Consider the following 136,203-nt stretch of genomic DNA (forward strand, 5'->3'; position numbering starts at 1 on the left):
CAGGAGCCAGGTCTGTCTGATTCATCCCTGCCATGCCTGTTTCCCTCCCTAAACTCTGGTGGCTGTTTCTGTGGTGTCTGGGGATCTGGAGAAGCACCCAGGGCCTGGGGCAGGAGCATGCACCCCCGGAGCAGGTTCCGGCCCCCGTGTGTGTGGGGAGCAGGTGACTGGCTAAGATGCAAACTCCAGGGCTAAGCCACAAGGAACCTGACTCTGGCACACAGACCTGCCCTGGGGAGGCCGGGCACCAGGCCCAGCGTTAGATGCTGGCAGGCGGGCCTGTGCACAGAGGCCAGGGTTGGGTGTTAGCCCTGTACCCGGTAGGTGTGTGACACCTCGGTCACCGCCGTGGCTGGGAGGGGATGGCATCTGGCAGACACTCTGGAGTCTCTGGTTTGCAGAAATGGGGACAGCTGTGGTTCCGCCGGGAGGAGAGCAGCCTGCGTACCACTGACTTAGGTTCGTGATTTGTGGCCCCTGTGAGAGGTGCTGGGTCCCCAGAGAGCAAAGTCCGGGCCAAGGGAAACCAGGGGGTCCCTGAAGAGCCTGGGCTGGGACCACACCTCGGGGGCAGTCAGCAGCCAGTTCAGCATGTACCTGCCCTCCATTTTGTCCCTGACTTCACCAGGGCTGGAAGCTTCGATGGAAGGAGGGGCTTCAGGACAGGCAGCGCACAGGGGACATACCCCCTGCCTTGTTACCCCTGCAGCCAGGAGAGAGTCGGGATCTTACCCATTTAGACACAAGAAGCAAAACCACCCTGCTTACTTTCCTGTAAGCTCATGCGTTGTGGGAACTTGCTCTCTGAAACAGTGCTCCCTCGCAGGCCTTTAGGAGCACGGCCCTTCTTCCTCATTCTGTCCTGTGCTCACAGGCGGCCAGCATAGCACAAAGAAATGTACAGACAGCTAGGCTGCGATGCCTTCCAGCCCTGCCTCCACAGGCCCAGGACAGCCACTCAGCATCAGAGGGACGCCAGCCTGGCCCCCTCACCAGCCTGCGCTTGTCCTTTCTGCCTTAGCCGAGTTCCCTCAGCTCCAGCAGGAGGAGAGGCAGCAATGTGATGTCCACAGGCCCTGGTCCAGAGGCACAGCCACAGGGTGACGGTGCCTGTGGCAGACACAGAAGCCCCAGGGACCCAACTGCATCAGGGTAGAGCCCAGAGGCAACAGGAAGACAGAGACGCTCAGAGCCTTAGGGTCAGCTTGGCGGGTGCCTAGGGCAGACAAAAGGCAGCAACTCCCTCTTCCCAAGGCTGAGTAGATGGTGTTTAGCCTCAGTCCCTCAGGGCTGGGAAGGAGACCAGGGACTGCTCTCATCTCCCAGAGCAAGAGTGACTTCTGGTCTCGTAGGGTAGGCACTGAATATCCAGTGTGAACTACAGTCTAGTTCAGAGGGAAAATGATGTTGCATTGGTTTCCTGTGGTTAACCCAAGGGCCAACCACAAAGGAAAAGGGGCTCAACATTGTAAACTTGTCCCTTGTAGGCCGGGAGTTTGGCCTAGTGGTAGAGTGCTTGCCTAGCATGCATGAAGACCCGGGTTCAATTCCTTGGTACCACATACATAGGAAAAAGCCAGAAGTGGTGCTGAGCTCAAAAAAAAAAAAAAATGTCCCCTGTAGAGGTTTCAAGTGCTGTGATGCCTCTGCAGGCGCTGAGGACAATTCTGCTGCTTCCTCAAGCTGCCACCGCTGCCACCACAGCCACCAGTGTTCCTCAGCTTTGCTCTGGGTTTAAATGGCTTTTCATTTTTTTTTTTTTTTTTTTTTGCCAGTCCTGGGCTTGAGCTCAGGGCCTGAGCACTGTCCTTGGACTTTCTCAAGGCTAGAGCTCTACCACTTGAGCCTCAGCACTACTTTGGGCTTTTTTCTATGTATGTGGTACCGAGGAATTGAACCCGGGTCTTCATGCATGCTAGGCAAGCACTTTAACCACTAGACCAAACTCCTGGCCCCAGACTGTGGCTTTTTCTTCCTTATCCACTCTCCTCTTCCTCCTCCTCCTCCCTTCTCTTCCTCCTCCTTCTTTCTTCTTCCTTGTCATCCTGTGGTTAACGTTATTTATCATCTTCATCTTCTTTGTGGTACTGGGAGTTGCAGCCAGGACCTCACTCACACAGGCATGTGTTTTCTACTTGAGCGGCATCCCCTAGCCTTTAAATTTTTATTTTGGCAGTCTTGGGTTTGGACTTGGAATTTTAAGCCACATCCTCAATCACTGGTGCTTCTGTTGTCTTTTTGAACAGGGCCACGTCCCACGTGGCTGGCACACAGTGACCAGCTCCTGGTAGAGATGGGAGGGCTTTTGACCTGGTGGGCCTCAAGCAACCATCTTTTCCAATCCTCCCTTCCCAAGCTGCTGGAATCCCAGATGTGAGCCATCGCACTGGACATGCTTCATGTTTGAGCTAGGATCTCATTGACTTTGCTCAAGCCACCTTACCCCTCTTGACTCTGCCTCTCAACCCAGCTGAGTGCCCGGGACACCCGAGTGCCCACAACTTCAGCTGGAGGATGGGCAGAGATTACAGGTGTGGCCAACAAGCCTGGTTTCGGTGGGTCCTTTCCTAAGGGCAGCCTTGTTGAATGTGGGGGGGCTGTCCTAAAACACTGCCTATTTTGGTTCCTACTGATTTCCAAATAAGGCCACCTTTGGAGGCTCTAGTGGGCACGAGCTTTTAGAGGCCACAATCCTATCTAGCCCCGCATTAAATACCAGAGTGCACGGCGGCAAGGAGCCTCAGGTAGCCAGGAGCTGGGGGGACACTGGGCCAATGGATAGTGTAGTTTTGGCCTCTGCTGCTCAGAGGCCGCCAAACCACCGGGTTCCCTGGCGGGCCAGCTGAGTTCCTTAGCAGATGAGGAAGCAGGATTGAAGGGCTGCAGGGCTGGCCAGAGGTGGGACCAGAACCCAGGCGTGCAGAGATGCTAATCAGGACCTGCTGCGGACCGCGGGAGGCTTCGCTTCCCGAAGCCTAGACTCTGGAGGGCGGCCTCCTCTTTGGAGTGACCCCAGTGCCCATGGATCACTGAAGGGAAACCCTGACCGTCGCGGGCACTCGGGCTTCTCCAGCAGCACTGGGCCGCCGCGGGGCAGCGTCCGCGGGGCAGCGTCCGCGGGGCAGCGTCCGCGGGGCGGCGTGAGGCGTTTTCAGCACCTTGGACCGCGTCTGGAGCCACCCCCACCTGGATGCCCCGCGGGCGGAGGCCCGGCCCAGGCAGGCAGGACGGGCGCTCGCCTTCCCGGGCACCGGAGGGCTTTCGTGCCTGCGTCTGAGCTGCTGCGAGCAGCGGTAGCGGAGAAGGGCCGGCGCCCCAGCTCCCCCGCGCCGGCGCCGGGCCTCCTGCCCGCCCCGCTGCCCGCTGCCCCCTGGTCCACGCGGGAGGGAGGCGGGTGCGGGGGGAGGGCGGCTCCTCCCGAGCGGCCCCCGCGCCGGGGCGGCCGCCGCCACCCTGCAGGTCTCGGCCTCTGTGAGCTCACCGTCCTCTCACAAGCCCCCGAGGGAGCCTTCCACGGGCGTCCCGGGCTCCCAGGGCGCGGGGACTCGCCCAAGGTCACACGGCTCGGCAGGGACGCGTCCGGGTGGAGCCCGTGCCCCGGAGCCCGGCTCGGCGGCTCCTCCGCGAGAAGGCCCAGCGCCCGGCCCGTCTCCCCGAACGAGGCTCGGCTCAAGCCTGCCGGAACAAAAGCGCCCAGAAATCCGCCCCGGGTTTTCCGGCCCGCCGGGCGCCTCCGACCAATCAGGAGGCGCCGGCCGCCGGGGGAGGGCGGGGCGCCGGCCGGGGGCGGTGCCGGCGTGATCGACAGCGCCCGCGGAGGCGGGACGGAGACGCGGGCGAATCCCGGGGCGGGGCCCGGGCCAATGCCGGGATGGAGACGGGAAGCCGGGCCAATCAGCGCCCGGGGGCGGGCCCGGCCGGCCCGGGCTGTCGCGAGAGGCAGCCACCCCGCCCACTGGTGCTGGCCGCGGCCGCTCGTGCTCGCGGGCGCTTCCCCTCTGCTCTCCCGCGGCCGCTCCTGGCCCGGCCCGGCCCGGCCTGCCCGTCAGCCCGCGCGGGCAGCTCCGGCGGCGGCCCCGTCCGCGGATCGCTCCGCCGCGCCCGCGAGGCCCAGCGCTCCGAGGCGCCGCCGCCGCCGCCGCCGCGCGGCCCGCGGTAACGGCCGGCCTGGGCGCAGGCGCAGGCGGCGGCATGGCCGGGGCGGCTCCGTCGGGGGGCGGCCCGCAGTGACAGACCCTGCGGCGCGGGGGGAGATGGGGGCGGCCGCCTCCCGGGCGACGACGACGACGACGAGGAGCAGCCGCCGCCGCCGCCGCCGCCGCGCACCGGCCGCCGCCGGGGACGGGCGCGGGCAGGGAGCCTCCCCGTGAGCGGGGGGCCCGAGGCCGCTCGCCGCCCCCGGCCGCCCCGGCCGCCCCGGCGCCCCCCGGCCCGCGCGCGCCCGCCCGCCGGCCCCCCGCGGGGGGCTCTCCCGGCCCGCGCGCGCCCGGCCCGCGCCCGCGCCCGCGCCCGGCCTCGCCCGGCGCCCGCCCCGGCCCGCGCGTCCCCGGCGCGGCCCCCGGCCGCCCCCGCGCGGCCCCCGGGCCCGGGGCGGGGCGCGGCGCGGGCGGCAGCATGGTGGAGAAGCGCGGCCCGCTGCAGAGGGACGGCGTGTACCGCTGGTTCTCGGAGCTGCCGTCGCCGCAGCGCGTGGAGTTCCTGTGCGGCCTGCTGGACCTGTGCATCCCGCTGGAGCTGCGCTTCCTCGGCTCCTGCCTGGAGGACCTGGCGCGCAAGGACTACCACTCGCTGCGCGACTCGGAGATCAAGGCCAACAACCCGGCCGACCTGGGCAGCCTCACCAACCTCACCGACGAGGTGGTGCGCAGCAAGCTGCTGGTGTCGCTGGCGCTGCTGGGCTCGGAGCAGCGCGAGGCGGCGGGCGTGCTCTACCGCACGCTCACGCACATAGACTCCATCATCCACAACTACGGGCTGCAGCTCAACGAGGGCCGCACGGGCGATGAGTTCCTGCTGCTCTTCACCATGGCCTCCAACCACCCGGCCTTCAGCTTCCACCAGAAGCAGGTGCTGCGCCAGGAGCTCACGCAGATCCAGAGCAGCCTGAGCGGCGGCAGCGGAGGAGGAGGGGGTCCAGGGGGCCCCGGGGGCAAGAGCGCGCCCGCCTGCCCGGCCTGCCACAAGGTGGGTGAGAGTCCTGCTCGCGCGGTGCGGTGGGGAAGAGAGGAGGGGAGGGGAAGGGAGCGCAGAGGGCGTCCTCTGCCTGCTCCAAGCCCCCCACCAGCACACCCCAAGCCCCAGGTCTCTGCTCTTATTTCCTAAACCCGTCTAGACCCACACTCATCACCCCTAGCTCCTGCAGCCGGCCCTGACCCCTAGCCCTCAGTCTAGACCCACACCCACCACCCCAAGTCTACAGCTGAAGCAGTCCCCCCACTAACTCACAGCTCACATCCAGTCTCCCTCCCATCCCCCAGCTAGCCTACCCTGTGTACCCACCCCATCCTGATCCCAAGCTTCCATGCTCAAGTCTGTGGTTTAGTCCTCTGTCACCTTCCTGCAGGCTCCTGGGGTGGGTTGGAGGGAGAGGATGCCTGGGTGCGAGTTAGCAGCTCCTTTGTATGTCCTGTTTCCTATCCTGGGCAGAGAACACAAAAAGGCCTTTGTTCTCTCAGCCGGGCTCTTGGGTGACAGGTAACAGTTAAACCTGGGTTTTGTCAGATCTTGTGTTTTCTAGGAAAGGAAGGGGTCTGTTCCAGGCAGCCGTGCCAAGTGCATCGGAGAGGGCATTAGAACTGGGCATAGGAGGCTGGCCAGTCCCTGCCTCTGGCGGGCCCCACATGTGTGTCTGCAGGCCTGAGGGTGGAGTACACTGATGTGCAAGCTAGGACAGGTGTGCACATATGTGTATATACACGTGTACTGTCAGGGAGCTCGTTAAGAGCTTAGCTACTGTACCAGCAAAGGCTAGAGCCTCATCGCTGCCTGCACCTTAGTTACCATTACTGTGGTGACTGGCCTTTCCTGACACAACCCAGCCTGCCCCTCACCTGTCCCTGCACAGGGTTAGGGAGCGAGTGTCTGTCTCTGGGGGTGTCTCTGGGCTTAGGGAACATGCATCTGTCTCTGTGCTGAGCAGGAAGGATGTGTGGTCATTCACTCAGAAATGACAACTTTTTCCAAGTGTTTCAGAACTGCACACACAAAGATTTGGGACTTAACACTTCTTTCTTTCAAAAAATTTTTTTGTGGGGGGTTGATTGTGGAGCTTGAACTCAGGGCCTGGGCTGTGTCTCCAAGCTCCTTTCCTCAAGGCTAACACTACCATTTTGAACCACAGCTCCACTTCTGGTTTTTGAGTAGTTAACTGTAGCTAAAAGTATCACAGGCATTTTACTGCCTGGGCTGGCTTCAAACTATGATCCTCGTATCTCCCCATCCTGAGTAGCTAGGATTACAGGCGTGAAACCATCGGCACCTGACTCCCTCACAATTTTTAACAGCCTTCTGGAGCCCAGCCCCAAAGTTTTGTTGCGAGAGAAAAGTCCTTCTCTTTCCAAGTGTGATTTCTTTGAAAAGTAGAGAGTACAGGGGCTGGGAGTTTGGTCTAGTGGTAGAGTGTTTGCCTAGCATGCATGAAGACTCAGGTTTGATTCCTCAGTATTGCATGTATAGAAAAAGCTGGAAGTGGTGCTGTTGCTCAAACGGTAGAGCACTAGGACTAGAAAAAAAAAAAGTCCAGTCAGGACCTTGAACTTTAAACTTTGCCTTTATGGGATGGCTGAAAAAATTCCATTTAGCTGGTGATGGAGTGTTTTGTTGTTAATCTTTGTGCCCTGGGTTGTGGCCGCTTCTTTGTTGTTGTTGGTTGTTGTTTTGTCAGTTAGGGGGCTTGAACTTGGGGCCTGTGTGCTGTCTGAACCTTTTTGCTCAAGGCTTTAGCTCTGCCACTTTGAGCCACAGCTCCACTTCCATTTTGCTAGTAGTTAGCTGGAGATAAAAGGAGGCTCATGGACTTCCCGGCCTGTGCTGGCTTTGAACTTGGTCCTCAGGTATCTGCCTTCTGAGCAGGTAGGATTATAGATGTGAGCTACTGGTGCCTAGCTGGCTTTTTCTTCTTAATGTCTTCCTCTAAGAAATGGTTGTGGTACCCACATTAGGTGTTACTATCGTTGTTGTTATTAGTTTCTCAATCCTGGGCCTTGATCTCAGGGACTGAACACTGTCCTTGGGCCTTTCCTCAAGGCTAGAGTTCTACCACTTGAGCCACAGCACCGCTTTCAGCTTTTTTCTTTTTCCTTTTTTTTTTTTGCCAGTCCGGGGGCTTGAACTCAGGGCCTGAGCTCTATCCTTGGGCTTTCTCAAGGTTTGAGTTTTCTCAAGGCTTGAGCTACAGCACCACCTCTGGCATTTTTCTATTTATGTATTACGGAGGACTCGAACCCAGGGCTTTGTGTATACTAGACAAGCACTCTACCACTAGGCCAAACTCCTGGCCCCTCTTCCGGCTTTTTCTATGCATGTGGTACTGAGGAATCGAACCCAGGTCCTCGAATGCTAGGCAAGCACTCTACTACTAGGCCAAACTCCCAGCCCGTTATTATTTTTTTTAATGAAGTTAATATCTTTTGGGTGATATTTATCTCTGGTCTTTGTAAACTCATTTCCCTCCTTGAGTCTCTGTCTTGTGCTGGACAAAGAAATCCTGCTCCAGCTGTCAAGTGGACAGGCCAGGCTCCCTGAGAGATAGTTGGTTGTCAGCTATCTCAGCTCTGAGTGGTGGTAGAATCCTCGTCACTGAGGGTCAGCTCATGTGCTGTTGGTAGTGCTCTGGCTTCTTGCGCCTGTGCTCAGTGTCAGGGACATTCAGATGCCTGGTTATGCAGAAGATGGCTGTGATGGCCTCTGAAGGCGGTGAATTCAATCTAGAGTAAAAAGTCCCTGTTTTCAACTCCTGCTAGACCAAGTACTTTACCACTGAGCTACCTTTCCAGCCTCATGGCCTTTGTAAGAGTCTTTCTGTCCAGCGGTACTATGTTTGATGAGATGAAACCCTCTCCTGGCTCTGGTCACTGAATTTACCAGCTGTATGACCTTGGCCAGAGATCACTCCCCCCACCCCCAGTGTCTCCCTGTAAAGGACATCACCCATTCTGTGGCCTGTCACTTGAGTGACAAGCACCAAGCCCAGTAGGGAGCCCTGAAGGCCCTGAGCTCAAGCCCAGTACTGGTGTGTACGGGCAGGTATGTGTGTGGGCACGCACTTGTGTGCTTGCACACATAACCCAGAATTTGATTTCTGCTGAGCTGTGCTTCATGTAGGTTGTGTTTGCATCTTGCTCTCTGTTACCAAGTTTGCTGACTTTTGAGTAACCCCTTGCTCCCAGGAGTGTGCAGTCAGTCTCTCCAGCCTCTGGAGAGCTGGGGATGTAACAGGGCCTTAATATGTGCTCAGACAACTGGATCCTTCTTCATTATTTCAAAACAGCTACTGTTTCTTTTTGCTAGTCCTGGAGCTTGAACTCAGGGCCTGGGCGCTGTCCTTGGGCTTTCTCAAAGCTAGCACTCTACCACTTGAGCTACAGCACCGCTTCTGGCTTTTTCTGTATATGTGTTACTGAGAAATTGAACCGAGGGCTTTGTGCATGCTAGGCAAGCCCTCTACCCCTAGACCACACTCCTGGCTCTACTGTTTCTTTTATGTGTGTATGTGTACATATAGATAGATAGATAGATATAGATATAGGTATATCTATAGATATAGATATCTTTATTGTAAAGGTGATGAATAGGGGGTTACTGTTGCACTGTTTCTTTATCTTTCTTTTGCTACTATTGTGGCTTGAGCTAGTGGCTTCTAACTCTGTCATGGCTGGTATTTTACCATTCCAGCCATGGGTTAAAGTTATATTGTTTCTTTCTCTTTCTTGTGCTGCTATTGTGGCTTGAGCTAATGGCTTCTTAACTCTGTCATGGCTGGCATTTTACCACTCCAGCCACACTTCAAGTCTGGCATTTTGCCAGTTAATTGAAAATGGAGTCCTGCAGAATTTTCTGTTCAGTCCGGCTTCAGACTCTTCTCCAGGTCTCTTCCCATGTAGCTAGCCAGTGGTGCCTGGCTAGAACAATGGTGTGGTTTCTAATTTTCCCTAAATCCTCCGTGTCACTGCGGAGCTGGCTTCAGTTGCTGTTTCTGGACGTGGGTTCCTTGCGGCTGTGAGGAGAAGGCCCAGTGTTGGTAAGCAACTCGTGAACTCTCACTCAGGTCTGAGGTTCTGGTTTTGATAAGACCTTGAGAAAGCAGTGTGTTATAGCTCTGTTTGCATTCTTTCTGGAAGCTGTTGGGTTTTGTCTTGAACTTGTTAAGTTTAGGCAGTTGGTGTATTCCTTTCAAAGAAAGACATGACTTGCTTTAGAAAATCTGTATTTTATTAAACTTGGGGAAGGAAGTTAGCACTCTACCACTTGATCCACAGCCCTACTCCTAGCTTTTGGTGCTTAATTAAAAAGTCTCATGGACTTTTCTGCTTGGAGATGGTTTCAAACCATGGTCCTCAGTTCTCAGCCTCCTGAGTAGCTTAAGATTATAGGTATGAGCCCATAGTGTCTGGCTCTTTATTTCTCCTATGTTTTCTGAAATTTTCATTCTTTGGCTTGGTTCCCCAACCTTTCAGTGTGATATTGTTTTAAAATTGCTGTTCTGAGGAGTCCCTGAAGTTTAAAAGTGTGTAGAGTATTAAGTAGTTTATTTTCAGAAAGGAAAATGCTTTCAATAGCTTACCAACAGGAGACAGGTTTAGCATCTGGTAATTGCTGCCCCACAGCCAACAGGAGCAATCTGTGAACGCACCAAGTCCATAGGTTCGAGCATGTCGCTGTGGGCGACAGTTGAGCTTGGACTTACTAGTTGTCTTCGTGGTTATTTTTTTAGAATTATTTTTCTATATGTATGGTACTAAGGAATTGAACCTGGGTCTTCAGGCATGCTAGGCAAGCACTCTACCACTAGGCCAAACTCTTGGCCTTTTCTAAAAATTATTTTCAGACACAGAAACATATTTGAGCTGGAGTCATTGTGGCTCAGGTTGTGTAGCACATATGAAGACCAGAGTTCAAATCCCATCAACCCATCCACTGAAGAAACCTCATTGTTCTGAAGCAGTTTAAGGAAGGGTTTGGGGGTTGGGAGTGTGGCTCAGCGGTAGAGTGCTTGCCTGGCTAGTACAGGTTCAGTCTGCAGTTCCTCAGAAGACTTGGGCTGGCCAGATGTGGTAGTGCATGGAAGGCACGGGACAGTTGAGGGCCAGCCTGAGTTACGTAGTGAACCCTGAGTTTAAAGCCATTCATGAATAGTGTGTGAGCACGCTGTGGTGTCGTCGGTGACTGTGTGCTGAGGTGTGTGAGGTTGCCTTCCCCAGAGGGCCTTCTAAGCAGGGGCATTGGTACAGTCCCCCTGAGTACCCATTAGTACTGTTTCCATCTCCAGCCAAACCCTTCCCCCCTACCCCCCCCCCCGCCTCCTCTCCACCCTATCTGAACACACACAAGGGTCACCCTTGGTGCCCGGCTTCTTCTTGGTGGCCTTACTTCAGAGGAGCATGCGTCAGCCTTTATGGCTAAATGCTAGTCCATTGCCTGGGTGACTTTGAACTAGTCCCTATGTTCAGTGCTAGGTTTTTCTTCATAGTAAAATCCCTTACACCTGACCCTCAGCAAGTGGACTGGAAACACTGAACATGGCTGTTCTGGGCGAGGGGCTTTGTGCTTGAGATCGACTTCCCCCGCCACTCGAGGCAGTACCGTGTAGCCCCCCCATGTGGTCTGGTGGCCGTGACAGGGGCCAGTGCAGGGGACACAGCCGTGGGGCAGGGCCTGGCACTCATCTGGCAGCCTCCAATGTGATCTTACCAGAACTCCTTCAAGAGCTGTTCTTTTGTAAGGCTGTCATGCCCTGGTGTGTGTCTTGGGGTGTGTTTTGGTACCATGTTTTACACCATATACGCCCAGTGGAGAGCACTATAGAAAATGTGGATTTACACACCTGCATGACAAAATCTGTGAATATAACTTTTGCCAAAGGCAGACAGCAGTTTATATTCTATAAGTAGTTATGAAAATAATTGAAGCGCAAAGGTGAGGGGTTGAGTGGGTGTCCTGCGGTTACCTGGTGAGGTGGAGAAGGCCCTGCTTTTTCACTTTTACCCTAACCCGCCCTGCCCCATGCACAGCTGAAAGCCAGGTAGCAATCTAGAAAGCACAGACTCTGTCTGCAGCAGCTGGGGGCACTGGCAGTGGCTCAGAGGGAGCGAGGACCCCAGGGCCCTGTCTGTCTCTCTCTTGAACATTTGATCCATGCACAACCTGCCATACTCTGTGTGTTGGTATACATTGCTGGAGTGTTACTACACAGCCGGAACACTCCAACTAGAGTGGGCTTTTTTCTTTCTCTGTGTGGGCTGGGGTGGAGGAGGCAGCTTTTAGAGGATTAGTGAGGTTCATGATGTAGGCATTTGAACACACTTCCTTTCCCCCCCTCTTTTGCCAGTCCTGGGGCTTGAACTCAGGGCTTAAGCTTTCTCAAGGTTAGAGGTCTACCACTTGAGCCTCAACACTACTTCAGGCTTTTTTCTGTGTATGTGGTACCGAGGAATTGAACCCGAGTCTTTGTGTATGCTAGGCAAGCATTCAACCACTAGGACAAAGTCCTGGCCCCCAAGAGTCTTACGTTCTTTAGTGCCTGGGCTGGCTTTGAACCAAGATCCTCAGATCTCAGCCTCCTGAGTAGCTAGATTACAGGCCTGAGCCACTGTGCCCGGCCCCCTGGACACTCTTAAAAGTAGTTTTGTGGTGTTCCTGGTGGCATCTCCAATTGATAGCTGAAACCGTCCTATCCTGAAGTGAGAGCAGGCCGCAGGCTGCACATAATGGCATTGACTGGGTTGTTCTTGAGTGGCTGGTCTTTCCCCTCATGTTCAGTCAGCCTGTTCTCCTTAGCCTGGCTCAGCTCAGCGGGTGTTGGAGCCCCACCTCTCCTGGTGTGCCTGCTGTGCTGTGGACAAGTTGTCAGGTGAGGGGAGCCCAGTATGGCTGCAGGAATCAAGGCCACCATTCCTGGCCTTCACTTCCCTGTTTTTGCCCTGTACACTGCATCCTCCTTCCTTTTGAGTTGAAAACATCTTTGGAACATAGAAGGATTTTTGGTTTTTTTCTTCGACAAATCTGAATCTAAGTCTTGCGAGGTCAGGGAAGCGGCTAGGAGGTAGCTGCCCTGGAACGCTGTCTCCGCCACTCCTTCCAGACTGGTTAGAGCACAGTACGCTTTTTGTTATGTCTGCAAGAAACAATTTCTAGTACTTTAGCAGAAATTATCCTCCTTGTGCAAACGTCAGCTGCCCGAGCCTGTGGCTGCTAAAGGCAGGGAGGTGATGCGAGAGCTGCGGTGGACTTGGACTGACGTGACAGCAGGGCCTTTTCACTCCTTTCTCAGTTGTGGTGGAGCCATTGCTTCTGAGAAGTAATGAAGACCAGGAACTGTTGACCAGGTCAGTGGTTAGTATTTCTGCTCTGATCTGGGCTAAAAAAGCTTGATGTTCCAATGACAGGCCAAGTGCCTTACCCAGCGGCCCACTGGACTGGGCGGGGTTTGGAGGCCGTTTGCAGGCTCCTGGAAGCTCTTTGCCTTAGAACTGTCTTCTCTAGACCAATACCCATTGCTCAGTCCTCGCCTGGTTCCTCTGTTTGAGGATAGCTTCTATTGTGCTATCCTCTTGTCCCCAGGGACATTTTAAGAGCAGATGCCCCAACTTAGCCATTAGCTTGCAAACATGTTTGTGTTTCTGTTTTTTGTTGTTGTCGTCGTTGGATGTGGCACTTGAACTCAGGGCCTGGGTACACAGTTCCTCAGCTCTTTTGCCTAAGGCTGGTACCTTATCACTTTGAATCACAGGTCTACTTCTGGTTTTCTGGTGGTTAATTTTAAGGAAATAAGAGTCTCACAGATTTTGTTGCTTGGCCAGCTTTGAATCTTGATTCTCAAATTTCAGCCTTCTGATAGCTAAGGATTCCAGGCTGGAGCTTTAAAAAATTTTTTTTTGGAAAAGCCAATGAATTGGGCCAGGAGTTTGGCCTAGTGGTAGAGTGCTTGCCTAGCATGCGTGAAGACCCGAGTTCAGTTCCGTGGTACCACATACATAGAAAAAGGTGGAAGTGGTGCTGTGGCTCAAGTGGTAGAGCCTTAGCCTTGAGAAAGCCCAAGGACAGTGAGTGCTCAGGCCCTGAGTTCAAGGCCAGGACTGGCAAAAAGAAAAAAAACAAACAAAAACAAAACCAAGCCAATGGGCTTTTTAAACAAAACCTAACCCTTGCCTCAACAGTGTCTACCTCCACTGGCTGCTCTTGTCATGTCCCTTCCTGCCATGTCCTCCCCCCTGCAGGACTTGACACAGGCCGAGGGAGCTTCCTCCAGACACTTTGTGTGTGCAAATACACATTGACCTGTTCCTTGAATTCATACAAACAGATACTTCCCCTTACCTTCCTGGTGCAGTGTCCCTGGTGCAGTTGCTGTCATTGTGCCTGCTTCTCTGGGTTCTGCCTGTTACAGGGCCCAGCTCCTGTTACATCCCTGTAGCCTTTCTGACCTTCCCTAAAACTTTTGTTTTTAAATAGTAGTAAGGTTTAAACTCAGGGCCTCATTAGGTACTCTACCTCTTGAGTCATACCTCCAGTCTTGCCTCGGGTCAGCCTTAGACTGGGATGCTCTGTTCATGTGTTCTGTGTAGCTGGGGTGATAATTGTGTGACACGATATACAGCTTGTTGATTGAGATGAGCTTTTGGTAACTTTTTGCCTAGAGTGGCTGAATTCTTCGACCTCCTATGCTCTGCTTCCTTCTTTCTTTTTTTGGACTTTACCTTTTAATTGAGACTCCTAAAAATTGCTTCATTTTCTAAAAATTGTATTTAATTGTCGGGGCAGTGTATAGAGGGGTTACAGTTACATTCGTCAGGTAGTGGGTACATTATTTCTTGAAAATTGATCCTCCTTCATGTCTTAGTTCCACTTTCCCTTCCCCCATCCCCTTCAGGTAGATTCTTAAATTAAGAAAAATGTGTGTGTGTGTGTGTGTGTGTGTGTGTGTGTGTGTGTGTGTATGTGTATTTTTTTTTTTCCTGCCATTCCTAGGGCATGAACTCAGGGCCTGAGCACTTGGGCTTTCTCAAGGCCAGAGCTCCATCCCTTGAGCCACAGCACCACTTCCAGCTTCTAAATATATATATATATGAGGAATCGAACCCGAGTCTTTGTGCATGCTAGGCAAGCACTCTACCACTATGCTAAACTCCTAGACCCAAGAAAGATTATTTTTTAGCCAGGTACTGGTGGCTCACGCCTGTAATCCTAGCTACTCAGGAAGCAAATTTGAAACCAGACTTAGCAGAAAAGTTCCCTGAGGCTCTTATCTCCAATAAACTATTCAAAAATCAGAAGTGGAGCTGTGGCTGAAAGTGATAGAGCACTAGCCTTGAGCAAAAATGAACTCAGAGACAGTGCCTAAGAGTCAACTCCCTGAGTTCAAGCCCTATGACCAACAACAAAAGAGAAAATAAAAATATTTTTTTTTATTCAGTCGTGGAACTTGAACTCTGAGCCTGGGTGCTGTCCTTGAGTTCTTCAGTTCAAGGCTACTGCCCTACCCCTGGGCCAGGGTGTTGTCCCTGAGCTGTTCAGCTCAAGGCTACCACCCTACCCTTAGAGCCACAGCCCCACTTCCTGTTTTCTAGTGGTTATTTGGAGATAAAAGTCTCACATTCTTCGATGCCCGGGCTGGCTTTGAACCTGGATCCTCAGATCTCAGCCTCCTGAGTAGCTAGGATTACAGGCCTGAGCCACCACACTGAACTACAACAAAAGAGATTTGAATGGATAGTGCAGTCGGATGGAAGCAGTTATAAAAGCACAGAGAGGTGTTGAGTGGTAGGTGCTCCTAACCCAGGGTCTCCTAAGGTTGAGTGTCTTCTGTCCCTTGGCCTGGCTGTGAGCAGTTTTCATTCTTTTCACCTTGAAAGCAGAAGTTCTTCCCCGGATAGAGGTGCACGTCTGTCTGCCATCCAGCATTTGGGAGACTCAGGCAGAGGAGTCTTGAGTCTGAAGGCAGCTTGAGCTGCGAGATGAGTAGACCTTTCTTAAAATGCAACCACAAGGGTCTTGGCCTCTCCCCAGTCCTCCTGCCCCTCTTTGCAGGTAGTGTGGGCGCAGTTCTTTGTAGACCTTTACAGTGGGGACCTGGGTCTTCGTCTGCACGCCTTTCCTCTGGTTTCGGGTCTTGCAGCAGGCGAGGGTCGGTTGGTTAGGAGCGCTCTCTTTTTCACCCAGTCCTGAGGCCTCCCTGTGTGCAGGTGTGCCTGATTGCCCCTGTAGGTGGACCCTTGCCCCCATCTCACTGTGTCAGACAGGATGATGTCACTTATGCTATATGCCACGAGCATATTGCCTGCACACCCCCTCCCCTACAAACACACACTGCAGTCACCCTCCACTTCTGGCACCTGGGATATGTGTAGGTAGAGAGGAAGAAGTGGAGCTGGACAGGAGCTGCCAGCCCCTGCCGTGGGGGCTGCCTGGGGGCTGTGGTGAGGGTCTTTTCGGGTGAATGTTTAAGGGTTGGGGATGCCTCATAGACCCTGCTCTCCCAGTCTGGTTTTTGTCTGGTCTTTGTGATTTTAGAAGCTCCTTATTTTAGCCAAATATGGTGGCTCTTATTTAGTCCTAGTTACTTGGGAGGTGGAGAATGGAAGGATTATGGTTCCAGGAAGGATTTGCCAGCTTGGGCAAAAAGTGAGCCATCCTATTAAAGGTGGTAATGTGTCTGCTACCTCAGAGGCAAGACCGAGGAAGCCTGAGCTCAAGTGATGGAGGGCTCTGGGCTAGGCCCTGTCTGTGGTCCCTAGTGCTGGGTGGGGTGGGGGAGAGAAAAATCAGTGTCCTTAAGTTTCAAAAGAATAGTCTTGAGGGCCCGGGAGTTTGGCCTAGCGGTTAAAGTGCTTGACTAGCATGCACAAAGACCCGGGTTCGATTCCTCGGTATCCCACATACACAACCAAGCCGGAAGTGGCAGAGACGAGACACAACCAAACCGGAAAAGTGGCAGAGACAAGACTGCGACGGCGACAGAGAGCGAAAGAAGCGAGCAGAGCTGAAGTGAACAGAGCCCAACCGAGTTGTGGCCAGGACCGGAGCGTGCGGGAGCGTGCGGGAGCGAGCCGAGCCAGAGCCAGTGAGGCCGGAGCGAGCGGGGCCAGAGCGAGAAGGGGCCGGAGCGAGCAGAGCCAGGAGCAAGCGAGAGCTGGCCGGGGCCAAGAGCAAGCTGGAGCGAGCCGGGCGGAAGCAAGCTGGGCCAGAGCGAGCAGGCCGGAGCAAGCGGGGCCTGAGCTAGAAAGAGGGCCTGGCCGGAGCGAGCGGGGCCTGAGCTAGAAAGGGGGCCTAGCTGGGCCGGAGCGAGCAGGGCCGGAGCGAGCGAGGCCAGAAAGAGAAAGGGGCCAAAAAAAAAAAAAAAAAAAAAGAATAGTCTTGAATAGGAATGAAGTATTTTCTGTTTTTTTAATCTTGTCTTTTGACTTTGCCGCACAGGGTTTTTTTTAATTTAATTTTTTCATTATTATTTTACTTTATTATTGCAAAAGTGATGTAGATGTACAGAGGGATTATAATTTCGTGAGCCTAGGTAAATGCGTACATGTCCTTTTGGGCAGTGTCTTATATTGTCTCTCTCAGACCCTCCCTCTTTTTTTTCCTTTGGTTATGCTTTTGGTGTGGCTATTAATTTTTTTCTTTTCTTTTTGGCATGAGTAGAAGTTTATTATATATTGTGGCTCATACCTGTCATGCCAGCTACTCAGGAGACTGAAATCTGAGGATCATGTTCAAAGACAGCCCCAGGCTGGACAGTCGGTGAGACTCTTGTTGTCACCTAACCCAGAGGCTAGATGTGGAGCTGTGGTTCACTAACCTTGAGCAGAAAAGCTCAGGGAGAGTCCCCATCCCCTGAGTTCAAGTCCCAGGACTGGCACAAAGCAAAGCAAAACAAAACATACACAGTACAGGTATTATACACTGTACTCCTGTCCCCCTGTGTCTTTCACGTAGCCTGGGTTCCACGCAACATAGCCCTGTTGTGCTGCTGTCTCACAGTGCTGTTGGCCCAGCGCTTTTTGGTTTCTGTGTCTTCTGGCCTGCTCTCCTTTCTGTCCAGGGCGGTGCTGGGAAGCGCTCCCAGTCCTCTCATGGTGGCTGCACTGCCCAGTCTCGTGCCAGCTCTGGGCCCCCATCTCAGCTTGCACTTTCTCTGTTGCCTGTTTCATTTTCCCTCATAACCCTCCGCCTTCAGTGGCACACACACTGGAGAGTGCCACCTCTCCCCTGGCGCCCGCTTCTTGGATCTCATGTACTGGTCCTCTGTTGCCTCCTAGACGTGTGTCCTCTCTGATTGTGGAGTTCTTTACTCACTGGACTACAGAGACTGTCTTCCAGCCCAGCTGATGGCAGGTGGGGTTCTTGAAGGCACACAGCCAGTGGCAGATGAGTTTCCATGTTGCCCGTGATAGTGTGGATGCCAATTCTCTCTGTGGCCCGTTATCCAGTTGTGGTGTTGTTTTTCCAGCCATGGGGTTTGAACTCGGATCTGTGCTCTACCATGTGGAGCCATAGCACCACTTCTGGTTTTCTGGTGGTTAATTAGACAGAAAAGTCTCGCAGACTTTTGTGCCCAGGCTGGCTTTGAACTGCCATCCTCAGGTTTCAGCCTCCTGAGTAGCTAGGATTACAGGTGTGAGCCACCATGCTTGGCTCTGCCCACATTTTTACTGGGAAAAAACCTTGGATGCAAATGTGGCTTTGTGTCGTTGTCACCACCAGTGCCCAGGGAGGTGAGCAAACAGTCTGAGCTGATGACAGGCTGCCTGCGAGCAGCCATGTGACCGTGGCACCCTTGGCAGACCTGTCCTCTGTGGTGCTATGGTAGGGATGGGGTCATTTCTGTGGAAAGAAGAGTGTGCTGCGTTCCCTTCATGCTCACACAACTTCTACGTGCAGTGATCTGCACACTGGTTTGCTGGAAAGCGCCACCCCCTCGCAGTCGTCCCCTCAGCGGTGGTCACGATAAAAAGCTTCCCCAGAAGGTGGTGAGAGGGTGCTTTATGACTCTGCATGGCGGTATCAAGATTACTAGAAAGCACCCATTCTATCTCCTGGCTCGTGCTGACTCACAGCAAGCCTAATTAAAATGTGCACGCAGAGCTGCCACCGCTGGAGCCTGGGAGTGTGGCCTTGTGGTAGAGGGCTGGCCTGGCACGCACCAAGCCCTGGGCTTCATTCCTTGGTACCACATACACAGAAATGGCTGGGGGTGCTGGGCTCAAGTGGTAGAGCGCTAGCCTTGAGCAAAAGAAGCTCAGGGACAGTGCCCAGGCCCTGAGCTCAAGCCCCAGGACTGGTCTAAAAAAAAAAAAAAGGTACTGCAGCTGGTTAAAAGAGATGATTTGCAGCCCCACTGCAGTCATTTGGGGCATTTTAATCAGTTTTAAAAGAGCTAGGGAATTGAAATAAAAAGGGGAGCATCCTGGCAACTCATGGAAATAAACTGTGCAAATAAAATTGGTGGGTCACTTGGAGGTGCTGGGCCCAGCGTTGACCTTCAGGGGTCACTGGGGAAGCCCTTCCTCCTGCCTGCCGTGCAGGGCACTGCCTCCTTGGTCCCCCACACCAGTCCCTCAGGTTGGTTGTACTCCAGGAAGAGTCTCACTTTACGACGGGGCCATGTTCTCCTTATCTGGGAGTGCTGGTTCACCACTGTACCGAGCCACTGATTGAGATGGAGTCTCAAAAACTGATGCCTCCTGCGCTGGCCTTAAACTCTGATCCTCCATTTCTGACTTCCAAATAGGATTCGATGCTTGGGCTGTTGTGACGGTGGGGTTTGAGGTCAGGAGTGTGTGCGTGGCTAGCTCCACAGCGTGTGCTGTGCTCACACCCAGCTCAGCTGTGGGCACATAGGGATTCTGTGCCTCCACTGAGGCCGTGGCTCTCGTCGGTGGGGTCATTGTCTGGGCCATCTAAACGGGCCCCGAGTCCACCTGGGGATGTGATCTGCTTCATATGAGTAAAGGTTTTGCCTTTTGTCTTTCCCATTGTCTGGCTCTGGTCCTTGCCGCTTATTTGTTTTGCTTTCTTGGTTCGTGCTCTACCACTTCAGTGGCACCTCCAGCTCTGCTTTTTCCTGATTATTGTGGAGATGGCGTCTTGTTAGACTTTTCTGCCTGGGCTGGCTTTGGACCACAGTCCTCTAGGTCTCCACTACTAGAATCCTGAGAAGATAGGGTTACACCGTTGCCAGCTTGAGTGGATGTTTTTAAGGTATATTTCTCTACATATATGCTGTTATGACACTTCTCATTTCTTACAGGCTCTAGGCTGCTGCTGTGTCTTCTCAGTCTGAAAATTCTTGTGTGCTGAAGAGTGCAGTATATAGGCAAGAATGTTCAGTACTTCATCAAAAGTGCTTTGCTTTTTAAGCCTGTGACTTTGAAGGGCGCTGAGTGCAGGGCTCCTGGTTGGAATTTTGTCCTCATTGACTAGGTTTTACTCTTTCATGGGGCTTGAACTCAGGGCCTGGACACTGTCCTTGAACACTTTTGCTCAAGGCTGGTGCCCTACCACTTGAGCCACAGCACCACTTCCAGCTTTTTCTGTGTAGGCGGTACTGAGGAATTGAACCCAGGGCTTCATGCATGCCAGGCAAGTGCTCTCCCACTAGGCCACCCTTCCGGCCCTACTTTTTTATTTAAACAGGGTCTCACTGTTTTGCGAAGGCTGACCTTGTACTCATGACCCTCCTGCCTTTGCCTTTCTTGAATGTGTACAGGTATATGACATTACACACAGCCGTCTCTCTGGGTGCTTTGTTGAATTAATCTTAATTGATATTCTCTGAATTTTTTGAAGCTGTAAACTATGTCTTATGCCAAACTTGAGGGCTTTTCTAGGCATAACTTTGTCTCAGGGTCTGTTTCTTTGGGAACTGTGGGGATTCCAGTTACAGTCACTTAACATTACCTATCATACTGGTCTGTGAAGTTGTACTCAGTTTTTCCTTTCAAATTTCTTTCTGTGTGTGCGTGTGTGTCTATTTCTCCATCTTGTCTTTGTGTGTGTGTGTGTGTGTGTGTGTGTGTGTGTGTGTGGAGGGGGTGTATGTGTTCTGTTGGGCTCTTTATACAGATACATCTTTAAGTCCATCAAGATGCCAGACGATCTGATAGGGGTTTTAGTTCAAGGAATAGTATTTTGTCTGTCCGTCTGTCTGTCTTTCTTTCTTTCTTTCGTTTCTTTTGTTTCTTGCCAGTCCTGGGGCTTGGACTCAGGGTCTGGACACTGACCTTGGGCATTCTGAAAGCTAGTGCTCTACCACTTGAGCCATAGCACTACTTCTGGCTTTTTCTGTGTATGTGGTACTGAGGCATAGAACCCAGGGCTTCACGTGTGCTAGGCGAGCACTCTACCACTAAACTGCGCTCCAGGCTCTAGTTCCGTGTTTTCCATTTGTAAGCTTTCTGTCTGGGTTCTTTCTGGCTCACATAGCAGGATCTGTTTCCTGTCACACCCTGAGCCCTGCTGTCAATGCTGGGTGGGCCTGCAGGGCTTGTGTTTGTTTGCCTGTGGTTTGCTGTTCATGGCTGCTCTCGGGACCCTGTGCTGGGACTCAGGGCCCTGGCTCTAAGCACCATGACTCTGCAGGCTTCGTGTGCCCGGTCTGCCAGGCACTGAGCACTGCCACTGCCACTGACAGCTCACTCAGTGCTTGTCCTGCCCGACTTGCCCCTGATTTGGGCTTGGGCCTTCAGTCGATGGTAGTTGTAGAAGGTTGCTCCAGCCTCCAGTGCTCTCTGGGTGTAAGTGGTGCAGCTGCTTTTGAAATCTTTGTGCTGTGCTGTGTGCACCCTGCGTTCTAGAAGTGGGGCTGGGAGCCGTGGGGTGGCCCAGGTCCTTGAGATAAGAGAGTCCGCTTGGAGGCTGTTGAAGAGAGGAGAGGTGGGGATGGAGCAGGTATGAGGGATGAGTGTCTGATGGACCCCTCCCTGGTCCATACATGTCTAGAGATGTGGCCTCTGAATCTGAGTGGCTTTGCCAGTGCCCACAAGCTGTCAGTGACGGGTCTCTGTGGGGCTGTGGCTGTGGCTCCTCCTGCTGGCCCCTGTAGCTTCCTTCCTTTCCCACGCTGGGTGCCCAGTATTCTGACCCTGAGGTCAGACCCTGACTCGGGCTGAGGATGCTGTTCTCAGGCCCGTGGGTCTTCATTTTAGTGTGCGGGCTGCCTCCAGTGGCAAGCCAAGTTGTCATGGCAGTTTTGTTCCTGTGATGTTCCCAATTTATCACAGAAAGTCCTGGCATTGTTGAATGATGGGTCTGAGCCAGGTGCAGTGGCCCAGCCATATGCCAGCTGGACACTGCAGCCAGGTGAGAGAGCACAGCACGACTCCTTCTGTAAAAGGGAAGACAGAGTACTACTCTTGGCATAAAACTGTTGACCAAGTCAGTGCCCTGCACCAACACTAATGCCTGCCTGCTGTGGTAAGATACGGCACCAGAGGCTCGCCTTTTACTGCTGGTGCAGCTCCTAGTTCACCGCTAGCCTTTGGCACAGGGGGGCTGGTGAGAGGGGCTGTGATGTGAGTTTCTGCTTTACTTTAGGCCAGGGGCCTTTGGTGCCTGCTAGAACTGGCCTTCATTTCTGTATGGCTCAGCCTTTGAACACTGCCCCTGTGTCCCTTGCTGTCCTGTTATGCCCCACTGCTGACCTGTGCTGCTTCTGAGCCTGCAGGGATGAGTGCTGCCACCTTCTTGGAAGGGCAGCGCCAGGGCTGAAGCCCAGGACAGGCCTGTGAGCCAGGCCTGAGGGTGATAACAGGTGAGATTTGGAGAGGTCAGGTGGCTCCTCTGGTGGCACAGCTGGAATCTCCTAAGTCCAAGGCATGTTGTATCACTGCAATCAGTTTCTCCCAGCTTATTTTAAAAATAACAAAAAACAGCCAGGAGTTTGGCCTAGTGGTTAAAGTGCTTGCCTAGCATGCACGAAGACCCGGGTGCGATTCCTTGGTACCCCATACATAGAAAAAAGCCAGAAGTGGTGCTGAGGCTCAAGTGGTAGAGCTCTAGCCTTGAGAAAGTCCAAGGACAGTGCTCAGGCCCTGAGCTCAAGCCCAGGACTGGCAAAAAAAAAAAAAAAAAAATAAATAAAAATAAAAATAAAAAAACAAAACCAACTCTCCCCAGTTGTATTGCTAGGACTACTTGGAATTGTCTGTGCAAATATTCTATTGTGTGCTATAGAAAGCTTTTCTGGAGGGAAGTGGGGACAAAAACGTGAGACGGGGTATCAATGTGTGAGAAATAGTGCACCTTCTATGTAGCAAATATAGCTGTAACCTCTCTATACATTAAAATAAAATTTAAAAAAAAAAGACAGCTTTTCTTTCCATGGGGAGCCGCCATTGAAGGTGAGCCATGCGACCGTGGTGAGAGGCCCCCGCCACCCTGGCCTCTGCCGAGGGGAGGGCAAGGAGGGGGACAGAGCACGGTGTTTTCTCCCTCCCTCTTTATGCCTGAAGGGTCCAGCCTGGAAAGGGCATTCTGAGTCCAGAGACAGAGGCAGGTGATCAGGAAGGCATCTTGGCTGCTGTGTAGCCACCACCCATGAGCCGGGGCCGTGGTCCACACAGTATCTTGGCACTAAGGTCACAGCCTCAGGGTGGAGTGGCCAGGGGAGAGGCCAGCCCCAGAGAGGCCTCCTGCTGCCCTGATGCTGCCCTGGCTCTTCCTCCCCCCTCTCCCCTCCCCTCCGCCCCTCCTCTCTGGTTTATTTAACAAGAGTAGAGCTTAGGCTAAGAAGTGAAAGGCATGTTTTTATGTGTGTGGGGGGGTTTTTTTGGTTGGTGTTGGCTCATACTTGGCCAAAGTCAGCAAATAGCTCTCACTATGAAGCGCTCTCTTTTCTTGTTCCTAGTTAGGGACATGTAAGGATGATTGGAGTAAAAGGCTTACCCATCCCTTTCTAGCGTTGGGCCTGGGTTGGTTGTGGGTAGGGCTTTTTCTTCCCGCACAGACAGGGCTGCCCGGGGGGGCGGGACGGACATTGCAGTCAGTGATGGTCCGCTGGCCAGACTTGGCTGGGCGGCCAGCAGGCAGAGTCCACGTGTGCCTGAGGGGCGGCTGTCACCTCCTGCCCCGGGGCCACAGCCCCAGGTGGTGTCCAGAGCGCAGGAGACCTGGCGAGATGGTGGATGGTAGAGGCGTAGTGAGGGGAGAGCAGTTACGCCGTACGTTTCTGTTTCATTCAAGTGCTGTCGGGAGGAATGTATGTTTAGACTTCATCTTGAGCTCCTTTCCTAATTCTAAAAGTGGTGACTGTTCTGTCACCTAGAGACGCGCCGCCGCCCATGCTGGGTTTGTCTCCCATTGTCCTTTTCCAGTGCGTGTTTGTCTTGATGCACACTTGCTGCCTCACCCGGGTGTGAGCGTTCTCCGTGCCTCTTGTCTCTGGTTGTGGATGTGACGAGATGCATCGTGCGCTCTGGCCCACGGCGGGAAGCTCAGGTTGTGTCTCCTCCCTGCACCACAGGTCAGCAGTGTCTCCAGAACCCTCCTCTCCGGTGGGCAGCCGGAGTAGAACGCCCCACAGGGCTTGGGCCAGGGCGGCTGAATGCCATGCAGAGCTGAGCTGTCCTCCTCCCCTCCTTCCCTCCCCCCCCCGGGGGTGGTTCTGCCACCTACATTGGTGGCAGGCAGCACAGGGTGGCATCATGCTGGCCCAACCTGGCGCCGGCCTGAAGGAGGACCCATGTGGGACAGGGCTAGCTCACTCCATCCACAGCTCTAGCTGGGAGCCGCTGGGGCCTCTAGGGGACACACTAGCAGGAGGGGCCCTAGTTGTGCATCAGGCAGGGGGACAGAGGGCGAGGCCTTGGACCTTAGGCCTCCTTTCCCACGACTCCATCCATGCACCTGAGCAGAGCTGCGGTGGCAGACGCCAGGTGGGTGTGTCGGGAGTTTACTTACCGGATACGCCACTGGGATTTGGTGATTGCTTTTTATTTTACATATCCCTTCGTGCCAACTTTGTAGCAGGCATTGTTCTAAGAGCAAGAGAGTCTTCTGTGAACAGAAAAGAAAACAAAAAACCCCAAAGCAACATGTTTGGTTGAGCACGGCGACGCCTCACCAAGGTGGTGGCCGCTGTGCAGATGGGTGGCCGTGCCGTGGCAGGGGTGGTCAGCAGGAAGCAGTGGACCTGACGTTGACCTGTGAAGAGAGCAGGGTCTGCGGGGCTAGTGGGCAGTGGACTGGTGGAGACAGTCCAGGAGCACTGGCCCTGCAGAGCTGCCTGCTCTCAGTGCGAGGTGGTAGAAGTGGCATTTGGTGCTGCTCGGCCCTCCTCATGGCCAGCCAGTGTCGGGAGACATGCGGTGAGTGAGTCAGAGAGCATCTGAGTCACGTGGGCCCATTTCCCTGACCAAAAATAACCCAAACAGCGTTTCTGGGAAGCTCCCGGGAGGGAGGCCGCTGTGAATGTAAACAGAGGAGCAGAGGGAGGTGAAGGCTGCTTGGAAAAAGTGAGCATTTGGGAGACAATGCTGAAGACAACAAGTGCTTCATTTCAGCGTTACGACTTTAGAGCCTTTTCTTTCCTGCCTGCGTGTTGGGTGCATTGCACGTCCCCTTCGGCTCAGAGCCGTGGCCTGCAGCCCTTCCTGTCATGTACAGGAAGCTCTTCCTGTCCTCCGTGGAGCCAGGGAGACCGTGCCACCCTGGCCACAAACTAAGTAAGGCCCATGAGTAAAAGGGGGACTGCCAGGCGGGCGCTGGTGGGTCACACCTATGATCTAGCTAGCTACTCAGGGGATCTGAGGATGACCTTTCGAAGCCAGCCTAGGCTGGACAGGCGATGAGGCTCTTACCTCCCATGAAGTACTCAGAAAAAGCCGGAAATGTGAAGTGGTGCAGTGACTCGAGTGGCCGAATGCTAGCCTTGAGCACAAAAAGACTCAGGGACCATGCCCAGGCCTGGCAAAAACAACCCCCCCCCCCCGCCCCGAAAAAAACCCCACAAAGAAAGACTGCCTGCTTGCGGAAGTCGTGACCGACTGGGTATGCAGGACGCCCCCCTGCCTCCTCAGGGCTCCATTGTGGAGAGGGCTCAGGGCTGTGGTCATCAGGCACCCTCCCCTCGTTGCCCTCTAGGCCTGGACTGGGAGCTGGAGGGGGCTGGTATCTAGAGCTTCCCCACTAGCCGTTGTGCTGGACTCTGTTGAGCAGTCGGGCTTGCTGCCTGCCATTTTGAGACTGCGTTGGAGTAGTCAGAGCGTCTGGAAGATTGTGCGCCAGGCAGCCAGGACCCTGTGGTTGGCATCATGTAATTGAAAGGTTTCTACCGGTTTTTTTTTTGTGTTTTTTTTTTGTTTTTTTTTTTTTTGTTTTTGCCAGTCCTGAGCTTGAGCTCAGGGCCTAAGCACTGACCTTGGGTTTTCTCAAGGCTAGAGCTCTACCACTTGAGCCACAGCCCCACTTTGGGCTTTTTCTGTGTCTGTGGTACCAGGAAATTGAACTCAAGTCTTCAGGCATGCTAGGCAAGCACTCTACCACTAGGTCAAACACGCAGCCCTTCTTTTTTATATTTTTTAAAAATGTTATGTGTATTTGGTTATTTGAAGTCGGATAAGGAAGGGAGGAAAACAAGATGAGGGGCGGGGGTCGGGGGGAGGGAAAAGGGGACCAAGACAGGAGAAAGGGGTATCAATGTTTGTGACGTGTAATGCACCTTCTATCTGGTGAATAGAATGTAACCCTTCTATTAATTACAATAAAAATATGTGAAAATTTTTTTAGATCTGCGAGTAGTTGTATAAAGGTTTGACATTCAGTTCATGAGTGAATGTATTTTGGTCATTGTCCATCTCAACCCACTCTCCCCTTATGTCTTCACACGGGCATCCATTGACTGTAAAGACTCTTGACCCACCCTCCTTTCCTTGCTCCCACGCGCTTTACCCTCCTGGTATTTATTTTGTTAAGTGTAAGTTTATAACTTAGAATGGATAAGGGGAAGTTAACCCCCTCCTCACAGGCCATCGTGTAGTTGAATTGTGTGTGTGTATATGCATGCATGCACATGGGTATGCTTTCATGTGTATTTATAATTTAGATGTCGTTTCTGAGAATGAGGGGATGTGTCTTTTGTTGCTGCACCTGACTCATTTCACTTTTACATAATCTTTTTATAGTTATCTATTTCCTTGACATACTATTTCTGATGGATGAGCAAAATCCCATTGCGTGTACATATCATTTTCTTTTCTTTTTCTGTTCTTTTCTTCTTTCTGTTGTTCTGTACTTGAGGCTTGAACTCAGGTCCTGGGCACTATACCAGAGCTTTTTTGCTCAAGGCTAGGGCTCTACCACTCGATCCACCTGTCCATTTCCAGATTTTTGTATTTAGTGGTAGATAAGAGTCTCTCAGACTTCCTGTCCAAGCTTCTTCTTAGATCTCAGCCTCCTGAGTGGCCCCTGGCACGCAGCTTTTATCACATTGTCTCCATTTATCCATTGTAGGGTATCTGGGCTGTTCCCATAATTTGCCTATAGTGAACAGGGCAGAAAGAAAATAATGATCAGAGGGAAAGTGGAACTTCCTGCAACCTTCCCCTACCTGCCTTGGAGAACCTCTCCCTTGCTACAGACCTTAGGAGTGGTTAGGAGCTGGTTAAACGTTGGTCAGGCTTGCGTACTGGGGGTTGAACTTGGGACATTGCACTCCTTTTGCTTTCCCACAGCTGATGCCCTACTACTTGTATCATGCCTCCAGGCTAGTGGAGATAGAACCTTGAGAACTAGCTTGGAGCCTCAGTTCACCTTATCTCAGCCTCCTGAGTGGATTACAGACATGAGATACCAGCACTTGATTTTCACTCACTTTATTCAGATATTTTCCTTAGACCCAAGGGAAGGGAAAGTGGGTACGGTGGTGGGGGAATGGCACCTCTGTCTCATTTTCATATGTGTTCATGCTTAGTGTCTTTACTGGTCAGGGGGGAGCTCAGTTCTCCAGCTACTTTTGTCGTGTGGTGCCTCTCTGTGTGTCTTGTGGTTGACTTTGTTGAGTCTTTGTGGAGAGATTGTCTGTGTTTGAGGTACGTAGTGAATGTTCTGTCGCACTCAGTTTCTTTCTCTGTGTAAGGGCTTGAGATAAGTTCCTGAAAGTGTGTACCAAGGACTTGAACCATGCTGTCCACACCCTCCCAGACCTCTGTGGCTGGGCCTTGCTCTGGGCTACCTCTTTCAGACTGTTCTGCGGAACACGTAGATGCATTGGCATTACATCCTGTGGTGGAATTTGCTTGGTAGGGACTCATTGGTGTGAGTGCCCCTCGTGGAGCACTCTGCAGCCACGTGGGTGCCAGCTCTGCAGATGTCCCGTGGCTACTTGGATTTCCCTGGGCTGTGTGTGGGGTTGGAGGGATCGTAGGAGTCGAGTGGTGACGGAAGAAGTAAGCAGAAGGGAATAAAATGATTGTTTTGTCCCTTCAGATTGCTCCCAGAACTGAGACCCCAGTCCACAGTAACAGTCTGCAGAACGCCTTGCACACATCAGCACACTCCTCGGAGGATCCGCTGCCCAAGAGGCCTCTGGGAAAGCACAGCAAAGGTGGGCCATGCCGGACTTCCAAGGATGTCTGAGGGCGGGGGCGGTGGGGCGCCGCGCCGCGGCCCAGTGGTCTCCTCACACCCGCGCACGGCCAGGGCAGAGCGAGAGCAGGTGTTGCCGCTCCGACCCTGCGAGCTTATCTGGCAGTAGGAAACTCACACACTGGTGTTGGTGACTCTGTTAAGCTGGCAGGACGCCAAGCAGACCCTGCACCTGGAGTAGCCTGGAGTGCCAGTCTGCACCTCCTGGAGTGGCCTGCAGAGCTGAGGAGGTGCTGTCCCCCTAGTCCTAGTGCAGTGGACACAGGGGTCCCCCGTGGGGACCAGTGTCTGGCAGCGCATTGGGCAGCTATGCTGATGGTGGTAGCTGTCCACAGAGTGACCCCTCCTCTTCCTCCCAGCACTAGCGCAGGCACACTGTCCTCTCTTTCCTGTGGACTTCTGTCCCCTCCCACGTTCAGCCTGCCTTCTGCGGTCTGCCAAGGCTTAGGAGCCACTGAGCCCTGTGGGGTCCCGTGGAGACTCCCTCTCAGTGCTTCTCCCCAGCGCTGCCCAGCCAGGCCCCGGCTCACTCCACCCCGGCCTCAGGCCCACACACCTCTGAAGCATTGCCCATGGTTTGCCTGTTTGCAGCCTCTGAAGGTTCAGTGGGGCTGTTTAGTTGGGGGCCTCTGCAGAGTTGGCATACCCACTACTGATGGGCCTGTCCACCTCTCTGGCCAGCATGCCTGGAGGAGGGCATCGCCGGCCGCTGCACCCTGCAGCGTGGCTCCAGAGCCCGTGAGGATGCCGCCACTAGACACCTAGGCGGAACCTGGAAGCTCCATCCGGCTTGGGGCAGGGATGGGGTGGCATGTGGTGGTCCCGGTGCCCCCGCCCCTCCCGCCTGCCTCCAGGGTTCTGGCTGTCTGTCAGTCCTATGAAGTAGGAGCCAGTGTTCCTTTTGTTCAGATGAAAGCGTGAGGCTTGGAGGGCTCCGGCAGCTGTGCCCAGGGTCACGAGAAGACAGCCTCACGTTTTGAACTGAGGTCGTCTGAATGAAGAGCCTGGTGGTGCTGCCTCAGAGCACAGGTGAGCTGTGCACCTGGCCCCACTCCCCCCGTGGGATGTGTCCTCGTATGTTTGCCACATAAGGGGGTCTTTTACCAGCTTTCCTTGTCTCTGTCATGCACTCCTTTTGTTCTACCTTCATTTTTTAAGAAAAATTGATTCAGATTTATTAGAGCTTTTAGAGCTGTTAATATTGTGCGTTGTGTCCTGACAAGACACAAAAAGATAAGCAGAGAAGTGGTGATGTTGCAGTGTTTGACCTGACCTTACCGACAGCCATGGGGCCCCGTATCCAGATTGCTCTGTCCACTGAAACAGCCAGAAAGAAGTGGGAAAGCCAGTTGATAGTTTAAAAATTCTATTATGTAACTGAGACTTTCTAAAACACATTTTTTGTCTGAGTGTGGTGTAGTGTCTATAATTCGAATCTTCTTCTCCCCCACCCCCAGTCTTGGGGCTTGAACTCAGGACCTGGGCACTGCCCTTGAACTTTCTCAAGGCTGGTGTTCCACCACTTGAGCCACAGCACCGTGTATGGCTTTTTCTGTGTATGTAGTACCAAGAAATTGAACCCAGGGTTTCAAAGTGTATGCTAGGTGAGTACTCTACCACAAGGCCACACTCCCAGCCCCGTAATGCCAAGCTTCTTGCAAGGCACAAGCAGGAAGATTTCTCTCTCTCTCTCTCTCTCTCTCTCTCTCTCTCTCTCTCTCTCTCTCTCTCTCTTTTTCTTTCTTTTGTGGGTCATGGGGCTTGAACTCGGCCTGGGCGCTGTCCATGAGCTCTTCAGCTTAAGGCTACCAACCCTACCCAAGCCCCACTTCCTGTTTTCTGGAGGTTAATTAGAGATAAGAGTCTCAGGTCCTTTTGTGCCTGGGCTGGCTTTGAACCTCGATCCACAGATCTCAGCCTCCTGAGTAGCTAGGATGACAGGCGTGAGCCACCAGGCCCAGCAGGCAGGAAGATTTCTGACTGAAGTGCCAGTGAGGCATAAAAGTTAGTGAGACTCTGTCTCAACGAAACAAGCCAGATGTGGCAGTCCATGCTTCAGATTGCAGCTACCAAATCACAGGTAGGAGGATTGTGGTCTGAGTTGGGCCCTGCTGAGCAAAAGGAATGGCTCCATCTGAATAGGAACGGATGCAAAAAAGGCTGGGGAGGTGGCTCAAACTTTAGATCAACTATCAAGCAAAAGAACTCTGAATTAATTCCTTAGGACCCCCCCCTCCAAAAAAAACCCCCCTCCCAAAAAAACAAAACCCGTGAATAAACAGAACAGCAATGAGACGGTTTGTTTGGCTTGTGTGTGCACGCATGCACACGTGGGTACACTGTCTGGAGGGCAGATCTGGAGGCTGCCCCTGGCCCTTTCCTTCAGTGCTAGTGCTTTACCATTGAGCATAGTCCACTGGTGGCTTTCGGGTAGCTAAGTAAGAGTCTTGTAGGATTCCCTGTGCAGGCTGGGTTTGAACCACGATCCTCAAGCCCTAGCCTCCTGAGTGGCAAGCCTGACAAGTGTGAACCACCCATGTCTGGGATTTTTTTTTTTTTTTTTTGGTTTGAAGTAAGAGCTGTATTCAGGATGGTAAGGCAGGCAGCGTCTGCCCTGGTTGCATAGCTTCTCTCTTGGTGTTGTTAGGGAATTGGGCTGGGAGGTGTCCATTCTAGAAAACCATACTGATTCTCTTCCATCTTCCTCCTGTCTTCAACATTACTCATATATCATGATTTCTCTTTGACAAAGTTTTGGCTCTTTATTATTGGGCACATAGAATTCCGCCATTCAACTGGAAGCAATTTGGAGAAGACATTTCTGGAAAGGCCCCACCACTTGGCCTGGAAGGGTCTGGCTTCTGGAGGGACGCTCTGTCTGCAGATGTCTCCTTCTCACAGCACCACGGGATACTGCACTCCTGAAAGCCCAGGACACAGCCCTCGGGTCCAGACTGACCTGGGTGGAAGTGGAATGCCGGCCTGGCTTGCCCTGACCCCGAGTAGTCCTCTCCCTGCTGTGCCTGGCTTGGGCCAGCCAGGGAGCTGAGCTGTCCCTACTCTGGAGCCTGTGTGTGCGTCTTCTCCACACAGTCCTGTCTGCCAGGTGCCAGGGAGGGTCCTAGGTTGGCACTTTTCCTCCTTACGACATATGCATACCTAGCACAGGGGATCTTGACAGGTTGTTTCCGGGTTGTGGTCAGTCCCATCCCCTGTTGCCTGAAGCCCACAACACTGTGTTCTGTTTCTCAAAAGAGCTGGTGGCCCAGTGCTGCTGAGAGCCGTTGGCTCTTGGAAGCCTTGCTGATAGGTGCTACCCTGATGACATGAGTCGTGTGGAAGCTTCTCTGTAGCCTCCTTCCCACCTGGGCATGCTGCTGTTTTGTGTGCCGGTCCTAGGGCCTGAACTCATGGCGTAGGCATTGTGTCTGAGCTTTTTTGCTCAAAGCTAGGATGCGGTTAGTAAGTTCCCTGTATACGGGAGATGGCGCCGCAGTTCCATTTGCTGTTTTGGTGGTTCCTTGAAGATGAGTCTCATGGATCTTCTTATCTAGCCTGGCTTTGAACTGAGACCCTCAGATCTCACTGATAGGTGGGAGCCACCAGCGTCCAGCCAGGGTCTGACTGTTGAACAGCACGGCATGCCCTGGGGCCAGGACAGGCACAGTCTGGCTGCCCTGCTGGAGCCTCTGCATGGAAATGAGTGGATGTTCCTATGGCCGCAAGCTTGAGGAGAGAGGTTTGCTCAGATGCTCTCGACAGAGCTGGGCCGCCAGAACCGTGGCATGCAGGGAACCTTAGTGCACGCTGCTTTGATCCCAGAATTCTGTCTACACAAGTAACCCGTCGCTCTCGTGTGTGCCAAGGGTTGTGGGTGTCGTTCACTCACCCTTTGTGCAAAAGCCACTCAAGGGGGGCGCCAGGGGCGATGCCTGTGGAAGACCCAGGTGACATGCTTTGACGGAGCAAGCAGAAAGGGTGGGAACAAGCCCTGTGGCAGTTCAGAGAAAGCTGTGAATGGAGCAAGAAGAAAAAGACTCAGTGTACCGAGAAGTGCGGCTGACGGGGACACGCTCTGTGTGCATGTGTGTACGGTGCTGAGAAACCCTCTTTGGATAGCTAGTATGTGCAGGAAGTCAGTTGTGAGAGAAGCACTGTGATTGTGCGCTGTGAGGGAAACACAGTGTCTTCCCAGCTGGCTCTGTGGGAGGGGATGGAGGGGCTGAGGCTTGTGAGGAGGGTGGAGCCGCTGTGCCCCCGGACAAGAAGCCTGCCTGGCCTGTGGCGGTGGGGTAGGGACTGCATCCCCAGAGAGTTACTCTTGGGCATAAGCTGCCCATGTTTACACAGTGGGCTGGAACTCAGTCAGTCAAAGACGGGAACCATGAACGAGGACACAAGGGGATCTGACCGGGTGCAGTGGCTCACGCCTGTCATCCTGGCTACTCAGGAGGCTGAGATCTGAGGATCACAGTTCAGAGCCAGCCTGGGCAGGACAGTCTGTGAGACTCTTATCCTCCAGTTGACCACCAGAAAACTGCATGTGGCGCTGTGGCTCAAGTGGTAGAGTACTAACCTTGATCAAAAAATGCTCAGGGGGGCTGGGAGTTTGGCCTAGTGGTTAAAGTGCTTGCCTAGCATGCATGAAGACCCAGGTTCAATTCCTCGGTACCACATATAGAAAAAAGCTGGAAGTGGTGCTGAGGCTCAAGTGGTGGAGCTCTAGCCTTAAGAAAGTCCAAGGACAGTGCTCAGGCCCTGAGCTCAAGCCCAGGACTGGCAAAAAAAAAAAAAAAAATGCTCAGGGACAGCGCCCAGGCCCAGATTTCAAGCCCCACGACCGACAGAAATAAAAAGCTGGGAGCATGGCCTAGTGGTAGAGTGCTCTCCTATCGTGCATGAAGCCCTGGGTTCTATTCTAATATTCATACACAGAAAAAGCCAGAAGTGGTACCGTGGCTCAAGTGGTAGAGTCCTAGCTTTGAGCAAAAAGTGTCCAAGGATTGCTCAGGCTCTGAGCTGAAGCCCCAGGACTGGCAAAAAATAAAACTAAAATAACTCTGGGTGAAAGCGGTAGAGTTAGAGCTGCTTACACGAAGAGAGGGGGGGTGGTAAAGAGAGCCCTGTGCAGTGCCCGGGTGCCGTCTCCACTCAGGAGCACCTGTGCATCTACCCAGGCCCTCACTTGGCTTTTGCTCTATGTAAATTCTCCCCCAATTAATACTTAAACAAACAAGCAAAAACAATACATAGAGAAATTGGCACCTCATGGCCTCACACTAAGCCCTATGCTCTGTGTCGTCTGGGTCCTGCGAGTGTGAGATGGAAGGATGAGCTGCCTCCCTGTTTTGTGCAGATTGTATCTCCTCCTGGAAGGGTTGTTTCTGCACTGGAGTCTTAGCATTTTATGTATTTTATACTCAGTATAGAATGTAATTGTAAAACCTGATGTAAAACAATGCATTTCATGCATTCAGAAGGTAAGGCCCCCAGTGCGTGCTCTTTCTTTCTTTCTTTCTTTCTTTCTTTCCTTCCTTCCTTCCTTCCTTCCTTCCTTCCTTCCTTCCTTCCTTCCTTCCTTCCTTCTTTCCTTCTTTTTTTTTTTTGTTGCCAGTGCTGAGGCTTGAACTCACTGTCCTTGGGTTTTCTCAAGGCCAGAGCTCTACCACTTGAGCCACAGGTACCACTTCTGGCTTTTTCTGTGTATGCAGTACTGAGAATTGAACCCGGGGCTTCATGCATGCTAGGCAAGCACTCTACTGCTAGGCCACGCTCCTGGCCCCTAGTTTTGTTTTGTTTTGTTTTTTAAAGACAGGTGTGTGTATGTGTTTAATATTTACATTGTATATTATTTTAAATATGTTTTGTTATTATAGAGTGGTATGTCTCAAGGGGTTACCATTCCAAATTAGCAAATGATTACTATTCTTTTTGGGCAGAGAGAGAGAGAAAGAGAGAGAGAGACAGTAGACTCCATAAGGCAAAGTTTACTTCCGCAGAAGGAGGCGCCATCAGCCACAACTGTGGCAAATGAGCACACAGAGCAGGCAGGCTGCTTCCTTTTTGTCTCTAACCCAGCAGGCCCTGCCCCCCCCCCCCTCTACTCTTGTGGGCTGAGCTCAGGTCCACAGTCTGTAAAAGGATGCAGCTTTATTAGCATGATGGAGCTAAAATTCAAGGAGCTTCCGAGGCAAGTTGAAGCAAGACACTGTGCCGTAGGAAAGGGTGTGATAAAGTGTAATTATCAAGGGCAAGCCCACCCGGACAAAGCCTGCAGTTCTCTGAAAGAGTTTCCACAAGATGGACTGGAAGCACTCTTCTTGGTAGGAAAGAGCTTTTCTCCCAGGTAACACTGCAAACATCTTCTGGTAGGTAGGTCTGCCTGTGATCTAAGCACTCAAGGCTAAGGCAGGGGGAGTGTGAGTGCCAAGGCATCCCACCTGTGACCCGCACCTGTGACCCTGTCCACCTGGGAGGCTGAAGTCAAGTTTGAGAGATGGTGGAGGGTGCGTCACATTCACTGCCCAGGTGCAGAGTGAGACGCTGCAGGGCTGGAGGCGGGGCTCAGCTGTGGAGCCAGTCAATGAGCAAAGCCCCGAGTGCCGGGTTGATCTGGGAGTCACAGAGCTAAAACCAGGCGGTTGTGAGTAACAGGAAGCCTGGGAGCTTGGAATACTCGGACCGCTGGGCATCTTTAGGATTCAGTGTTCCAAGCAGCACTAGGAGGCAGATAGAGCGCTTGAAAAAATGTTTCGCCATGATTTATGCTGGCCCGTTGAGCAGTGTGGCATTGAAATAGGCTACAGAGGCCACTGTCTTATTCAGTGAGTGGGCTTCCTGCCTCCTCCCCCCAAGTTGGGCCCTCCTGCCCCGGCTTGGTGCCCGCGTGGCTCTCTAGTAGCGTGGGGCTGCAGTGGGCCTGCTCAGGGCTGCTCACACGCCTTGGCATTCGGGCTGAAAAGGCCATGTCCGGTGGTACATCTGGCTCCAGGCCTTCTCCGCAGGGTTCCCTTAGGCTGTTCTGTTCAGCCTGAGCTTTCTTGACTTGATGGGTAGTGTTGCTGCTCTGATCTGCCCCCACTCATCCCAGGGCCATTGTGGCTGGGTCCCTCCTGCTAGGCATAGGGGAGGAGAGGGCTGCTCACCTCCATTTTCTGGAGTCCACCATTATGCTGTGACAAGAACATTCAGCAGCAGCAGGTGGCTCCACCAGTCTCACACTGGCTTTCTGCCTTGTAAAAGAGGGCCATCCGTGATGTCTGCCCCACTCACACATGTGGTACTAAAGCGGGGAACCCAGGCCTTTGTGCATGACAGGCATGGCCTTCGCAGCCCCTACAGTATTGTCTAACACCCCTTCTTACAGTTCCATCATCACTACTGCAGCTCAAGGCTACCACCCTACCCCTTAAGCCATGGCACTACTTCCGGCTTCCGAGTATGTGGTAGGGAAGAATTGAAACAGGGCTTCGTGCCTGCTAGGCCAGCACTCTGCCGCTAGGTCACGCTCCTGGCCCAGGATTTATGTTTTTAAACTCCTTGCTCATCTATGCATACAGAGAAAGGAAAGACCCCAAATGTACTAGGAGTAGAAGCCAGGCTCTTGCAGCTCAAGCCTGAATTCCTAGCTACTCAGAAGGCTGAGATACAAGGATCATGGTTTGAAGCCAGCCTGTGCAGAAAAGTCTATGACTCCATCTTCAATGAATCAGAAAAAAGCCAGGCTGGGGCCGGGAGTGTGGCCTAGTGGTAGAGTGCTTGCCTAGCATGCACGACGACCCGGGTTTGATTCCTTGGTACCACATACATAGAAAAAAGCTGGAAGTGGTGCTGAGGCTCAAGTGGTAGAGTTCTATCCTTGAGAAAGTCCAAGGCCAGTGCTCAGACCCTGAGCTCAAGCCCAGGACTGGCAAAAAAAAAAAAAAAAAAAAGCTGGGCTGGAGGTGTGGCTTAAGAGGCAGAGCACTAGCCATGAGCAAAAGAGCTGAGTAAGAAGGTAAGGCTCGGAGTTCCAGTTCTAGTACTAGCCCACGATGAAATTCATTCAGCTGCATGGAAATGGTGGTTACTCTGAGACGGTCAGTGGTGATGGAGGGGTAAGGAGCGCCGAGGCCCACACCTCTAATCCTAGCTGGTGATGCCCTCACAGCCCTCCTCCTCTTCCAGGGGCCTTCCTAGGCTTCACGTGGCGGGCCATGTGAGCTGGGAATGGGGAGGGTGGGGACACCGGCGCCCAGGCTGCTGTCCTGCTTGGTCCCCAGTACTTGAACTGAGGGAAGGTGGGGACACAGGCGCCCAGGCTGCTGTCCTGCTTGGTCCCGAGTACTTGTACTGAGGGAGGGTGGGGACCCGGGCGCCCAGGCTTTTCACAGGCTCACATTTGGGCTCATTTTGAAGCAGTGCTTGAAGCTTCATGTGTCAGAGTCTGAAGGCTGAGCACGGCGGCTCCGGGGTGAGGAATCCTAGCTCCTCAAGAGCCTGAGATCTGAGGGTCTGGACAGGAAAGTCAGTGAGACTTCTATCACCAAGCAAGCATCCAAAAAAGCCAGATGTGGAGCTGTGGCTCAAGTGACAAAGCTAAGCTAGCACCAAGGCTCTGCGTTCAAGCCCCAGCTCAAGCACCAGAATCCCAACCTAACCACCTGGAGCCCAAATGTCGGAGGCTGCGGTATCTGCCGTGAGCCCCACCCTGGGGCTTGGAGTTGGCACACTGCTTCCTAGGGCAGTTTCAACTTTCACGGGCCCTGGTCAGTGAGCTGCTGCGGCCGTGCTGGGACCAGGGTCATGGCTGCCTCGTGGGGTGCCCAGGGGTCACCCCAGAACAGGTCTAGCAGACCCATCACTTTTGTACCCTCTGCTCTACTTCACTCGCGGAATTTTTTTTTTGGTGGATCCTGGGGCTTGAACTCTGGGCCTGGGTGCTGTCCCTGAGCTCTTCAGAGCTTAAGGCTGCCACCCTACCCTTGAGCCACAGCGCCACTTCCGGTTTTCTGGTGATTGAAATAAGAGTCTTGGGGACTTTAGTGCTGGGCTGGCTTTGAACCTTGATCCTCAGATCTCAGCCTCCTGAGTAGAATTGCAGGCATGAGCCACCGAGCCCAGTTCACCCTCTCATAATTTTGTCTTGATTTTGTTTGTTTGCTTTTGCAGTGAGTGTTGAAAAGATAGACCTGAAGGGATTGTCACACACAAAAAGTGACAGGAGTGTCGAATGCTCCTTTGAGGTAAGATGCTGAACTTTTCTTCCTCCTCTAAGGGACAGGAAGGGGACCTGTCTGCCGACAGATACTTTATCTACCTGAGCAGGCTGTGCCTTTGAGAAGCACAGCTGGTGCTGAGTGCTGCTCTGCTGGGCTGTCCTGCGCAGGTGGTGGGTGGTGAGGGAGGGTGGGCCTCCTTGGGGGGGCAGGCTCTGCCAGCACAGGCCCTGGGGCTCTGCAAAGTGTTCAGGGGAAAGCCATGTGGTGAGCGAGCGTTCTCGGAGCCAGAGCTGGCAGGAGTGGATTGGGTGGATGCAGCCTTTGTCCTGTGTCAGGTGTCTCTTGGGTGCTGGTCACAGATCACCAGACTCAAGGCCGTGAAGAACCAAGGGGAATGAGATGGACTGTGTGGAGGGCTTGGAGACCTCGAGGCAGGGCTCGTTCCTCCCGCATCTGGAGCTCTCAGGGCGGCAGCAGAGGCAGGAATCCCAGCCCTCTAGGATGAGGCCCCTAGCCTCATTGTCTGCAGTCACAGCTGGGCTCTGCTGCCTGGTTCCTGAAGACCAGGAGTGGGGGGAACTCAGAATGCAAATTGGACCCCAAAGGAGCTTGTGCTCACCCCTGGCCCCAGGAGATGTGATGTGACTGTGCTAATACCAGCTAATTGGGAAGCAGAGATGGGAAGATGGAGAGACGACCTTGGGCCAAAAGTTAGCAAGATCACCTCCATGAATAAGCTAAGTAGGTGTGTGTGTGTGTGTGTGTGTGTGTGTGTGTGTGTATGCATGCGTGTGCGTGTGCGTGTGTGTGTAGTGCGTGTGTGTGTATAGTGCGTGTGTGTATGTGTGTGCGCGCGCGCATGCACGCATTGCCACTGGAGCTTGAGCTCAGAACTTCAAGCTCAGGCTTGCTTTTTTGATCACAGCTGGCACTCTGCTACTTGAGGCACAGCTTCAGTTCTGGGTCCCCCTACATCCCCCAGAGTTTAATTAGAGTGGACTTTTCTGTCCAGTCTGGCTGCAATCCTCAGATCTCAGCCTCCTGAGAAGCTAAGTTTACAGGTGTCACTGGTGCCCAGAAAAGTAGGGTGGCTTTGTTTTGTTTTACTAGGATTGGAATTGTTACTAGTCACGGATGGTAACAAGCTGGTGTGCAAGAAATACAGGATAGAACTTATGTATGGTCAGTTGCTGTGACAATACATTATAAATATGAATTGAACTTTAGGCTAAGCATATAATACATACTTATTGTTTTCTTTTTTTTTTTTCCAAACATGATTTAAGTTTGTTACAAAAATGTGTTTTTTTTTTTGCCAGTCCTAAGGCTTGAACTCGGGGCCTGAGCACTGTCCCTGGGCTTTCTAAAGGCTAGAGCTCTGCCACTGAGCCAGCACCGTATGTGGTACCCAGGAACTGGTTCTTTATGAATGCTAGGCAAGCACTCTACCACTACACCAAACTCCCAGCCCAATTCTTTAAATTTTATTTATTTTCTTGAGCTTGGCTTGGCCGCTGTCTCTGAGCTCTTTTGCTCAAGACTGCCACTTCAACCACAGTACCACTTCTGGATTTCTGATCGTTTATTGTCAATTAGAGTCTCATGCAAACTTTTCTGTCCAGGCTAGCTTTGAACTGCGACCCTCAGATCTCAGCCTGCAGAATAGCTAGTACTACAGGTATGAGCCACCACACCTGGCTATAAGTTTTTATTCGAAAACATTATTAATTAGCCAGACATAGTGACGCATGCCTGTAAGCTGAGCATTTGGCACTCGATTTTCCTGGAGCTGCCTTTTTGGTTGGTGATAGGAACCTAGATCCCTGCCCCATTCCTCAGATAGTGCTGTAGACCTCTGGCCCCAGACACCCAAGGCTCCTAACCCCCCACTCAGGCACCTTTTTTTTTTTTTTTTTTTTTTTGGTCGTGGGGCTTGAACTCTGGGCCTAGGAGCTATCCCTGAGCTCTTGAGCTCAAAGCTACCACCCTACCCCTGAGCCACAGCGCCACTTCCCATGTTCTAGAGGTTAATTGGAGATAAGAGTCTCATAGTCTTTTGTGCCCAGGCTGGGTTTGAACCTTGATCCTCAGACTTTAGCCTCCTGAGGAGCTAGGATTACCGGTGTGAGCCCCCATGCCTTGCTTCAGGCACCTTTCTTTCTTGCAGTTTGCCTTAACTGGCACCTTTCTTCTGGGGCTGTTTTGTTGTTACTGTTTTGGGATTAGCTTTTTTGACACAGGCTCCCTGTCAGTCTAGGCTGACACTGAATTTGAAATTTGCCTCCACTTCTTGGTGCTGCAGTCGGTCCTGTGCCACCAGGCCTGGAGGAGCTCGAGTATCTTGGATAGGATTCCTGCTGGGAGAGATGGTGCTGGCGCCCTCCCACTCGAGTCATGGCTCCACCTCCAGCTTCAGGGTCCTTAGATTCAGGCCCAGCTGAGAGCAGTCTCTTGGTTCCTGGTCATGGATTTACCAGCTAGAGGATTTGGAGTTCTCTCCAGGTTTGCTTTCCCTGTCTCGTCAGACTGCACCACCGATCACAAGGCCTCTCCTTTAGCTGTTGCTTCTGTTTGCCCCATTTTTTCCTTCCTTTCTTTTTTGTGCTGTTTGTAACCTGCCATCTGTGGGAGCCTTCTTTCCACAGGGTCCTTCCTTCGTCCTTCACCCCTCCCTTGGGCCGTGGCTCTCTGCTCCCTGGGATGGAATAGCCAGTGGGGTTTTTTTTCCCTGTCTTTTTGTTTTTTTGGTATTGGGGATTGAACCCAGGACACAGCACTTGATAGGCGAGCGCATTGCCACTGAACTACGTCCCAGCCCTCGTTAGTTGTGTGAGGGTGCAGCGGGGGCCTCCTCTTCTCCTCCGCTGCCTTGTTCCTTTTGGGTGAGTGGCTGCGCTGCTCGGGGGAGTAGTGAGAGCCGCCGTGCCGCCACGGCAGTGCGTTTGTACCCAGCATGGTGGCTAGAGCAGGGGCAACCCCGCACTGAGAGAGCCTCTTCTTTGGGGGCCTGTCCCCAACGGGCAGTGAGGGAGTGGGACTGAGTGTGAGCGCACACTTGAGCTGGGAAGCCTGGAGGGGACAGCACCAACGTGGGGCACCGGCGCCCGTCACCCGGGGCCTCCTGGGTGGCAGTCCCCTCTCTCGGGAGCATGTCGTGGTGGACACGAGACCCACGTGAGCATGAATGTGGTCTGGCAGTCGTGTCGCCTGGCTGCTGCTGTCTGTGTCTTGGGGAGGTTAGGCAGAGTGTGGTCTGGTGGTGGAGATGGGCAGTGGGTGGCAGGGCTTCCTCTGTGCACGTGGGCTTGAACATTTCAAGCTGGCAGGCGAGGTATTGCGGCCCGTGGCCCCAGCGTTTGGGTTGCTGTAGGGTTTTCCTCCGCTCCTCCTCTCGTGGGTCCAGGGAGGACGTGACTGAGCCCTGCGGTGTGACCTGGGAGCGCCCGAGGGCCCCGTGGCAGGGCTGAGGCTGGGGTCTTGGCTGTGCCGTCTCCATGCCTGCTCCTGGTGGAACACATGTGTGGTCTCCATTTTGGAAAATGACCTGAACCTCATCAATGGCTTCTGGGTTTGGGGCCAAGTGTGTATCTTGTGTTTCTTTTCGTTGGCTGCCTCCTGTCCTCCTGCATGGCTCGTGGTGGCCTTTCCAAGTGTGTGTGCAAGGCCACGTGCAGAGAAGGCCCTTCCAGTGTGCAGGAGACAGCAGACAGGAGATGCCTAGGCTGGAGGGAGCTGCAGGCCTCCTGCTTCCAGCAGCCCCCGGTCCTCAGAGCCCTGTGGAGCCCTGCACACTGGCACTCTCTTCCCCTGGGAGACTGCCGCTGCTCCTCGGAGGAGCCTCGCACCCTCCTGGGCCGAGGGCTGTAGTCTGGATGCATCTGCCATACGCCTGCAGCAGCCTGGGCCCTTGCTTTCTGGGATGGGCTGGCCTCTGGAGCCTCGTGGCTCTGTGCCCAGAAGGGCTGGTCTTGAGAAGGCACGCCTGGCACACACAGGCAGTCGAGCCACGAGTGATGTTTCCGGACTGTGGAGAGCATACTTGAACTCCACCGGGATTCAACACTTGGTTGGTGTTTGGGCAAGAACCAGTCAGGAGGAGCGTGACTGGGCTGAGTGACCGGCCTTCCTATGTTGCACGGGGCGAGGGGCGGGGGCAGATGGGGGGCACAAAGTTCACCTCTTGCCAGTCACATCGCAAGTAAGCCCCTGTAGGCAGTAGCTCTGGATGTGTGCGTGGGGGAGAGCGGGGTCTGACTCTAAGGCTTGTTGGTTTTTCTTCAAGGTCTTGTGGTCTGATTCTTCAGTAACGTCCGTAACCAAATCTTCCTCAGAAGTGACGGAGTTTATTTCAAAGGTGAGGTGATGAAACACTCGTCAGTCAGGTTGCCGTGCTGCACACAGAGGTGTGGCCCCTCACTCCTCTGCTTCTCCTCTCCTTCAGCACAGGTGCCCCCGGGCAGAGCCCACCATGAGAGTCTCGGTCTGTGGCCAGTATGCTTTTTTGGTTTTGTTTTTTTTGTTGTTGTTGTTGTTTTTGGCCAGTCAGTCCTGGGCTTGAGATCAGGGCCTGAGCACCGTCCTTGGACTTTCTCAAGGCTAGAGCTCTACCACTTGAGCCTCAGCACCACTTCCGGCTTTTTTCTATGTATGTGGTACCGAGGAATCGAACCCGGGTCTTCATGCATGCTAGGCAAGCACTTTAACCACTAGGCCAAACTCCCAGCCCTCTCTGTTTTGTTTTAAATGGCTCAACAAATTACATTTGGACAAAGTTCTACTTTAAACAAATACCTCTTTGCCTCTCTGTGCACTATGGGTGCACACAGGAATCATGGATACACCAGGAGGCCCCCCCCCCGACCCCTGACCGTGGGCTCGTAAAATCCAGCCCAAGCAGGCCATAGTAAGGCCCCCCTGTGATATCAGTACTCGAGGCAAGAAGATGGCAAGGTCTTGCTTCCCGAGCAACACTGATTCAGAAAATCACAGTCAACCGAGATACACCCGAGATCACTGAGTGTGCGGGTCACACGCAGGATGATGTCTGCTTGGCCCACCAGGCACTGGGAGTGCCAGGGGCGCAGACCCTGTGTTGAGAACAGTGACTCTTCCCCTGTGCCACCCCCTCGTCATTCTGACAGGACCTTGACCTGCTGCTGGCCTTGGGTCTAGGTGTCCATGCCTGGGCGGGGGTCTTCTTCCTCCAGGGCTCCCACCTGGTCTCTCTGGTGTTGGGGGCATCCTGCTGTGGAATCACCCCTTGACCGAGCGTGTTGGTTGCCCATCTTTTTTGCTATCCCTGTGGTGATTTTGTTGATGGATGGATGCATGCATGCATACATGTATGTATTTTGTCCTGTGCCTTGAACTCAGGGCCTGGATGCTGTCCCTGAACTCTTTTGCTCAAGACTAGCACTTTACCACTTAGAGCCACAGCACCCCTTCTGGTTTTTCTGCTGGTTAATTGGAGATGAGTCTCACCAGCTGGCTTTGAACCTTGATTGTCAGATCTCGACCTCCTGAGGAGCTAGGATTACAGACGAGAGCCACCAGCACCCAGCTCTCCATAGTCCTCTTAGTCCTGGTCTAATACCATTCCAATGTCTGGGTCACGTCTGCCTGGTTGGAATGACTGTCCTGGCAGTAGTTCCCCCCCTCCTACCGCCCCAACCCCACCACCCCAACCCCACCTTCCTTGTGTGTGCTTGGTAAATCTGGATGGAAATGTTGGAAGGAGACTGAATACTAGGGAAACAGCATGTGTAGGGCTTTGAGTCAGTCCAGACAGATGTTGCAGGCAAATGTCGTCGCCATGGTTACCCTTTCAGGCACTGCCAAGTGGTGGGTTGTGGCTGTGGCTGCTGCCGCCGCCGGGGCCTAGAATTGAGCTGGGCATTGCAGGGCCTTCCAAGGCCTGCTTATTCAGGTCTCGACCATCCTGTGATGCCTGAAGAGTTCTTTTTTTTTTTTTGCCAGTCCTGGGCCATGAACTCAGGGCCTGAGCACTGTCCTTGGACTTTCTCAAGGCTAGAGCTCCACCACTTGAGCCTCAGCACCTCTTCTGGCTTTTTTCTGTGTATGTGGTACCAAGGAATTGAACCCGGGTCCTTGTGCATGCTAGGCAAGCACTCTACCACTAGGCTAAACTCCAGGCCCTCTGAAGAGTTCTTGACTGCTTTTGTGTGGAGGTTCTAGATGCAGACTCCACCTCCCCTCTCCCCCTTTCTCTGGGGTTCTTCCAGACCCTGATGGCATAGGCAGGCAAGTATTGCCCCTGCCTCTCCTCTGGGGACTGAGGGTCTTTGAGCAGTTATCCTCACTCCTTCCCATCCCCAGGGCACCTGTGCCACCCGAGGCCTCTCTCCCTCCTTGGAAGAGAGCTTGGGGGCTGGGGGAGGGTGTCCCTGTACGAGTTCCTTTGGTAGCTGGCCTTGCAGCTCAGCTCTCTGCCATTTGGCTGTGGTGAGGCTGTCCTCTGGGCCTTCCGTCCCTCCCAGGAGCCGGGGAGGTGCCGCTGTGCTTCCCCAGAGCTGGCCCTGTAGCCCCTGCCTGAGCCCTGCTGGTAGCTCTCCTGTCTTCTTCAGTTATCTCAGCTTCACCCAGAAGAGAATGTGGACAAACTCATCCCGTGCTTGGCTGGCTCAGATTCCTTCTATGTGGCGCGAAACCATGTGGATCTGGATGCGGGCCTGAGGTAGGCGTGGCTCTCCCGGGCTCAGGCCAGCAGGGTCCCCGATCACCTCCAGGGCTCGGGGATGGTTGGGGAGTAAAGGGAGGTTTTGTGTGGCAGACTTCTTGGTGAGGTGACTCTGGCTCCTCTGCCTGTGAGGGTGGACATGAACAGTGACGGTCGTCGAGGAGAAGGGTTCTCTGCAACATCATGTTTGCTCGCCCACAGTGCCCATGGCACACGCACACACACACTCACTGCTCACACACTGATGCCCCATGGGCGCTGCAGTAGCGGGCCTGGCCGAGGGTCCCCTCCGCAGCGCAGGAGTCCCGCTGGGCTTGTGGCCACCATGTGGGCCCTGGGAGGGAGAGCGGGAGGAGGCAGCCTGGACGGAGCTGGGGCAGGGGAGGTTAGTTCGTGGCGCCTGCTCAGAGTGTCTCAGTGTTGGTTAGCACTGATGAAACCTTTTGTTTCGTTTTAGATACTTGGCTTCACTGCCTTCTCACATACTGAAAAATGACCATGCTAAGAGGTTTTTCAGCACCTCTTCCCCTACCCAGCAGCTTCAGAGTCCAGGTAAGCCTTTTAGATGACAAAGTAAAAGTAACAGGCTTTACTGCCAGTAAGTCCTCACCAAGCTTTCTTTCCCGTTCACAGGTCCTGGCAACCCCTCTCTTCCTAAAGTAGGAACCATGCTGGGCGTGTCTGGAAGGTGAGAAGCCTTTCTGCGGGTCCACTCCCGGCCTTTGCGCTCTGCGCAGGTGACCAGCCATCCCCAGTCGTTAGTCTTTCTGTCTGCATCCTGGACAGTGTTGAGAGGGGAACCAGGAGGACATGATTCCAACTCCCTGCATGTCCAGACTTAGGGTTCTCTCAGCGTGGTGGAGTCAGCTCTCACGTGGGCTTTGTCACCATTGTCTTCTTACGTAGAAGCCACAAAGTGTGGGGCTCTGGTGGCTCATGTCTCGGATCCCAGGAACTGGCAGGAAAGTGTGAGACTGCCTCCAATACGCTGCTCGTAAAAGCTTAAGTGGAACTGTGGCTCCAGGGGTAGAGGCCAGCCTTGAGCGGAAAAAGCTCAGAGACAACATCCAGGCCCTGAGTTCAAGCCCTGAAACCAGCACTACGAATAAAAACAAACAGTTCAGGAGAAGCCGTGAAGCAGGCATGTCAGCCACCTGTCTGGTGTCTGTGTGCCTGGAACACACAGCGGTGTGCCTGTGGGGCACGTGGGAAAGCTGTGCCCTCCTGTGGGGCACGTACTTGGAGAAGCTCTGTGAAGGGGCAGGGCAGCGAAGGAGCGCTGGGGAATCTCCCAGTGTGAGTGTGAGGAGCTAGAGACGGGCAGGCATCTGGCCAGGGGCAGGGTGTGTGTGTGTGTGTGTGTGTGTGTGTGTGTGTGTGTGTGTGTGTGTGTGTGTGTGTGTGTGTGTGTGTGTGTGTGTGTGTGTGTGTGTGTGTCTAGGCGTGAAGGGGCAGGGTGTGTGTGTGTATGTATCCAGGGATGAAGGGGCAGGGCGGTGAGTGTGTCCAGGCATGGCCGCTGGTCTGAGGACACCTCCAGCAGAGGTCCCTGATACCATTGCCAGCCCTGGACAAGTCGCCTCTGCCTGTCCCCTGCCTCGCAGGCCTGTGTGTGGAGTGGCTGGCATCCCATCTGCACAGAGCGGCACTCAGCACCACCTGCAGCACTCTGCCGGCATGGCCGCCGCCTTGCCCCACTGTTCGCATGCAGCGGGCCCAGGCCCTGCACTGGCCTACCGGGCCCAGGTGGACGCCTCACCCACCATCCTGATGCCACCCAGTCTGCAGGCCCCACAGCCCCAGGAACAAAATGGAATCTTAGACTGGCTGAGGAAGCTGCGTTTGCACAAGTATTACCCCGTCTTTAAACAGCTCACCATGGAGAAGGTGAGTCGGCTGCTGGCCTCATTCCTAGAGGGATCGGGGGCCGGGTAGTAGGGCGGGAGGACAGGGAAGAGCTGTGGTGGCGGTGGGTTGGTGTGGTGGCCGCCTGCTGCGGGAGCGGGTCACAGCACGTTACCTGGCTCTTGTCGGTAGCTGGCATCTGGACAAGTCACTGGGTGAAGTGTGGGTTCCAGCGCCGCACACCCCTCCTCTCCACCTTCTCTGTGAGAGGAGCAGGCCGGGCCCAGACCGCGATGGCCAGAAGAGTGGGAGCTCTCCCCGACTCGGCCGCACCGAAGGGCTGGACGCGGCCGAATGAGCAAACGTTCAGCCTTCTGCCCTCTTACTATAAAGACTTCGGATGAAGGGAATTGTTTTTCGTGGTTAAAATTGTGAAATGTTTTGAATCTTGATGTTACTGACCTATGGGTATTTGAACTCCAGACTCCCCCTGCTGGACAGAATGGCCTCGGGGCTCTACGTTCTTTTTTAATTTATTTTAGTGCATACACACTATCCTTGCTTTAGGATTTAACCGTCTTAGAGGTGATTCTGCTAGCGGTGGCTAGTCACGAGGCTGCGGGAGGCAGCAGAGCAGGGGCGCCGCAGCACCTTGGGCTCACTCATGACTGCCACCACCTGTCCACCCGCAGCCTCTGCGCCTCTCGTGAGGACCTGCTGCGTGTGGCAGGCGCCTGAACAGACCAGGCTCCACTGCAGGGACGCCTGGACTGTGTGGATGGTGGTGGATGGGTTAGGTTTGGTCTCTTACTGTGTTTCAGTGTAGGGCAGTGTTTTGTTTTCAATTTTTTGCCAGTCCTGGGCCTTGAACTCTGGGCCTGGGCACTGTCCCTGAGCTCTGCAGCTCTACCAGTTGAGCCACAGCACCACGTTACTTTGTGATTTGTTTCTCCTAAGTTCCTGAGCCTTACTGAGGAAGATCTGAATAAATTTGAGTCCCTCACCATGGGAGCAAAGAAAAAACTCAAGACTCAACTGGAGCTAGAAAAGTGAGTATACAGCAGGGGCAGAATGCGTGTGTGTTCCTGCCTCGTGGGGCTCCTGCCATAGAGGAGGCAGCTCTGGCGTCAGGGTCGTGTGCGGGTGGGCTCAGACCGTCGGTGCCCTTGCTCCTTTCTTCCTTCTGTTTGACAGGGAGAAGTCGGAGAGGCGGTGTCTGAGCTCCACGGCCCCGTCCTCTGTCCCCAGCAGTGGAGTAGCACGAGTTCCCCCGACCAGCCACGTGGGGCGCAACAACCACACAGCAGGTAGGCACGGCGGCTGCCATGCCGGGCCTGCGCAGGTGTGCCAGCCCTTGCCCGTGTTGGCATCTCCTCTTCACGGGTGCCCGCCCGTACGAGCACTTCTGGACAGCGGCCTCTGCTTCCACACCCTGGGCTGTGTGGTTCAGTTGTCGTGCGCAGCACGCTCTGATGGTCCTTGTGATTGTGACCTCGGTCCTCGAGGACAGGAGAGTAGACATGGCACCGTTACTCAGGCTGACGGTGAGGGCCTGACCTCTGTGCGGAGGGTGTGAGCCAGACGCGGTCAGGACCCTGTGGCTGGCTCTGCCGGCTCTGGGCCTTGTGCTCGCAGCACTTCTCTCTCAGGGAACGGGGACAGTGTCTTGATGGGTAGAGAGTTGGAGGAGAGCTTCTCCAGGAGAAGCGCCCACGTCTGCTGTGTGTGGCTGCTTAGGGAGTCGTTGCTGCCCTGCTGCCAGCACTGGTGCTGACCTGTATCCTCTGCCTGCAGAGCTCCGTGTGGAGGTGGAGCCCCCACCTCGCCAGATGCCCCGGGAAGGCAGCTCCTCCGAGTACTCCAGCTCCTCCTCCAGCCCCATGGGCGCGCAGGCCCGGGAGGAGAGCTCCGACAGCGCTGAGGAGAACGACCGGGGTAAGTGTCCCTGCCGCCGAGGCTGCGCCCCGGTGCTGAGGGGCCCCTCCCGTGTGGCCCAGGGGTGGTGGGCTGCCTGGCTGGGGGCGGGGTTTTGCCCCAGGTGTGGGGTGCCCCCCCCCCCCGCCAGGCAGCCCTGTGCTGAGGGCCCCTCCCTCTGTGTCCAGGCGTGGAGGTGCAGGCCGAGGCTGCTGACAAGGAGAAGCCCGTGGTGCTGCTGAGTCACTTCCCCTCCAACACCGCCAGGCCCACGGCCCAGGTCCTGCCGGTGCAGAACGAGGCCGGCTCCGGCCCCGCAGGCCACCACCCTCTGCCTCCCCAGCTGATGCCCACAGCCACACACCTGGCACCCGTTCGAGTGCTGAGTTCCGTGCACAAGTCGGACCGCGGCAGCGCCGACGTGAAGCTCCTCTCGTCTTCCGTGCACTCGCTTCTGTCCTTAGAAGACAGGAACAAGGGGCCCGGTCCCCGGAGCGGTACCAGAGTGGACAAGAGCTTGGGCAGTGTGACCCTGGATGCCCTGCCCTCAGCGGTGCCCCACCCCCCCGTGCAGGTCCTCTCGGGACTTGCGGAGAACAGCTCCGTGTCACCCACAGTCTCTTTTGGTCCTCGGGCCAAAGTGGTGCCCGCCACCGCCCTGGATAGGGCGCTGAAGACAGCACCGCAGCCGGCCCTGGCCGTGGAGACCAGCTCTGCCCCGGCCGGGACGCCCGGCGCTGTGCTGCACGTGGCCCGGCCGCCCATCAAGCTGCTGCTGTCGTCCCCGCCCGTCCCTGCGGAGGCTGCCCCCGGGCAGCCCTCCTGTCCCAACAGCGCGCAGCTCAGCGTGGCCCCCGCCCTCGTCAGCCCCCGCCCTGCTCTGTACACAGCCAACACCAAAGTTGCCTTCCCCGCCGTGAGCAGCGTGCCCGTGGGGCCGCTGCAGGGCAGCTTCTGCGCCAGCAGCAACACTGCCTCCCCCAGCAGCCACCCCTCCACGTCCTTCGCCAGCCTCGCCGCGCTGCCCAGCTGCCCGGCGCCCAGCTCCAGCCCCGCACTCTCCTCCGTCCCCGACAACACCTTCTACAGCGGGGGCGGGGGCGGCTCCACAGGCAGCCTTCCCGCGTCCAGCCAGAGCCACCACCACCACCACCAGCACCCGCCGCCCCCGCCCCCGGCGCCGCCTGCCCCCCCGCCCGGCTGCCTCGTGTGCACCTCCTGCGGGTGCAGCGGCAGCTGCGGCTCCAGCGGCCTGACCGTCAGCTACGCCAGCTACTTCCAGCACCCGTTCTCGGGCCCCTCGGTGTTCACCTTCCCCTTCCTGCCCTTCAGCCCCGTGTGTGGCAGCGGCTACGTGGGCGCCCAGCAGTACGGGGGCTCCAGCTTCCCCGTGGTACACGCTCCCTACGGCGGCAGTGTCCCCCCGGAGCCCGTGCTGGCCGGGCAGTCCACCTTCACGGTGCCGCCCGTGCAGAACTTGATGGCCGGGGCCGCGGGGCTCTACCAAAGCCAGGGACTGGTGGCCAGCAGCAATGGCTCCAGCCACAAGAAGGGCGGGAACCTGTCCTGTTACAACTGCGGGGCCACGGGCCACCGCGCCCAGGACTGCAAACAGCCGTCCATGGACTCCAACCGGCAAGGTAAGCCCGCGCTGCCCCGGCGCTTGCCACCCTGCCGGCAGAGCGCCACAGTCGCTTGGGTGTTTGAAGATGAATCACTTTTATTCCCCTCGGTCTTGGGCCTTGAGCTCAAGGCCTGGGTGCGTCCCTGAGCCTCCGTGCTCAAGGCTTGTGCCCCAGGGGCACTTCTGGCTTTTTCTGAGCGGTTTATTGGGGATAAGAGTCTCCCAGACGTCCCTGCCTGGGCTGGCTTCGAGCCGCCATCCTCAGGTGTGAGCCGCTGCAGCCTGGCAATAAGGGCTGTGTCGGACGTCCCAGCTGTCGCTCAGACGTCCCAAGGAGGTGACCGCGGGAGCCCAAGGCTGGAGCATGGGGGACCCGGGTTCCCGCCACGTCCCACAGTGCCCGGTGCTGTCTGCCCCACGCTGCCTGTGGCTGTGTGCTTCCCACCTGGCTTTCCGTGGCCTCACCCCTCGCTTCCTCTGCTGCCTGGAGTCAGTCCCCAGGTGTCTGGTGCCTTCCCGACACCAGCTTTTATTCTTTTGGGAATAAAGAAAAGGTAGACGTCGTTAGTTCTGCTCCCCTTGTTGAGAGGCCTGGTGGGGAGGGGAGTGCGTGGGGTCCCTCCTAGAGGCAGGCTCCAGCTCCCGAGACCACTCGTCCTGCTCCCCGGTACCGAGCGGCGCAGAGCCTGAAAGGAGGCTGGCGGAGGCTCTCTGGCCGTGTCCTCCTGGCGTGTGGTCAGGACTAGAACGGCAGGGCCAGCCAGCGGTTTGTGTGTGTCTGCAGTGATTCCAACCTGACCTCTCTTTCCCTCTCTCTAGGTACTTTTAGGTTGAAATACGCCCCTCCGGCAGAAAGTCTGGACTCCACAGACTGATATTTTTCTCTGGCAACAGAACATTATTAAGCCATGGAGACATAAGGAGAAGTAAATACAAAACTGAGAAGTCTAGTTGCTGTTGAGCTTAATACTTTTAATCCAAAGGTGCTTTATTTTACTAGACTGGATAGAACATCTAGCGTAGAAGTGCATCAAACTCAATCTTATTGCCAAAATCCTAGACGGGAGCTTGTGTCAGGACTCGCCTGGGGCCTCTCCAGGGCCGGAGCGCTGGCTGCCGAGGCCTCCTTGTCCAAGAGCACCCCCTTGCTGCTCCTTCTAGGCTCACACTCAACTCCAGGGCAGCTATGCAGTCCGGACGGAGACCCCCGGAGGGCCCTCCACCGCCTGGTTAGGGAAGATGTCTGTCTGTCTTGTTTTTCTCCTAAAGTGACGAGGCACTGATCTCTGGGATTCTAAGGATTGCACTACAGAGGAATGTACCTGGCGGCAGCGGCGGCAGCAGCCCTCTGCTCTGTGCGCTCTGGGAGACAGACGCCCAGAGAGCCGTCAGGGCCAGACTCCAGCCACGCCACTCAGCGCCACCACCAGCAGGCTGCTTGACTGAGCGCACCGCAGAGGTGTTGGTTAGCACGCTTTCCCTTCTTCAAGCACTTGTAGCAGTTCCAGGCTTTCAGTTGGTTTTTTTTTTTTCCTGAAAATAATAAACCCTACAATAATAAATAGGAATAGTTTACTCTCAACAACTTCCTTTCTAAGGGTCCAAAAGACCATCCCTCCTCCGCCCGCCGGTGGCTCCGAATCTGTGCTCTCCACCAGACAACCCCTGCAGGATACGGGAACACCTGGCTTTGTGAGCTGTCGGAAGGATGCTCTTGTTAGGAAAGCCAGCGCGTTGTTGTGTCCCTTGGGGGCTCCCAAGGACCCCGCCCGGGCTTACTGCTGACGGAGCCACGCTTGAGGCACAGACATTTCAACACTAATACAGTCCTGTGATTTATAAGCAGAAGATTTGAAACTTTTCTCCTGTCAACTTCCTTTGTATTAAGCTGTGTATTTATAGTTAATTCCGTTAAAAATTACCTAGAAAACTTCAGTAGAAAGAGATGAGACTCAGAGAAGCCGCTCGGCCAGCACAGCTGGGGCTGCGTGAGGTCCTGACCTCAGCAGGAAATCGCAGTCCTGTGGGTTTCTGCTTTTCCCATTGGGACGGAAGCATTTTGGTTCAGAATTAGGAACTTCAGTCTTCAAGACAAAAGGGAAGTTTCTGCTCAGTAACATCTGAAATGCTAAAGCCTTCGTTGTTAAGATACTGATGGGTGAGGTCTTGCCGGGAATTTTCCAGTTGAATACTACGGAGAAGAAAACTGCAACTCTCAGACCCTTCTTCAGACCGGAGGACAACAGTGGCATGCCAGATTGGTGTGAGTCAAAAGAAAGCTCTAGAAGGCGTGTGGTGCACTAACTAAAGCAGAAAGTTGTTACATTTTTAAATGAAGGCTTTTAGTAGGGTTTTGTAGTATTCTTTTAGTAGTTTTATTTCTATGCAATGCAGAATTGATAGCCCTGTATTCTCTGTTACTGGCACAGTGCTCCACGAGTTTCTGAAGGACGGGGCGTGGACCAGAGCTGAGCGCTAGACACGGACCTTGGCGTCACAAACACTACAGCACGCCGGACAGGACCTGACTGACACAACTTTGCCTTAAAGAGTCCCAGACTGGAGTTTGTCGTGTTGTGTTAATAAGGAAGACTTCAACTGATGTTTACGATTTTAATATTTCTGAGGGCCGTTACAGTGGCCTGGATATGTGCTGAAAGCCAAACTTTTAAATTTTTGTTTTTTTTTTTTTTTTAAACAAAGAAATATTTTAAATAAATCCTATTTCAACACAGTGAATTGTTGGAGACTGTCTCATAGCAGAAGAAAACAATCATATTTAAGTTTTTTGTCTTAGTCGCTAGCCTTTAGCTGCGTTGGTGTTAGAAGTTAACAGATGGGTCCTCCGTCGTCCAGGCCCTTCGGCCAGCTGCCTGGGAAGGCCCGTGTGGCCGTGGAGAACTGCATACCCAAGGCCCACCCGCCCAGGATCTGGTGGCTTCATGGACCCCACGCTGGGACCTGCCTGGGGAGACTTGCTGGCAGTGTTGTCTCTGCCTGATGGATTTCTCTCCGAAAGCAGCCAGGGTCAGAGGACAGCACCTCACGCGGCAGGAGACGGCTCCCCTTCACCGGGCTCTGGCGGGCTCGGCCCCAGTGGCGGCCCTGCTGCTGGCCTCGCCTTCTGCAGGAAGGCGTGGGGTGGACAGAACAGTGTGGGGATAAAACAGCTATTTTGCTTTTTTAACCAAAATATTCAATTTACCTTATTTTCTAATTTTTATTCCATGGTAATATTGAATGAAGATTGGGGAGTATTTTATGCTAAAACTCCTCCTTGCTAAAGAGCACTGAGGACACGGAGCTAGCACTTACATAGAATACTTTCTTAAGTGCATATACGTAACTGGGGATTAAAAAGCCAGCATCGTCTGTCCACTCTAGAGGACTGGAGTCAGTGTGCTAATGGGGTCGTGAGAATATCCCACCTCTGGCACCACGCGCTGGGTGCTGAGGCTATCCCAGTGGCAGGACCTTTGCCTGGTGTCATGTGCTGCCACGTTTCCACAAGCATGGCCACTCTCGCACCCTCGTGGCTACCACCTTCCGTGCCACTCTTCCTGCTCTCTGGTGTCTGGTCTGGTGCCATGCTGGTTTTACACCCCGGCCTCTGGCGGCATTACCTGCTCAAGTCTTAAGAGGCTGGGGGAGCTGCCTCCCCGCTCAGCCTCCTTCCTGAGGTTGGTCCAGGGAAGCTGAGCAGGCGGCTGTCCTTTCTAGGCTCCCCAAGGACAAACCACAGGGCTCTGAAGAGGCTTTACTGCTGCAGTCCCAAGGTCCCAGCAGAAGTGGGCATCTTTGAGCAACACTTGGCAATATTTTAGAACACCACATACTGTGCTGGTGGAGGTCAAAGGTCCAGGTCCCTGCTGTGCTCCCCCAGGGGCCTTGCGTGGCCCAGAGGGGCCTCGGAGCCAGGTCGGTCCTTATGCGCACACAGAGTACAGCTTTGGCACCGAGACCGAAGCCCTTCCCAGCTTCTCCTGGACATGATTTCTTTGTAGGAATGAAGGAAACCCTCCCGTTTTTGAGCCATTCTTTTGTCAATTCTACACACTTGCATGTAACTTTATAAATATTTTTAAAAAATATAGTTTTGTAAATATTTAATATTCTAATTTGATTTTGAATTGTAAATGTCAAGTATTCTGTTTTTGGGGTTTTTATGTTTTATTATACTTTGTTAAAAAGGAAAAATTGTACATTTTTAGAATGTTTTTATGAGTAAATTTAATGTACTGAAAATAAAAAATTCAAGGAAGTCTGCCTGTTTGACTTCTAGGTAGCCAACCTAGGACCCTATCCTGGCCACCGGGTCCAGGATTGCCGGTTGCTACCAGGCAACAGTGTCCTCCCAGAACTGGAGACACGGCCCCGTGCTTCCAGTAAGGAAGCAGCCTGGTGAGTGCATGTGAGACTGGGTCCTCCACGCCTACATGGCCCACTTCCCGCAGGGCCTGTCGTGCCAGGGCGTGGCCTGTCCAGTGTCCCTCCACTGCTCCCAGAGCTCCGCGCTGGTCCGCCAAGCACCTTCCATGCGGTTTTAGTGACGCCTGTCTTCATTTAGTGCATTCAATGTGTACTTATTTGAAGGCTGCCACCAGCATGATTAAGCAGTGCTGTAGGAACCTTCTTGATGACACAGTAGACACAGAATCTGACACAACATACAAGCTAACAAAACAGGCTGAGAATGCACACACACACACTGGGGATCGTACGCTGCTGCGGCAGGGGCTGTGGCTCTGGGGCCGCCCGCCCGTTGCAGCGCCCTCCCTCCAGCGCAGCAGGCTGCTTCCACAGTGACTCCACTGCTGCTACAGGCGGCTATTCTCCTGAGGGACTCCGCTCACACGGGTGGGAAACTTCGATCACATCTGCATACTTACTTTAAGCCCAGCAGGGAAGTGCTACCTCCAGGGTCGGGGAGGGGGAAGCAAGCCGAGGAGAAAAGCCCTTTTCAGTCCCTGACCCTGCTTTGTGAAAAGCCTGGAGAGAAGGAGGAGGCGGCAGGCTCGAGCCCCAGGGTCCCCCGACTGCTTGGAGGCCACTGCTGGAACTGCAAGTGCCTACTGGGGGAGGAAAGGAACGTCAAAACAATCGGAATTCAGGCTTAGTTTATTGGCAACTTGGGATGCAAAGTATTTTATTTTTAAACTTCTAAGATCTAAAAACAAAACAAGCCTAGGTTAAATAACAGGGTTCTCCAAAGCTGAGTGTCGCGTGGAACTCCGGTTTCTGCTGAATACACAAGAACCTCACAGCCGAGGTGGGGCTGTGTGCCCGGAGGGTCTGTGTAGGTGAACTGGCCAAATCCCATGGGTTCTATCCCTTTTCTTCCTTGGGAAGGGCTTAAATGCAAAACAGAACCCTGGAGACTGGCTGTTCTAGTCTCATGCAGACAGCGTGGTTCCGAAGGTCTCCTGGGAGGCGTACACCATGTACAGAAAGCCGTCCTGGTCCTTCTCGCGCTCGTACACCCCTGAGATGGGCGTGGACACACTCACCATGCTGTGTCCGTTCACCAGGAGGAAGAAGGCCTGGTTGGCATTGAGTTGAAGACGCCTTCTGTTGGGAGCCACGGGAAGAAAGACGGTGCGGAAGGACCATCAGCAGGGTGTGTGCCCCCGCCCCGCCCCCAAGACCTGTCAGTGGCACTGGGCACCACAAGAAGGGACAGAGCCCTTCTCACCCAGTGTGAGGTGCTTCCTGATGACATCACTCACACTTCCTACTACGGTGTGCACCCCAAGGATGACTACTCCAGCCCAGGAGCAGAGTGCCATGTGGGGCTGCGGGGCTTTGGGGGCCGGGCCTGTACCTGAGGATCTGGATGAGCTCGCTCATGTTGACGTGGTCTGGCACCAGGAACTTGGTTTTGTCCAGGACCGGCAGCTGCTTCTCACCCTTGTACCGCTCTATTATCACCTAAGGAGGCCAGGGGTGTGTTCAAGCAGGACAAGCCCCACGGGGGAGTGAGCTGGCGCTGAGTGCCCGTGGACCCCTCTACTTCCTCATCCCTGACAGGGGCTCAACTTCAAGCTCTCTACCCTGCCCTGGCCTCTGGCATGCTGAGATGACACCAGATGTGGCCTCGAGGCCAGCGGGTGAGTGAGGAGAGAGCTTCACCTCACCCTTAGGAAGCAGGACGCCCACAGGGGTGGGCAGGGCCGGCCATGGCCTGGGCTCCAGTGCCAGCAGAACCAGAGAGGCCTGGCCAGGCAGGGTGGAGGGAAGGGGAAGAAAGCAGCCTGGGGGTTGTTCTGCTGAGAACCCAGGGCACCTTCTGGTCTTGCTGCAGAAGGGCGAGGCTAACAGGCCTGACCAGCCCTCGCAGACGCCCTGCTCCCCTTTCTAGGCTCCATTTCTGCTCTTGCTCACAGAATGGATCAGTGGCGGTGTGGACGGCTGGGCCGGCACACAGTTCACATGCTGCGTCTGGAGCACAAGGAGCAGAGCTGGAGCTGCACCACCAGGGAGCCGTACAGCCGTGCTGGGCGCAGGGCTGGCTGTGCACAGGTGGAGGGTGAGCCCGCGTCGTGGCGCTGCCCGAGAGCTCCCTCCAGGCCAGCGCCGCCTGACCCTGAGGTGAGGACAGACACACTGGGCACCAGCGTGGTGGTGCCGGCCACCAGCACTGAGCTCCGCCCACTTCCTGTCCTCTCTCCCTCCAGTGAGAAAGGCACGCAGAGAAGCACCTACAGGACTCAGCAGTGGAGCCTGTCAGTGGCCTGCAAGATAGGGGGCCATTTATGACCAGCCAGCCTTAGCTGGCGCCTGTGAGCACTGTTACAATGACTGGGGGTGGGGTCTGCTGCTCTACTTACAGATGAGGACGCCACGCCTCCAGAAGGCTGGCCACTTGTCTAAGACTGCCTAGTAGCTCCGGACCTACGGCTGGAACTCTAGCCTGACCTCATACAGAGGCATGGGTCACCACCTGGGGATGCCAGAAATGGCTGGGTACCAGGAAGACAGGAGACAAAGCTCATGACTTACACCTGTAAAATGCCAGCTACTCAGGCAATTTGAAGCCAGCTGCAGCAAAAAAAAACTCTACAAAGTCCATATCCACAATAACTAGCAACCCCCCCCTCCAAACAATCCCCAAAAGACCCAAACAGGCCAAGATGTGGAGATATGGCGCAAGTGGTAGAGTACCAGCTAAGCAAGCAAGTCAAAGCCCTAGGTTTAAACCCCAGTACCAAGGGGAGAAGTGTGTGTGGGGGGGAGAGGAGACCAGGACAACTCCTTTCCATAATAAAAGTGGGTTGTGGTGGACTTGGCAATCTCTCTGACCTGGCACTCAATGCCCTGAATTCAATGCCCACCACTATAAAGAAAAAACAAAAACAAGCCAGGCACGGTGGCTCACGCCTGTAATCCTAGCTACTCAGGAGGCTGAGATCTGATGATCTCGGTTCAAAGCCAGCTAGAGCAGGGTAAGTCCGTGAGACTCTTATCTCCAATTAACCACAGTGGTGCTGTGTCCCAAGTGGTAGAGTGCTAGCCTTGGCAGGGAGCACGCTCGCAAGAGTGAACCTGACTGGAGCCGGGGGCTCCTCGGGTAGGGCAGGGCCCAGGGCACCTACCGGGATCTTGGTGGGGTGCTGGTCCCGGATGAGTCGCACGTCTTCTACTCGCTGCTCTGCAAGGAGAAGACAGGACATGAGGGCCCCGTGGGCCTCTGGCTGGAATCCATACTAAGTTAGGAGGGCTGGGTCAGTGTCACAACCTGGATAAACATGTGCATCTAGACACGTGTGTACCTAGGAATGTATGCACAAAGGCCTCAAATTCTTACTCACAGGCTGGCCCTGTCACTTGAGCCACGTGCCCAGCCAGCTTTATTTACATATACATAAATACACACACACATTTATCTGTTCCTTAGATGACTGTCCTGGGGCGAGAACTTAGCCCGGGGTGATATCTCTGAGCCCTTTTTGCTCCAGGCTGTCCACCCTTTTCTTTTTAAATCTTTAACAACTGTCCCCGGGGGTTGGTAATGTAGCTTAGAGTGCTTGCCTGGAATGAATGAAGCCCCAAGTTTGATTCCTTTGCACCACATGTGGCAGAGCACGAGCACAAGGGCTCGAGGACAGTGCCTGGGCCCTGAATTCAAACCCCAGGGCTGGCAAAACCTAACAGGGGCTGGGAGTTTGGCCGGAGGTGGTGCTGAGGCTCCAGTGGTGGAGCTCTAGCCTCGAGGAGGTCCAAGGACGGCGCTCAGGCCCTGAGCCCAAGCCCAGGCCTGGTGGACGACGACCCCCCTCCCCCCCGGGGTCCGCGCTCCTCCGGGGGCTGAGGCGATCGGGGAGCCTGCGGGAACCCTCTCTCCAGTCAACCCCCAGGAGAGGAGACCCACGGCTCGGCGGCTACCCCGCGGGGCTCCCACCCGGGGCCGCCGGGGCAGGGCAGGAGGAGCAGCGGGGCTGCTGCGCGGGGACGCCGGTGGGCGGGCGCAGGGAGCTCGGCCGGGCAGAGCCGGGTCCCCGCGCGGGCCCCGCGCCTCCGCTCCCGCAGCCGGCCCCGGGCCCCGCCGCGCCCTTCCAGCGCAGCCCAGAACGCCGCGGACGGCGGTGCCGTTGGGCGACCCCCACCGGGCGCCGAGGCCCGCGGCGCGTCGCCGACGGGGCGGACGCGGCGCCCCAGCCCGCAGAGGCCTCGGCCCGCCCCGCGCGGCTCCGGGCCCGGGGGAGACGCGGGCGCCCGCGGCCGGTCCGCGGGGGCTGTGGCGGCCCCGCGCCCCCCGCCCGCCGCCCCCGCCCACCGAAGGTGCGGCGCTGCTTGAAGGTCTTCTCCGAGGGCATGGCGCGGGGCTGGGGAGGCGGCGGGCGCGGCGGCGGCGGCGGACACGGAGACGGCGGCGTCCTCCCTGCTGTCTCCTCCACCCGCAGCGGCGTCAGGTGACCCGCGCCGCGTCACCGGGGGCGGGGCCGGGCCGGCCGCGGCGGCCGCCATGGCGGGCGTGGCGGAACCGCGCGGCGCCGGCGGACGCGCGTGGCCCGCGCATGCGCCGCGCTCGGGGACGAGCGCGGGCGGGGACGAGCGCGGCTGTCACTCCAACCCGAGTGCCGTCCAGGGCGCCGCCGGGGTCCGAGGAGCGCCCCGAGGGGCCCGGGCGAGCCTAGGGAGCACGGACTGCGCCCAGCCCCGCCACGACCACCGGCGCCCCGCCCGCCCCGGACACACGACCGCCTCCCCCTCCCCGCCCCGACACACGACCCCCCCTCCCCAGACACACGACCCCCTCCCCCTCCCCGTCCCGCACACACGACCCCCGCCCCCCTCCCCGTCCCGCACACACGACCCCCGCCCCCCTCCCCGTCCCGCACACACGACCCCCGCCCCCCTCCCCGTCCCGCACACACGACCCCCGCCCCCCTCCCCGTCCCGCACACACGACCCCCGCCCCCCTCCCCGTCCCGCACACACGACCCCCGCCCCCTTCCCGTCCCGCACACACGACCCCCGCCCCCCTCCCCGTCCCGCACACACGACCCCCGCCCCCCTCCCCGTCCCGCACACACGACCCCCGCCCCCCTCCCCGTCCCGCACACACGACCCCCGCCCCCCTCCCCGTCCCGCACACACGACCCCCGCCCCCTTCCCCGTCCCGCACACATGACCCCCGCCCCCCTCCCCGTCCCGCACACATGACCCCCGCCCCCCTCCCCGTCCCGCACACACGACCCCCTCCCCCTTCCCCGTCCCGCACACACGACCCCCTCCCCCTTCCCCGTCCTGCACACACGACCCCCGCCCCCTTCCCCGTCCCGCACACACGACCCCCTCCCCCTTCCCCGTCCTGCACACACGACCCCCGCCCCCCTCCCCGTCCCGCACACACGACCCCCGCCCCCTTCCCCGTCCCGCACACACGACCCCCGCCCCCCTTCCCGTCCCGCACACACGACCCCCGCCCCCCTTCCCGTCCCGCACACACGACCCCCGCCCCCCTCCCCGTCCCGCACACACGACCCCCGCCCCCCTCCCCGTCCCGCACACACGACCCCCGCCCCCTTCCCCGTCCCGCACACATGACCCCCGCCCCCCTCCCCGTCCCGCACACACGACCCCCTCCCCCTTCCCCGTCCCGCACACACGACCCCCGCCCCCGCCCCGTCCCGCACACACGACCCCCTCCCCCTTCCCCGTCCCGCACACACGACCCCCGCCCCCCTCCCCGTCCCGCACACATGACCCCCGCCCCCCTCCCCGTCCCGCACACACGACCCCCGCCCCCCTCCCCGTCCCGCACACACGACCCCCGCCCCCGCCCCGTCCCGCACACACGACCCCCTCCCCCTTCCCCGTCCTGCACACACGACCCCCGCCCCCCTCCCCGTCCCGCACACACGACCCCCGCCCGCGCTGCCTCCCTCGCAGCACGGAATACAGGCACCGCCCCACGGGCCGGGCGACGACGCCTTCTTTCATCAGAAGCTGTGGATGGGGCTGGAGCGTCACCCCTCTGCCCGGGGGGCGGAGCGCCATCCCATTCAGAAGACACCACCGTGAACCTGCGGGGCTCGGAGGCCTGACCCCTGACCCCGGGAGGAGGGGGCCTTTCAAGAGGCCAGGAGCCTCGGCACGCGGCCCCAGCCTCTGCCCCAGCCTCGGGGTTCCTCCGCACCCCAGAAGACCACCGCGGGTGTTTACTGTCAGCGGAGCCGGGGAAGCCAGCCCTCTCTCGGGGGAGCCTTGCTTGAGCCCCAGAACCCCCAGGGCGTTCTTTCCCTGCCTGAAGCCTTCTGCCTCTGGAAGAGGAGAAGGAGCAGGGGAGTCGCAGCGAGGGAGCGCGGGCTCGGCCTGGAGGTGGAACGCACCCTGAACGCAGGCCGCGCCTGGCCATCCGCGCGTGCCTCGACGCTCCCGGGCCTCGGGGCAGCCGCCGGCCCGGCGCACGGGCGCCGCAGCTTTCACCGGGCGGAGCCGGCCGTCCTGCCGGGGCTGGTGAGGAGGCCGAGGCCGCGCGGCCGGGGTCCTGGCCGTCTGGGGAGGCCTCCGGCGACCCGCGCGGCCGGTCCTGGCTGTGCAGCGCCTCGAAGGCTGCCCTCTCGTGCACCGCCCCGTGTCCTGAGTGCGGGCAAAAGCCTCCTGGCCCGGGAACTTCTTCGCAGCCCGGACAGGGTTTTCTCTCCGTCCCAAGTGCACAGACAGAGAGCGCGCCGTCCGATGCGGGGTCCTGGACGGGGGGCGAAGCCGGGCTGGCCGGGCGGCTTCTCCCGGCTCGGCAGGATTGCAGGAACGACCTCCCAGAGGCGCCGCGCCGCGGCCCAGCCTGCAGAACGTCCGTCCCGCGGCGGCGGCGGCCAGGGGACAGGAAGCCCCAGGCGCCCGGGCGCCCTCGGTCCGCGACCGCGCTTTCCCGGAGGCCCCGCGCGGCAGGCGTGGACCCGGGCCGGACGCCCCGCCCGCGGCCAGCGCCGCCGCCGCCGCACTCAAGATGGCGGGCCCCGCGGCCCGGGCCGCTCGTCCCGCCCCCTCGCGTGCTGATTGGAGGCGCCGGGGCGCCGGCGTTGCGTTCGGAGCGGCGATTGGCCAGCGTCCGCGGGGCCGTGACGTCACCCCGCTCCGTGGAAGAAGTAAACAAACAAGGCTCGCCGCGGAGCCGCGGGCGTCGGCGGGGCGGCGCGGGCGGCGGCGGGGCGGGGCGGGGCGGCGCGGGGCGGGGCGGGGCGGGGCGGCGCGGGGCGGGGCGGGGCGGCGCGGGGCGGCGCGGGCGGCGGCGTCTCCCTCACGGCCCGGGAGCCCGCGCCTCTCCCGCGGGGCGCCCCGTCCCGCACGGCTCAACAAGAACACCTGGGCGCACACGCGCCCCGGGGACCCGCGGCCGTCGGGGAAGCCGTCGGGGAAGCCCCAGCCCGCCCCCGCCGCCGCACGCATCCTTCAGTGCCGGGCTCGCCGTCAGGCTCGCGGAGAGAAGCGTTGGGCCCGGCCGGGGAGGAGGAGCGCGTCCCTCCCAGGACCACGGCCGAGCCGCCCCCGCCGTCGGGTGCCCGGGCGCCGCCGCCTCGACGTCCCCGCCGTGGGGCCGGGCCAGCGCGGGCCTCCTCCAGCCTTGGCTTGTTTTTGACTTCATTGCTGTCCCCGGGTCCCCACCCCTGCGGTCACGGCGTCTCGTGGAGAGCCTTCAGCCCCCAGACCCCCAGGAAAGGATGACGGGCGTGGAGGACAGGCGCCCCGCTTTTCCTCCGTCCACCTGTCTGTCTGGCTGTCTGTCATCCTTCCTGGGCTGGAGCTCGGCGCCTGGACGCTGTCCCATTTCCGCGCGGACTTCCACGGTCGGGCTGGCTTTGAACCTCGAGCCTCAGACCTCAGCCTCCGGGATCGTGAGCGCCGGCGCCCAGCGCCACTTCCCGCGCTTGGAGACGAGCTGGCCGTCCTCCTGCCTCCACCTGCTGAGGGCCAAGGCAGCTGTGTGCCCCTGGGCCAGGTTCAAGTTTAATGAAAACAGAGTCGGGCGGGAGGCCCGACCTGGGGAGGGCGGTGCGGACTCCTTCCGGGCCGCTCGGCTGCCTGCCCTGGCGCGGGCTCCAAGGCCCGCCAGACGGAGCGGCCGCCCGGGAGCCTCGTTAGCGCAGCAGGCAGCGCGTCAGTCTCATAATCTGAAGGTCGTGAGTTCGATCCTCACACGGGGCATCCGCGATACCTTTTGCCCCACGCCAAGAGGCGCAGGAGCTTCCTTTTCCCCCCCGAGCGTGCGGGGCTCCTAGGTCGCAAACCCCAGGGGATCGCGAGCTGCGGGGGGTCGGGGAGGTGTGGTCCGCTCGGTCCCTCCCCGTGGGCGTGGCCTCGCTCAGGCTCACCCACAGGGGGCGTGGCCGCCCCGCCTCCTGAACCGGGGGCGTGGCCTCGCCGGGGCCCATCCACAGGGGGCGTGGCCGCCCCGCCTCCTGCGCCGCGGGCGTGGCCGCCCACGGGACGCGGGCCCGAGGCCGCGGCTGCTCCGGCTCGCGGCGCCGCGCCCGTGGCGCGTGCGCAGTGGTGCCTGCGTGCGTGCGTGCGTGCGTGCGTGCGTGCTCGCGCGCGCCCGTCGCCGTCCGTGCTGGCGAGCATGGCGGTGTGCGCTCGGCTCTGCGGCGTGGGCCCGGCGCGCGGGTGTCGACGGCGCCAGCAGCGCCGGGGCCCCGCGCAGGCGGCCGCCGCCGACAGCGAGCCGGACACGGACCCCGAGGAGGAGCGCATCGAGGCGGGCGCGGCGGCGGACGCGGAGCCCGGGGCGGAGCGCGTCGGGGCGGGGGTCGGCCTCGGCGCGGGCCCCGGCGCGCCGCCCGCGCGCTGCCCGCTGCTGGAGCTGCCTCCGGAGCTGCTGGTGGAGATCTTCGCCTCGCTGCCCGGCACCGACCTGCCCAGCCTGGCCCAGGTCTGCACCAAGTTCCGCCGCATCCTGCACACCGACACCATCTGGAGACGGCGCTGCCGGGAAGGTGCGCGCGCGCCGGGCTGGGGACGGGGGTCCGGGGCCTGAGCCGGGGGAGGGGCCGGGGCCCTGGGCAGGGCGGAGGCGGGGCCCGGGCGGGGAGGGGGCCGGGGCCCGGGGCAGGGCGGAGGCGGGGCCCGGGCCGGGAGGAGGCGCAGGGCTGGGGAGGGGGCCGGGGCCTGGGCGGGGAGGAGGCGCAGGGCTGGGGAGGGGGCCGGGGCCCGGGGCGGGGCGGAGGCGGGGCCCGGGGCGGGGCGGAGGCGGGGCCCGGGCGGGGAGGAGGCCTGGGCCGGGCGGGGAGGAGGCGCAGGGCTGGGGAGGGGGCCGGGGCCCTGGGCAGGGCGGAGGCCTGGGCCGGGCGGGGTGGCGGCGCAGGGCTGGGGAGCTCGCTGGGAGGGGGCCGGGGCTGGTCCGCCGGCCCGGGCGGATCCGGGTGTCCTCGGCTGGGGGGAGCTGGGGGACCTGTCGCCGTTGCGGGCCTGGCTCGGGAGGGTTGGGTGCTCTGCCGGCCGTGGAGCTGGGTTGGAGCAGGGGAGCGGCTCCCCAGTGCCGGGTCCCTGCCCCGCCTCGGCCTGGCTCTCAGGAAGGTTGGTCATTCTGGGTCCGCTTATCCTTCGGTTAGCGGGTGGAGAAAAGCACACCGACAGCGCGCAAGAGCGAAGGGAAGACCATAAAGAGCTCCAGGAGCTCTGCAGCCGATCAAGGCCGGCTGGAATGATTCCCTCAGGGCCTGCAGGAAGCCCGCACACAGGCGGCACAGGTGAATCCCTGACGGGCGCACTGGATGTTTCGTTTTTCACATGTGCGTTTTGCAGAGCTGTGGGGAAGCAGGGCTGTGGGTAGCAAGCCCTCCAGGAAGGCGGCCCAGCAGGGACGGGACGGGTGTGGGGCTGTGGTCTCCAGTGGGGGGGTCGAGGCCAGCTTTGCAGTCAGCGGCCCAGACTCTGCTCACCGGCTGTGTCATCTGAGCAGGCTGCTGCTTCACCTCCCACCTCCACTGAGCACTTGGGGGAGGCCTGGTCCAGGGGGTGGCTCTGAGCCAGCAGGAGTCCTTCTCGTGGTTCCTTCTGTCTTCTTTCCTGTTACCTGACACACTTTCCACAGCAAGCTTTCTCACGTCCCATGGTTTGCTTTTGCAGTGTGAAGCCAAGGCACAGTGGAGGTCTTCCTGTGACACCACTTGCTGCAGTTTGCATCTCACGCCAGCAAGCCTGCAGAGGTCTCAGGAGCTCCCTAGATCTTTTTCTTTTTGTCAGTTCTGGGGCTTGAACTCAGGGCCTAGGCACTGACTTTGGGCTTTCTCAAGGCTGAAGCTCTACTACTTGAGCCACTTCTGGCCTTTTCTGTGTGTGTTACTAAGTAATGGAACCCAGGGCTTCATGCATGCTAGGTGAGCCTTCTGCCAGTAGGCCACACTCGCAGTCCTCCCCGATGTTTTCTTATCTGAAAGTCAGAGGAATGTTTTGAGGAAGGGTCACTGAGCCACAGCTCTGGGAAAATTGTTAGAAGTCTGATGGGGGTGCAGAAGTGTTCTGGGGTGTGGCCCAGAGCCTGCCTATCCTGCTTGACATTTGGGGTTTGATCCCCTGCCCCATAAGGTTTCCTGGCCTGTGGAGTTTCTCTTACTCTGCTTACCCTTTATTTTGTTTTTGTTTTTTTTTCTACTTTTTAGCCTTGATTTTTTTCCTGTTATTTTTTATTGACTTGTAAGTTTTATTACGTGATTTGAGTAGATTCGTGAGGTATCTATAGTCACTTGATTTTCAACCTCGCTTGTGGTAATTGTTACAGATTTTGCAAAAGTAGGGGTTTGAAGACTGTGCTGTGACTGTTGATGATGGAAATGTCCTGGGAGGGCTGGCAGAGGTTGGCTCCCTCATTCTGCAAGGTTTTTTTTTTTTTTTTTTCCTAAACTGGGTCTAACTATGCAGTTCCAGTTGTCCTCAGACTGGGAACCCTGTGGCCTGAGCCTGGGCAGTGCTGGGGCTACAGGGAGTGCTGGCATGCCCAGCTGTGGTGGCCGCTGTGAGCACTCCCCCCAGACCAGAGCGGCCTGCTCGGCAGTCTGTGCACGTTGAGCGAGCTTGAGGGAAGCTGACAAGGCCCCAAATGAGGGGTTTAGATGGAAGCCTGTGCCAGCCCCACCCTGTGGTTTCCTGGCTTCAGGAAAGTTGCCGGGTCTCAGGGTTTGGTGAGAATCTGAGGGCAGTGTATGAAACAGTCCTCAGCTCCTTTCCTGAAGGGCAGGAGGGTGGGGGCGGAGCTCCAGCCATGGTGGGGAGACGTGCTCTCTGGCTTACTCAGGTGGCATGGGCAGGTGGACCACTCTTGCCAGGCAGTGACACTGCGTCCACTGCTTCTCTGCCACCTCAGGCCTGCTGGCCCCAGTATGGTGGTCTTGAGTGGGCTGAAATTGGATTAGATTGACTTCCCCTCCTCCTTCCTTTCTTCCCTCCCTTCCCTCCCTCCCTCTCCTCCTCCCTCCTCCCCCCTCCTTTTTCTTGTTTTCTGTTTTTTCTTGTTTGGTGGTCCTGGGGTTTGAACTCTGGGCCTGGGCGCTGTCCCTGAGCTCTTCAGCTCACGGCTAGTGCTCTACCACTTGAGCCACAGCACCACTTCTGAATTTCTGGCTGTTAATGGGAGGTAAGAGTCTCAGGACTTTCATTTTCATCTGGGCTGGTTTTAAACCAAGATCCTTTGCTCTCAGCCTCCTGAGAAGCTAGGATTACAGGTGTGGGCCACCAAGCCTCGCCATTAGACACTTGTCTTGTCCTCCCTGATCCTGTGAAAGGTTCGCCCTCCGAGGCCAGCTCTGTCCAGTGCTGGACCAATTGTAGCCCCTTGGTGGGGGATGCGGCCCTGGGGAGGGGATGCGCCTACCCCGCGCAGTGCAGTGTCCGTGTGCTGTCCTGCAGCACGGCCTGGCTCTGGCCTCCTGAAGTCACAGCTACCCGTGTGAACAGCAGTCGTCGTTCCCAGCGTGCCCAGCGCCTGCCCTCTGCTCTGGCTGGCCACTGCGTCACCCCAGTGGCTGCAGCTCCTTTTGACACTGTGCCCTGGTGAAGTGCTTTGTGCAGTCTGAGCAAGGCTGAAGAGTTTAATTCAGAGATCTTTCTGTTTTCTCCCTTGGGGGAGGAGGAAGGTTTTCTGCCCAGCAGCCTTGCAGTTTCTTTCCTTGAGGACAGATACTTTAATGACACCTGCTCAATTCTCTCTACAGTGTTTCCATCAGCTGGAAGTCTGAGGTGGGCTTAAATGCCATCAGAACCTGAAGTACAATTGTGCTTCAATGTTTGACCTTTTTTGACCAGAGTGGAAATTGATAGCCAGTAGTGTGTGTGTGTGTGTGTATGTGTGTGTGTGTGTGTGTGTGTGTGTAGAATGTACAATTTCTGTTCTCTGGTTTGATAATGAGAAACAGTAGAAATGTGGCTTTTGTTAGCTATGGCTGGAAGTGGAGGGTCATTTTGGAAAATGGTTTTAAAGGTTAGCTGTAAGGCTATGTTCTCTTCTGCTGACACTGGCAAGTCCTGCCCATTCTGCTGGGGGGGGGCCGGCCTGTCAGGAGGCAGGGCTTGGAGGTGCTTGCATCCTGGAGAGAAGCCCCTACCCCCACGCCCTGGTGGTGGACAGGCTTGCAGGCCTGAACCAGGTCTCCAGCCCAGATCTCTGGAGTTTCACACAATGCACCTAGACCACTGCTGTAGTATTGCACTTCACGGAGCAGAGAGGCAAGGACAGGGTGCTGTGGGTGCATCTTCACGTGAAGGGAGCTAGGAAAGGGTCTGCACCCCACCCTCTGCGTGAAGGGAGCTAGGAAAGGGTCTGTACCCCACCCCCTGCGTGAAGGGAGCTAGGAAAGGGTCTGCACCCCACCCCCTGCGTGAAGGGAGCTAGGAAAGGGTCTGCACCCCACCCCCTGCGTGAAGGGAGCTAGGAAAGGGTCTGCACCCCACTCCCTGCGTGAAGGGAGCTAGGAAAGGGTCTGCACCCCACTCCCTGTGTGAAAGGAGCTAGGAAAGGGTCTGCACCCCACCCCCCTCGTGTGGTGCTTAGGAACAGCCCTGTAGCCTTGCTGCAGTGGACTGGCTGTTCTGTGCCCTGTCCCTGTGGTCCCTCCTGGGGTGAGCGGGTGGGAAGGCGTCCTGGGGGTCATCTGGCTGTCTGTCTCTGCTGGGAAGTGTGTGAACACTGCACCTGGCAGGGGCTAAGGAGCCAGTGCCCTCCAGAAGCTGGCATCCCTCTTTTCCTTTCTCAGAGACAGAATCGGGGTTTGCCTTCCTATGTTTAGATTCACTGAGTGGCCACTGTGTTTTGTTCAGAGCTGCCAGAAACTCAAGCCCACCAGGCTGTGCTGGGCGTGGGGGCAGAGTGGCCTCAGGTGTGCTGGCCATTGTTAGGGTCCAGTCCCCCAATATTAGGGTCTGTGATCCAAGGAACGAGTCTGACACAAAAGCGGAAGTTAAACAGTTTTATTCCACGCCTAGCATCGAGAATCCTACTGACCAGTCTCTAAGACTGAGCAAGAGAGCGACCCCGCCTCCTCTCACAGGCTGCTTTTATAGTCACCAGCCATGTGGCTGGGCTGGCCATACACAGGGGGCCAATGGAATCCCAACCTACGTGAGTGATGGCTGGGGCGACCACTGACGCCTTTGCTGTTTGAAGGGACCTGTCATCAAGGCGGGCTTCTGGTGTACTGCTCTGACACAAAGGAGCGGGAGGCCAAGGGAGTTGGGTGGGGAGGAATTCTGGTAACTCCACCTGGTTAAGCTGCTCTTGTAATCTGAGCTGTTATCAGAGAATTTACAGCCGGCTTGAGTCAAGTCATGAAGACCGGAAATGCCTATAGGGGGTGGATTTTAGAGGAGGAAGTCAAGAAAGGGATCCCTTCAGGCATGGGGGCAGGGCGGCCTCAGGTGTGGTGGCTATGTGCCTGGCAGTGGTCATGGCAGCTGCTCCATGTTCCGTGCAGGTGCCAACTTAGCCGGTCTGGCTGTGAGGCATGAGAATGTGCCCGGCCCCCACTCCGGGCTTCGGGTTCTCCTGCAGGCCTATCATGCTATAGACAAGTCTGCCTGTCTTCCGTGTCTGTCTGTTCCACTGCTGGGTGTGTACTGTTGTTTTTCTTGGACATTACTGCATGAGTCTTCCTGAGTCAGGAAGAACTTCCTTCAAGCAGTGGGCATTTAGGAGTGGAAGCAGTCCAGTCACTGAGTGGGCATTGCCCCTGCTAGGCCTGTGTCCCCCTCGCCTCCAGCACTGGGCACACCCCAGGCTGCCTCCGGCCTGCCTCTGTGCAGCCGCCTCCTGCTTCCTCCTCTGAGCCTCTGGGGGCTGGCAGCCAGGCCCAGGCTGGGAAGAACGGGATTACATTCCCTGCAGCCTGCTTCCCTCCCTGGGATGCTGCAGCCTCACTGTTTGCGGCAGTCAGGGTGTTTCCAGGGTAGGGCTCACAGGCATCTTTGCCTGCTTCCCAGAGGACAGAGCAACAGCGAGAACACGTGCAGTCAGCCAGGTCTCTTCCTCAGCCCTCCTGTCTGACTGCAGAAAGAGCTGTGCCAGCCACTGTCCAAAACTGCTTGTGTTGTTGCACTGTGGCTGCCAGGGTGTTTTAGTGGAGCTGGGGTGGGGCCGTTCAGGGGCTTATTTCAGAAGGGGAGTTGTGGCATTCAGAGTCCTAGCCCAATGTCCACTGTGACCTGGCCTGCCCGCTGTCCTAATGCAGATGTCCAGTGTGTCCAGGCATGACTGCTGTCCTAATCCAGATTTTCAGGGTGACCCTGCCTTCCAGCTGCCCTAATCCAGATGTCCAGGGTGTCCAGGCCTGCCCGCTGTCCTAATGCAGATGGCTAGGATGACCCTGCCTGCCCACTGTCCTTATCCAGATGTCCAGAATGCCACCCAGACCTGCCACAGTCTTCACCATCCTTTGATGGCTGTGCTTCCCTTTGCTGTTGTCCATGTTTGCCATGGGTGCCGTTGTTCCTGTGGCTGGGCCTGTGGAGTGTTAAGAGCGGGAGAACCCGTGCCTTTCGTTATGGATGAGAGCTTGTGGCTCCAGCTTGGGGGTTGCAGTGCTTGTACAGGACAAGGAGGCACGTGGTCTCGCCTTCCACAGCCCCACTCCAGTTCACTCCGTTCACACGGAATATTGTCTTCTGTGTTGGGATTTGAACTTGGCTTCAGCATGCTCTCGAGCCTTGACGCCTCCAGCCTCGTCTCTCCGCTGCCTCCTTTAGACATGACGTGCACGGTGTGGTCTGCACTGGTGAGGCCCTTGGGCTGCATGGTGACATGGAATGCAGCAGGTAGCCAGTGGTGCTGTCAGCTGGGCTGGGGGCCCGAGTGAGAAGAGGACAAAGAGCCCCTTCAGAGGCAGGGAAACAGGACAGCCCGAGGCCAGAGGCACACAGGGCGGCCACTCCTTCCAGGGTCTTGCCAGGGCCCTGGGTTACAGGGCCCAAGGCCATTGGAATGCCATTCGGGGTGCAAGTAGGCCCTTGTGGGCCTAGAGCAGGTGGCAGATGTGTGAGGAGGGGTGTCTGTGAACCTGTAGAGACGCTGGCCGTGCGTCCTGTGGGTCTGGGGAGGTGACAATGTCTGTCTGCTTCCCTCCCTTGCTCTGAGAGAGATGGTGATGTTAACCCCTAGTGCCTGATTCTTGTTGCAGAGTATGGTGTGTGTGAGAACCCCCGGAGGCTGGAGAGTGCGGGTGTGTCCTGCCGAGACGTCTACGCGCAGCGTGAGTTCCGTCCTGCCCCTCTGTCTGGCGCTTTGTGCCGGAGGTGCATTTCTAGATGCCCGGCAGAGCCACACGCAGCTTCCCCTCTCTAAGGGCACCACTCTTAGTAACCAGTTACTTACAATATTTTACTCCCTCTGTATGTGTTGAACTCTCAGGGATGGAACCTGAGGCTTCACCTGTGGGGGCAGCAGCCACCACCAATCTGTGTGTCTGACTTTGATGGGCACGTAATAATTGCACAGAATTGCATGGGTACCACGTGACATTCTAGTGCAGGCAGCGGTGCACAGGGTCCATGTCAAGGTGTGTCTGTCACCCTAAACGTTTATTTCTTCAGACAAAAAGCTCAGGGATGGTGCTCAGGCCCTGAGTTCAAGCCCCAGGACCAACACAATAAAGCTGAGTAAGAGGGGAGAGCCCCATTCAAGTCCTCACACACAGTAGAAGTTTAGATGTCGGTGTACTTCCTGCTCTCCCACAGCTCGCATCCCACTGCTCGCCGTGTGAATAAGCACCAGCGATGTTGCCTGACCATAAAACAAGGCCGGTGTCCATCACTGCTCCACAGACGGACGTGGGGTAGAGAAGGGACGTGTGCATCCTGCACGCCCATGTGGCTCACAGATTTTTGGGTGACATTCAGGCTGTCCTTCCTCTCTGTGCCTGGACCAGATTGGTGAACTCTCACTGCCACCTGTCCCCAGTGCCTTCTCGGTCCCTCATGACTTCCCGGGTGTCCCCAGTGCTCAGAAACCATTTGTGGCTCCTGCAGGGACCCCAGATGTCACCCTGGCACTCTGGACTCAGGTTAACAGCTAGGACTTGCAGGCGGACTCAGGCCGTCTGGGCGTTATCAGGGCATGGTGGAGGAGCTCCTTTCCCTGGGCCTGCTGGCTGAGTGACACGGGCTCCTCCCTTCCTGCAGTGCTTCACCGGTATAGACACATTCTGGGGCTGTGGCAGCCGGACATTGGGCCATACGGAGGACTGCTGAACGTGGTGGTGAGTCCGCTTCCTACGGGAAGGAGCATGCAGGATGCAGGAGCCTGCTCAGACCAGTGGGCACCTCACCAGGTCACAATGGGCCAGGCTCTGCGTAGACAGGCACCGGCTGCTCCCGAACACCTGGCACCCTTTCTCACCATGCCTGTGGCTTGTCTGATAAGACGTGGACAGGCTTGATTTCGTTTGTGGGATCTAGTTGGAGGTCCAGACCTGATGGGCGGGGGCCTCTGCCCTCCGTCTCTGCAGGTGGACGGCCTGTTCATTGTCGGCTGGATGTACCTGCCGCCCCACGACCCCCACGTCGATGACCCCATGAGATTCAAGCCTCTGTTTAGGATCCACTTGATGGAGAGGAGGTCGGCCACCGTGGAATGTATGTATGGCCACAAAGGGCCTCACAATGGCCATGTCCAGGTGGGTGAGGCTGGCCCCCGGTGGCTACCTGGAGCCTGTGTGCCATCCTCGGTGGGCAGGCCTTCTTAGCTGCACGTGGGGAGGGGGACGTGTCCCTCCCTGCCTCCATCTAGAGCTACGTTGGGCTTTGCATTTATTGGAGCCTTTGGATCTGTCACTGCATGCTCAGGCCCTTTGCCTTCTGTTCCCAAGACCGTGAGCTTAGCCAGGCGCCGATGGCTCACGCCTGTCATCCCAGCTACTCAGGAGGCTGAACTCTGAGGATCGTGGTTCAAAACCAGCTGATGTAGGAAAGGCTGTGAGACTCATCTCTAGTTAAACCAGAGAAAAATCTGGAAGTGGCACTGTGGCTCAAGTAGTAGCGTGCAAGCCTTGAGCAAAAGAGCTCAGGAGCAGTGAGTGCCTAGGCCTTGAGTTCAAACTCCAGGAGCAGAAAAAAAAAGTTCATGAGCTCCGAGCAAACGGTTCATGGTTGTGACGTGCAGCGGGCACGGCCTCAGCCCGTCAGCACCGGGCCAGCCTCCGGAGAAAGGCCCAGGGGCCTCCTGGTGCCCTCCTTTGCGTGATGTTGTGACCCTAGCTTGGGTATTTTCAGTCGGCTTGGGTTGCATGTGCTGTTGCAGATGGGGGCTTAGGTCTCGTCATGCAGCTCAGCCACGCGGCCCTGTGAGTTGCAGCCCTGGCTGATCTGACCTGCCTCTGCGTTTTTTCCTTCCCTTTCGGAACTCAAGATCGTGAAGAAGGACGAATTCTCTACCAAGTGCAACCAGACGGACCACCACAGGATGTCCGGCGGGCGGCAGGAGGTGAGCTGCCTGGGTGGAGGTGAGCACGAAATCAGGCCTGCCCTCAGCACACACAGGTGGCTGTGCCTCTGTGGTCGGCGTGGAGATGCCCGGCCCGTGGGCCAGTTGCTTTTCACTGGTGGGGCCCTTAGATGAGGAGGGTAGTTAGCTCCGCCCCCTCCCTCCCCTCCCCCCTGCTCCACCATTCTGCCTGGCTGTGGTTCTCACGCTGTGTTCTCTTGGAAGGAGTTCCGGACCTGGCTTCGGGAGGAGTGGGGGCGCACACTGGAGGACATTTTCCACGAGCACATGCAGGAGCTAATCCTGATGAAGTTCATCTACACCAGTCAGTACGAGTAAGCGAGGCCCTTCTGTGGGACCCCTCCGTTGGGACTGAGGCCCTCCTTTCTCTGTGGTGCCACGAGCACAACTCTGTTTTCTGCTCTCTCTTGCTTGCGTTTTTCTGCTCAAGACTGGTAGTTTACCACTTCAGCCACAGTTCTACTGGCGTTTTGCTGGTTAGTTGAAAGTAAAAGGCTCAAGGATTTTGCGCTCAGCTGGCTTTGAACCTTGATCCTCAGACCTTAGCCTCCTGATAGCTAGGATGACAGGCCAGCCCCTGGCTTCTGGCTTCATTGACTTTTGCTGTCGCCTTCGGTGTAGACCCTCCAGTGGCCAGTTGGAGTTGAAGCCAGCTCTCGGAGGTCTGATTTTGAGGCTGTTTCCCTTCCACGGTGACCTGGGCTCCTTTCCCAGGGGCAGCAGGGAAGCAGTACTGAGGACTAGGACGTAGGCTTGCAGGCTGGGGTGCAAGAGGCGGAGCTGGGCATGCTTGCTGACCTTAGGCCTGCTGGGGTGGAGCCGAACCTCCTGCTTGTGCCTGTTTTCCCTGCAGCAACTGCCTCACCTACCGCCGGATCTACCTGCCGCCCAGCCGCCCTGAGGACCTCATGAAGCCTGGCCTCTTCAAGGGCACCTATGGCAGCCACGGCCTGGAGATTGTGATGCTCAGCTTCCACGGCCAGTACGCCCGGGGCACCAAGATCACAGTGAGTTGTGTCACACGGCCGCCTGCTGGCGGGCCAGCAAGCACAGGCTCTGTCTAAGCACTGGCATCACGAAATCCAGCATTCGGGCCCAATGCCCCCTGCCTGTGGGAGTGGGCTCAGGACCCAGGCCTGGTCCCTCAGCGGTGGGGTGCGGGTGCTGTGTTTGGAGCCTCTCTGTCCTTGATGGAGATCCTGCATTTTTCTCAGGGTCCCGGTTTGCATGTATCCCAGATTGTCTGCCAGGTCAAAGCGGAAGCTCTGATCCCACTGGAGGCCCTGGTGCTGGGATTTATCTGGAGCCTGGGAAGGGAACCCCTAACCTGAGCAGGTGGCAGCCTTACTGGGACCTTGTGTGATGCCATAGTCAGATCCTGCAGCCATGGTGGCTTCAGCAGTTCATGAGATGCTGTCCCAGGCGGGGTGCACTCATGTCTCCTAGTAAAGTGGTACCCCCAGCCCCCAGAGCCCTGATCCAGTCGGCTGTGAGCCTGCTGAGTGCCCCTTCCCCCAGTGTTGGGTTACCTCTGGCTTGGTTTTAGGCTGACAGGGCGCCATGCCCCGAGGGAGTGCGGCTTCATTTCCATGCACCCTCTCTGCTTTGCGGCATTTCTGTGGAATGGGGCGGGGCCTTTTCAGGCCTGAGGGTTTCCCTGTACCCTGAGGATTGCATGCTGTTAGACTTGGAGGCCTGGGAGGGCCGGGCCAGCTGCCTGTCCTTCCGCAGGAGCTTTGGGCCCCAGGGCTTCCTAGGGGCAGCTGTGTGCACAGGCGAGTCCCTGCTGCTCTCTGCCAGACCTGAGCTGGTTCTCGCCTAAGACTCTGGGCTGAGACGAGCAGAGAGGTGGCAGCTGGCAGCAGGTCTGGTGTCTGGAGTCTTCCTGATGTATTATTGCCAAGTCAGCGGCAGGGCCATGCCAGGGCAGATCTGGGTGGGAGGCTGTGCAGTTTCTTTGGCTCTGAGACCCACCGCTGCCATCTGCACAGGGTGATCCCAACATCCCTGCGGGCCAGCAGACGGTGGAGGTTGACCTGAGGCACCGCATCCAGCTGCCTGACCTTGAGAGCCTGTGCAACTTCAATGAGCTCTCACGCCTCGTGCTGGAGGTCCATGAGCGGGTGCGGCGGGAGCAGGAGGCCGGGGACAGCCCCAGCCTGCCCCGGGAACAGCCAGCTGCCGGGGGACCCGACGACGCGGGGGCAGCTGCCCAGGACCGTAGGGAGCCTAGAGACGGAGCGGCTCCGGCCCCAGCAGGGCAGGGCCAGCCTTTCGTGCTGCCTGTGGGCGTGAGCTCAAGGAACGAGAAATACCCACGCACCTGCAGGATGTGGTAAGGAGCACAGGGGTCCTGGCTCCATCACCAGTTGTGCGCCGGAGCTGTGGCAGCTTGGCTGAGTGCCCTGCTCCTAGCCTCCGCCACTGTTTCCGGGCTTGTCTGCTGGCTGGGGAGGAGGAGGCTCCTGTCCTTTCGCCCTTCTGTGCCTCTCCTGGCACAGACACTATCGCTCCATGGGTGGCTTTGGAAGGACCTTAGTGATGGGCCGAGTAAGAGAGCCAGGCCGTGTCCTGAAGCTTTCACAAGCAGACGGTGAGGCGCAGACACCTGCCTGCCTTTCCTCGTCCACCTGGATGTCGTGGTGGGGCTGGAGCAGTCACTGTGGACGGGGGCTCACCCACTCGTGAGCACATGAGGCCTCTGGCCACTGCCGTGCACGCCACTTGTCTTCCTACAGTGGGTGGGCTGCCATTCCGCCTGTGCTTTTCTTGGCTTTTGCCTTGATCTCTGCTTACAAGCCAGGTCCTTTGTTGACACCTCCCTGCCCTTCCCCTCCAGGTCCCCTGTTCACACCTCCCCTGCCCTTCCCCTCCAGGTCCTGTTCACACCTCCCCTGCCCTTCCCCTCCAGGTCCCCTGTTCACACCTCCCCTGCCCTTCCCCTCCTGGTCCTGTTCACACCTCCCCTGCCCTTCCCCTCCAGGTCCCCTGTTCACACCTCCCCTGCCCCTCCCCTCCAGGTCTCCTGTTCACACCTCCCCTGCCCTTCCCCTCCAGGTCCTGTTCACACCTCCCTGCCCTTCCCCTCCAGGTCCCTTGTTGACACCTCCCCTGCCCTTCCCCTCCAGGTCCCGTTCACACCTCCCCTGCCCTTCCCCTCCAGGTCCCCTGTTCACACTCCCCTGCCCTTCCCCTCCAGGTCCCCTGTTCACACCTCCCCTGCCCTTCCCCTCCAGGTCCTGTTCACACCTCCCCTGCCCTTCCCCTCCAGGTCCTGTTCACACCTCCCTGCCCTTCCCCTCCAGGTCCTCTGTTCACACCTCCCCTGCCCTTCCCCTCCAGGTCCTCTGTTCACACCTCCCCTGCCCTTCCCCTCCAGGTCCTCTGTTCACACTCCCCTGCCCTTCCCCTCCAGGTCCCCTGTTCACACTCCCCTGCCCTTCCCCTCCAGGTCCTGTTCACACCTCCCTGCCCTTCCCCTCCAGGTCCCTTGTTGACACCTCCCCTACCCTTCCCCTCCAGGTCTCCTGTTCACACCTCCCCTGCCCTTCCCCTCCAGGTCCTGTTCACACCTCCCTGCCCTTCCCCTCCAGGTCTCCTGTTCACACCTCCCCTGCCCTTCCCCTCCAGGTCCTGTTCACACCTCCCTGCCCTTCCCCTCCAGGTCCCTTGTTGACACCTCCCCTGCCCTTCCCCTCCAGGTCCCGTTCACACCTCCCCTGCCCTTCCCCTCCAGGTCCCCTGTTCACACTCCCCTGCCCTTCCCCTCCAGGTCCCCTGTTCACACCTCCCCTGCCCTTCCCCTCCAGGTCCTGTTCACACCTCCCCTGCCCTTCCCCTCCAGGTCCTGTTCACACCTCCCCTGCCCTTCCCCTCCAGGTCCCGTTCACACCTCACCTGCCCTTCCCCTCCAGGTCCTGTTCACACCTCCGCTGCCCTTCCCCACCAGGTCCGCTGTTCACACCTCCCCTGCCCTTCCCCTCCAGGTCCTGTTCACACCTCCCCTGCCCTTCCCCTCCAGGTCCCTTTCACATCTCCCCTGCCCTTCCCCTCCAGGTCCCGTTCACACCTCTCCTACCCTTCCCCTCCAGGTCCCCTGTTCACACCTCCCCTGCCCTTCCCCTCCAGGTCCCCTGTTCACACCTCCCCTGCCCTTCCCCTCCTGGTCCTGTTCACACCTCCCCTGCCCTTCCCCTCCAGGTCCTGTTCACACCTCCCCTGCCCTTCCCCTCCAGGTCCTCTGTTCACACCTCCCCTGCCCTTCCCCTCCAGGTCCCCTGTTCACACTCCCCTGCCCTTCCCCTCCAGGTCCTCTGTTCACACCTCCCCTGCCCTTCCCCTCCAGGTCCTCTGTTCACACTCCCCTGCCCTTCCCCTCCAGGTCCTCTGTTCACACCTCCCCTGCCCTTCCCCTCCAGGTCCTCTGTTCACACTCCCCTGCCCTTCCCCTCCAGGTCCTGTTCACACCTCCCCTGCCCTTCCCCTCCAGGTCCTGTTCACACCTCCCCTGCCCTTCCCCTCCAGGTCCTGTTCACACCTCCCCTGCCCTTCCCCTCCAGGTCCTGTTCACACCTCCCTGCCCTTCCCCTCCATGTCCTGTTCACACCTCCCCTGCCCTTCCCCTCCAGGTCCCCTGTTCACACTCCCCTGCCCTTCCCCACCAGGTCCGCTGTTCACACCTCCCCTGCCCTTCCCCTCCAGGTCCTGTTCACACCTCCCCTGTCCTTCCCCTCCAGGTCCTGTTCACACCTCCCCTGCCCTTCCCCTCCAGGTCCCCTGTTCACACTCCCCTGCCCTTCCCCACCAGGTCCGCTGTTCACACCTCCCCTGCCCTTCCCCTCCAGGTCCTGTTCTCACCTCCCCTGCCCTTCCCCTCCAGGTCCTGTTCACACCTCCCCTGCCCTTCCCCTCCAGGTCCTGTTCACACCTCCCCTGCCCTTCCTCTCCAGGTCCCGTTCACACCTCCCCTGCCCTTCCTCTCCAGGTCCCGTTCACACCTCCCCTGCCCTTCCCCTCCAGGTCCTGTTCACACCTCCCTGCCCTTCCTCTCCAGGTCCCCTGTTCACACCTCCCCTGCCCTTCCCCTCCAGGTCCTGTTCACACCTCCCCTGTCCTTCCCCTCCAGGTCCTGTTCACACCTCCCCTGCCCTTCCCCTCCAGGTCCCTTGTTGACACCTCCCCTGCCCTTCTCCTCCAGGTCCTGTTCACACCTCCCCTGCCCTTCCCCTCCAGGTCCTGTTCACACCTCCCCTGCCCTTCCTCTCCAGGTCCCGTTCACACCTCCCCTGCCCTTCCCCACCAGGTCCTGTTCACACCTCCCTGCCCTTCCCCTCCAGGTCCCCTGTTCACACCTCCCCTGCCCTTCCCCTCCAGGTCCTGTTCACACCTCCCCTGCCCTTCCCCTCCAGGTCCCCTGTTCACACTCCCCTGCCCTTCCCCTCCAGGTCCTGTTCACACCTCCCCTGCCCTTCCCCTCCAGGTCCCTTGTTGACACCTCCCCTGCCCTTCCCCTCCATGTCCTGTTCACACCTCCCCTGCCCTTCCCCTCCAGGTCCCCTGTTCACACTCCCCTGCACTTCCCCTCCAGGTCCCCTGTTCACACCTCCCCTGCCCTTCCCCACCAGGTCCGCTGTTCACACCTCCCCTGCCCTTCCCCTCCAGGTCCTCTGTTCACACCTCCCCTGCCCTTCCCCTCCAGGTCCCTTGTTGACACCTCCCCTGCCCTTCCCCTCCAGGTCCCTTGTTGACACCTCCCCTGCCCTTCCCCTCCAGGTCCTGTTCACACCTCCCCTGCCCTTCCCCTCCAGGTCCTCTGTTCACACTCCCCTGCCCTTCCCCTCCAGGTCCTGTTCACACCTCCCCTGCCCTTCCCCTCCAGGTCCTGTTCACACCTCCCTGCCCTTCCCCTCCAGGTCCCCTGTTCACACTCCCCTGCCCTTCCCCTCCAGGTCCTGTTCACACCTCCCCTGCCCTTCCCCTCCAGGTCCCCTGTTCACACTCCCCTGCCCTTCCCCTCCAGGTCCTGTTCACACCTCCCCTGCCCTTCCCCTCCAGGTCCCTTGTTGACACCTCCCCTGCCCTTCCCCTCCAGGTCCTGTTCACACCTCCCTGCCCTTCCCCTCCAGGTCCCCTGTTCACACTCCCCTGCCCTTCCCCTCCAGGTCCTGTTCACACCTCCCCTGCCCTTCCCCTCCAGGTCCCTTGTTGACACCTCCCCTGCCCTTCCCCTCCAGGTCCTGTTCACACCTCCCTGCCCTTCCCCTCCAGGTCCCCTGTTCACACTCCCCTGCCCTTCCCCTCCAGGTCCCCTGTTCACACCTCCCCTGCCCTTCCCCTCCAAGTCCTGTTCACACCTCCCTGCCCTTCCCCTCCAGGTCCCCTGTTCACACTCCCCTGCCCTTCCCCTCCAGGTCCTGTTCACACCTCCCCTGCCCTTCCCCTCCAGGTCCCTTGTTGACACCTCCCCTGCCCTTCCCCTCCAGGTCCTGTTCACACCTCCCCTGCCCTTCCCCTCCAGGTCCCCTGTTCACACTCCCCTGCCCTTCCCCTCCAGGTCCCCTGTTCACACCTCCCCTGCCCTTCCCCACCAGGTCCGCTGTTCACACCTCCCCTGCCCTTCCCCTCCAGGTCCTCTGTTCACACCTCCCCTGCCCTTCCCCTCCAGGTCCCTTGTTGACACCTCCCCTGCCCTTCCCCTCCAGGTCCTGTTCACACCTCCCTGCGCTTCCCCTCCAGGTCCCTTGTTGACACCTCCCCTGCCCTTCCCCTCCAGGTCCCTTGTTGACACCTCCCCTGCCCTTCCCCTCCAGGTCCTGTTCACACCTCCCCTGCCCTTCCCCTCCAGGTCCTCTGTTCACACCTCCCCTGCCCTTCCCCTCCAGGTCCCTTGTTGACACCTCCCCTGCCCTTCCCCTCCAGGTCCCTTGTTGACACCTCCCCTGCCCTTCCCCTCCAGGTCCTGTTCACACCTCCCCTGCCCTTCCCCTCCAGGTCCTCTGTTCACACTCCCCTGCCCTTCCCCTCCAGGTCCTGTTCACACCTCCCCTGCCCTTCCTCTCCAGGTCCCGTTCACACCTCCCCTGCCCTTCCCCTCCAGGTCCTGTTCACACCTCCCTGCCCTTCCTCTCCAGGTCCCCTGTTCACACCTCCCCTGCCCTTCCCCTCCAGGTCCTGTTCACACCTCCCCTGTCCTTCCCCTCCAGGTCCTGTTCACACCTCCCCTGCCCTTCCCCTCCAGGTCCCTTGTTGACACCTCCCCTGCCCTTCTCCTCCAGGTCCTGTTCACACCTCCCCTGCCCTTCCCCTCCAGGTCCTGTTCACACCTCCCCTGCCCTTCCTCTCCAGGTCCCGTTCACACCTCCCCTGCCCTTCCCCACCAGGTCCTGTTCACACCTCCCTGCCCTTCCCCTCCAGGTCCCCTGTTCACACCTCCCCTGCCCTTCCCCTCCAGGTCCTGTTCACACCTCCCCTGCCCTTCCCCTCCAGGTCCCCTGTTCACACTCCCCTGCCCTTCCCCTCCAGGTCCTGTTCACACCTCCCCTGCCCTTCCCCTCCAGGTCCCTTGTTGACACCTCCCCTGCCCTTCCCCTCCATGTCCTGTTCACACCTCCCCTGCCCTTCCCCTCCAGGTCCCCTGTTCACACTCCCCTGCACTTCCCCTCCAGGTCCCCTGTTCACACCTCCCCTGCCCTTCCCCACCAGGTCCGCTGTTCACACCTCCCCTGCCCTTCCCCTCCAGGTCCTCTGTTCACACCTCCCCTGCCCTTCCCCTCCAGGTCCCTTGTTGACACCTCCCCTGCCCTTCCCCTCCAGGTCCCTTGTTGACACCTCCCCTGCCCTTCCCCTCCAGGTCCTGTTCACACCTCCCCTGCCCTTCCCCTCCAGGTCCTCTGTTCACACTCCCCTGCCCTTCCCCTCCAGGTCCTGTTCACACCTCCCCTGCCCTTCCCCTCCAGGTCCTGTTCACACCTCCCTGCCCTTCCCCTCCAGGTCCCCTGTTCACACTCCCCTGCCCTTCCCCTCCAGGTCCTGTTCACACCTCCCCTGCCCTTCCCCTCCAGGTCCCCTGTTCACACTCCCCTGCCCTTCCCCTCCAGGTCCTGTTCACACCTCCCCTGCCCTTCCCCTCCAGGTCCCTTGTTGACACCTCCCCTGCCCTTCCCCTCCAGGTCCTGTTCACACCTCCCTGCCCTTCCCCTCCAGGTCCCCTGTTCACACTCCCCTGCCCTTCCCCTCCAGGTCCTGTTCACACCTCCCCTGCCCTTCCCCTCCAGGTCCCTTGTTGACACCTCCCCTGCCCTTCCCCTCCAGGTCCTGTTCACACCTCCCTGCCCTTCCCCTCCAGGTCCCCTGTTCACACTCCCCTGCCCTTCCCCTCCAGGTCCCCTGTTCACACCTCCCCTGCCCTTCCCCTCCAAGTCCTGTTCACACCTCCCTGCCCTTCCCCTCCAGGTCCCCTGTTCACACTCCCCTGCCCTTCCCCTCCAGGTCCTGTTCACACCTCCCCTGCCCTTCCCCTCCAGGTCCCTTGTTGACACCTCCCCTGCCCTTCCCCTCCAGGTCCTGTTCACACCTCCCCTGCCCTTCCCCTCCAGGTCCCCTGTTCACACTCCCCTGCCCTTCCCCTCCAGGTCCCCTGTTCACACCTCCCCTGCCCTTCCCCACCAGGTCCGCTGTTCACACCTCCCCTGCCCTTCCCCTCCAGGTCCTCTGTTCACACCTCCCCTGCCCTTCCCCTCCAGGTCCCTTGTTGACACCTCCCCTGCCCTTCCCCTCCAGGTCCTGTTCACACCTCCCTGCGCTTCCCCTCCAGGTCCCTTGTTGACACCTCCCCTGCCCTTCCCCTCCAGGTCCCTTGTTGACACCTCCCCTGCCCTTCCCCTCCAGGTCCTGTTCACACCTCCCCTGCCCTTCCCCTCCAGGTCCTCTGTTCACACCTCCCCTGCCCTTCCCCTCCAGGTCCCTTGTTGACACCTCCCCTGCCCTTCCCCTCCAGGTCCCTTGTTGACACCTCCCCTGCCCTTCCCCTCCAGGTCCTGTTCACACCTCCCCTGCCCTTCCCCTCCAGGTCCTCTGTTCACACTCCCCTGCCCTTCCCCTCCAGGTCCTGTTCACACCTCCCCTGCCCTTCCCCTCCAGGTCCTGTTCACACCTCCCCTGCCCTTCCCCTCCAGGTCCTCTGTTCACACCTCCCCTGCCCTTCCCCTCCAGGTTCCTTGTTGACACCTCCCCTGCCCTTCCCCTCCAGGTCCCTTGTTGACACCTCCCCTGCCCTTCCCCTCCAGGTCCTGTTCACACTCCCCTGCCCTTCCCCTCCAGGTCCTGTTCACACCTCCCCTGCCCTTCCCCTCCAGGTCCTCTGTTCACACTCCCCTGCCCTTCCCCTCCTGGTCCTGTTCACACCTCCCCTGCCCTTCCCCTCCAGGTCCTGTTCATACCTCCCCTGCCCTTCCCCTCCAGGTCCTGTTCACACCTCCCCTGCCCTTCCCCTCCAGGTCCTGTTCACACCTCCCTGCCCTTCCCCTCCAGGTCCTGTTCACACCTTCCCTGCCCTTCCCCTCCAGGTCCTGTTCACACCTCCCCTGCCCTTCCCCTCCAGGTCCTGTTCACACTCCCCTGCCCTTCCCCTCCAGGTCCTGTTCACACCTCCCCTGCCCTTCCCCTCCAGGTCCTGTTCACACTCCCCTGCCCTTCCCCTCCAGGTCCTGTTCACACTCCCCTGCCCTTCCCCTCCAGGTCCTGTTCACACCTCCCCTGCCCTTCCCCTCCAGGTCCTGTTCACACTCCCCTGCCCTTCCCCTCCAGGTCCTGTTCACACCTCCCCTGCCCTTCCCCTCCAGGTCCTCTGTTCACACTCCCCTGCCCTTCCCCTCCAGGTCCTGTTCACACCTCCCCTGCCCTTCCCCTCCAGGTCCTGTTCACACCTCCCCTGCCCTTCCCCTCCAGGTCCTGTTCACACCTCCCCTGCCCTTCCCCTCCAGGTCCTGTTCACACCTCCCTGCCCTTCCCCTCCAGGTCCTGTTCACACCTTCCCTGCCCTTCCCCTCCAGGTCCTGTTCACACCTCCCCTGCCCTTCCCCTCCAGGTCCCCTGTTCACACTCCCCTGCCCTTCCCCACCAGGTCCGCTGTTCACACCTCCCCTGCCCTTCCCCTCCAGGTCCTGTTCACACCTCCCCTGCCCTTCCCCTCCATGTCCTGTTGACAGCTCCCCTTCCCTTCCCCTCCAGGTCCTGTTCACACCTCCCCTGCCCTTCCCCTCCAGGTCTCCTGTTCACACCTCCCTGCGCTTCCCCTCCAGGTCCTCTGTTCACACCTCCCCTGCCCTTCCCCTCCAGGTCCTGTTCACACCTCCCTGCCCTTCCCCTCCAGGTCCTGTTCACACCTCCCCTGCCCTTCCCCTCCAGGTTATGTTCACACCTCCCCTGCCCTTCCCCTCCAGGTCCCCTGTTCACACCTCCCCTGCCCTTCCCCTCCATGTCCTGTTGACAGCTCCCCTTCCCTTCCCCTCCAGGTCCTGTTCACACCTCCCCTGCCCTTCCCCTCCAGGTCCCCTGTTCACACCTCCCCTGCCCTTCCCCTCCATGTCCTGTTGACAGCTCCCCTTCCCTTCCCCTCCAGGTCCTGTTCACACCTCCCCTGCCCTTCCCCTCCAGGTCCTCTGTTCACACTCCCCTGCCCTTCCCCTCCAGGTCCTGTTCACACCTCCCCTGCCCTTCCCCTCCAGGTCCTGTTCACACCTCCCCTGCCCTTCCCCTCCAGGTCCCTTGTTGACACCTCCCCTGCCCTTCCCCTCCAGGTCCTGTTCACACCTCCCCTGCCCTTCCCCTCCAGGTCCCCTGTTCACACTCCCCTGCCCTTCCCCTCCAGGTCCCCTGTTCACACCTCCCCTGCCCTTCCCCACCAGGTCCGCTGTTCACACCTCCCCTGCCCTTCCCCTCCAGGTCCTCTGTTCACACCTCCCCTGCCCTTCCCCTCCAGGTCCCTTGTTGACACCTCCCCTGCCCTTCCCCTCCAGGTCCCTTGTTGACACCTCCCCTGCCCTTCCCCTCCAGGTCCTGTTCACACCTCCCCTGCCCTTCCCCTCCAGGTCCTCTGTTCACACTCCCCTGCCCTTCCCCTCCAGGTCCTGTTCACACCTCCCCTGCCCTTCCCTCCAGGTCCTGTTCACACTCCCCTGCCCTTCCCCTCCAGGTCCTCTGTTCACACTCCCCTGCCCTTCCCCTCCAGGTCCTGTTCACACCTCCCCTGCCCTTCCCCTCCAGGTCCTGTTTACACCTCCCCTGCCCTTCTCCTCCAGGTCCCCTGTTCACACCTCCCCTGCCCTTCCCCTCCATGTCCTGTTGACAGCTCCCCTTCCCTTCCCCTCCAGGTCCTGTTCACACCTCCCCTGCCCTTCCCCTCCAGGTCCTGTTCACACCTCCCCTGCCCTTCCCCTCCAGGTCCCCTGTTCACACCTCCCCTGCCCTTCCCCTGCAGGTCCCCTGTTGACACCTCCCCTGCCCTTCCCCTGCAGGTCCCCTGTTCACACCTCCCCTGCCCTTCCCCTGCAGGTCCCCTGTTCACACCCTCCCCTGCCCTTCCCCCCAGGCCCTACTGTGCAGATGGATAAGGCCTCTGATACAGTAGAATAAAATGAGTAAGTGCAATGTCTGGCCTCATGGACTTCATTTCCATTGCCCAGTGGCCATGAGTGGCTGTCGTGGGCATGGCAGGGCTAAAATGATCCGCCAGTGCAAAGTCCTACTGGCGGGTAGCCCTAGAGCCAGTTGAAGGCCAGTCTCCGGTGACCGCCAGTGCTGTGTCTACATTGTTGATTCACATCTCAGGGAAAGGCAGGCCCCACCCAGGTTCAGAGTGCCTGCAGAGCAGCGGGACTGATTGGATCTGCAGCGAGGCCTGCAGACAGCTGCCAAGTGTGACTTCAGCTGTTGTAGTTTTGAATGTGAAAGAAAATAGCTTTGGGACTAGGAGTTTGGTCTGGGGGTGGAGTGCTCACCTAGTGTGCACAAAGACCCGGGTTTGATTCCTCGGTACCACATACGTAGGAAAAAGCTGGAAGTGGTGTTGTGGCTCAAGTGGTAGAGCACTCGTCTTGAAGAAAGCCAGCTTCAGACCCTGAGTTCAAGCATTATAAAAATGCTTCAATCCCCACGCCAGCACAGAGCTCCTTCACAGCTCTGCTGTCCACTTCAGCCCGGGTTGAATGTCAGGCTTCTGTGGCCAGCCACACCAGTAAGGTGGACGGAGCCACAGCTGAGTTGAATGCAGGCCTAAAAGGCATGAATGAGGTTTTGCAGGTTCTAATCAGTTTGCTTTACCTACGCTTGCTGTACCTGGGAATTCAGAATTGAAATACTGGCTTCCTTAGGCCTGCTCTGAGAGGATACGTCAGCAGGCAGGCCTGTGCTGAGGGGTAGGTGTGGCTCATTGGTCACCCAAGCCCACGTCCATCCTGGCCCTCTGCATTCAGGGAGTTTGCCTTCCTTGTCCTTAGTGGGGTTTTGCTGGGGCCTGCTGACGCCTCAGTTGTGGCTGGGGTGGGAGAAGGGCGCTTTGGGTGCCTGGGTGGTTTCTGCTTTCACCTTAGGCCCTTCCTTCTCATGCTGTGCTCTGGTCTCCAGTTTCTATGGCACGGGCCTCATCGCTGGCCATGGCTTTACCAGCCCTGAGCGCACACCTGGTGTCTTCGTCCTGTTCGACGAGAACCGCTTTGGCTTCCTCTGGCTGGAACTGAAGTCCTTCAGCTTGTACAGCCGCGTCCAGGCCACCTTCCAGAACGCAGACGCACCGTCCCCGCAGGCTTTCGACGAGATGCTCAAGAACATCCAGTCCCTCAGCACCTGAGCACCTGAGCACCACGCTGCTGTGGGGCCAGGGCCAGCATGCACCTGGAAAGGCGGCCTTTTCCCAGAGTCACCTGCTCATCAGGGGCTGGGCTTAGTGTAGTGTGTAACCTATTCCTGTACGTTCACGGCGGCCTTGAAGGAGTACGCCCAGCATGTCAACCACAGCAACACAAAGCACCATGAGCAAACACGGAGCGGGAGTGCACGCCGGGGCAGACCGATCTGGAGGAAAGGCTTTGGGCCTGGAGGGTGACCATACAACAGACCCTTGTCCATGGGAGGTGGCAGGCAGAAGTCACACAGCGGTCACCCTGAGCAGATGAGATGCTTTGTGGGTGGGACTTGTGTCGGCAAGGTGAGGGGCTGTGAAGGTGGCCAGGAGGGTGAGGCTGATAGGAATATGGCAGTGTGGACAGGACCCACGCGTGTGAGAAGTGTCTCAGAAGTTGGTGTGGCTGGTGTGCAGGACCCTGGGTTTGGTTCCTGCCCTCTGCTCACATGCTGAGTTTTGGGGCACAGATACTGCGGTGGGACCTGTCTCTCGCCAGTGAGAAGGGGAGGGACACAGGCCTTTCCCTCAGACCTGCTCCAGCTCTGGTTCCAAGGCACCAACCCTGCTGCTTGCTTGACTCCTGCAGCCAGTTTTTTGTGGCTCATCTTTTTTTTTTGGTTTGGGTATTTTTTACGTTGACAAATGTTTTACGTGGTTTCAATTCTAATGTTTATTTTTTGGGTTTTAAGACAAGCTTTATTGTAGAGGTGTTGTGCAGGAGGCTTGGTTGTATGAGTCAGGCAGTGAGTGCTTTTTTTCTTTTTTGTGGATCGTGGGGCTTGAACTCGGTCTGGGCACTGTCCCTGAGCTCTTCAGTTCAAGGCCACCGCTCTACCCTTGAGCCAAGCCCCACTTCCTGTTTCTAGAGGTTAACTGGAGATAAGAGTCTCAGGTCCTTTTGTGCCCAGGCTGGCTTTGAACCTTGATCCTCAGATCTCAGCCTCCTGAGCAGCTAGGATGACGGGCGTGAGGCACCGTCGGGAGAGTGTTTCTTGCCTGTGGGGCGTATAGCTGCCGTTCATCCTCCTGTGGCTCGACTCTCCACATGCCCAGGTGTGGTGCGGCACCTGGAAGGCCATGGTCCGTGGGGACCCTCCGCCCTGGTTATCACCTGTGTCAGACTCCGTCAGGGACCGAACAACGTGTAGCCCCTTGAGGATTTTTCTTTTCCCCCATGTTGGTCATGGGCTTGAACTCGGGGGCTGAGGTCTTCAGCTCAAGGCTGGCATCCACCCCTTGAGCCACAGCCCCGATTCCAGTTTTCTGGTGGTTAATTGGAGATAAGCATCTCATAGACTTTCCTGTGTGGGCTGACCTTGAACTGCAGCCCTCAGGTCTCAGCCTCCTGAGCAGCTAGGATGACAGGCGTGACCAATGGGTACCTGGCTCAGCAGGGAGGTCAGTAGTATCACCTGCCCAGTCCCCTTTCGGCTGTGAGAAAGCTCGAGGTGCTCCGACTACTCTTCTCCCTCTCTCACCTTGGGTATGCTTGCCCAGTCTCTGATGACCTGTGTGCCAGCCAAGACCAGGGTTTACCCCTGTGGGTGGGGCTCCAGAGACTTCACGAACACTGGCAGTCAAGTGAGGCAGCAGCTGGGTGGTAGGTAGACTGAGGATGGGCGCTGACTTCTTCCTGCGTTGCCATGTCCCTGCCCTTTGCAGCTGGCTGAGTTGCTTGCAGCTGAGCGCAGAGCACTGTGTACTCTCCTCTGTGTGGAAACAAGCTTGGAGCTTCAGGCACCAGTTGGAGATATTTCTGTGTTGGGCTAGATCTTCATTTGTACAATGGTACTAAAAGCCTCTGTCTCTAGTCTGTGGCACCCCAGGTGTGTCAGCCTCCTTTGCCGAGACCCCCAGTGGCAACCGTGGATTTTCTCCTCTCTGGTGTGTTCTGGACGCCAGTGAGTCTGACAGCTGTGGCCTGGCTTGTGGTGCTGCTGACTGCATGTGTGTGACAAGCTTCTGGATCCCCTGCTGGGGGTTACAGTGTCCTGAGCCTGGGCACCCACCTTCCCTTCCCCAGATGCCATGCAACACCTCCCCATATGTGCCAGGTGAGCCTGGTGTTGGAATTTGTGTTGAGTCTCTTCCCTTACTGACAGCTGTGTGCCATGTGACCCCGATAGCGGCTCCTGCTCCCTCTGCCATTCTCAGTGCCTGCCCTCCCGGCAGCTGTTGCTTCCTGGATTCGGAAGGACATCCTCTTCCCCAAGATAGAGCCACAGGACACACCGTGTACCCCCTCTAGAGCACTGCAATGGAAGCAGAGCCGCCTGGCCCCTTCAGACCCTGCCCTTCCTGCTGCTGGCCTTCTGCCTTCTGTGAGGCGCACCCTTGGTTTTGGGCAGACAGACCCTCTCTGTTTGGGGAGGATCAGGATTGTAATGTGGTAGCATCTCCTAGATTTTGGTTTGGTTGGAACTTTCGGAGTCTTAGGTGGCATCCTCAGGTGGAAGATGGTGGCCTGGCGCTGTCAGGGAGGGGAAGGACAGAATGGGAGGGGTGGAGGCCTTGTTCTTCAGCTACACTGGTTGAGAAGTCCAAGGCCTACACACAAAAGAATCCTGTCGAGCTCCCCCATGCTCTTGGTGAGAGGGGGTTTCTAGGAGGTGTTCAGGTGCATCAGAGGGCTGGAGGGGGTATCCCAGCAGATGGCTCTGTACCCCTGGTGCCTTTTCCCCTGGCCCTGTCATCTGGGACTTTTTTCTTCTTTCAGTTTTAAGTAAATATTTCCAAAGCCTTGTGTGCGGTGTGGTTTGTGTCTTTGGGGGTCTCTTCGGGTGGACGACAATGCCTGGGGGTGCACAGGCTGCCAGCCTGGCAGTGCAGACAGTGAGGTGCTCCTTGGAGCCTGTAGGGCCCGAGGGAACAGGAGCCATAGCATGTCTCCACAGGTTGAGTCTCGGTGCTCTTTCCCCACCACTTGTGCCATGTCTACTTTGGGCTTTTTGATGGTTAACTGAAGATACATCTCCTGGGCTTTTGTCTAGACTGGCTTTGAACCTTTATCCTCAGATCTCAGCCAGGATTACAGGTGTGCCAGATGAAAAATGATGTTTTTTGTTTGTTTGTCTTGGATGGGGCTTGGACTATGGGCCTGGGTGTTGTCCCTGAGCTCTTCAGCTCAAGGTTAGCATTCTACCACTTGAAGCCACAGCACCACTTCTGGTTTTCTGTTGGTTTATTGGAGATAAGAGTTCCACAGACTTTCATGCCATGATCCTCAGATCTCAGCCTCCTGAGAATGCTAGGATTGCAGGTGAGAGCCCCCGGTGCCCAGCTGCAGATGTCTGAACAGCAGACAGTGGGTGGTGCACTTGCTGTCCAGCCTCAGTGTCCCTCTAGGAGGTGGGCCTTGGGATTCCTTTCTATCCATGTTCACCTGTACAGGGAGGGCAGACAAAAGTGCTGTCCTCTAGAGGCTGGGCTTGGACTCTGCCTCTGCCTGCAAAGTGAAGGGACACAACCATTCTCTGTCAGTCTCCCCACCCCCACCTCCCCATGGCAACCATGTAGCTCCTTGTCCTTGAGGGTTCCCTGGGAGAGTGATCCCCATTTTCCCAGAGGCTGGGTGCTCAGAACCCGTGTCCCTCCTTGGAGTTTGACCTCTAGTGGGGACTCAAGGTAACTGCAGTGACTCCAGCCAGGGATGTGAAGAACAAGAAGCCATTTCCCCCTTTTATACACACACACACACACACACACACAAATTTGGTGGGAGCTGTGCAGGACCTTGAGCATGCCAGGGCTTATATTGCTAGACTAGAATTCTAACATGTGGGCCATTGCTCCACTTTCTGTTATTTTGAGGCAGGCTCTTGAGTTTGCCTCTTCCTTGTGCTTCCCAATCTGGAGGTAACAAGCCTTTGCCACTGCAGCCTTCGAGTGACAGTGCCTTGTGAATTTTCAGGCTCAGCTGGTCACAAGCCATAATCTTCCCTCTCTGCCTCTGCCCCCCTACACACAGTTTTCTCCTACTGCCATGGGTGGGAGGGTCCCATGGGTGCCACTGGTATTGTGTCGGTGGCTGGACACGTGAAAAGCTGTTGAAGGTGGTCCTCGTGCTGTCCCTGTGCAGCAGTGGGGTCCACGGGCTGTCCTGGCCCTGGGAGGTGACAGGAGGACTTGGACCAGCTGGGAGGAAGTACAAACCGGGCAGGGGAAAAGGCACAAGAGAGGATGAGCCCCACACTGGCACGGGGCTGGACTGAGCAGTGGACTTGAGTGACTCCATGGTGAGTGTGGACCCTCTAGAGGGCTCAACGTCTTTCACCTCGGCGAGGTCCCAGTAGGCTGAGTCCGGCAGCTGCTAAGAGCCCCAAGCAGGCCGGCCCTGGTGCCTCAGCTGTGAGGCCCAGAGGTTACAGGAGGCAGGCTTGTGCCTGCTGCCCCTCACTGCCACCTGTCTTCCTTCACCTCTAACATGGGTCCTGCTCCTGGCAGCAAGCATTTGTGGCCCTTGGAGGGCTCACCAGCCATGTCTCCATGAGAGGTTAAGACCGGAGGTGGTGAGGCAGCCTGGGGCATGGGGAAAGAGACTTGGCTGGGGAATGGCCAGGCACCGTGCCTGGGCTGAGAAATGCGGACAGGGATGTGCGTGTGTGAATTCACTCTTGTATGCCTCAACTGACCAGTGCCCTGTAAACTGTGGAAGCACTGTGGCTCAGCCATGGTACCACAAGGCCCTGAGCAGGTGCAGTGCAGAGGGGGAGAACTGAGGACATGGCTCTCCACCTGGAAGTCAGAGTGTGTGAGACTCGGAGTGTGGAGCAGTGGACGCCGTGGGGATGGAAGGGCTGAATACCTGATTCTTGTCCTGTCCTGTGCCGTTGGGCACAGGGACACTGCCTCAGCTTCTGTCTGCCTGTGGCCAAGCCCTGAGCCCCACTGTCCCGAGTGCAGGGGACGTTAGCTGGGGGTGCTGCTGTTCCCGCCTACGTGCCCAGATGGCAGAGAACCCATGGAGAGTGGCTGTGCTTTCTCAAGGCTCCCTGGCAGGCCCTGTAGTGGCCTTGGACTCAGGGAGGGCAGGGTAGCATCTCATCGCCATGGAGCTGCTCTGTCCCCAGCGTTCCGCAGTTCCATTAGAAGGGTACCACGGACACAGGGGACACGGTGGGGAGCTGGGTGGCCCCTTCTCTCAGGGCTTCCACAGGACGCTCCATCACCCAGTCCTCAGGGCAGTGGGCTGGGGGGTTGGGGTGCACTGGTGACAGAGGCATTGCCAAGTAGCCTTCTTCCAGCCTGGCTGTGTCCTTTCGTTCCTCTGATGACAGTAAGGATGACGGTGACCGCCTGTCCCCTGGCAGACGACAGGACAGTGGTGTGAAGGAAGTCCAGGTGCAGGTGTTTGAAGTCTCCCGAGAGAGAGCCGTGACGCCGCTGGTGGGAAGACATGCCAGTGACTCGGGGAGGAAAGGGTAAGGTCTAAGCTGGAGCTATCACGTATCACAGGACACCAAAGTCTAGGTAAAAGATGGGAGCCCTGTACCAAGGGGCACATCAGTGTCTAGGACACTGTCTCCATGTGCTGCAGGATGGAGCCTGACTCAGGAAATGTCTCCACCAAGGGAGACGACCACCTTCTTAGATTGTAAAAATTCACGTTTGGATTTGCTGTTTGTTTTGGGTTAGATCAGGCCAGGTTATCCTGGAATAATAAGCCAGCTTGAAAGTGGGACAAGGGAGTTGGGGTTCTTTCCTGGATTAGTGTACTGTGGGATCCAACTGGGAGAGCCATGCAGGAGCAGGGTGGGCAGGTCCCGGTGTCCCAGGCCCTCTGCTCTGGGTACAGTATCTCTTTTGAGCACTGCTGAGGGTAGCACTGAGAGAAGCCTCTCTCCTAAAGGACAGATCTCTTTTTCTTTGCTGTCACCAGCCTTTGGAGGCAGGGAGGAGTGTTGTTTGGGTCACAAGTCTGTGTCATGATGGTTTTACTCTTCTGCCTCTGTCCTGCTGGGCCTACATTCTCATTTGCCTTGGCTTAGGCAGCAAGTTCACTTTAGATTTTACATATAGTGCTAGTTTGCCAATAGGGTTATATCGACTGCATCAACAGTATAGCCCAGTTCCAGCTGTCACCGTCCTCAGCCAACCTGGCTTCCTTGGTCCTTTTCATTTTAGCCATTCTTGGGAAGTGGGGGCAGTGGGTAACTATTCTTTATATGAGGACATCCAGGTGATGAGAGCTGGAGGTACCGGGAGTGCATGGGGACTCAGGGAAAAGTGGCAAGAGCCAGAGAAGCCATACTCTCACAGACACACGGGGTCACAGCTGAAGTATGAGCATCATCAGATGGCGGCACTGCCCAGTGGTCTGGGTGCTGGCCAGGAGAGCTTGTGTATGTTATCGTGGCTGGAGGCCAGACCCTGCTCTGTGGTCACAGAGCCAAAGAGTATGACAGGGGCTGGGGTCATGCTGTCTTCCCTGTGTGTGTGTGTGTGTGTGTGTGTGTGTGTGTGTTGCACTGAGAGGCTCCCTATTGAGCAGGGGTTGAGGTTGATCCAAGATAATTTGGGCAAATATGGATTTTAGCCAGGAGTATTAGAATCAACGTGAAAAATCCCTGAAAAGTAGAGCTCGAACTTTTCCCGAGAAATAAAAAGTGGAGTTGGAGATAACTTTAGGAACGTTAACGGAGAGGCCTGAAGCACCGGGTTTCTACTTCAGCAAGTGGAGGTTGGAAGCCAAAGCCAGGCTGGGCGGGGGAACTCTTGGAGCCTCCAGTTAGCCAGCAGGAAAGCCAAAGCGGAGGTGTGGCTCGAGAGGTGGAGCACGGCGGAGCTCCCCGGAAGCTGTGGAGGACGAACCCTAAGACGTGTGGCTGGGGACGGGGCGGGGAGGACGGAGGGGAGACACGGCCCCAGGAGAAGTGCACTTTTCTTTAAACCAGGCCTGGCCGCCGCCCCCTTGAGCCACGGCACCATTCCCGGCCTGTTCTGTGTCCGTGGTACCGAGGACTCGAACCCGGGGCTTTGGAACCCAGGGCTCCGGGCACCTCGGCGAGCCCTGCCCCGGTGCAGGGCCCGGCTCCCGGCCCTGACCTGCGTCCCTGCAGCCCCTCTGGACATCACCTGCACAATGTCGGTCCGGGACGGCGCCGCGGCCGCCCCCACCTCTCTCTCTCCCCCGCAGGCCACCGCGACCCCGCCGGGGGCGCCCCTCCGCTGCACAGGCCCGAGCGCCGCAAGTGGTGAGTGGCGCGGCGTCGCCCCTGAGTCCGGGCCGCGGCAGGCTCGGCCGCCTGCGAGAGGGCGGGCGGTGGGCGGGCGTCCCACGCTAGGGGCCAATCGGCCGCCAGCACCGCGCACGTCCCTACACGGCCCCGCCTGATAGGCTGGGCGGGGGCCAATCCGCGAGGCGCGCGGGCGCGGGAAGCTGTTGGAGGCCGCCGCGGTGCACGCCGGGACGGGGCCGGCCGGCGCCATGCCCGCGAGGACCGCGCTCGTTCCTACCGTCGCCCTGCCGCCCCCAAGCCGCACCGGGGGAGCATGACCTGTCCCCGGAGTGCACGGTGACCGGCGAGGGCCATGGCAGGCCCACGCGGGAGACTCGAGCGCGCCCCTCGTGTGGCGAGCCCCGGTAGCGCCGCCGGCCGGCCGGCGGGGAGCTCGCTCGGGGCCTCCCTGGAGATGTCAGGAGGAGGCCCGCAGGCACGGAGGGAGCCAGGTACCCGGCCCCGGACGCCCCTCCCACGCCGCGGCCGGGCGGGGTGGGGGAGCCCGGTGTCGAGGCGGCAGCCTCGGGGGCCTGGGAGGCCTGGGTGACCCCCGGTGACCCCCGGGTGACCCCCAGGCCCGGGTGTCCCTGTCCCCCCACCCCCCGGGGGAGCATCCGGGGTGTCCTGTCCGGGAAGGGTCCCTGAGCTGTCGGTTGGCTGTTTGGGTCGAGGCCGGACACCTCCTCCTCTTCTGACTTGGTGGTGTTAATGGGAGAGAAAGTCTCAGCCTCGTCTGCTTGAGCGGTCCTGGAGCTGTGATCCTCGGATCTCGGCCCTGGCCTACCCTCCCAGTGTGGCAGGACTTGTCTTCGTTATGCCATAGGTTTATGGATGTCTAATAAGGCAGCATTATATGTGAGTGCTTGATAGGCATGTGTGCGTGCCTGTGCGCGGCAGGGACTGGAGAGGGGCCTCACAGGTGCTAGGCAGACACTGCCTCTAATCCACGCCTCCAGTCCTAGACACACATAGGGATTTTGTTTTTGTTTTTGTTTTGGCCAGTCCTGGGCTAGAACTCAGGGCCTAGGTACTCAAGGCTAGCATTCTACCACGTGAGCCACAGCACCACTTCTGTATATGTGGTACTGAGGAATCAAACCCAGGGCTTTGTGCATGCTACACAAGCACTCTACCTCTAGGTCATGCTCCCAACCCCACAGATATGTTTTTTTGAGGTAAGGTTTCGCTTCTAGTCTAGACTTCCACCTTTTAAGGGCTCCTGTAGTAGTATTACAGATGTACATCACTATGTTAAAGAGGAAGTCTCATGAACTTTTATGCACAGAATGGCCTTGAACCACGGCCCTTCCCATCATAGCTTCCAAAGTAGGGAGGTTTACAGGTGTGAACCACCAATGGCCAGTAGCAACCACAGGTCCTAGAAAGTTCTCTGTAGATTGTATCTCCACCAGATCAAGTGTAAACTGAACCTGGAGTGCACCAAACCCAGTGGATGTGGAACACAGTGTTTCACAACAGGCCCCCACTGCCCTGTCCCATCCTGGCTTTCCCTGGCTCCAAAGCTGGCCCTTCTGCCCCTGGGCTTCAGTGTTGACCTTTCCAATCAAGCTGGCCCCAGTCCTCACCTTGCCTCAGTCCTCACCTAATTCTCTGCCCTTTGCACAGAAAATTCTAAGCCTCCCTGTTGTTTTCTAGGAAGAGCACATTTCAAACCTTTGGGAAAGAAGTGTGCCTCACGGGTAATTCGGTAAGCAAGCCCTGAGTCATGTGTCCCAACCCTGAGGGTGGCCAGAGGTGGATGGGCTCCCAAGCCTGTGCCCTATGAGACCCAGATAGGAAGGCTTGTGGTCACAGGCCACCACGGAGCCCCAAACCTCTCTGAAGGGCCAGCCCATCCCCTGGGTCCTCACAAATCCACATTGAGTCTAGGCACCTGGGAGAGCCAACATGGCTCCAGTGACCTGCTCCAGGCATCAGCATCTTCACCTGCCCTAGTAGTGACAAAGCAGGGCCCAGAGCACTTTGGTTGAGGGTCCCTTGTACCTGTAGAATGGGTTGAACTCTGCCATTGTTTGGAGACTTGTGTATGGTGAGGGGGTGAGAAATGGTTGAGACTCCCTCCACACCTGTCGTGCAGGCTCTGGAGCCTCCCTCTAAGGGACTTTGAACCTGACCAGGAGTGATGGAGCCTGTGTCTGTCTGATCTGTAGGAGGAGCTGGGCACTGCTGTTCAAGTACTGGCTCAGTGTACATGCTGCACCATGCTGACTTGTCCTTTCTGGATTTTTCTTAGCTATGCCCCAGCATGCAGACCATTCTCAAAGAGTGCATCTGCTGTGAGTGCCACATCAAATTCGGGGGCCACCTGCCTGTGCCCAGGGCTGAGGCAGCACTACCCTACTGGGTCCCCCTGTCCCTGAGGCCCCGGAAGCAGGTAGGTGACTTGCCCAGGCTTGTCATGTAGGGTGGGTGTCAGGAGACCCAGTACCTCCCCAGATTCCAGCCTAAATGAATGAAATTTAAAACATTTGAGGGAGAGTGTTTTTTTTTTTTTTTTTTTGGTTGGTCGTGGGGCTTGAACTCTGCGCCTTAACTCTGTTCCTGAGCTCTTCAGCTCAAGGCTACTGCCCTACCCCTTGAGCCACAGCGCCACTTTTGGTTTTCTGGTGGTTAATTGGAGATGAGAGTCTTCATGAACTTTAGTGCCTGGGCTGGCTTTGGACTGTGATCCTCAGATCTTAGCCTCCTGAGTAGCTAGGCTTGCAGGCGTGAGCCACCGCACCTGGTTTGAGAGCATGTTTTAAAACCGATTTTTAAAGAATAAGCTTGTGAAAGCATGATGGACGCAGGACAAGCTGCACATATGTGAGGTGTGTGGCCTGCTCAGTCCTGCCACACTTTATCTCCAGTGACACTTAAGTGAGATGCCCAGTGTGTGTGCATGTGCACACATACAGCTTGGAAAACTTCCTTGTGGGAGCTTGTGCTTGGCCTGCCTTCCACACCTTGATGCCCCCAGGCAGCTGTTCGTCTGCTTTGAGATTTATCCATATTGTGTGTGCAAACATAATTTTTTCTTTTCTTTTTTTTAACCAGTAGTGCTGGGGTTGGAACTCAGGGCCTCCCACTTACTAGCAGGCAGGCACCCTACTACTTGCACCTCATCTTCAGCCCTTTTCGCTTTGATTGTTTTTGAGGTAGTGTCTTGATTATTGCCGGGTCAGCCTGGACTGTGTTCCTCTTATCTATGTTTCTTCCAGAGCTGGATGGTAGGCACATGCCACCACACTCCACTTCTTAGTGATTGAGATTGGGCGCTGAGAACTATTTTTCTGGGCTGGCCTGGAGTTCACATCCTCCTGATCTCAGCCCCCTGAGGCGTTAGGATTGCAGCATGAACTACCTGCCAAGCTAGTCCTTCATTTCCCATTTGAGTAGCATTTTGTCATAGAATTAGACTGCAGCTTATCTGATCCATGGAGAGAGACAGTTTGCACTGTTATTGTCCTGTGCTGGGACTCTTGGTGTGCTGCTCTGTGAAGGACACCTGCCTTGTCTTGAGTGATACCTCGGAGTGGAGTTGCTGGGCTTTGCTGTCAGCGCGTGCTTCACACTAGTCATTCCTGTTTACCTTCCTGTCAGCAGTTTATAAGTGTCCGCCTCCTTCCTGCCTCTCCTGGGTCTGCTGGGGTTTCTGTCTGTAACCTTGGTAACAGATGCGCACCTCCTGTGGTTCTGATGTGTGTTTCTGCAGTTACCATGGCATCGAGGCATCCAGGATGTGGCCATGTGCTTTTTTTTTTTTTTTTCATGTCAGCGTGAAGTGTTTTGCCCATGTCAAAAGCTGGGTTTTGAGAGCTCTTTTTGTATTGTGCACACAGGTCCTGTTTTAGAAGTTCATCTTGTAAACATCTGTCCATGTTAGTGGCTTGGCTTGCTGTTTGCTTACCAGAATCTTTTAAAAGAGAGAGGTGTCCAGTTTTGATGAAGCAGTTTAGCAGTTTGGTCCTTTCTGTACCTTGCTTAGCTGTGCCCATCAGATCCCTTGGGATCTGGTTGAGGGTCTGAGGCGTCTCCATATGGACATCCTCAGCCTGCCCTCAGTGATGCTGACTTAATGCCCACATCCTCAGGGTCGCCCTCAGGCGAGGCTGCTCTCCTGCCCTCTGCACCCTGCTGGACCTCCTGCCTGGCTTCGTACCCCTTTGTGGGTCTGGAATGCCCCCTCCGCTTGTTCTTTCTCTCCCATTGGCCAGTGCCGGGTGATGGACAGCTGTGGACAGGAGGGCTCTGGGCTCGCCTCCCACAGTGGCTGCTCTGAACAGTGGGTCATCGAGCGCTGCGGCCATGGTGGGCCTGGCCAGCGTGGCTCCACATTCCAGAGAATGTGAGGGGTGCTCCGCCCCGGAGTCCCTCCCCGAGGTGCTCAGTGCCCCTCTCGTCCCATGCAAGAGTCTTGCCAGGAGTGCACCATGGATCTTGTGTCAGAATGCCAGCACAGCTCTTCCCAGCTGTACACTCAGGCAGGGAGGCTGTGTGCCCGAGGACTGCAGCTGGAGGCCTGAGCCAGTTCTCCTGTCCCTGCAGATGGGGTGGTGTCCACTGGGGTCCACCCCTGGGGAGGGTGTGCTTTTCCGCCTTGGGAGGTTGGACATGTCTGTAGGAGGGGCAGAGGGACCTGGCAGGCCCTGAGGCTCAGACTGATGGGGTAGTGTGGGTCAGTTCCCCTCCCTTCTGAATCTTCTCTTCCCTTCTTCTGGTAGATCCCAAAGATGGTGAGGCTCTGTGTCCCCAGGGCTGTCAGGACATGCCCCTGCCCATGCCACAGCTTCGGGGGCCGCCTCCCCACACCTCGGGTTCAGGCTGTGATGCCCTACTGGGTACCCCGGGGGCTGAGGTCACGGAATAAGGTAAGGTGGTGGCTTGCAGGACAGTGAGGGCTGAACAGGGCCTGGAAACTTCCCTTACAAGGCCAGGGCCCCTGGCAGCTGTGACCAGGCCAGGTGGGAGGCGGTGAGAGGCAGGGGCCTCTTTCTCTGGGAAGGGTCCTCCCTCCTCCTCCCTCCCCCCTCTTCAATGCCTCATTCTTCCCCTTCCTCCTTTACCTTGCCCTTCCCTGTGCCCCCTGTTCCTGCCCAAGGACCTGCAGCAGTTGCAGGAGGGGCCATCGCTCAGATTTTCTGTTCTCTAACTCTGGTTCTATTCGGCCACCCTCATAAGCTAGAGCCAGAACCTGCCAGCCCAGCCTTGCCCAGCCCTCCCCAGCTCTGAGGGCCTGCAGTGTCCTGCCCTTCCTTTCTCTTCCCTGACTCCACTTGCTGGTTTGTCCTCAACTTTCCCCATATGAAGACCTCTGGCCACCCCCTTTCCAGAGGCCCCCAGTGCAGAGCACCTGGCCTCTGGTGGACACAGATTCCCTGCTTGACAGCGGTGGGTATTTTTGTCTTACAGATAGTGAAGAGGCAGTGGAGTTTTAAAGGCATGAAAGGTGAGGGCATCCCCTGCCCCTGCCCAGGGAGTTGTGGGCCCCAGGAACACTGTGGTGTGGGGTGACAGGAAGGCCCCACCCACCCACGCCTGGCCCCGCCCCTGGCAGGCCCTGCCAGTGCCTCAGGAAGCCACACCCCAGGCAATCAATGAGATTGGTGTGCTCTGTGTAGGCACTTAGCTTCCTGAATTCATGGTGTGTGCGTGTGTTTATCTCGCTGTCTGCCTTTGTGTGCTGTGACTTCATCCATTGCCCACATCCGTCCGATGTGTGGACACTTAATACAGCCAAGGCACATTCACTCAACACAGTGTCTGTGTGCGTATTGGAAACGATGTCATGCATTCATAGGCTGTGACTTTGGGCAGACACAGTGTGTACTACAGGCACAGGTCACACTTTTTCTTTTGGCCATTCCTGGGGCTTGAGCTCAGGGCCTGAGCCCTGTCCTTGGACTTTCTCAAGGGTAGAGCTCTACCACTTCAGCCACAGCACCCCTTCCAGCTTTTTCTATGTATGTGGTACTAAGAAGTCGAACCTGGGTCTTTGTGCATGCTAGGCAAGCACTCTACCATTAGGCCACACTCCCGGCCCACAGATCACTCTTATACATGCCACAAGTGTCCTCACACATTGGTGGCAGGACAGACATGGTCTCATCTCACCCCCATGGCCCTCAGGCACCCATGTTCTTCTCCTGTTCAACTTCCCGCCTGTGCAGTGAGTGCTTGGACTTGCTCTTGAAGGTGATTTCCAACTGAGGGCAATGTGTCTGGGTTCTAGGCTGGCACCATGTTCTGCCCATGTGTGCACTGTGCCACCTCTGCACAGCACAGACAGTCCTCTGTAATGGCGCTGGTGTTCTGTGAAAGGTTGGTGATTTAGGCAGCACTCCCCGAGGTCTGGAGAAGGGAAGCCCCCAGAGTGCATTGTCAGTGGTGCAGACGGAAGCCAGTCCAGGTTGTAGGAATGCGAGTTGTCAGATTTTAGGGCCTGCTCCTCTGGCAGGGGAGCTCTGCGCATGCTCTGCGCAGCTGCGTGGGCCTTTCCCTGCGAGTTGTAAAGCTAGCTCGTGTCTTTTGGAAGGAGAATGGACACAAGTGGGGTGTGCTTGAAATGCGGCATCTGCTCCTGGGGGATGGAGCCCTGAGCCCCAGAGGAATGCACCCCAGATGGACAAGTTGAGGAGTGCCCCAAGACACAGCTCCTGGGGAACCCTCACGTGGGACTCCGTTCCTGTATGTTGAAACACCAGAACCCTGTTTGGCATAGAGGGAGGCTGGCTGGAGGTGAGTTCAAGGTGGCCAGGAGGGGAGGGATCCAGGGAAGAGAGGCCCAGGGCCTTGACGATAGGAAGGTTTGCAAGGACAAAGCAGAAAGTTCATATGTTGGGTCAAGGAGCAGGTGAAGACCAGAGGTTGTCCTATTTGGAAACTTCTCCAGGAGTACGTGACTTTATCTACAAGCCAAGCAATCCTACATTTATCTTTATCCCTTGACTTGGAGTACTTTGTGTCCTAAGGAAAGCTAAATGGGCACACATGATAGTGTGAGATCCCTCCGTGGAGAGATGGAGAGGCTCGCCGTATCCAGGTAACTGGCTGGGTATGGTGATTCACAGCCGAAATCCCAGCTGCAGAGGAAGCAGCTGAGAACGGTTGTTGGAGGCTGGCTGCACATGAGAAGTAAGCGAAAGCTGATAGCGCTAAGGACGTGGCTCAAGTGGTGAAGCATTTGCCTAACTGACAGGTACAAGGCTTTGAGTTCAAATTCTAGAACTGCCAAAAAAAAAAGTGAACACTTGCTTTATTGTTGAATTACATGTATCAGCTAAGGTTTTAAAAAACTAGTGTTAATTTTAACTTGAATCTTTGCTTTGTAGGTTGGGTGATTCTCCCCCCCCCCCTTTTTTTTGTTAGTTGTGGGGCGTGAAGTTTGTGAGCTCTTCTGTTCAAGGCTAGTCCTACACCACTTGAGAGCCACAGCTCCTCGTCTGGCTTCTAGTTAGTTAATTGGAGAGAAGAATCTTACAGACTGTCCTGCCCTGGCGGGCGAGCTTTTAACCTTGATGCTCAGATCTCAGGCTCCTAAATAGCTAGATGATAGATGTGAGCCACTGGTGTCTGGTTTTGGTTTTCTTTTTGCGATGGGCTCATGAGGTCTTGTTTAGGCAGTTCTCCAACTCTTGGGGTCAAGAAGTCACCCATCTTCTCCTCAGAGGCTTAGGTGAGGAGACAGGCAACGTGAGATGAGTCTCACTGATTCACTCACTTTTACCTAGTTTCAAGTACATAGTGAAGCACGAGGCATTTCCTTTGGCTGATTTGTGTGTTGTTGACTTTTTTTAATTGTGTAAAGGTGATGCACAGTGGGTCCAGTTGCACAAGTTAGATAATGAGTACATTCCTCCTTGGACTGATTTCCGTTGTAAAGACACTTTTGTTGGATCTGTTTCATTTTGTGATGGTGCTAGGCAGGTGCTCTCCCACTTGAGCCACCACCAGCCCTGTTCCGTGAGCACCTCTTTCAGGTAGGTTGTGGGACTGGCTGCTGTGATCTACCTGTGTGCTGGCTCGTGTTTGTCAGGGATGGAAACCCAGCCGCATGTCCTCACGCTCACAGTCTCTACTTGGTGTGTTCTCATGGTAGACTGCTCAGATTCTTAGGCTAGACCATTGCACACAGGAGGAGATGCAGGCTCTGCTGTAACTTTTGGGGCCATGTCTGTGTGCTCCCCTGTAGAGTGGAATGCCTCCCCTGTGCTCTCACTGGCTCAAAGCTGAGCTGATTTACACTTGCACAGGGTCTCCCCACAGGGATCCAGTGATCCATTCTGCTTTCATCCGATTTCCACTTACCCTGACTCCTTCTCAAAAATGAAACCAAACCAAAGCCAGTGGATCTGTCAGTCCCTCTCAGCTGGATTTCATGTCCCCCAGAACAGCTCAGAGTGTTACTCTGCTCACCGTGGCACACCACCACCAAGGACATGACAAGCCAGCTGCACTCACTCCGTCTTGTCCCCCATGGGCCCAGTGTCCCCGAGCCCTACAGGCCTGGCCTGGGCTGCATCTTGCCCTGTCCTCATGCCCCTTCCTGCCCCTAGAGCGCCGTTTGCTGGAGTCCTCTCGGCACAAGCGCTGGCGGATCTGCGGAGACAGGCGCCTCCTGCTCAAGTGGCAGCATCTCCAGGCCCTTCACCAGGACAAGCCGCTGGCCCTAAGGAGGGTGGCCAGCCCCCCAACCCCGCCTCCACCCCTTAGCCTCAGCTTCCTGACCTTCCTGCAGGCCCTCCTGAGGGCCCTAGTGGCTATTCGGTGAGCACAGGACCTTGTTGCTGACACCTGGCCGTTGGCCTCTGAAAAGCAGGCATAGCAGCACCTGCTTCTGGCTCTGGCCCCTCTCCAGAGCCCCTGGTCATTCCTCCTCACCTAGCTACATCCTCTCATAAAGCCTGCAGGAGGGGCATGCTGGCTACAGTGTCTGCCTCCCGGGGCAGAGGTGTGGCACAGCCAGCTGCTGAAGAGAGCTCCTCTCTGGCTGGGTTGTGCGGCATGTCCAGCTAGGTCCCTCAAGCCAACCACCAGTGTGTCTTGGACCTGGCAGGCGCAGGGAGGGAGAGCCAGCTTGGCCCTCTCCTGGGCGCTAGGGACGGGTGGGATAGGATGGAGGAGCTCCTGCTTCTGGGGCAGAGCTGCTGCAGCCTCCACTCCTTCCCTCTCTTCCACAGCCTGCCTGCAGGGCTCTCCTCCCCCACTGGAGTGAAGCTGATGACCACAGTGCTTGAGTGGTGCACTGTCCCCTGCCCCCCCCCCCCCCCGCTCTCCCCCTTCCCCCCCACCCCGCTGGGAAGTGATGCAGCCCACCCTGGCTCTGGCTGCCCCCGCCCCCGCCCCCTAGGTCTTCTGAGTCCCAGAGTGCACTGGGCGACCTGACACCCTCGGGTGCCCCAGGGTCCCCTCTCCGTCTGGGACATTCCTAGTGCTAGCTTTTTCTTTGCTTTCTAGCCAGTTGTTTTGGGTTTGAAGTGGCGTCTTCAGCAGAGAACACCAGAGAGCACGTTAGTCACCACCAAGATCATCAGGACAGTCCCCAGAGCAGGAGGGCCGGCAGGCCCGCCATTCCCTGGGACACAGTTCACTCGAGACCCCTGCCCTCCTTGGCACGACTCCTGCTCGCTGCCAGGTTGGGGTGACTTCAGATGAGATTTGGTTATGAATGCAGTTAATAAATATTATTCGTGAAACTCCAAACAGGCCACCTTTAAAAAATGACATTTCTTTTTTGAAGGAGGGAGTTGATAGCGCTGGAGAAGGAGGCTCTCCTCCACCACTGTGGATCTGTGACCTTCACGCAGCCAGTGATGTGTGTTTAGTGTGTCACAACTGCCACCATACACACAAGCCGTCTGTATGGCAGACGTCTACTGAGCCGTCGTCCTCCCCCAGCCCCTGGACACCTTGGCTGGCTTTCCTTGCTGGATTTGCCTGCTGTGCACATTGTGGATGGCTGGGCCATGCTCTCTGTGGCCTTCTGTGACTGGCTTCTTTCCCTAATACTTTCAAGGTCCCCTCCACTGCAGGATGTACTGTCACCACTCCTGTATGGGAGCAGCTTGTCCTTTCACTCCCTGTATCGGTAGAACCACTGCAGTTCTATAAAACACCAGTAGTGTGGAGGATGGAATGGAGGCCTTGCACATGCTAGGCAGGGACTCCACCACAGCCACATCGTCACAGCAGGCGGGTAGGGGTGGTGGTTGAGAGAGGAAGGAGCGTTTGGCGTGGCATCTTGACTCTACGCGTGTGGAGTCCCGGGGAAGCAGCTTTGGATTGGTCCATGCGGTGATGATGTTCTATCTGAAGCCCAGGTGGAGCAGATAGGACCCAGAGCTGGCGTGCCTCTGCCCTCAGGCATCTTCACAGGGAAGCGGTGTTAGGTGCCACAAGAGGGTGCTGTGCCCTCTTGTCTGGAGTAGCAGGTGTGTTACAACCACGAGAGATGTTCTTCTGTTGTCCATAGCAACTCAAGGCAGCGAGTCCCCAAAGCACCTGCTCCCCTCTCCCCGCTCTCCTTTCAACATACCACACCCTCCTACCTACCTTCCCTCCCCCTCCTCACTTCTCAACCCTCCTCACCCCATCCACCCAGACCTCTTCACACACCTCCCACCAACCCACCCCATCCCCTTCCCCAAACACCCCACCCCCTGCCCTCCACCTCCCTCCCCACCTGCTCACTTCTCCACCCTCCCATCCATTCCCCCACCCTAGCCACTTCTCTTCCTGTCTCTCCTCCCCTACCACTGACTGAGCAGTGGGCTTGCAGGTAAGCACTGCTTGGGATTATCAACAGAGCTGCCTGAGGGAGGGGGCCACAGGTATCCTTGAAATGTGGCCACCGAGGACCTGCATTTAAGTGTGTGTGTGTGTGTGTGTGTGTGTTTAGAGTGTCAGATCAGCCAAAATGTCAGGCCATGCACATGCTGCTGCTTTTGATTCGTCCTTCCAAGCTGACTGACCCAAGGCTTTGTGGCTTTCTAAGCCTGGTTTTCCCAGGTAAGATGGCTCTGGACATTGATCCAGGCTCAGGCCGTGCAGGACATATCTAGAGCGAGGCTTTTGCTTTTTTTTTTTTGGCCATGAGGATTGAATTCTGAGCCTGGGCACTGTCCCTGAGCTCTTCAGCTCAAGGCTAGCACTCTAGCACTTGAGTCACAGCACCACTTGGTTAATTGGCAATAAGTTCCACAGACTTTTGTGTCCAGCTGGCTTTGAACTACAATCCTCAGATCTCAGCCTCCTGAGTAACTAGGATTACAGGTGTGAGCCACTAACACCTGGCTGGAGCTAGTTTTTTAGGGAACTGTCAGCCTTTATTACATATAGAGTCCCAACCTCGGTCACTGGGCCCTACCAAAAGCTGTGCTGCTTTTGGCAGCAGTGGCCTCGCTGGGCTTTTGTGCAGTGTAGGGTGTTCAAGGGGCGTGTGAGTTCTTCCAGTATTTCCTTGGGCAAGAGAATCCCACACATGCTTTCTAAGAAAAAACCCATCACAGCAGGGGATCGCAGTCTTCTCTGACCTGAGGGCCTTCGTTGGGGCCCCCTTGCTGGAACAATCTCCACAGTTGAGCTTCCCTCAGATGATGCCTGGACAAGGCTGACCCACCTGGGTGTGGGTGAGCTTATTTCCTGCTCTGGGATTGGCTGGCCAGGCATTTGTGAGCTGCATGGTGGCTCTGGGATTGGCTGGCCGGGCTGCTGTGAGAAGCGTGGCTGCTCCGGCTTCCCCAGAAGTGCTGTGTGCAGCAGCTGGGAGCCTTCATCCCATGCTAGACAGGAGAGCAGAGGTGAATGGTAGCTTTCATGGTAGAAGGCAGCAGGAACGGAGGAGTTTCCCAGCAAAGTGGCTTGCTGGTGGAGGGTCTTTCAGTGTTGGCCTTGGGCCTTGGGCCTCATGCTTATGCACAGGGTTCCAGATGCTACTGCTTGACTTTAGGCCATGGCAAACAGACAGTGTACAGGCTTCAGAAAAATGGGAGGCAGAGAGCCATCGTTTAAACATAAATGGCTGCAATGTGTGAATGTTTTTTAAAATCTAATTTTTTTTTCTTTTGGTCAGGAAACTTGACAATGTTCTCTTTTCTTCTTCTCTTCCTTCGTCTTCCCCACTCCACTCCTCTTCTTCTTTCCCAACTTTTTTTTTTTTTTTGCCAGTCCTGGGGCTTGAAATCAGTGCCTGAGCACTGTCCTTGGGTATTTCTCAAGGTTAGCACTCTACCACTTGAGCCATAGCACCACTTCTGGCTTTTTCTATGTACATGGTACTGAGGAATCAAAGCTGGATTTCGTGCATGCTAGGCAAGCACTCTACCACAAGGCCAACTCCCAGCCCACCCCCCCTTTTTTTTAACTGTTAAAAATCTAACCAGGGCCTCATGCATGCCAGGCAGGTGCTCTGCCACTCACCACACCCACGTTGGCTGTTTTATTTTTCATTTCTCCTTGTCCAGTAACAGTCTTCACAAGTCAGAAGGGGGCCGGGTTCTGCCAACTGAGCGCATAAGCACTTGTTTCAGATTTCACAGCTGAGCAGTGGCCCATACCTATCCCACATCTAACAGGACCACACAGGCCCGGTCCACATAGTTTCCTCAAGGTCCTGCTTTACCCACATCGCGGAGCACCTGGTAATCCACGCTGGCTATGGCTCCCGTGGTTGCTGAGGCATCCAGGCCAGGAGTCTTGTGTCTCTCATGGCCTTGGGTGCCCTGATCTCTGTCACCCGTGTCCACCTACTGCACTAAATCATTAAGTGGGCCTGCACGTGCACATGTGAACAAATGAATCCCACACTGTTGTCCATGGTGCTGGCGTATTGAGATGCTGGGCTCTTGTGTGGCCGGTGGGGCGGATGTCTGCCTCTGAGGAGACAGTCTGGTGACAGTGCTGCAGGCCTGTGGATGGCCTCCTTGGCCACCTCTGTTCCCGTCCTGATGGGGGGCGGCTGGTGCCAGACTGGGGCACAGAAAACCCAAGGCAGGGCAGAAACGTTGGCAGACCTCCCAGCTGAACCTCGTCTTCTCATTGCTCTCATCTCCCCCTCCTTCAGAGAGTGGCCGTGGGGCCCCTGCAGATGCTGAGAGGTCAGCCCCACATCCAAAGCCACACGGGAAGCTTCTGGCACGTGCATGGTGGCCTCTCGCGTGTCCTCTGTGTGCCCAGTACCTCCTCACTGTTTCACGTGGAGGCGGCCAGGGGGTCTGGTGGCTCAGTAAGTTCAAGACTCTGCCATCAGTTGGTGATGGCTGCTGTGGGCGGGTGTCATGGAGACCCGGTGGCTCTGTGGTGGTTCTCACCATGCCTGGCTCATGCTGTTCTCTCTGGCGGTGCTCTCTTGGGGGGTCTGGAAGGCTCACTGGAGTGACGGGAAATGGCTCATTTCCCTCTGGCCATTTCCAGGGGAGACAGCCTTGTTTGCGGGCACCATTTTCATTTTAAAACAACAAACCTCAGGCCGATGCTGGAGCAGGGGAAGGTGCCGGCATTCCGGAGGAGGCCAAGTCTGGCATTCCAGAGTTGGGAGAATTTTGTTGTCTCAGCACCAGCCAAGCAAGTGTGTGCTTTTCAGCCTCAATCTTATCCAGCCCACAGCGCTGGGGGGAGTACGGGGGTGAGGGGGCTACAGGCGTCCTCTGCCAACATAGCCTGGGCATTGTGGGGAGAGGGGCTGTGGCTTGGGGTGCTTTGCCTGCCAGGGTCAGATGAAGAGTGACCATAAAGCACACTGCTTGCTGTGCCTCCCTGGCCTCGGTCTCTCCTCCACTGGGCAGCAGCACGCCCGCCCCTCCTTCCTCCTGGAAGGACACCAGTCCACCTTTTTAGAGTCAGCTATAGCAGTCGACATACTAAAGATGGGGGAAGATTTTACACCTGGCCACAGACATTACTGCTCTTCTCTGTTCCTGGGAATCATTCGCTTTTATGAGCTGGAGAGTCATGACTAAGCCTCTGAGGATCAGCTGGCAAGATGGCACCAAGAGGTGGTAACGTGTGGGCGTTGCCTCTTCCCAGCAGGTCTGGCTCTGAGAAGGCTGACAGACAGCTGTGCACTCAGCCTGCTCACAGGCCTGAGGCCTGTAGGGTGCCTGCCAGTCCTGAGGAGGGGAGGGGCAGTGGAGGACGGGAGCTGGCAGCTCTGGGGTGTGTGGGGCAGTGCCAGGCAGGGGCCTGGCCCCCTGAGGTGGATGAAGGAGAGACAGACATTGGTCAGGGTGGAGGCAGGAGCTCCCTGGGCCCTTTGTGAAGCTCGCCATGACACAGCCCCTCGCTGGGCCCAGCCGAGCCTGAGCTCCAGCATGCTCCGGCTGCCTGCTGAGATGAGAACCTGTGGAAAGTAAGCAGCGAGTGGTGCAGGTGGTTGCCTTGGAGGTTGCCGGTGGAGGACTGGGAGTAGGAACACGGGTGGGGGCCATCGGCCCAGCCTGGGGAGGTTGGCGGGAACAGTCGGTAGACCTCTGAGTGGCGCTGTTGGCCTGGCTGTGTCTGAGCAGGAGCACAAACACAGGTTACCAATGGGCCATTTGGGGAGCAGGGCCAGAGAGAAGGGCAGAGGCAGAAAGACCTGGTCTCTGGGGGAGGGGTTCTCCTGCCCCCAGTAGGGTGCCCGAGATCACACCACCGGAGGTCACAGATTCTAGATCCAGAGGGCTCGCGCTTGTCACTTGGATGCTGGGCTGGGTTGGGGTGGTAGTGGTGGTACATGGTCCCCACCTGGGACCTCTACATCATGGAACCTGCACTTCAGCTTTCAAACAAGGTTCAGAGGGCACACAGATGCCTTAGAGCCAGGCCTGCCAGCTACCCGGCCTGGGAGGCAGGGCTCCTTCCCTATCCTGCTCTCAGGGAGAACAGGATGATGGGTCAGGCCAGCGCCCTGTGAGGGTGCAGTGAGGTCATGCAAAGCAGAGAGCTCCGGCCTCCTCTGCTGGAGCTGGTGCCAACCATGCCAGGTGGCTGCATTGCAAGGGCCTCTGTCTGCGGTGAGTAATGGCTGCCTTCAGCACAGCGTGACTCTCCATCTACCCTAGGGGCAGCTCCATGGTCAAAAAGTCCCAAATTCAAACCATGATCGAGTTTCATTTCCATCTCACATTTCCATCTCAGCTCCAGTGTGTTCCCTCTCTCTACCTCAGTTCTCACCTGTAAGATGGAATAACGATTCCTATGCCATGGGTAGCTGTGGAAATGAAATGAATGAATTATGAAGTGTTTACAAAGGGCAGACAGGTGCCTGTGAGGTATTTGTGGAATAAAAACAAAGACCTCAGTGGTGGCCTCACACTAGCATGCTCCTGAGGTGTGCGTTCCTGGAGATGGGTCCTGAGCAGGGCCCTGAGCAGAGCTGCTCATCAGACCCTGTAGGCCAGTCCCTGTGTGCGGCTGCCACCCTCTGGGAGGCCTCCAAATTGGCATCAGTTCAGACCTGGCTGCAGAGTCCGCATCATTTAACCATCTGAGTCAGGAGCTCTCTTTCTCGTGGTGTTTGGCTTATGCTTCACTCATGGGCATGGAATGGTGGTGACATTAATTTCAGGGGAGCTTTAATGATGCTTGTGTTTGGGGAAGTTCCCAGCTCCTAACCCTGAGGTGCCAGAGCTGTTTGGGGCCATGTGAAATGTTTCATGTCTCAGCAGGGGAAGAGGCATTTCACAGCCAAACTCATTCTGCTGGGGAATGTTTATCAGAGCCGCAAAAGGCAGGGATGTAGAGATTTCCAACACTACCCTAAAGGGAATTTGGTTTCTTACAACCAAAACTGTGATTTTATGACTTCATTTCCTAATCTGATCATCAGTCTACTCCCCCCCTCCTCCCCTTCCATGTATCAGCACACCTGTCCATCTACCCATCTGTCCATCCATCCATCCATCCATCATCCATGCATGCATCTGCCACCCATACAAATGTGTACTCATCTAGTTACTTAACCTGCCCTCCTCCTTTCCATTCATTTATCCATGTATCCATTCACCCATCCACCCATCCATTGATTCTTCACCTCCCTGTCTGACCACCTCATCCTTTGTCTACCATCTTAGTTAAGGAAGAGTACCTGTCCTTGCCTGTTGTACCACTGGAAAGGACAAGATTCCCTCCAGAGCCAGGCTGTCCTTGCCTATGGCTCACACATGCAGATTCAGTTTTGACCTGTCATCCATGTGGTGGCTGTGAGGCAGTGCACAGGCAGGATGTGTGCAGCCCCCTGGAGGATCCTCCCCCAACACTGCCTGCTTTCCTGACTTCTCTCTCCATCCTTGGGGGTGCTGTAGGCCAGGATGCAAAGGCTCACTCGGGGAGAAGCCAAAGGCCAGTATTTCCTACCTCTGGAAACAGTGAAAAGATGGAAAACAACAAAAAATTTTCACTTCATTCTATGGTTTTCCTATGAAAATAGTTCTTCCCTTTTCTCCTTACTGCATTGGTCTTGGGGATTCCAAGGCCCTCTTTTACTGCTGCTCTCCCAGGTGAGAGGAAGCTGGGTACGGCCGGGTCAGGCACAGACATCCCAGTCTTCCTTTTTAAGTGACATCTGAGGCCACCTGAGATGGCTTGCTAGGCAGACCTCCTGGCCTTGACCCTGCTGGGCGTCGGAGGCCTGAAGGCCCGGCTGCTACTGTGCTGAGGCAGTCTTTCCCGTCCCTGGGAGCTGCTCATGCCGGAGGTATCCGCCTGCCAGGGGACGTGCAGCCACTGAAAAGCTGTGCACACACATGGGCTATTCGGTCACAGTCCCGTCCTGCCAGGAGCTGCCGTGGGCTCAGTCCTGGCAGAGGCGGTCATGTGACAGTGTGCCGGGGAAGTGGGTCCCCTTGTGTCTCCATGGGTTCGGTCTCACCTGCCACTGCACCTCCGGTGTGGCCCTGGCTCCTCCCGAGTTCTTGCACCTCCAGTGTGGCCGTGGCTCCTCCCGAGTTCTTGCACCTCCGGTGTGGCCGTGGCTCCTCCTGAGTTCTTGCACCTCTTGTATGGCCGTGGCTCCTCCTGAGTTCTTGCCTAGTGAGGCCCCTCTTGCATGGCACCAGGCAGGAATCCTGTCCCTGCACATCACTCTCCACGGGTGTCAGACTCCACTGTCCTCCCAGCTGGATGGCTGTGCCTCAGTTTCCCTGTCTACACCATTTGTGCCCCGTCTTCCCCTCTTGGCTGCCCCTGGCCTTGGATTTGAAGTCACCAGGTTCGTGGCAATAGTCGCGTGTCAAGGCAGACTTCAGGCTTTCTTGGCTGTCTCACTGTGGTTGTGCAGTGTGCACTGTTGCTTTGGCTCAGCCAGGCTTCTCAGGGGCTCCTCAAGGGCACACAGAAGCGCCAATACCCACACCAGGGCGAGGGTGCGAGGCAGATGTGGGGAGACAAGCCCCCTTTCCAGAGCACTGACTTGTGGCCTCACGGTCCTTTGTAGGCAGGTTTGTTTTTGCTGACTGCTGTCACTAACTGAACCCCACCGAGTCTCCATCCATTTCCCAGGGAAATGGACGATGGCTGTTTCACAGGCCAGGACGGAAGCACATAAAGACAGTTGGCAGACCACAGCATGCTCGAGAGCCATGGAGGACGTCTGCCTTCCGGTTCTTTGGGTCCCCACTTGGGGAGAAACGCTGACTGAACGAATGGATGTCCGACCCTGAGCGGTTCACACATTCATTCAGCCCGTACTTACCAAGGGCTCTTTGTGTGTCGGGGTGGGCCGGCTGTCTGTGTGTGGCCTCACATGGCCTCTTGCTCACCCCACGAGGCAGCTGTTCTTGTTTTACAGATGTGGTCGGCTCTGTCACCTGCTATTTTTCTCATCTATTGAGCATCTGCTGGTCGTAAATGCCACGAGACTTTGCCATTATATTTGTGTTGGTGATATCTTGTCTGTCCTGGGCTTTACAGTCTTTGTCTTCAATGTGTCACTGTCTGGTTTCAAATCCTGTGTCACTTCAGCACCTGCACTGTGTCCCTAGGTCTTCCTCTGCTCTGGCCTTGTCAGGGCCCTTCATGTTACTTCCCCCCTGAGTCCCTCCATATTTCTGTGTGACTGAGAAGGTCTCTTGTCCTTAACCTTCATTTTAATGATTCTGCAAGTTCTTTTCTGTGTATAGAGCCAAATCTCTGCCTGGTCTCCTGTTCTTCCCATGCTCCTTTCCTCCTAAAAGCCTTCCTCTAATATTCTGTACTAGAAGTCTGTAATATTAATGTCCCTAGATTGACAGGCGTGACCACCGGGCCGGTGTGCCCGGCATGCTTTCATTTTATGAGAGATACTTCTTCCTGGGGCAGACTCACATGGATGGTTGTTTGTTTGTTTGTTTATGTCTTAGCACTTGATGGTTTGCAGCCATTTCTTAAAATCAGCACTCTACCACTAGAGCTATAACTCCAATTCAGTCTGCTGTCATTGTTTCCTTAGCTTCTCTGTCTTGAAGACTTTTCTCGGTATTTTCCAGTAGTTTGAGTATGAGATGCCTCTAAAAAGTCCTGCTGGGGGTTCTGTAAGTGTTTTGGATGTGTGACTTGAGATTTTTCACTAGTTTTGTGAAAATCTCCCATTATTTCTTCAAATATCACCTCTACTTTATGTCTCCCCGCTCCGCTTGGGGCTTTTAGTTACCCGTAGTTTATAGGGTGTGCTAGCTCCCCTTGCCGTGATGGGCACAGAGGGAATTTGCACGTGAAGGGTCTGTTTTGGCTCATGGTTCTCAGGGTTCCAGGGTTGGGGCAGGTGGCCTCTGCTGTGGGTCTCAGTCATAGGCTGGAGTGGAGCTAACTGCATCCTCCTGCTGGCCGAGTAGTGAGGAGAAAGGATGGACTTGGCCCGCAGCAGGGACCTTCCAGGAGGCCTCTCCACCAGAGGGCCGCAGCACCTCTGGGCCGGGCAGCCCGGGAGGGCCTTCCACACTCACTGATCCACCAGAGGGGGCCTAACGCCCCCCTCCTCCTGGTCATTGGCTCCCTCTCCTCCCTCTCCTGCTCCTGCTCTTGGATGTAGGTTTGTCTAATCAGCACGAGGCTTGGCTGGGACCCACAGTGGGATGCAGCACAGGAGATGGGCCGCGTCCAGAGCTCCTGCTCCGCTCCGTGATGCCTGGCCCGTGGCGCTTGCTGCGTTCCTGCTGGGACTTCACTTGCGTACTCCAGATTCACCTGATTTAGTGGGCCTGGATGTGCTGCCATATTGATGGGGTGACCCGACTGCATACATGAGGGCGTGGAGAAGGAAGCCCGTGCCCCCCCCCCCCGCCGTAGGCCCTGCTCATCACTTGGTTTCTGCCTCCGCCTCTGCCTGGTCTGGACCGTTTATCTAGACGTGCTCTGGCACTCAAGGGCTCCCGGGTTTGGGCTTGTCCATATGGTAATGTATGTCCGCCCTCCCTTCTCCTCACGGTGGGGTAGTGTTCCACTCCGAGTGCAGACTCCTTCGCATGGGTGCCGCTCCTTTGGCTGTGCTGTCTCCCTCCCTCCCTCCCCTGCACCCTTCCCTCGGGCTGGGCTGGCTGTCTGCAGCAGAGCATGACAGGGCATCCTCTGGTGTGCTGGCCAAGATGGGCTACCCTTGGAAACCCCAGAGGCTCCTGACCAGTGGCTGCACCTGAGCCACTAAGCAGGCCCTGCAGAGACCCCACTCCTTTCCGGTAGCCCTCCAGAACAGCTGTTGGCTTCCTGTCCTGACGAGAGGCCACGTCTGGAGGACAGTTCACAGGAGGACAGCGTGGGTCTCACTTGCTGGCCGGGAGGTGGCGCTGTCCCCCACTCTATGGTCCTGAGGCTGCAGAAGCCAGCGTTATCCCCAAAGGCTGCTTAAGATCAAGTGGAAAAAGTGGATATTCGGCCCAGACATCTGGAAGGAAAGAAAAAAAGTTAGGAAAATAGCAAAGAGGGCATATCTCCAGTGCTTCCCGGGAGTTCACGTCTCCTTCCAGGCTCTGCACAGAGCTCTGAGGTACGCTGTGGGTTGGAAGAGACATTGGTTTAGTTCTGCCAGACACTGGTAAGAGGGGAGCTAGGAACCCAGTTCTGTTTTTCTGAGCGGAGGGCACAGGCTGTACTCGGACCCTCATCCCAGTAAGTCCCAGGACAACTTGGAGCCTCAGTTTCCTCATCTGAAAGTTCTAAGGCTGTGAGGCGTGTCTGGGAGGGGTGCACTTGGGGTGCTGCTCTGAGCCTGCTCACAGAGGGGTCCTGCCGGAGAGGACAGCCGTCTTGTCACCAGCATTTAAAGAGTGCCTGCTGCACACAGGTGACACTTGTGCATGCACATGGCCCCAAACCTGTTTGAGGGCGGGAGAAAGGGGTCATGGGGTCATGGGGAAGAGGTCTTGGGCCCATGTCCCCAGGGGAGGGCATGGAGGTGGCAGGGCCTCGGGCCTGGCTGTGGGCTGGGTTAAAGGTGCAGTCTGCAGGGAGAAGGGGCAGGGTGCTTGGAGCCCCAGATGGAATGGGGATCCCTCTGGGCCCTTGGGCTGGACTGGGCTCCAGGGTAAGGGGAGCCCTTCTAGGAGGGGCAGAGATGGCCCTTACCCCCAGCACCAGTGCCGGCTTCCACCAGCTTTTAAGACTTAAAATGGGGAGGAGAAGACCATCCAGGCTGAGGAATCTCTCTGGGCCGGCCTGACTTGGCTTCCCTCTGCCTGAGGTCTGTTGTCTCCTCCCTTACCCTGCCTGCTGTGGACTGTCGGGCGCCTCTTGGGGTGGCTGTCCCCACTGCAGGAGGCACAGCCGGCCTGGGCCCCAGCCCCTAGCTGTGCCTGTCCAGGGGCTGGAAACAGCACAGAGCTCTGGAGTTCTGGTCCTCATGGTCCCCCTGTCACTTCACCTGGAATGCAACTTGGCAAGTAGTGCCTGCCGTTCTGAGATGCGTTTTGAGTCCAGCTCTCTCATTTCTGAACACACACTCAACACCCTCATTCTGAGTTCTCTCTCTCTCTGTCTCTCCCTCTCTCTCTCCCCCCCATGCCTGCGGGGAGGGCCCTCCTGAGCAGCGTCTTTGGACACTGATGCTTGGCTTTTCACCCCAAGATGGCTGTTAGGGTGCCAGGTTTGGTTGGTTTGGGCAGATGGAGAAGCACTGTAGACATGGCTGCTTGATCTGTCCCTGGGCATTGCCTGGAGGGGCCCTGCTGTGGCTGCACTTTGAGGGGGAGGGTATAGTGGGACCATCCCCAAACGACCCGCGGCCCAGCTCAGTGGGCTGGGGCCAGGCCGGGGGCTGGGAATGGCTCTGCCTGCAGAACATTTTGATTTTTCACACTCCACTCTGGAAAGTCACTAATGTGAAAGGAGGCCTGCAGCCCTTCCCTGCCTCACGCCAGGGCGGCCCCAGGCCCAGCACAGAGTAGCTTTTGTTTGGGGCTCTGGAGTGTAAAATTGGAGTGGCAGATTGTCGGTGCTCACATTTAGAATTTCCTGAATTTCATCAGTGCGCCACTCAAATGACAGTATTTAACTCCAAACATCTCCTGCGCCCCCCCCCCACTGCCACCCCCCCATCATAAGAGGCTCTAGTTCTCCATCTTTTTAGCCACAGAGAAACATACATCTACGATTTTCCTCCTGTATTGGTGATCAACAAGCCCTCCTGAGCAGGGGCCAAGGACTTTCTTAGGGGAATTTAGCCTCTGGGCTTCAGTTTAATGTAAACCTTTTCCCTGGAATGTCTGTCCTCACCACTCATTTTATGATTCTGGTGCCATTTTATTCTGTGCTGTGGCTGCAGTTGGTCTGCAACTTGGCTTTCCCTTTGTGGTCATCTTTTGTTTTCACTTTGAGGCAGGAATTGCTACGTAGCCTAGGTTGGCCTTGAACTTTCAATCCACTGCCTCAGTTTCCAAATGCTGGGTTGTACCACCACGCCTGGTTGCTGCAGACAATTAGCAATTTTTGAAAATTTTTATGAAATAAAGGTCCATCTTAGATGGGAGCAGGAACCATCTGAAATGCAGGTCTTTGTTGCTTGGAAACTTGGCCCCTGTGAGACAGCCCAAGAAGAGGTAAACCACACTGCCTGGATCTTCTAGTGACAGATGCTCACGCCCTGGGGTGAGGGCGTCAGCTGGAATGGCAGCAGGCAGCGGCCCTGGTGGAGGCGGGGGGGGTGTAAGTTCTCGTGGAATTCTCTGCTCATGGCTTCTTCAGGTGACTCTCGTCTCCTCCCCTCCAGGGCCTCCCAGATGCCCACAGAGGCTTGGAGCAGGCAGCAGTGTTCACCGGACACAAAGATGGGCACATACGGGATGGGGGCCCCAGGATGGTGACGGTAGGAAGAGGCTTCTCAGATGAAGCCTGGACTGCAGCTGCTGGCCTCCTACCTGGGCAGGACACGGACCCGTCCTCCATCGCAGAGCGCTTTCAGGGTGACGTAGGTAGTGAACAGGTACCCCGGGGCCATGTGGACCTGCAGTGGCGACAGCTGAGCCAGCGAGAAGGCCCAAGCTAGCGCGGGAGGGTTGAGCTTCAGGTCTCAGCCCTTGCTGAGCGAAGGATCCCATGGTTGGGACATAGGTGGTTGGGGTATCTGTTCAGCTTTTCACCCAACGCCAGTGGAGATCTTCGTGCCTTATCCCCAAAGATGGCATCTCCCATCTTTCAGGAACCAATGTCAGACACGACTGACATCCTGGGCGCGTCCTTCTCCACTCTCAAGTTTGGGTTAACTTGCTTTAGCAGCTCCATGGCCGTGGTATGGGGGTAGGGAAAGAAACAGCATCCTTCAGACGTCTCTTAATAGCTGAGGAGCTCTTCCTGTGGGTGTGGAGGGAGGGAGCAGCGTGGCCCGGCCTCTACCTGCGCCCTCCAGAGTGCTGCTCACCTAGCCGGCTGAGCCTTTCATAACCAGTCACCCGCCATTTGTGCATACTCCCTATTCCATCGTCACATATTGCACACTGACGCTTCGTCCCCTGTGCCGTGGGTGGGGAGGGGGGCAGGGGCACTGTGTGACTTTACTTAGAACTGATGGGTCACCAGGGCTCTCCTGAATCCCTGTGATGATCACATGTGCCGGTCTTTCCTGAGCTGAGTCCTTGCTACTTCAGAGTTCACGTAACAGATTGCCCTCCCCGCCAGCACCTGGGGCTTCGCATTTCAGCCACGTTTGCCTTACAGGTTCTGTTAGTGGAGTGTTGACCTGATGACACAACACGCTGTCCCCTTCTCTCATTTCTAGTGGTTGATTCTCTCCCTCCCTCCCTCCCTCCTTCCCTCCCTTCCTTTCTCTTTCTCTTTCTCACTCTCTCTCTCTCTCCCCTCCCCCCCTGCTCTCTCCCTCTCTCCCTCTCTCTCTCTGTCTATCTGTCTATCTATCTCTCTATCTCTCTATGTCCAGTCTGGCCTGGAATCGTGATCCTCCTGCCCCAGCCTCCTGAGCCCCAGGAGTTGGTTTCATAGTTGAGTGCCTGGCCGTTGCCTCGGAAGGCTATGATGTCATCGTGGGGACAATGTCTGGTCTACATGTCCCTTCTAAGCGTCTCCTGCGCTCTAATTCCTGGAGAGTGAAGGGTGCTGCGGGGAGGATGGTTCTCTCTGAGTCACTCCACATGACCCGTGTAAGACCTGCTCATCAGCAGTCTGTAGCAGGCTTTGCCCCTTCTGAGAGCTTTTGCTGTGTTGCTGTTTTGGAAATTAAGCGCACAGGGTTTGCAGAATGGATATGGCCTTTCAGTTTTTTAATTTAAGGTTTAAAAAGTACTTTCACGGTGTACTCGAGGGGCAGGAAAGGCTGTTTGCTCTGTCCCTTGGCCTCCAGGAAATCTGGCTGAGACCACCTATGGGGAGTTATCCTCTGGCCTCAGCTGAGCAGGGTGGTGACAGAGACCCCTTCTCTGCACTGTGGCCCTGTAGCTCAAACTACATAATCTAATCTTTCAAGATATTTTTCTCCAGAGGGGCAGGGAGCTGAGTAACTAAACAGACGCAGGCTGCTAATCCCTTTTCCTGAGGCGGGTGGTTTAACTCCTTGCCTCCTGTTTTCAGGCATGAGCTCCAAAAGGGCTGGTAGGATGTACATTAGTTCTTAAAACGGTCAGGGGCAGCCGGGAGTTTGGCCTAGTGGTTAAAGTGCTTGCTTAGCAAGCACGAAGACCCAGGTTCAATTCCTCAGTACCACCTACATAGAAGAAAGCCGGAAGTGGTGCTGAGGCTCACGTGGTGGAGCTCTAGCCTTGAGAAAGTCCAAGGACAGTGCTCGGGCCCTGAGCTCAAGCCCAGGACTGGCAAAACCAAAAGCTGTCAGGGGCTCCTGGTCCTACTGTGCACCAGGTACTGGTCCACTGCGCCTGAAACAGAAGAAGGGAGCCCCTGCTTCCCTCAGAGCAGGGGCTGTCACGATCCACTGCGAGGTTAGAGAACCTGCCCCAAGTCACAGAGTGGCAGACTGCTTCAGAGTTCACGCCTGCCTCCTGTGCTCCTTGTTAAGCAGGAAGAGTTCAGGACTAGGCTGTCAGGTTCCGCCCAGCTAGCCACCTACCCACCCTCCTATTTATCCATGCCCCATCCATCCACCCACCAATCCACCCACCTATCCATCTGTTCATCCGTCATCCATCCACTCAGCTACTCCTTGAGCATTGTCAGTGGACAAATGCCACATGGTTCATGTAATAACTTGGCAAGCTTAGCTGCCAAATTCTGTTTGTTTTCGTAGCCTGCTCGGCCACCTGTGTGGGGTTCCACGGGCTCAGTCCCTCGGAAGCTGGGGGCTGTCAGCCTGGAGGTGGAGGGTGGCCGCTGCTCGGCTATTAGCTCAGTTCACTGAGTGCTGGGGACTCTACTACTAGGGGGGTTCAGGTCCCCCAAGGTTACTGTGATGTTACAGTTTAGCTAGAAGGGCTCACTGTTTTCTCAGAGCTGCACCAGCAGTAGACGTGAGTTCGTGTATAAGCAGTCGCTGTGGGATCACCAGTCCGGTGAGGCAGAGGTTGCTCGACACTGATGGAGGCAGGAGGGAGTTGGCTCTTGCAGATGGCTGGAGGAAGAGGAGATGGGATGCCTGGGCCTGCATTCACCTTCTGTCTTGAAGCAGAGGAGCCTCTCTGTCTGGGCTCCTCAGGTCTCCATCCGTCTCTCTCGGTCACAGGCCAGGCAATGACGGCTCCCATCTCATGGCATGGCAGCTTTGGGGGCCGCGTGTGTGTGAGTGCGGGGTGCAGGTGTAGACACAGGGCTCGGTGCGCCACCTGCTTCCTGATACTGAGCGTCTCTTGGAGCAGTGCCAGCGCTGCCCCTTCCCTGGGAAGGCCCCCAGCCCATGGCCAGCACAGGTTTCTGACCCTCATCCATCACAGCATGGCTGCTGGCTGGTGCAGGATGTGAGCTGGTTCCAGCTGGTTCCATCCCAGTGGCAGCAGACAAGCCATCCTTGCATTCTTGCTTGGTGGCCTCCTCCTGGGCAGCCCGTGGAGGGACCTTATCCGGTGTTTCCTTCTCCCAGTCCAGCCTGAGCTGCTGTCCAGTAGTTTGGTGGAGCTAATGCTGAAAGCTCACCTCAGCCAGCCGGAGTCAGAGGCCAACAGGTTCCTGCAGTGGGGAACACGAAGATATTTGGGATTGGAAATTGCTGTCTGCTGTTTTGAAAGGTGTAAAATGTTTCAATAATTACTTACACATGCAGGGGCCTCGTTCCTGCCCCCTCCCACCTGGGCTCTCCGCTGGCTCACTTTTATGCCTGTGGGCTGGAGCCCCCTCCCGCCCGCTCCCCTCCTTCTCTTCCCTCTCCTCTCCTCTCCTGTGTTCCCTCTCCTCTGCTTGTAGCCCCTTCCTCTGCCTGCCTCTCCTTTGCCTCAACTCCTGCCTGAGCTTGGAGTGAGTTGTAAGACTGTCTCATTAGCGACCCAGATTGCTTTGCCTTGCTTGTTTGTTTTTAAATGCTTCTCTGAAGTAAGCACACAGAGAGGGCCTGTTTGCTTTTCTTGCTTAGTGTCTTCCTTCCAGTTTGTCACCACCCGGAGGCTGGGTGGCCTGTCCCTGCACAGCTGGAGGATGGGAGGAGACGGGCTGGAGCACGGAGAGGGGCGCCAGCAGACACACCTGGGGAGGATGGGAGGAGAGACGGGCGGGAGCACGGAGAGGGGCGCCAGCAGACACACCTGGGGAGGATGGGAGGAGAGACGGGCGGGAGCACGGAGAGGGGCGCCAGCAGACACGCCTGGGGAAGTTGGCGCGTTTGAAGCGTCGTTCACTAGGTGGTGGTGTGAGGGGACCTGCTGGCACAGGAAGCGGCTGTGTATCTGTGCGTGCCTGAGGTCCTCAGAGGGTTGTGCACTGTCCTCCGGAAACGCCACCAGCCACGGCATGACGGAGGCAGAGGTGACAGAGGCGTCTCATTTAGCCCCACGCATTGGAAATGCGATCCTTCCCACATGAGGTGCATCAGTGAGATAGCTCCATTCCATTCCATCTGAGTGTCTGAAACCCCAGTTCTAGCCGCATGTCCATCTCTCAAGCCCAGTGCCGCCATTTTACGTCCCTGTCTGCAAGCCCCCTCCCCTCTGTGTCTTCTGCTGTCCTCTGCGGGTCAGGGGCTGCCCCAGTGTTCTCTGAATCCTCTTGTGGCTGAACCTTGGTCACTGGTTTCTATCCTTCTTGTGTGCCTACCAAGGCCATTTCTTCCACAGAAACTGAGGCTGGAGGAGAGGGACTTTCCCAAGGCCACACAGTATGTGCTGAGGCTGGGACAGAACTCCAGGCCCTCAGATGATCTGAGGTCTGGTCCTCGTGCTGGCCTGTGCTTCACAGCTCTGCGACGCCGGAAGCCATTCTGGGCTCCTGGCTCACGTAAAGCAGCAGGCTTTCTCTGGATCCCACCGATGCCTTTTAACCCTTGCCAGATTGCTTCCATCAACCATCATCAGCAGACAGTAGTGCACACGTGCAGAGCACTTTTTGTGAGCCACAAAGTAGGCTGAGAGGTTGCAGCCCTCGCCACATGAAGGCCTCGTGCTCCTCCTGAGAGCTGTGTTCTCCCAGAAGCCCTTGCTGTGGCGGCCAAGGGCCAGCGAGTCCTGCTGTCCTCTGTACCAGCAGTGGCAATGGAGCAAGGGGCAGGTGCCCCAGGCTCCACAGGCGTGGACACTGGCCTCACTAGGTGCCTTGGTCTTGGGAGGGGTCGGGCGGAGTCCAAAGCCTGCCTGTGCCTGGAGTGCTAACCCAGCAGGCAGCGCCAACCCCAGCTTCCCCTCGCCAAAGACGGAGGAGGAAAGGTGCTTCTGTGAGTCCTGGCTCGCCTGCTTTCACTTGGCTAGAATGCCCCTACTGTGTTTCTTTCCTCGAGAACTTTATTATACATTTTAATAGCAAAAAATATTACTTTGGAACAATGGGGGAATATTGAAAGCATGTGGTAAAAATACTAAATTGTCCTCAGAGGCAAATTTGCACACATGTGGATTAGCAGTTTTATAAAATGTATACTGCAACCATATTTCTCATTCTAATTAAATACGTCAGTCACCGGAAAGTAGCTCTAGAGAAGAGCTCACATGCCCTCAGTTTATAATGGTGGAGAGGAGGACGGTGAACAGGCAGAAGGCAGCCTCATTCCCAGCCTAGCGCTGCTATGAGACCAGAGCGCTCCCATACGTGATTTCAGTTCCCTTCATGGCCTGCGAGAGAGGTATTGTTTTCTTAGAGTTGGGCGAAGGAGGAACAGAGAAGCCCAGTAACCCATCTGAGCTTGGATTCGAATCATCATGGCTGCCGTGTTGGGTCTTGAGATCCTTGGAGCTGGGTGGCCCTAAGTAATGGCTGAGTGCTGTGGTTCATGTCTGTAGTCCCACCGACTTAGGAGTGGTGGTAGGAGGATTGAGGGCCTTATGCTAAAAAATGTAAAAAGCGAAAAGAGCAGGAGGCCTGGCGTCAGTACAAAGCCCTGCGTCTAAACTCTAGTCCCACTGAAAGAAAAAAGGCGTGCAGTACGTGTCCACCGCTCTGACAGGAGTTGGGGCTTATGTTTGGAAAAGTGTTTCACTGACATGTCCTTGTACCTGGCCCCTCTGTGGAAGGCCCTGTGGCAAAGGGACCAGGCTAGAAGGCTGGGCTTGGAGGCCGGATGCCTTGGTGGGAATCCCAGTTCTCTTTTCCTGGCAGAGCCTGGGTCTCCCTCTGGGCCAACAGACAAACCAGCGAGCCCCGGGCTCCTTGAGGGCTGTGGGCCGTGGAGATGGTGCACTGTACTTGCCCATTCACTTAGAACCAGCTGTTGCCATGGACTCCCACTCAGCCATTTCGTAAACCAATGCCTTAAACGACAAAGGTGGGCCTGTCCTGCCAGCCAGCCACAGCCTATCTTGATTGGACAGCTGCTTTATCTCCCCCTTGCTCGACATGGGGCCCAGGCAAAGAGAGGAGCTGGGAGCATGCTCTCCCCAAGCCCCAGCCAGCGGGTGGTGGGATCCTGGCCTCACCCTGCTGGGCATCTCTGGGGCAGGGTCTCAGGCCACAGTCACCCTTCACAAAGGAGCCAGGGCAACCTGCCCAGGACTTGTGCCACGGGTGGCACAAGTTGGGTGCACTCAGCCCTGGAGGCCGTGCTTGCCGTCTGAGGTCTCATTTCTGGCTTATGAATTTCTATTGAGTCAGTTATAAAACAAATGGATTTTATTTAAGTGAAAATGCTTAGAGGCAGGGAATTTAATTAGCCACTGGCTTTTTCTTTTATTACTGAAATTAATTAAAATAATTTTGAAATGTATGGCTGACGCTTTGCCAGGAGCCCGTGGCAGGTAGAATCGCTCCTCTGTGCCCCCTGGGCCCATGAATCCCCGCTGCTCGTTGGTTTCCGGGAGGCCCTTCGTCCAAGCTCCCCAAGCAGGGGAGTGTGCGTGCGCCTGTGCCAGCCTGTGAGTTCATTGGCACGGCCTCCAGCAGGACTTCTGCGGGGCCCTCCTTCCGTGAGACTGTGGGAGGGAGTGGGTGTTATGCGCAGGAAGACAGCTGTGTGTCTGTTGTCAGGTCATGGCAGCCATGGGGTCTCTTCCTGGAGTTGCTTCAAGTCCCCTGGAGTCCAGTCCCAGGAGGCCCGCGTGCCCCGCACTGCCCTGTGAGAGCTCTGGGAAGTCGTTCAGTCTTTGGTGAGGCCCGCTGCCCGTGCTGTGTGCAGTGGGGAGCAGATCCTGGGGGTGCAGCGACAGAGGGCCCGCGGGCCCAGGAGACGGAAGCACCAGCGGTCTGGTCTGACTCTGTTTGGAGTGCCAGGAGATTGAATTCGATGTGTGGGCTGCGGTGGGGGGTGCTGTGCTGACGCCTGAACTGGCGGTGGGGCCCAGGACAAGAGCCACAGAAAGTCACCAAACCCCCAGGGCCGACCTGCGGGTCTTCAGGCTGCTTCGGGGCTGCTCTGGTGGGCTTCGGCTGAGGGATGGACACACTTCCACTAGCGCTGTCTCATGAAAGCTAGAGCTATAGTGAGTGCAGGATTCCGTTTCCTGTCCCTGGCAGTGCAGTGTGTCCTGGCCAGGCACACCAGGCCGTGTCCCGGCAGGCCATTTTCCTGAGTAAATGTTTGCACCATCTCATTTTCCTTTGGTGCACAGCTCCGCTGGAGAGTAGGAGAAAAGGCAGGCGTAGAAGCAGCTAGTGGACAGGCTGCACACAGCAGCTGCTTGGCTGCCCCTGTGGGGCAGGGGCCAGGGGGTGGGGCAGGCACCCCCATGAGGCATCTGAGGAGGGCTGAGAATTCTCGTTGGCCCCATTTAGATAGTTTCTTCTGTCGTTGATGCTCCCCTACCTTGAGACTGTGACCTAGCTCTGGTTACTTGAGGTTTTGAGCAGACTTGGGACGATTCTGGAGGGGGGAGCCTGTCGGCTGTCCCTGAGACTGGGTGGGCGGTGGACCCGTTCCGTTGGAGTTCTTCCTGGCGCTGAGGGGGACTCATGGGTGGCCCTGTGTCTGACTGGTCGATCCTGGATCCTGGGATACTTTGCCGTGGCCCAGGCCTAGGGCTGCCTGAGTCAGGCATTGCAGGAGGGGTGGCTGTCCCAAGACTACCAAGGCTTCCATCCCTTGTTGTAGCCTGTGCCCAGCCCTGTCCCTTCCATGCTGAAGCCTGGCCAGCCTCCCCTGCCTCTTGGATTCTGTTTCATGAGGCCGGCGTCCCTGGCCAGAGCTGGGGATTGGGGCCTGCTGGCTCCCAGCTGTGGTGTGTTCTCGTGTGCGTGCCTCCTCTTCTGGTATGGCCTCCCACACCACCCCTGGGCCGCCTCGCCCATCCGGTGGGGGCAGTCATGGTCCAGAGCACTCCTTTTCCGGTGTGTGCGGCCCCACCCAGGGCCCTGTGCATGCCAAGTCTCACCTGACCCCCAAATTCGGGTCCTGTCACTGGACTCCAGTTTCATGAAGAAGAGGACACAATATTGGAGGCTGGGGGAGTGCACCCCCCATCTCTCAAAACCATTCTCTCCAGTGACCCAGCCACTTGGGACATGGCTCCTTCCTGAAAGAGGTGGTTTTGACAACAAGCTAAGGATGTAATACAGCACGTCTGTGTCCATTTTACAGCTGAGAATACGGAGGCACGGCAGGCACGCCGGTGACCAGCTCACGGTGCACCCTCAGTCGCTTCTATGGATTGATTTCCCTTAATGGCCTTGCTCTGCCTTTTCTAATTTTTAAAAAATTGGTTGTGGGCCTTGAACTCAGGGCCTGGGCACTGTGCCCGAGCTCTTTTTGCTCAAGGCTGGCGTTCCACCGCGTTGACCCGCATCCCCACTTCTGGTTTTCTGGTGGTTGATTGGAGTCTCATGGACTTTCCTGCAGGGGCTGGCTTTGAACTGCGAGCCTCAGATCCCAGCCTTCCGAGCAGTCAGGATGACAGGCGTGAGCCTCTGGCTCCTGGATGGCCTTTGCTGCCTCCTTTTCCAAAGACGCAGCCATGTCAGAAATGATAGACAATGAAAGGTTCAGGTGTAAAGCAAGGCTGGCGCTTCTTCAGGTGGGAGCTCCCCGAGTCCTCTTGCCTTGACCTTGGGGAGTTTCCTCCTTGGAGAGCAGTGCTAGGTGAGATTCCCGCCGGCTGGCCCCCGTTACAGGGGCTGCCCCCGGGGCGTGTGTGTGTGTGTGTGTGTGAAGGGCCTGCATACTGTCTAGATATGGTCTTGAGTCTTTTTTTTTTTTTGCATGGGGTAGTGCTCTACCACTTGAGCCATAGCTCCATTTCCAGCTTTTTCCTGGTTAATTGGAGATAAATCTCATACTTGCCTCCTTGGGCTGGGATTGAACCGTGATCCTCAGATCTTCGTTTCCTGAGTAGCTAGGATGACAGGTGACAGGTGTGAGCTGCTGGCCAGGTCCTGGAAGGGCTTCTGGCCCCGGGGTTCGGGGGGCAGCTCACTGTCCCGGGCGACAACTCCTTTGCTGGTGCTGGAGCTGTTGCCTCTCTCCCCCTGTAAACTTCTGAGTGGCCACAGGAGCCAAGGCGCTGAGCTGAAGGAAGAGAAGCACATTCCGAAGCCTAAGGGCCAGCAGTGGCTGGGTCCAGGGACTGCGCGATCTTGGTGGAGGTTGTGGGTATCCTGGAGGTGACGTGGGGTGGCGGCGTTGCTGTGATCCCGAGATGAGCTCCTGGCACTCGGGACATCCGGGGATGAGGTCAGGTGCCGGTGGCTGCTTCTGCAGAGGGCGGAGGACTGCGTTCCTGTGCTGCCACCTCCATGTGACTGTCCTGAAGCCCACCGGAAGCCTCTACTGCGGAAGCTCCCCCACCAGAGCGTTTAGGCCGTGCATGCGCATGGCAGAGCCCACGGCCAGGGGAGGCCGCTGGAGCACAGAAATGCAGTGGCCCTTTCGATGATTAGATGTTGCAGGAAGTTGTAGCAATAGCAGCAGCGTCTCTTCCCCCCGCCCCCCCCCCCAAAAGTCTGGTCCCACGTTTCATCTGCAGCATGTGGATTTCCTGAGCTGCTTGAGTGAAGGGAGCCACACACAGGTCCCAAAGAAGCTTCCTCTGAGGATGGCTTCCGCATGCAGGGCGTGAGGACTGGGCCATCCCCTCGAGTCCCATGCCACCCAGGGCCGAGTGGAGGCTGAGGGGACTGAGGGGGCGGGGCCGCTGGCCATGGGCTGTGTAGGCCACACTGCCACCAGGCCGTGGGGACTGAATCTGCGGCAGCAGGCAGCCGGCCTCCCTCTGGGCAGAGCTGGGCCAGCAGGCTCTGGTTTGACCCCATCCCTTTGTGGCCATTAGGCAGGCGGGGCACAGCCTGTGGCTGACTCTCTGCAAGATGGAGAAGAAAGCTGTGGCTGGAATTGCTTTTCCTCCAGGGATTTTCAAATAAAACCAGAGACTAATCTCCTGTCTAATACCAATTTAGCCAGGCTGGGGTGGGATCTAGTCGGCTTCGGCCTTGCACGAAGGTTAATATTTCTTTACAGAAAGCTATACTATTTTCAGAAGCATTTCAGACAAACATCCTAAGAAGACTTAGCAGGCTCAAGATGTTTTCCTTGGACCTGAACCTCATTTCTAATTAACGGAGTCTTCAGCAGTCCATCAGAGAATGCGCTTCCCTGCCAAGTTTCACACCTAAGGGAAAAATATTCCCAATAAAATTTTCCTCTAAAAAACCCCCATGTTTTTGCCACTAAGACAGTTTGTACGTATTCAATCAATCACCCTCCAGTAACTTAGGGAGCACCAATGCTGCAGAGCCACAGCCCGCTCCTGCCGCCCATGGGGCTAGACCTGGGCTGGCCGGAGGCAGAGGGACCCTCCTGGGCCCAGGGCCCAGGGACAAGCCTGGACAGGCCTCCTGTATGTACCACACTTCCGATCACCTTGTCCCAGCTCCTCTGACTGCTCAGGACCAGCCGGGCAGGGAAGGAAGCTGCATTGACGACGAGGTGGGCTTTCCTTCCTCAGCACCAAGTGGGTTTGGAGTCTGTTTCTGTGCGTTGGGTGAGCAGCGAGCCCCGGGCTCTTGGCGTGCACACGAGCCCGCTGGGCAGGCCCAGCAGTTCCCGCCTCTTCCCCGCATGCCATGCCATCTTGGGTTCTGTACATCTAACCAGGTTCCTAAAAAAGTGTGACCCAGAGAAAAGTTGGTTGAAACCAATAATTTCCTAAATTTTAGCTCTTCAGTTTTTGGAGATTGTCCTGATCTAACACAGTTGTGTGTGTGTTTGCATTTATGCACATGTGCACATACATGCAAACACACATGCACAGATGCACACACACAGCTTGTCATGGATCCATCAGGGGAAACGGCATTTTTTTCCTTTTTTTTAAAAAATGGCCTAAAAAAACTAGCATCCCACAATGCTGATATATATCTTGACGTCTCTGTCCTGCAGTTTTTTGGAATGAGGCACCTTGGTGAGGAAGGCAGCATACATAGAGCAGTGAGAATTCCCACTTTCATACTGTGGGTCCCAAGAAAAGCCCCCCCGCCCCCCGGCTCTGGTCAACCTTGGTTGTGAAATGGTGAGTTGCTGCCCGCCCGGCCACTATGGGGCCGTCGACAGTCAGGGTAGCCAGGAGGCATAGGACAGCTTTGTGGTTTTCTGCAAAGCTGACCATTAGCACATGGATTCTCTTTCTTTTGCTTCTTGAGGAGAAGTTCTTTCCATAATGACTGCTAAGTTTCCCTGGCAATGGAGTAAATTGGTCAGTTGGTTGAGATTAGAGAGACCAGGTATTTATTTTGGTATTCATATCCTAACTCATTTTTGGAAAATAAAAAAGCAAGAGAGAAAGTAGGAAGGGCAAGAGTTAGATGTAAATAAATCCAGACTGATGGACATTACTTCAGTTGGATACAATTTAGCCTCGAGTTTTCTAGCAGCCAGGGCGTGAAGCTCGAGACTAGACATCGGTTGCATTGCTGCTGCTGACTGTGGGGACTGAAAGTCCGGGAACCAGTGCAGTGGGAGGCTGTGTCCCGGGCGTCCCCGGGGTTGTCGGGACAGTCCTCCTCTTGCGGCACTCCCGGGGTTCAGCTCTGAACCAGAATCTCGCGCTAGCTAGGCAGGAGCTCTGCGGCTTGGGCCCTGCCTTCTAGCCGCCCAGCACCTTCTTGATTTGAAATAAAAATCTGAGCACCGGCTCTCTCCGAAGGTATTCGAGGGACCCCTTTCCTGTCTGTACTTAGGCTTGCTTGTGCCAAGAACCCAGCCTTGCAGGAACCCTGCAAGTCTGTGAGTCCGTCCTGCCCGGCCCCCTGGGCAGAGCAGAGCAGCTCTGTTGTGTCAGCTGACCCTTGGCCCCCCGACAGCCAGCACACACCGGCAGTGCAGCCTCTCAGGCTGGCAGGCCTGGGACACCGCTAAGGTATGTTTCCAAGAACTTGTCTCCAGAAAGGAAAAAAAACAACCTAAAAATGTTGTTCCTTTCACTGGGGGGAGGGAGGAGTGGTTTCAGATATTGGCTTTTGTTTTTTATGGAAAATGGTGAAAAATTTGGGGGAAAACCACAAAATCCTTTGCTTTTATTGAAACCACAAAAATTGATTAAAGTTTTTTCTTTTTGTAAGGAAAACCCAGTTTTGCTGAGGGCTGAACTTTCTCCTTTGAAAGGCTCTGCTTTTCCTTTTCTGAAATGTCTCCTGAGAGCCTAATGAAAAGTGGGTCTGTGAGCCGGGCAGAGTCCAGTGCTGTGGGGCTCTGCACAGAATGGGATTTTTGTGCCCCGCCGGCCGCGGGGCCCAGGCACTGCTCAGCTCAGGTCTGGGGGGGCGGGGTGCTGGGTACCCAGGGCACCTGGGTAAAATCACTTGGCCCTGCTTCCTGCACAGTGGAGAGCTGTGGGCAGAGTTGCTGTGCTGCGGGCACTTGCCCCCCCCCCCGCTCCCCCAAGCTGACTTCATGAATTTATCAGCTCCCACCTGGTGGCTGGCAGTCCAGGACAGGAGACAGGCTGTCTGTCCCAGCTGGACTCTGTCTTGCTCTGTCACCCCCCCCCCCCCCCCAGCTCAGCCAGGCGGTGGCATGGCTTTGGTGTTTGGTGTTTGCTTGTGAGAATCCAGAAGTTCCATGCACAAGAGGGGAGCTGGTTTCTGGCACCAGCACAGCTTTGTTCTTTATGTGACGGGAAGGTGCAGGCGCCTGGCCTGGTGAGCATGGCAGAAGGTGGGGTGAGAGGAGCCGCCCGGCACAGCTCTGAGGTGGCCTTTCAGGCGGTGGGCCTGGTCCGTGTGGCGCCTCCTTCCCCTGTGTCTGTTCATGGATGTCTTCTCTTTACCAGAGGGGCGCTGGCTCCTGGGCTGGGCCACCAGGCTTACCCCCTCCTCCTCCTGGGCTGTGAGCCTTTCTGGGCGTTGGCCTCTCCACCTGTCAGAGGGGGCGTTGAGCACCCACACGTTTGTGTGGCGGAGCAGAACCAGGCCTGATGCACAGTGTGGTTGAAGCTTTGAGTTTAGGGACACTGCTCTTCCTTCTCCCCTCTCGTCTCAAGCTGACCGGGGCCCTGAGCACTCTGTGTGAGCCTGTGGGCAGGCCCAGGGTGGCCAGATACGAGCTCCGAGACCCGGGGAGGACTGGAGGGCAGCCCAGATTGGAAAGCAGAAGCCGGAAGGTCTGAGCCCTGCTTCCCAGCCTCCTGGGCCTCTGTCAGGGCCAGGAGCCATCGCCAGGGCACTGTTTGACGTGTTCTCGCGCTGGGGAAGGCGGTGGAAGGTCCGGCCCCGATGCGTCAGGGACAGCTCTGGCCAGCTGTGGGGTGAGAGGGACCCATGGCATCTGGGTGCCACCCCCAGCTCCCTTCTCTCCGCGCCAGGGCTCGCCCCTCCCTGTTCCATGTGGGCTGGTCTCGGGGCACAGCCTTACCACCTGTCCCTGGGGTCATCTAGTCATCTATCACGTGATTGCTGACCTGTCCCTTCATCAGCGTTCAAATTCAAGGACGTGCCGGTGGGCTTGTATACAGCTCAGAACAAGTCTCTGTCTTGTTCTTCCATCTGATTATCTTCTAAGAAAATACCTCATTGTTCAGATTCAAGAATAACAAGTTTCCCCATGCCCAGCCATCAACTCGTCCTTCTGCCAGCTCAGCGTCATGTAATCACTGAAATGTGGCTGTCAGCTATTTGGACATCTGATGGTCAGCTTTCCTCTGAGCCTGACCTCTCTCCTTGCACCCGGGCTGGAGCTTCCCCGTCGTGCCATGCCCGTGGTTCTGGCTTCCTGACATGTGCAGATCCTCAATATGGTGTCTGTAGTTCCCCTGTAGATAAGACGCCTGTGGGCCAGAGCTTTGCATTCTGGTCTGGAACTGTGGAATCCATTCTTCTCAAGGTAAATTGTGACTCTGTTGTAAACATAATAAGCAGGAGACATCAGGCCATTAATAGGCTGTTGGGACTTGTAAGTGGTTCAAAGAAGAGTGGGAAGACTAGACATGCATGCAGGCAATTAGAAAAATGGAAATGAATTTCTCAACCGCCCCCCCATGTATCTCTGGGCCCAACAAGGTAACTCTTAGAGTCAAGGTTCCCTAAGGGAGAACTAGCTCACTTCTAGGGCCAGAGCTATTTGCATTATTCCAGGCAACTCACTCGCTTGACTCTCAGCAAGTGACCTGGTGAACTGCCGGGGCCATTTCACTCCAACCTATCAGCTGTGCTGGATCCACTGATGTCTACATCTGTCTTAAACTCCTCCACCGTTCCTCTGGAACTGGCACCATCTGTTGATCCCTCTCTGTCTCTGTCTGGTCCTCCCTGTCCCTGTCTGGTCCTCCCTGTCCCTGTCTGGTCCTCTCTGTCTCTATCTGGTCCTCCCTGTCTCTGTCTGGTCCTCGCTGTCTCTGTTTCTCGCTGTCTCTGTCTGGTCTTCACTGTCTCTGTCTGGTCCTCCCTGTCTCTGTCTGGTCCTCACTGTCTCTGCCAGGTCTTCATTGTCTCTGTCTGGTCTTTGCTATCTCTGTCTGGTCTTCACTGTCTCTGTCTAGTCTTCACTGTCTCTGTGTGATCCTCCCTGTCTCTGTCTGGTGTTCGCTGTCTCTGTCTGGTCCTCCCTGTCTCTGGTCCTCGCTGTCTTGTCTGGTCCTCCCTGTCTCTGTCTGGTCCTCCCTGTCTCTGTCTGGTCCTCGCTGTCTTGTCTGGTCCGCCCTGTCTCTGTCTGGTCCGCCCTGTCTCTGTCTGGTCCTCGCTGTCTTGTCTGGTCCGCCCTGTCTCTGTCTGGTCCTCCCTGTCTCTGTGTCTCTGTCTGGTCCTCGCTGTCTTGTCTGGTCCTCCCTGTCTCTGTCTGGTCCTCGCTGTCTTGTCTGGTCCGCCCTGTCTCTGTCTGGTCCTCCCTGTCTCTGTGTCTCTGTCTGGTCCTCGCTGTCTCTGTCTAGTCCTCGCTGTCTTGTCTGGTCCTCCCTGTCTCTGTCTGGTTCTCCCTGTCTCTGTGTCTCTGTCTGGTCCTCGCTGTCTTGTCTGGTCCTCCCTGTCTCTGTCTGGTCCTCGCTGTCTTGTCTGGTCCGCCCTGTCTCTGTCTGGTCCGCCCTGTCTCTGTCTGGTCCTCGCTGTCTCTGTCTGGTCCTCGCTGTCTCTGTCTGGTCCTCGCTGTCTTGTCTGGTCCTCCCTGTCTCTGTCTGGTCCTCGCTGTCTTGTCTGGTCCGCCCTGTCTCTGTCTGGTCCTCCCTGTCTCTGTGTCTCTGTCTGGTCCTCGCTGTCTCTGTCTGGTCCTCGCTGTCTTGTCTGGTCCTCCCTGTCTCTGTCTGGTCCTCGCTGTCTTGTCTGGTCCTCGCTGTCTTGTCTGGTCCGCCCTGTCTCTGTCTGGTCCTCCCTGTCTCTGTGTCTCTGTCTGGTCCTCGCTGTCTTGTCTGGTCTTCCCTGTCTCTGTCTGGTCCTCGCTGTCTTGTCTGGTCCGCCCTGTCTCTGTCTGGTCCTCCCTGTCTCTGTGTCTCTGTCTGGTCCTCCCTGTCTCTGTGTCTCTGTCTGGTCCTCGCTGTCTTGTCTGGTCCTCCCTGTCTCTGTCTGGTCCTCCCTGTCTCTGTCTGGTCCTCCCTGTCTCTGTCTGGTCCTCGCTGTCTTGTCTGGTCCGCCCTGTCTCTGTCTGGTCCTCCCTGTCTCTGTGTCTCTGTCTGGTCCTCGCTGTCTTGTCTGGTCCTCGCTGTCTTGTCTGGTCCGCCCTGTCTCTGTGTCTCTGTCTGGTCCTCCCTGTCTCTGTGTCTCTGTCTGGTCCTCCCTGTCTCTGTGTCTCTGTCTGGTCCTCCCTGTCTCTGTGTCTCTGTCTGGTCCTCGCTGTCTCTGTCTGGTCCTCCCTGTCTCTGTCTGGTCCTCCCTGTCTCTGTCTGGTCCTCCCTGTCTCTGTGTCTCTGTCTGGTCCTCCCTGTCTCTGTGTCTCTGTCTGGTCCTCGCTGTCTTGTCTGGTCCTCCCTGTCTCTGTCTGGTCCTCCCTGTCTCTGTCTGGTCCTCCCTGTCTCTGTCTGGTCCTCCCTGTCTCTGTCTGGTCCTCCCTGTCTCTGTGTCTCTGTCTGGTCCTCGCTGTCTCTGTCTGGTCCTCCCTGTCTCTGTCTGGTCCTCCCTGTCTCTGTCTGGTCCTCCCTGTCTCTGTGTCTCTGTCTGGTCCTCGCTGTCTTGTCTGGTCCTCGCTGTCTTGTCTGGTCCTCCCTGTCTCTGTCTGGTCCGCCCTGTCTCTGCCTCTGCCCATGCTGCCTGCCTACTGCTGCTGCTGTGGGCTGACTACCTGCCCTACGCCCTGTCCCACGCACTCCAGTTGCCCTTCATAGTGGCCCTCTTTCCACACAGGGGCTTTGCTTGTGCCTTGTCCTCATTTGAGCCGCCCTCTGTTATTTCCAGCAGCCTCCGTGTCCAGGCTTTACTTCAGCCTCTCCACAGGGTCCCCGAGGTTGGTGTGCCGTCCCCTTATCTCTCCGCCCTGCTCCCATACCTGTCGTGTGTGGGTGTTTTGCTGAGAGGAATGTGTGATGGCCACTTTTCCGTGTGTGACTTCTGTCACGGGGAGACACCTCTCTTGGGGTGAGCGTGCGCTGGGTGCCCTGTGGCCTTGGGAAGCCTCTGTGTCCGTGGAGAGCCAGAGTTGGAGCTTGGAGCGGGACTGGAGGCGGAGCGTGCACCGGGTGAAGAGTGGAGGGAGGGAGGTGAGAGAAGCAGACACGAGGAGCGGGCGTCTGTCACCGGCTTTGCAGGCCCAGGGCCCTGTCTCCAGGAGGGAGGCCCGCTCTAGCCTCTGGAGCCCTCCCTGCTCCTGTCCCTCCAGCCTGAGGCTCCTGCGCTCTGGATCCCGCTGTGTGGAGCAGGAAGGGGCGGAAGCTGGGAGGCCTGGGGTGGTATTCCCGGTGGACTCCCCCTCCACATCCCCTGTACCCCACAACCGAAGCTGGGAGGCCTGGGGTGGTATTCCCGGTGGACTCCCCCTTCCACATCCCCTGCACCCCACAACCGAAGACACTGCTTGCAGCCGCCCTGGGCTCCAGAGCGGGGCCTGCCGGACTCCATTAAGGGGCAGCACAGCCCTCATGGATGCCGTGGCGTGGCCTGCTGTGCGGGACCCCAGGCAGGCCCCTGGGAGCTGTTACTGGTGCTGATCTTCCATTCTGACCTGCTGACTGCCCCAGGCTTCCCTCCAGGCCAGTGCTGGCGCTCCCTCAACACTTACACCTTGTAAACCCTGCCTGCCGCCGTGGGAGCCCTGCACGGGTGCTGGTAACAGCAAATAGCCTCGCGTTCCTCGCAGGTTTCCAGCCTGCCTTCGCTCTCAGAAGAAATGAAAGAACTTCCTGAATGGCACTCCTTAATCTTCTGTGCCAGTGGCTTTCTTTACAAGGTGTTACACGGAGTCCGTGTGAAGCCCAGCTTTGTAATGGGGTCAGTGTTTCCCAACAGGTGTTTGCGGGCTGGGGAAGAGGCACCCCAACTCCACAGCCATACAAAAGCAGACGCTTAGCCGGCCTCAGTGGCTCACGCCTGTCATCCTAGCTGCTCAGGAGGCTGAGATCTGAGGATCTCAGTTCAAAGCCAGCCCAGGCACTGAAGTCCCTGAGACTCTTAGGTCTTATTTACTGACTGGGAAGTAGAGCTTTCAGAGCTGGCTTGCTCTGAATGCGGGGAAGGGCGCTGGCCTGGGGCTGGAGGCCTGCATGGGTAAGAGTGGGCAGCTCCAGCGTCCAGGGCAGCAGTGGAGAAGGCCAGTGGTGTTGGGTGAGCACGGAGCATTGTGAGTTCCGGGGACGCAGGTCTGCACGGCAGCCCCTGGGGCTCAGGCATCACCCGCTCCCTGTGGGGTGGGTGGAGAGCTGAGGAGGGGAGAGGGACTCTGGTCACCTTGGCAGGATCACCCAGTGGGAGGCAGCGCTGCTGGGCCTGCTGAGTTCCTGCAGTGGGTGCCAGCTGCCCACGAGCTAGTCTTTCTAGGAGAGGATTTGGTTATGTTCGTTTAATAGCAGGGAAACTGAGGCACAGAGTGGGTAGGGGCTTGCCCCTGGGCCATGCAACCAGAAAGCAGGGAAGCCAGGGTTGAAGCCCAGTTGGCCTCCACTCCGCCCTTGGGCAGAGCAGCTGCCAAGTGTGGAGAGAACACCTGTATAAACAAGGTCTTCCTTCTTGGTTCCCCAGGCCCTTCCAGAGGCAAGCGATGAGGAGGTGTGATTCTGGGCTGTGGGCTCAGATGGTCTGGGAGGAGAGCAAAGGTGCCATGCTGTCGTGTGTCGTGTGTGTCGTGTGTGTGTGTGTGTGTGTGTGTGTGTGTGTGTGAGAGAGAGAGAGAGAGAGAGAGAGAGAGAGAGAGAGAGAGAGAGAGAGAGAGGGAGGTTCAAAGAAGTGAGGCTGCCAAATGCCTTGAGTTTGCAGCCGTGGCATGTGGCTCGGTGGACAGGTTTGTTTCCTGTTGCCCCACGCAGAGAGGGCTTGTAACGTCCCCCAGAAGAGGCCCATGGCATGTCTGCATGGGCACAATGCGCCATTGGCTCAACAGAAAGAGGCCCCTGGTGGAGGAGCATTCGAAAGCTCAGTCCTGCATCTCCCCAGGCTCCTAGCCCAGCCACGGGCTTTCAGAAACAAAACGGATGCAGACTGGAGAACCCACCCTGGGGCCTGTCCGTCCCCTCTCCCACCTACGCCACATTCACACACTCGTGTAGCCCGAGGTGCGTTTGTTGTTGTTGTTTTTGGTGGTGGAGGTGAGCAGACACTCTCAGTTTTAATCGTATCTCATAGATCGAGTGTTGACCGTGTTATTCCTCTGCTCCGTATGTTTCTGCTCACCTTTGCATACGTGTAGACATGTATGTCTCTGTGTGGGTGGGAGGGGGAGAGCCATGCGGTAAGGAGACAGTGGGGACCCATGCCTGTCATCCCAGCTACCTGGGAGACAGAGCTTGGGATGATCCCAGACTGAGGCAGAAAGTGGACAAGACTCCTCCTCACGCGGGGGACACCTGGCGGGGGGACAGCACAGGCCCCTCCCCCTGCTCCTCAGGAGGCCCACGTGGGGCTGGGGTGTGGTGCAGGTGGTGGTGTGGCTGCCTGGCCAGCATAAGCACAAGACCCACGTTTAAACCCCGGCACCTCTGAGGGACCAGCAACAAGAGACAGCAGTGATGGAACTAGTGTGACCTCACGGGGACGCCGACTCCACACATGGTGGTGGAAGATTTATCCTAGCCCAGGCATTGCCAACGACCACACAGAGTTCCTGTCCGCTGTGTTCTTTTCAGTGCTTTGGGGAGAGGGTGGGGACGGGAGGGGCTTGGGCCCGAGATGGCTTCTGAGGCTGGGCCCCTCTTTCTGTGTGAGAGAGGCCTGGGCCCTGGCCGTGTGTTCTGTTGTGGCATACATTTGACTTTTTCCATCTCAGCACGCATATGTTTAACTTGCCCGAAGCAAACACCGCTCTTGGAAACAATTCAAGGAACCTAAAAGCTAAGTAAAACATGAAGCCTTCTCGTCCTGTCAGCTCATTCTCCACGCGGGAGGTTTGATGTCTGTCCTTCCAGGCTTCTGATGTCTGTGTAAATAATCACACATATTTATGCTTTCTTACACAAATGGGATTATGCTGCACACAGGGTCCGAGATGCGCATGTCTCTCTTAGCACGTGTCATCGGCTGTCTGTTGTGTGGCATTCCTCTTCTCTCTGACTTCCTTCACTCTTTGGAGTTTATTTAACCACTTCCTTGGGGGTGAACTTGCAGGTTGGTTTGAGTTTTTGCTATTTTGGCCCTTGTTTCGATGCCCGTCCTGGCATAGATATCTTGGTGCATTTGTTCAAGGCTGTGTTTCGGCTGTGGATATTTCCCCGGGGAGATTGTTGGGTTAGAAGGTCTCCAAAAACGTCCTCCTGAGGATGGGGTACTGTGTCCCCAGCAATGCTCTTCATGGGAGCTGCTCTGGCTTGGAGGGCTCAGAAGAGGAGAAATGGGTGGAACCTCCCTGGGCTGCGTGTTTCCTGTCCAGTCACAGGCCCTGCTATGGTGTTCTTGACTGGCGTCTGCCTTTTCCTTAGGGCTGTTCCCACAGCAGCCACCATCCAGAGCCTTCTGGCTGAGTGTAGGATTCAGGCACTTTGTCAGCAAAATTAATGCTCTAAGGCTTGGGTAAATTCCCTGACCAAAGTGAGGCCTGGAAGGCCTGCGTCAAAGAGACCAGTCCCGCGGCCATGTCTGGTGAGAGTGGGGTCCCCGCATTGTCACTTTCAGGGAAGCTTGTGGTTTTACCTCTCCTCGCTGGTGGGTTGGCGAGGGCCTCAGGCGACCCCCACATTGTGTGGCCAGGAGCTGTGACCGCAGGCTGCCTGGGCCCCCGCCTGGGGCATCTGGCCAGGGCAGGGCCCCTGCCCCTCTGTGTACATGGGCTGTTGTGTCGGCTGTGAGGCCAGGCTGTCTGTGTGACCCGCCAGTTGGGGTCTGAGTGCTCAGGAACCAGGGCTCCGATGACAGCAGCAGTGGGCACAGTGACACTAGGGATGAGAGGCGCACAGCCGAGAAGACAACCTTAGGAACAGGAGCTCCCCTCAGGTGGGGTAGAGAGGAGAGAGGGCTCCCCAAGGGTGTCCACACAGCAGGCAGCCCTGTGGAGCCTGGAGGGCGGCGGAGCCCAGAGTGGCACCACCAAGAGAAGTAAGAAGGCTGGGCCTGGGCCCCTCTCCCCCTCCTTCCCGGCACGGATGGAGCGGACCAGCGGCTCTCGTGAGGGTTGAGGTTGATGGCCCGTCCACAAGCACGGGTAAAAACAGTCGGCCCTCTGGTGGGGAGAATTCAGCTTGACTAGGTGATTTTGTCTTGAACAATTAACACAGCCGGGGAGAATTCTTGACTAAGGTAGAAACCTATGGGAAATACCTTTCTGGCAGAAAACAAAAAAGAGAAAAGAATTTTCTCCAGTTCCCTTACCATGGACAGAAACCAGCTCATAAATGTCACACACCCCAGTTTCTTAGAGCTGGGGTGTAAGCATGGGTGGTGGGGAAGCTGCGGGGTCTCCTGCGTCAGCCTGGCCTCCACATCGACCGTGGAGGAGCAGGCCCCAGGGCCGTGGAGGAGCAGGCCCCAGGGCCGGGGAGGAGCAGGCCCCAGGGCCGGGGAGGAGCAGGCCCCAGGGCCGGGGAGGAGCAGGCCCCAGGGCCGGGGAGGAGCAGGCCCCAGGGCCGGGGCTGTGTGGTGCCAGCATGGGCCGCTCACCCACATGGCAAAGTGAGGCTGGCCAGGTCATGAGTCGAAGTCCAGGGCCCCGGAGAAGGTCTGGGGCAGGTGTGGGTCTGAGAGAGGGCCAGCGTGTCCTCCGCAGATAGGGCCAGAGAACAGCGGAGCCAGGCGTAAGCATTCAGCGGGGGCCTGGATTCCTCCGTGTCCCACCACGCAGGCCCTGGTCAAGGCAGTGGAGGGGGCGTGACTGAGCTGGCCACACAGGTCTGGGGATAATGGTGAACTGGTGGCTGCACGGTGTCCCGTGACTCTCCTGCAGTGGGGCTGTGGCTGCACAGCCACACGCCTGGCTTCATGTCCCAGCGGCCATCTACATGGCCTCCCTCTAGGCCACTCTGGAGGCCTCTGCCATACCTGCTACAAAAGTCCACGTGTCACGCGCTCCAGAGCCTAACTCCAGCCCTGGTGGCAGGCGGGTGGAGCAGGGGCCCGCAGAGCCCACCTGGCACAGGTGTTCACCTGTCCTGGCTCTCAGGCCCGGCGCTGACACTGCAGTGGCTGGGGAATGTCTGGACGCCATGGACTCCCCCTCTTTCCTCTTTGTCTTTCTGTGACCAGGGCCTCACACTTTCACTTAGCTTTTCCACGCACAGCTGGCACTCTCAATTACTCCACGCTGGTGTTTTTTTGGTCAGTTAGAGAGCGAGTCCTGCAGACTTTCCTGCCAGGCTAGCCTTGAACCTCAATCCTTAGAGCTCAGCCTTCTGAGTAGCTGGGGTTTCAGGCATGAGCTGATTACAGTGTGAGCTGACCAGCGTCCGGCTAGCCTTGTCCTTCGGCATCTGCTATACCCCAGAGCCTTCCTTCCAAGTCCACGTCCAGCCGGTGGGCTGCGGGCAGAAGCAGGACTACCAATTCCGTGAACTCTGACATGCCAGCGCCTGTTGCTGGCTGCCGAGAGCCTCCATTCCTGGAGGGGTGTTCAGCTGCAGGGACTCAGCTGCAAGGACCCCCCCCCCCCACCGCTCCAGACCCCTGCATTGCTGGATGTGAGTTCAGACATGGCAAGAAAAAGAGGATGTGG

General features: G+C 57.0%; 4 protein-coding genes and 1 non-coding gene across 10 annotated transcripts; 4 read left to right on the top strand and 1 right to left on the bottom strand.

Moving 5' to 3' along the window:
* Positions 1–4,614: 4,614 nt before the first annotated feature.
* On the top strand, positions 4,615–50,411 carry Zcchc14 (zinc finger CCHC-type containing 14). The gene is made up of 13 exons (XM_090357165.1): positions 4,615–5,184; positions 27,634–27,751; positions 36,943–37,016; positions 41,275–41,346; positions 43,577–43,686; positions 44,147–44,241; positions 44,323–44,377; positions 45,294–45,576; positions 46,492–46,583; positions 46,729–46,841; positions 47,329–47,469; positions 47,637–49,088; positions 49,892–50,411. Exons 1-13 carry the CDS (start codon positions 4,615–4,617, stop codon positions 49,945–49,947), a joined length of 3,231 nt encoding a protein of 1,076 aa, XP_090213291.1. The 3' UTR covers positions 49,948–50,411.
* A 3,957-nt stretch (positions 50,412–54,368) lies between these two features.
* On the bottom strand, positions 54,369–57,987 carry Map1lc3b (microtubule associated protein 1 light chain 3 beta). Of its 2 annotated transcripts, none has more exons than XM_090357167.1 (4): positions 57,846–57,987; positions 56,665–56,720; positions 54,894–55,000; positions 54,369–54,640 (listed from the first exon to the last, which is right to left on the bottom strand). In XM_090357167.1, exons 1-4 carry the CDS (start codon positions 57,883–57,885, stop codon positions 54,466–54,468), a joined length of 378 nt encoding a protein of 125 aa, XP_090213293.1. In that variant the 5' UTR covers positions 57,886–57,987; the 3' UTR covers positions 54,369–54,465. The 2 variants fall into 2 exon arrangements, with proteins under 2 accessions (XP_090213293.1, XP_090213292.1); XM_090357166.1 differs by lacking the exon at positions 57,846–57,987 and adding an exon at positions 57,101–57,225.
* Positions 57,988–61,647: 3,660 nt separating this feature from the next.
* Positions 61,648–61,720, top strand: Trnam-cau (transfer RNA methionine (anticodon CAU)). Its single transcript has one exon. It is a non-coding gene; the product is annotated as a tRNA-Met (tRNA).
* Positions 61,721–62,118: 398 nt separating this feature from the next.
* Fbxo31 (F-box protein 31) lies at positions 62,119–85,638 on the top strand. Of its 3 annotated transcripts, XM_090357168.1 has the most exons (10): positions 62,119–62,508; positions 63,124–63,261; positions 69,175–69,246; positions 70,175–70,251; positions 70,501–70,668; positions 71,400–71,474; positions 71,700–71,809; positions 72,349–72,502; positions 73,487–73,830; positions 84,117–85,638. In XM_090357168.1, exons 1-10 carry the CDS (start codon positions 62,136–62,138, stop codon positions 84,337–84,339), a joined length of 1,734 nt encoding a protein of 577 aa, XP_090213294.1. In that variant the 5' UTR covers positions 62,119–62,135; the 3' UTR covers positions 84,340–85,638. The 3 variants fall into 3 exon arrangements, with proteins under 3 accessions (XP_090213294.1, XP_090213295.1, XP_090213296.1); XM_090357169.1 differs by lacking the exon at positions 63,124–63,261; XM_090357170.1 differs by lacking the exons at positions 62,119–62,508; positions 63,124–63,261; positions 69,175–69,246 and adding an exon at positions 70,010–70,056.
* A 3,844-nt stretch (positions 85,639–89,482) lies between these two features.
* Positions 89,483–101,315, top strand: C24H16orf95 (chromosome 24 C16orf95 homolog). Of its 3 annotated transcripts, XM_090357171.1 has the most exons (8): positions 89,483–89,813; positions 91,529–91,586; positions 93,270–93,321; positions 93,868–94,008; positions 96,338–96,484; positions 97,026–97,062; positions 100,169–100,379; positions 101,070–101,180. In XM_090357171.1, the coding sequence occupies exons 1-8, from the start codon at positions 89,789–89,791 to the stop codon at positions 101,086–101,088; spliced, it is 690 nt and encodes a 229-aa protein (XP_090213297.1). In that variant the 5' UTR covers positions 89,483–89,788; the 3' UTR covers positions 101,089–101,180. The 3 variants fall into 3 exon arrangements, with proteins under 3 accessions (XP_090213297.1, XP_090213298.1, XP_090213299.1); XM_090357172.1 differs by lacking the exon at positions 100,169–100,379 and having other exon boundaries at positions 101,070–101,315; XM_090357173.1 differs by lacking the exons at positions 97,026–97,062; positions 100,169–100,379 and having other exon boundaries at positions 101,070–101,315.
* Positions 101,316–136,203: the final 34,888 nt, after the last annotated feature.

This window comes from Megascapheus bottae, chromosome 24 (genome assembly GCF_031878675.1).
Source record: "Megascapheus bottae isolate mThoBot1 chromosome 24, mThoBot2.hap1, whole genome shotgun sequence".
NCBI classification, from domain to species: Eukaryota; Metazoa; Chordata; class Mammalia; order Rodentia; family Geomyidae; genus Megascapheus; species Megascapheus bottae.

Excerpts from the sequence above, each read along its gene's own strand:
- Zcchc14 (XM_090357165.1), top strand. The coding sequence starts at position 4,615 with ATGGTGGAGAAGCGCGGCCCGCTGCAGAGGGACGGCGTGTACCGCTGG. Across the intron at positions 37,017-41,274 it reads GTGTCGAATGCTCCTTTGAG|GTCTTGTGGTCTGATTCTTC; the intron begins GTAAGATGCTGA and ends TTTTTCTTCAAG. Across the intron at positions 44,242-44,322 it reads CCAGCAGCTTCAGAGTCCAG|GTCCTGGCAACCCCTCTCTT; the intron begins GTAAGCCTTTTA and ends TCCCGTTCACAG.
- Map1lc3b (XM_090357166.1), bottom strand. The coding sequence starts at position 57,143 with ATGTGGTGCAAAGGAATCAAACTTGGGGCTTCATTCATTCCAG. Across the intron at positions 56,721-57,100 it reads TGGGGCTTCATTCATTCCAG|AGCAGCGAGTAGAAGACGTG; the intron begins GCAAGCACTCTA and ends TTCTCCTTGCAG. Across the intron at positions 54,641-54,893 it reads GAGCTCATCCAGATCCTCAG|AAGGCGTCTTCAACTCAATG; the intron begins GTACAGGCCCGG and ends GGCTCCCAACAG.
- Fbxo31 (XM_090357168.1), top strand. The coding sequence starts at position 62,136 with ATGGCGGTGTGCGCTCGGCTCTGCGGCGTGGGCCCGGCGCGCGGGTGT. Across the intron at positions 72,503-73,486 it reads CCCGGGGCACCAAGATCACA|GGTGATCCCAACATCCCTGC; the intron begins GTGAGTTGTGTC and ends CCATCTGCACAG. Across the intron at positions 73,831-84,116 it reads CCACGCACCTGCAGGATGTG|TTTCTATGGCACGGGCCTCA; the intron begins GTAAGGAGCACA and ends TCTGGTCTCCAG.
- C24H16orf95 (XM_090357171.1), top strand. The coding sequence starts at position 89,789 with ATGCCAGTGACTCGGGGAGGAAAGG. Across the intron at positions 91,587-93,269 it reads AGGCCCGAGCGCCGCAAGTG|GAAGAGCACATTTCAAACCT; the intron begins GTGAGTGGCGCG and ends GTTGTTTTCTAG. Across the intron at positions 94,009-96,337 it reads CCCTGAGGCCCCGGAAGCAG|ATCCCAAAGATGGTGAGGCT; the intron begins GTAGGTGACTTG and ends TTCTTCTGGTAG.